The sequence below is a fragment of the Medicago sativa genome, chromosome 4 (genome assembly GCF_051527215.1).
Source record: "Medicago sativa cultivar Bolivia chromosome 4, Bolivia_mono, whole genome shotgun sequence".
Taxonomy (NCBI): domain Eukaryota; kingdom Viridiplantae; phylum Streptophyta; class Magnoliopsida; order Fabales; family Fabaceae; genus Medicago; species Medicago sativa.
In genome coordinates this window covers 90,262,648-90,366,497 of record NC_140752.1, presented here as the reverse complement: position 1 = coordinate 90,366,497, position 103,850 = coordinate 90,262,648, and the positions used below count along the sequence as shown (strand labels likewise).

General features: G+C 32.9%; 7 protein-coding genes and 3 long non-coding RNA genes across 14 annotated transcripts; 4 read left to right on the top strand and 6 right to left on the bottom strand.

Annotated features, from left to right (window-relative positions):
- Nucleotides 1–11,857: 11,857 nt before the first annotated feature.
- Nucleotides 11,858–12,520, bottom strand: LOC146933593 (uncharacterized). Its single transcript, XR_015008429.1, has 2 exons — nucleotides 12,440–12,520; nucleotides 11,858–12,118 (listed from the first exon to the last, which is right to left on the bottom strand). It is a non-coding gene; the product is annotated as an uncharacterized LOC146933593 (long non-coding RNA).
- A 3,957-nt stretch (nucleotides 12,521–16,477) lies between these two features.
- On the bottom strand, nucleotides 16,478–17,807 carry LOC146933592 (uncharacterized). Of its 2 annotated transcripts, XR_015008428.1 has the most exons (4): nucleotides 17,767–17,807; nucleotides 16,940–17,070; nucleotides 16,699–16,847; nucleotides 16,478–16,626 (listed from the first exon to the last, which is right to left on the bottom strand). It is a non-coding gene; the product is annotated as an uncharacterized LOC146933592 (long non-coding RNA). The 2 variants fall into 2 exon arrangements; XR_015008427.1 differs by lacking the exon at nucleotides 17,767–17,807 and having other exon boundaries at nucleotides 16,940–17,303.
- A 6,313-nt stretch (nucleotides 17,808–24,120) lies between these two features.
- Nucleotides 24,121–29,028, top strand: LOC146933591 (alpha-galactosidase-like). 3 transcript variants are annotated; one of them, XR_015007507.1, is made up of 13 exons: nucleotides 24,121–24,249; nucleotides 24,573–24,735; nucleotides 24,854–25,013; nucleotides 25,124–25,381; nucleotides 25,572–25,746; nucleotides 25,946–26,007; nucleotides 26,124–26,287; nucleotides 26,450–26,547; nucleotides 26,635–26,693; nucleotides 26,807–26,941; nucleotides 27,035–27,200; nucleotides 28,341–28,449; nucleotides 28,800–28,923. XR_015007507.1 is itself a non-coding variant. In XM_085705395.1 (12 exons), the coding sequence occupies exons 1-12, from the start codon at nucleotides 24,165–24,167 to the stop codon at nucleotides 28,826–28,828; spliced, it is 1,554 nt and encodes a 517-aa protein (XP_085561521.1). In that variant the 5' UTR covers nucleotides 24,121–24,164; the 3' UTR covers nucleotides 28,829–29,028. The 3 variants fall into 3 exon arrangements, 2 of the variants coding, with proteins under 2 accessions (XP_085561521.1, XP_085561520.1); XM_085705395.1 differs by lacking the exon at nucleotides 28,341–28,449 and having other exon boundaries at nucleotides 28,800–29,028; XM_085705394.1 differs by lacking the exons at nucleotides 28,341–28,449; nucleotides 28,800–28,923 and having other exon boundaries at nucleotides 27,035–27,561.
- Nucleotides 29,029–29,744: 716 nt separating this feature from the next.
- LOC146933590 (uncharacterized) lies at nucleotides 29,745–30,488 on the top strand. The gene has a single exon (XM_085707844.1). The coding sequence runs from the start codon at nucleotides 29,745–29,747 to the stop codon at nucleotides 30,486–30,488; it is 744 nt and encodes a 247-aa protein (XP_085563970.1).
- Nucleotides 30,489–38,832: 8,344 nt separating this feature from the next.
- Nucleotides 38,833–39,480, top strand: LOC146933589 (uncharacterized). Its single transcript, XR_015008426.1, has 2 exons — nucleotides 38,833–38,908; nucleotides 39,225–39,480. It is a non-coding gene; the product is annotated as an uncharacterized LOC146933589 (long non-coding RNA).
- Nucleotides 39,481–43,220: 3,740 nt separating this feature from the next.
- LOC146933588 (alpha-galactosidase-like) lies at nucleotides 43,221–46,495 on the top strand. Its single transcript, XM_085705393.1, has 10 exons — nucleotides 43,221–43,364; nucleotides 43,863–44,022; nucleotides 44,130–44,387; nucleotides 44,579–44,753; nucleotides 44,953–45,014; nucleotides 45,131–45,294; nucleotides 45,457–45,554; nucleotides 45,644–45,702; nucleotides 45,816–45,950; nucleotides 46,044–46,495. The coding sequence occupies exons 1-10, from the start codon at nucleotides 43,303–43,305 to the stop codon at nucleotides 46,302–46,304; spliced, it is 1,434 nt and encodes a 477-aa protein (XP_085561519.1). The 5' UTR covers nucleotides 43,221–43,302; the 3' UTR covers nucleotides 46,305–46,495.
- Nucleotides 46,496–47,118: 623 nt separating this feature from the next.
- Nucleotides 47,119–54,966, bottom strand: LOC146933587 (eukaryotic translation initiation factor 4B2-like). Its single transcript, XM_085705392.1, has 3 exons — nucleotides 53,663–54,966; nucleotides 47,685–48,116; nucleotides 47,119–47,458 (listed from the first exon to the last, which is right to left on the bottom strand). Exons 1-3 carry the CDS (start codon nucleotides 54,793–54,795, stop codon nucleotides 47,434–47,436), a joined length of 1,590 nt encoding a protein of 529 aa, XP_085561518.1. The 5' UTR covers nucleotides 54,796–54,966; the 3' UTR covers nucleotides 47,119–47,433.
- A 9,923-nt stretch (nucleotides 54,967–64,889) lies between these two features.
- LOC146933586 (large ribosomal subunit protein P3-like) lies at nucleotides 64,890–66,145 on the bottom strand. Its single transcript, XM_085705385.1, has 2 exons — nucleotides 65,883–66,145; nucleotides 64,890–65,304 (listed from the first exon to the last, which is right to left on the bottom strand). The coding sequence occupies exons 1-2, from the start codon at nucleotides 66,078–66,080 to the stop codon at nucleotides 65,143–65,145; spliced, it is 360 nt and encodes a 119-aa protein (XP_085561511.1). The 5' UTR covers nucleotides 66,081–66,145; the 3' UTR covers nucleotides 64,890–65,142.
- A 12,792-nt stretch (nucleotides 66,146–78,937) lies between these two features.
- Nucleotides 78,938–83,443, bottom strand: LOC146933585 (uncharacterized). Of its 2 annotated transcripts, none has more exons than XM_085705389.1 (13): nucleotides 83,363–83,443; nucleotides 82,689–82,848; nucleotides 82,317–82,574; nucleotides 81,972–82,146; nucleotides 81,713–81,774; nucleotides 81,428–81,591; nucleotides 81,164–81,261; nucleotides 81,010–81,068; nucleotides 80,763–80,897; nucleotides 80,418–80,668; nucleotides 80,178–80,337; nucleotides 79,629–79,704; nucleotides 78,938–79,520 (listed from the first exon to the last, which is right to left on the bottom strand). In XM_085705389.1, exons 1-13 carry the CDS (start codon nucleotides 83,422–83,424, stop codon nucleotides 79,255–79,257), a joined length of 1,926 nt encoding a protein of 641 aa, XP_085561515.1. In that variant the 5' UTR covers nucleotides 83,425–83,443; the 3' UTR covers nucleotides 78,938–79,254. The 2 variants fall into 2 exon arrangements, with proteins under 2 accessions (XP_085561515.1, XP_085561516.1); XM_085705390.1 differs by having other exon boundaries at nucleotides 81,972–82,147; nucleotides 82,321–82,574.
- Nucleotides 83,444–97,829: 14,386 nt separating this feature from the next.
- On the bottom strand, nucleotides 97,830–102,657 carry LOC146933584 (uncharacterized). The gene is made up of 14 exons (XM_085705388.1): nucleotides 102,538–102,657; nucleotides 102,180–102,258; nucleotides 101,527–101,686; nucleotides 101,161–101,418; nucleotides 100,820–100,994; nucleotides 100,589–100,650; nucleotides 100,306–100,469; nucleotides 100,052–100,149; nucleotides 99,897–99,955; nucleotides 99,648–99,782; nucleotides 99,301–99,554; nucleotides 99,046–99,205; nucleotides 98,520–98,595; nucleotides 97,830–98,412 (listed from the first exon to the last, which is right to left on the bottom strand). Exons 2-14 carry the CDS (start codon nucleotides 102,239–102,241, stop codon nucleotides 98,147–98,149), a joined length of 1,929 nt encoding a protein of 642 aa, XP_085561514.1. The 5' UTR covers nucleotides 102,242–102,258; nucleotides 102,538–102,657; the 3' UTR covers nucleotides 97,830–98,146.
- Nucleotides 102,658–103,850: the final 1,193 nt, after the last annotated feature.

The window sequence follows — 103,850 nt, the reverse complement described above, 5'->3', positions numbered from 1 at the left end:
CAAATTTGCAGTACATACCTTTGCAATATCATTTTTGAAAAAAGGAATTGGTGTAAAATATGATGAAATATTTAATCTGATTATTCTTAGAAAAGTAATAATGCACGTTTAGTGGAAATCATATTGTTTGATTATTTATAGGAAAAAGGATAATGAGTATTTATTCCCTATAAAAAAAATTGGAATTTATGTGTCTTGATATTTTTATTGTGTGTGTTAATCCTACAGTTCCTAGGAGAAATGAACTTTACTAATTCAAATTTCAACCGCGAAGTAACTAAAATTCAGATTCTCTCAAAAAATTATTTATTTGATGGAGTTAATAAACGACTTGAGCCAAAATACCTGATTTTCACTTTATTAAATTATAGTAATTACAATTTCAAAATAAATCAATTTAATTTTTCAAGTTTGTAGAAGTGTTGTGAAAGAATTGTTTTTTTGTAGAAATGATGGATGAAGCGAAAATTATGGAAAGAGTTAAATATGGAGTCGGTTTTAAAGCATTTGTGATTATTAGTTTTAATAATAGAATGAATGCATTGAATACAAAAATATGGATTTGAATAAAACAATTAATATTTTTCTCTAAAAAAACATAATAATTTAATAATATTTAATTAGGATATTAATTTTAATACTTGTATGAATTCATTTATATATTTAATTTGGATAAAGAAATAAAACATAAATGATTACTGGGTTTATTATTTTTTAAAATGCACTTAAAATTTTAGGATAGCACCTTGCTCCCTTTTAGTTAAAGAAAAATGAACTTTTTACCCAAAAAATAAATTAAAGATGCCATAAAAACGATTTTCTTTTTTGACATATACAGAAAAGTATCATTTTCCTCTCAAAAAAAGATCATTTGAAAGATGTCACTCCAAAGTTATCAATTCAACCTGTTTTGTGAAAATGAGATACATTTCTTCTTGTCTATTTGGTCTCCATCTCAAGTATAAAGTAGGAAAAATTGAGAAAAATCAAATATAATCACCAAAGTAAAATATAAAAGAGCAAATTATCAAAAGTAAAATAAAAACATAAGAAATATAAGAAAAGTTAAACCAAGAAAAATAAATATATAGAAAAGGTTGTGAGTATCGAGAGATTAAAATAAAACAAAATGGTTATAAAAATCCTCGATAAATTTTTTGATTGATATGTGATGCATTTCTTCTTTTCTCTTGATTGACTTCCATGTCCAAACTAAAGATCTGGTCAAAAACAAAAAACTTATAAACAAAAATAAAAATTGAAAAGAGAGAATATGAATAAGAAAACAACAACATAAGAAATCACAATATAATGTAACATAAGAATAAGAAATGTTAAATAAATAAAACAATAAAAAATAAGAAATAAATAAATAAATAAAATAAAAGAGAATGAGGTTGAAAGAAATGATTTTTTTTATGGAAGAAAGAGGTAGATGAAAATAATGAAAATCAAATTGTCTATATATAGGAAAGAATATGTCATAATCAACTTTGATTGGTTGATGAAAAATAAATGAGTCATATGTTTCATTTTGATTGGCTAATAGAAAATGAATGAGTAAAGATCCATTTTGATTGGTTGATGAAAAAACATTAAATGAGATGGAGAATATGAAGACGCCACGTGTACTATTGCTCATAGATGTATGCTTTTGTATTATATAAAGATTTATAGAGATTAGTACGGATTACCATAATAAATGAAAAAAAAAATCAACGGGAATAAAACCTCTTATTAGTTAGTTTCCTTTTTTTAAACATAAAAAAGATATATTTAACCAATCAAAAATGTTGACCACAATAAATGTGGAAAATGTTTTTTTTATTGATTCCTTTTTTAAAATGTTGACTATAATACATCGAACCACTTTCAAAAAAAAAAAAAAATACATTGAACCAGTATTTTTTTTGAACTAGCACATAATAAATTAATATACAGGGATATTGCATATTATATGTATGGACTGGTGTTCAAACCCCAAACACCTCACTTCTCCACATTTAAAATGTGTGAGTTATAATCATTAGACTATTTGATAGAAAAATATATTAATATACATCATTATTTTATATTAGGAATTCTCTTTTAGGGAATATTTTAAATTTAGAATATCTTATCTTGCATGGATATTAATGTTAAGTCTAGTATATAAGAGAATAATTTAAAAAATAAATTGTTCAGGATGGACTTCGGCCTAATTTATTGTGGTCAAATAGCCCATAATCTACACCAAGTCAGAGGAAACAGAGAACTTTCTATATCTTGTAACACCCTTATATAACAATTTTTGGGTGCCATTTTATAGACATATTCATTCACCACTTACTCTACTAAAGAGTTATCACTAGACTATATCTTGTAACATCATTGTACTCTCAGCGGTGCATTACCTCCGTCGTGAGCTAGCGTAGCACCGCTATACTAATGAATTTCGTGTACGGTTATCTATCATTAACGCTAGAAGGAGGGGAATCACTTTATCGGTTCCGTCGAATCTCCATAAATTCGCCATCTAAGAGAAATATTTGACAATTAAACCCTAAAAAATTGGATAATTTAATTTGACATTTGTTTTAACAAAAGGATGATTTAATCTGGTAATTGAAAAGTCAAAATAAGTTGAGGTGTAGTTGGAATGCAATCGAAACTTTACAAATCCTCTCTATATGTTTGATGTAAAAAAACATGAAGAATCTCAAATTAACTGTTAACCTCTCACATGGATTGCCAAGTCAGACGCCACACAAGCAGGGACTAATATGGCCGATTGTAACCGACATTTTCAAGGACTAATTTGGCTGATTTGCAGAAAATGTAAGAATGTCATCTTCCCCAACGTCTCTCTTCCCCAATGGCTATTTCTTCCCCAAATGTATAAAATTGGAACCCTAATTTTACAATCTTTAATCCACACTCCAAAATTCCCAAAAACTCTTCCAATAATTAGTGGTAACGTTCTTCCCCAATTGAAATAACCTCAAACCCTAATTTTTTGATTGAATCCGAAATCAAAAAATCCTCAAAATTCCTTCAAACAAAATTGTTGTAATTGAATCCGAAATGATTGGGTGGGTGTATGGGCAAAAAATATTTAGAAAATCGATCTTCATGTTCAAGTCAAAGGAAAATGAGAATGAAGTTGTTTGGAGGGTGAGGTTGATGGACAAAGTTGATACTTTAGGAATTGAGCTTAGGTTGATTAAGTTTTTGATAGTCATGGTTTGCTTGTTTGAGTTTGTGAACATGCTTCTGAATTGTACTAGACGTGTGTAATGTTGTAATGAAAAGAGGTTGAAATGAATCTTCATGTAACCTTTCTGTCAAAATATTTACATCAGATTAGTCCTTAAATTTTATGGCTATCCATCAAATCGATCCCTAGATTATGTTAAAAAACATCAAATCAGTCCTTGAATTATAAAACTAACTATCAGTCTGGTTCTTGAAAGGCAAGCTATGCAGAACAAAATACAAAACGCAGAAAACACAACTTGATCTTTGCAGCATTTACAACATTTGCAGCATCAACATTTCCACCATTTGCAGCATCAACATTTTATGCATTTCCACAATTATTTACATCAACATTTTCTGCATTTCCACCATTACAAGCATCAACATTTTCTACATTTCCACCATTACCAAATATAGTAACCAACCAGAACAAAAATCATCTTTCTATTTTTTAAACCAAAAATCCTAATAAGACTAATCTAAACAACAACAAAAAAAAATTGAAAACTTGAAAACAAAATCATTAAAAATGAAAACGAAATCATTAAAACTAAAAACGAAATCATCAAAACTAAAAACGAAAATAAAAAAAAGGGGTCAAAAAAATGGTGAAAACGAACAGGAGAAGGTGAGATGGATGTGAGACTTACCTTAACTAAAGACCGTTTCGTTCTTCAAAAACCCACCGTTGATCGCCGGCGATGATGATGATTTTGGAGAGGAGAAGGTGATGAAGGTTTTAGCGGGAAGGAGAAAGGTCGGGGACTATTTTGATGGGTATGACTGAAATCTGAGGGTGGAAGGTACGGATAAAACAGGGGTAAAAATGGAAAAGCAGAAAAAATTGCATTTGAAAAGTGAAAACTGAATTTTTTGCGTTTCCATCAATTTAGTCCTTGTACATGTGGCTTCCTTTTTGACACGTGTACATGACAACACAACATGCAGGGAGCCAGCTCAGCATCACTAACGGACCTTTTGGACGGAGGGACCATTTTGATGGACGTGAGAGAAATTCAGGGACGAAATTGATATTTCGCAAAATTTGGGGATGATTTTGGCTGATGCTTGCAAATTCAGGGACCAAGTTGAATGTTAACTCACCCAATTTACAGGAAGTAGCTCGAGACTACAAATGTTCAAGGCCAATTAGAGCATATGCAAAACAGGGGGAGAATATTTATAATATTAAAATCAAACAATATAACATTAATTACCAAGTTCCATAATCTTCAACAATGTTTTGTCCTAATAAAATTACAGGCTTTCTGCCTTCATCCAGACATCCAAAGAATTACCAGAAGGGGAAAATCAAAGTAAGGCGCATCGACATATCACATGTGCCACGGGATCGAGGTCGTCGGTAAAATCCACACTTCTTGAATCCTCAAATGAGCCAGACCGAGATGGTGGCCTATCAGAAAAACCAGCAGTCTTTCCTGCTGACGAACCAGGCCTTTCAACAGCTTTCTGCCCAAAACGAACTTTATCATCCAAATTATGCTACTATGCCGTGCACAACCTAGTAAAATGAACACCAAACAAGAACCACATTTCTATAGCAAAAGTTGATCAAAACCAAACTATTGGGAGTAAATGATATATTATAGAATCTTGAATGAAACTAATTTTAAAACACTTGAATAAAACTATTAGCAATCAACCTGTTGGGCTAATAGGTCTTAAATAACGAAAAATTAAAAGAAAGACTGATCACTGGCGATATACAAAATTTGAATGAGAGCAGAATAGTACCATATAGCACTCCTATTTGTTATACTAGAAATTAGGTTAAAAGAAGCACTACTACAAAAAACCCAAATCAACTAACACTAAAACCTGAATAATGTAGCGTTTCCCTTCAAAATTAAGGTAGTTCCACGGTGGTAATACCTTGAAACGTGGTTTTGGCTGCCCCACCGCCAAACCAAACAAAGTTGTGATCAATAGATAGCAGAGCATAGCTTACCCCACATAACGCTATAACAGGCGGCCTTATGGGAATTACATTGACGGTAAGGGAAACAATACTAGAAATGTATGCCATGCTATCATACACATAAAAGCTCAAAACTACAATAATACACAAAACTAAAGCTATTCATAACTAATAGTCACAGTTCATTGTTACCAATATTCAATCCCAATATGAAGCAAATTAGTTTAATAGTGATATGACAAAAAAAAAAAAAAAACAGAGGGAGTGACACTAAGTTGAGGGCATATCGGGTTCTTTTTACTTGATCTTCACTTTAGTGTCTGCCACAACAGCTATTCGACGGGTACTCAAATATTTTCTTAATCTATCTGTAAAAACCTTAAACTACTAAAGTTTGGAAATAGAGGGAATACTTAACTTCATTTGCAAGTTAAAGCATAAGCACTTATCGTGATAAACGCTTATGTAAAGCTATTACTATAACAAAAGATAAAGTAAAGTTAAATTGTTTTCGTATAAGCTTTGTCATAAACACTTTTCTTGGAGAGTTTATGAAAAAAAAAACTGAAAACAACTTATAAACATGTTATAAGTTGTTTTCATGCGTTCTTTCAAGCAGTGTCACGACTCACGAGTGCTTATGCTAGTATAAAAGCTCAAATAAATCAATCGAAACATAACTTTATACATACTCTATTCATTATTTTCATATATTTTAAGGACTGATACTTGAGGGACTAAATTGACAGTTTATTCAGAGAGACACCATAACATAACAAAATTAGAATGAGCAACACACTTGCAATTCGGAAAGCACGGTCTCGGCGGATCGCAAATAAGTTTGATCAAATATATTTTTAAATAACGATCAAACTCGATTACTTTGGATTAATTTAACTAAAATTCATACCACATGATAATAGTAGAAATGCATATAATTGCTTATAAATGCAATTCAATTTTTTTTTTGTTGATAAAATTCAATATTTTTTTACTAATGATTAAAATGTTTATTTTTGTCTTGCATAGTCATATTCACGATAGGATCAGACACTTAATGCGAACATCTATCTCAAACATAATTCAAACTTTGATTTGCAATGATGTGCAGTTATTCAATAAACTCAATTAAAAAAATAACCCCTACAATTTTTGAAATTGGGAAATTTAGTGTACATTTTATAATATCATTCTAAAAGAAACAGATATTTGTAATAATGAATAACATTCTAAAAAGATGACTGAACTTGATAGAAAGCTTGTGTAAATGCATTGCGTCCGCGAGTGATGCTTGTTATTAATTTCAATTTCAACAATGTAAAGCTTGAGTTTCTTCTGTATTCTAGTGCTGCTTGTGTTAGAGGTTTGGTGTTAGTTGGGTAAGAGAGATTCTCTCTTGGATTTGGATCTTTGGAGGAGTAATTCTTAGTTGGTCACATGACCAAACCATTTCCCTTGGTCACAACCAACCAATAACTGACACTTCAACACATTTAAAGAGAGGAGAGAGAGGAAATGGAAAATGTGAAAGAAGAGGAAAAACATAAGAGAGAGTGATCAAATGTCATTTCTTGGTCCTGTGACCATCCAAGACTTTCTCTCTTTGGAGTTCCTCTTTAATTGGGAAGTCACTGTCCATAATATTTGATGTGTTTTTGTGTTCCCTTGTAATGCTATCAAGAAGGCATCTTATTGGTGATACTTTTGTCTCCTTTTGCTTTGTTTGTCCTCTGGGTTTCGTGACTTTTTAAGGACTAGTGGAAATCACCTATGCCTTGGCCACCATCATGTAATTTTATGTTTTGGCACTAGTTTGGTTTGGTTGTTTTCAATGTGCTATAGGATTTGTAATATAGCAGGTAATATATTATTTAAAATATGCATATTATCAAATAATGACACTTACCATTTTCTAAATCATCTCTAGGTTGATATATATATATATATATATATATATATATATATAGTAATGCTAATACACACTACTTCTCCACATTTAAAATGTGTGAGAAATGAAGAAGATACATAACACATTTAAACAACAACAAAAAATTCATTTAAAAAAAAAAGAACGTTCAAAAGATAGAGAGACATGAAAGTTAGATTATCATCATCATCATATAAAAACGACAATAACGTCACTAGCGGCGGTGAGGTTACTATAACTAAGTGTTAATTTTATGTTGAGCAGTGTTAGGGATAAATATGTCATGAAAACAATGGGAAAATATATGTCGTTTGAATAGAAAACAAGGTGAAAGTAACAAATAATGATTAGTGTTGTTAGTATTTGAAGAGGAAAAATAACACAAAGTTATGATGATGATGAAGAAAACAAGTGAATAGGGAGGAGAATTGAGAGAGGTCAAGGAAGCTTGTAATTCAAGACTTGAAGCGAGGCAGTAGTTAGTAGTAGATAGAGAGGTGTTCATTAATTTGGGCAAAACCGAATCAAACTACAATAATCAATCTAAAGATTGAGTTGGACAACTTTCTTGGTTCAGTACAAAGGAAATCGATCCGTTTAAACCCTGATTCACAACACATGCCCTTCCAATATGTTATCTACCAATAGTCGGGGAAAAAATTCCAATGGAAAATGAGATGATTCCAGAAAAATGGAAAATTAATCTAAAAAATTTGTCATAAAAAATTAGGGTGGTGGTGCCGTTCCGTTTAAGAAAAGTGGAGAGAGAGATGATCGAAACTAATGAGAAAATATTCGATTTTAAGTTTTTATTTTAATGATGAGGGGTTATGTTTTAATTGGATGAGTGTAAGAATGAACTATTGGGTTAGAGTTCGCCTAAGATTTTTTTTTAAGCAAAGTGTTCTGAGTATTTATAATTTATTGTCTTTTATGATGCAATCAAATGATATAATTGAAAAATTATGAAAAATTGCAAGTATCATTTCTTCATTGTTGATTGAAGAGTCTAAAACATGTGGGTCCTACATATTAATATCTCTCCCCTATTTCACACCACAACCAAACAAGAGAAATACTCATCTCTCTCTACCAAACACAGTCTAAATATGTGGCAACACATGCGTGAAATAACAATAAGTGCATGTAATTTAATTTAAATCCATATAACATTATTATTTAAAAAATTGATATTTTTTTGAAGGAATAATGATATTTATTTTTTAACTTATTTTTGGGTCGGTCATTAAGACACTTTTTACAAATACTCCTTTGAGAAGTTGGTGCAATCATATTACAGGTCTACAACAACATTGATTTACAAAACACTTGCCACCGTTAGAGTAATGACTAGTTTTACAATCATCGTCACACTTGTCATTATCTGGACATGAACTTTCGCCAATGCAATGAGGAAAAAGATTGTTGTCAAATGCTGAATCAATTGCTCCTCCTACAATTGATAGAATATTGTTAGCAAATGTGTGCACATTGAAGTTTTGAGTTCATAAGGTCATTTAAAATCCGACGAGTTTAACAAATATATGTGATTATATTATGTCCAAAATTCTCTTTAAGATAAGAAATTTGAAAAGATTGTCTAATGTTCGTATTTTACATATTTTAAGAAACCGTAATGTCAAGAACTCAGAATAGAGTTTTCATTTCAAACTCCTCTTCAGAAATGCGATTACATTATAAATTTTCAATGTTATTATGACAAAAAATATCAATAATGAAAGAAAAATATTGAGTTATGTAACTAGTAATTGTACCTGGAGTCAAAACATATGCAACGCATAACAACACAACGAATAAAAACACTCGGTTAATGCTTGTAGTCATCTCCTCTTCTCTATTCAATGTGGAAAATCAACACCTATTGGAATTAATTTATAGAGATTACTACGGATTACTACAATAAATGAAAAAAAAGAATGAAACGGTAATAAAAGCTCTTATTAGTTAATTTCCTTTTTTAAACATATTTTTTTTAAAGAAGATATATTTAACCAGTCAAAAATGTTGACCACAATAAATGTGGAGAATGATTTTTTTATTGATTCTTTTTTTAAATGTCGACTATACATCAAACCAGTATTTTAAATTGCATTTTTGGTTCCATAACTATTTAGATAGTATCGCTTTGATCTTTTAATTAAAATTCGATTTATTTTGGTCCCTTAACTTCTCTTTGTTACACATTTTGGTCCGTTCCGTTAGTTTTAATTCAAAAATATTAGGTTTTCTTCATCTTCTTCTCCTCTTTTTCATCTTCATATCATCTCCATCAACAACAAGAATCCCAGAAAAATTCTAGGAGAAAATGAAGAAAATCTAACGTTTTTGAATTAAAACTAACGGAAATGACCAAAATGTGTAACAAAGAGAAGTTAAAGGACCAAAATAAATCGAATTTTAATTAAGGGACCAAAGCGATACTACCTAAATAGTTAAGGGACCAAAAATGCAATTTAGCCATTTTTTTGAACTAGCACATAGTATATTAATATAAATCATTATTTTATATCAGGAATTCTCTTTTAGGGAATGTTTTAAATTTAGAATATCTTATCCTACACGTATATTAATATTAAGTCTAGTATATAAAAGAATAATTTAAAAAATAAATTGTCCAGGATGGATTTCCGCCTAATTAATTGTGGTCAAATAGCCCATAATCCACGTCAAGTTTGAGGAAAAACAGAGAACTTTCTATGTTTTGTAACACCCTTATATAAGGGCACTCAATAATCCTTATATAGTACTAGCGGAAAGACGGACACGATATTTCTACTGCGCTAACGCATGTGATTATTTTATTATGTTTGTTTGTATAATTTTGATTAAAAATTTTAAATATTAATGAAAATTATTGATATATTGATTTATAAACAAAATATTGTCGAGGCTTATAACAAAATTATTTTTGAACTCAACATATTTTAGTTTGCTTGCATATAAAATTAAGATAAAATGATGATCATTTATTGTTTATACTAATAGTAATTAATAACATCATAACATAAATGTATAAACGACATGTTATGTAAAAAAAACATTGATATGATTGCGATAAAAGAATATCTTTAGAAACTACATTTTTTTGTAAAGTCTCCATCTTCTCTTTCTTTTCCCTTCTTTAATGAGAACTTTTGTTGAATTTTGAGAAACTCCTCTTGATAAAGCTACATATAATGGCTGAAAACATATCGTGGAAGATAGATTCTGACATTGGGAATAGTCTGCCCATGTGACTTATTTATGGTAACAACAAAACTTATTCTAACAGAAAACTATTTTCTACTAAGCACAAAGGGAAGTCCTGAACTCGCATTTGTTTTTAATTTAATTCTAGGCAAACTATTTAAGTTCTGAACACGCTATCATATTTTGTATAAGCAATTATAAACCAGCAAAGTCAAATAATCCTTAAAATTAATCGTAAATAATTTGAATCACAATCACTTATAAACCAGCAAAGTCAAATATAATCCATAAAATTAATCGACTTTGATTAGTTGTAACATGAAAGAAAAAGAAAAAGACTTACATGTTAATTCTGAATTCTAATGCAGAGGGCTGAGAGAGGTTGAGAAAAACTAAACAATGCGGAAACGAACTATTAACTGTGAGAACCCTACTTATTAATATTTAATATAATGCTAACAAATCTTTTTATAAAATATTTTTAGTCCTAATCTTTTTGTAGAGGATTTAAAGTCCAATCTTTAACATTATTTTTTGCTCACGTTTGTTACTAATATTTTTTTAGATGATTTAAAGTCTAATCTTTAACATATTTTGCTCACGTTTGTTACTAATTTTTTTTTCTAGAAGATTTAAAGTCCAATATTTAACATTATTTTTTGCTATGTTTGTCCAATCTTTAACATTATTATTTTTTGCTTATGTTTGTTACAAATCTTTTTTTAGAGGATTTAAAGTCCAATCTTTAACAATTTTTTTTGATCACGTTTGTTACTAATATTTTTTTTAGCGGATTTAAAGTCCAATCTTTAACATTATTTTTTGGTCACGTTTGTTACTAATTTTTTTTAGAGGATTTAAAGTCCAATATTTACCATTATTTTTTGCTCACGTTTGTTACAATTGATCAAAGGCTAAGGAAGAATAACTTAATAAAATAATAAAATAATATGGAAATACTGTTTTTTTGGAAGAGATATGAAAATACTTGGCATTCTTTGTCGGTTGTATTGAGGGGAACAACACAGATGTACAACATAAAATCGGCTAATAAAAAAGTAACATGAGTTTTTATTTTGTGCTAGTTTTTTGTGAGTTTGATCTATGGTTAACGGAGGTAAAAGAGGGTTAATGGGGACGATTAGTTACATGGATTAGTAATCCACGTGTTATTTTATAATTGGCTAACAGTAAGAACAGTTCATATGGAATTGTGTGTAAGTTTTCTTCTTAAATTAAAATTTATTCTTATCTATTTGTTATATGTGTTATTTGTATTTAAATTTAAAATTTAAATTAAGAGTATTTTTGGAAAGAAAAGTTCAATTCAAAAGTGTGCTGAAAGGGGTAGTTTTCTTTATATATAGTATAGATATAGATTTCCGGCTGAAGGTGGATGACATTGACAGCTCTAACTAGATATTGGAATCATAGGATAAGGGAATTCTCTCCCTCCCTCCCCCCACCAAACACAATGTAAATATGTGGCAACATATATGTGAAATAACAATAAGTGCATACAAATAAAATCCAAATGACATTGCTATTTAACATTGAAATAACTGTATTTATTTTTTAACTTATTTTTTAGTCGGACATAAAGATTGTGTTTACAAATACTCCTTTGAGAAGCAGGTGCAATTATAATGCAGGCCTACAACAACATTGATTTGCAACACATTTGCCACCGAAAGAATAATGACTTTCTTTACAATCTTCAGCACACTTGTCGTTATCTGGACATGGACTTTGGCCAATGCAATAAGGAAAAGGATTTTTGTCAAATGCCAAATCAATTGCTCCTCCTACAATTGATAGTATATTGTCAGCAAATGTGTGAGCATTGAAGTTTTGAATTCATAAGATCATTTAAAATCCGACAAGCTTAACAAATAAATATGATTATATTATGTCCAAAATTCTCTTTAAGATAGGAAATTTTAAAAGTTTGTCTAATGTTCGTATTTTACGTATTTTAAAAAATCGTAATCTCGAACTCAAGATAGAGTTTTCATTTCAAAATCCTCTTTAGAAATACGATTACATTATAAACTTTCAATGTTATTATAACAAAAAAATACAAAAATGAAAGAAAAAATATTGAGTTATGTAACTGGTAAATCTACCTGGTGTCAAAACATATGCAACACATAGCAATGCAATGAAGAAAAACACTCGGTTAATGCCAGTAGCCATCTCCTTTTCTCTATTCAATATGGAAAATCAACACTCATTAGAATTAATTTATAGAGATTACTACGGATTACTACAATAAATAAATAATAAAAATATTAAACCGGAATAAAACCTCTTATTAGTTAGATTCCTTTTTTAAAAATATTTTTTTAAAAAAGATATATTTAACCAATCAAAAATGTTGACTACAATAAATGTGGAAAATGTTTTTTTTTAAATGTTTTTTAATTGAATCCTTTTATCTAAAATGTTGACTATAATGCATTGAACCAGTCAAAAAATTTATTGAACCAGCACATAATATGTTAATATATGTTGATGACAGTCAGTCATATACTATTTTTTAGAGTCATTTTTAACTAAGTTTTTAATCTATTTTTATTAGTTTAATATTTAATAGAGTCATTTTAAATAAATTGTTAATTTTGATTTATTGAATCAAATAGTAAAAGATTGAGATTACTGGTTCATTATTGCTAAAGTTAGTAACCACATGACCAAACAAAAGAATAAAATATGTGTGTCACACATGAATAGTGTGGTGAGCCAATAAGAAGGTGTAAGGAATAGCATTTGAAGGAAACAATAGAAGTGGATATTTACATCCTCCGGTCACATTTATAAGAAAAAAAACACTTTTTAAATTTATTTAATATTTAATGTATTTGATCAATATATAGACCAAATATATTATGTATTCGATGAACCTAAAAATTACATTTTTGCTTATAAACATGACAGGAAGGAGTATTGGGAGGCGTTGATTGCAGAAGACGGCGCCGTCTCCAGTACATGACCACCATGGGTCATGTACCATTAATGGCACCCAAGTATTGTCCGTACCATACATTAGGCACTTTTTTGTTTTGCTGCAAAATCAATTGTAGCCATTGGATTGGGTTGGAAGGTAATGAATGGTTGAGATTTAAAGGTCTCCTCACCTACTAAAATGTATTTATCTTAATTTTAATACTAATTTTTCAAAATGCAATTGAACTTGGAATTAAAGGTAGTAAAGAGTGTTTTGGGAATTCTCTTGAAAATCTAAAAATGTTTTTCAGAACCAATTTTTTGTCTAGTTTAATTTTTGGAATTTTTATTTTGTTCGTTTATTTTAGTTTTAATACAAATTTTTTAAAATGCAATTGAATTTGGAATTAAATGTCTTAAATGGTGTTTTCGGAACTCTCCTGAAAATTTAGAAATGTTTTTCAGGACCGTTATTTTTTGCCTAGTTTAATTTTTTGAATTTTTTTTGTTCTTTACAATATTTAAAACATTAAACTGCCGTCAAATTAAATTTTCTTTTTCCTTCAAAAAAAATTAAATTTTCTTTTTATTATAGTCATTTGAACTTCATTTTGACTCTTATTAACTCATATAATACGTTAATATATTTTTTAAAAAATGTTATATAATGTTTTTTTTAATATATATAATGTTAAGTTATAAGATGTGAAATTAACATGAATAAAAATTTGTAATATACTAACTTATGAAATTGATAGTAATAGATTTATTGTGATTGACTACAAAACTAGTAAAAGACCGGTGCTTTAGCACAGGTCACCTAACATTGTGTTAATTATATAAAAAATAATTATATTTTTAATATTGTAGAATGTTTATAGATATTAAATGAAAATTATAGGTATTAATGTAATATTTCTATTAATCGGTTGGGCCTGATTGATCGTCGGAGTAATGTCTTCCCATGTTGACTAGCTTTTTCTAATGGGATATAGTTTGTCAGCTTGACTCATAGTTTTAAAAACCGGACCGGACCGGTCGGTCGAACCGGTCGGACCGGTCGGACCGTGAACCGGTGGTATGGCCGAGTCGATCTGCAAGTTGGATCGGACATGCAATTGAACCGGAGAAAACCGGTATGACTCGGTCAAAACCGGAAAAAAACCGGTGACTCGGCCGGTTTTGTGAACCGCTCCGGTTCAATCTCATACTGGTATTTTTTCAGAGAAATAAAAATAAAAATAACAGAAAGAAAGAAACGTGCTGCTTCGTATTCATTTTCCATCCTCAAAATTTATGCAGATGTAGTCTCTCAATCCGAAAACCATGAACATAGTGGATGGGATTTTCTACCTAGTATTACAAAGTTTACGGAAAGGAAGGTGCTCCAAAATATTATTGAAAACTTGAATCGAAGAAATTAAAAAGAAGATGTAGATCTAGTTATTAATTAGGGAGAAGAAAGTGTTAATGATATTAGGGAAAGGAGGCGCAGCATAACACAACATGTTAAGAAAGTAGGGTTTGAGTTTTTACCTTTTTATTTCTTCTTTTTAATTTCACTAGACCATCGACCCGTGCTAACGCACGGGTCATACAAAAGAACAAATATAGCACAAATATGAAAGTAAATACTTGAATCAGAAAAATAGTATAATTCAATTCATAAAATAAATTGCCACAAACGTTTTTAATGTACTATATTAAACAATTTCCATGACATCGACCCTGTTAAAGTAACATAACATATAAATTTAATGGCTTAGTCTTTTGAAGAAAAGAAAATTCAACGTATGTCGACATAAAAATAGCACTGATATGCAATAACAACAATGCTATAAAACAAAGTGCTACACATTACGGAAAACTTCTCTATAGACCACCACATTTGATGTCACATCAATATCTTGGCCGTCCTCATCACATGATCGAAAGTACCAATCAACACCAGTTTCGACATCAAATAGAGTGGCAAGTACCGAACCTTGACACACCTGTAAAAAAAAATCATCGCCTTTGGCATAAAAATCTTGAACATGTATATTGACTTGAATCCAAAACGATATTTAAAAATTTCAAAAATAGACAGCTACCTGAGTTGACTCAATCATACTTTCGATTGTCATTCTCTTGGTGTTGAGCAACTCATCTGATAGAGATGCAGAGCTATTTGTTGAAATTTGGCGAACACTTTGGGTCAACTGGAGTGATGCATTTTTCATTCTGATAAAAGTATATCATATCATTAAAAGCGCAGTGAAACTCAAGTAGCTAAGTTGTAGAAAAAATTCATAAGTCACTAAGTTGTAGAAAAAAAAAGTACTAACACATAAGTTTCAAGAGAAAAGATGTATGGTTTATTATAATGAGCGAATTGGTCATGAAAACTATACAGGCGTAGAGTATATGTCCAACGATGGATTGATAATATTATAAAGATTTTTTTTTGACAGATAATATTATAAAGATTTTTTCCTTAAAAGCATGTCAATATGTAACTAAATCTTTATATCATATCAAAGAGAATATTCAAATAAAATGTTAACGTCTTTATTTAAAAAATTTACAAAAACGTGAAGTATTAAAAGTATACTATTTGATCCATTGACTACAGTTTTATACCACAACTAAATTAAACCAAACATATTACTATTAGATTATATATTTTTTTCTCTTAGTTGAATGGAAGTTGACTATAAGCAGGCATTGTTTATACAAACAACGAACTATAAGCAGGCATTGACTATAAGCAGGCATTGACTATTACACATATCTCTTTCTATCTGTATTCACTATTATAAGCCTTTATTCCAAAGCATACAAAAATGGAAATGCTTACCCTATCATGCAAGCAGCAACATCAGGTAAATCGCCATTAAGTATCAGCTTAGTCCCAAAAAACGCATTAGCAATTCCCATTACACCCAGTTTTAACAAAGTGAACATCAAGTGAAAAATATTTTTCTAGTTAATGGGTGGATATTAGGAGAAAGTAGAAACTAAAAACAATGAGTGGTGAATTACAAAGGCTAAAGTATGAGCTATTAAACATCAGTATTTTAACAGCAGTATTTTAAGAGATTCATAATACACGTAATATCTTTAACAACGCAATATAAACTAAATATTGCTAAAAGTACAATAAATGAACCTCATAGTGACAAATAATGCATACAAAGTTAACACTAAAGCCCACCAAAATACATCCTCAACACAATAAAATAGAAAGTTGGTTCATATGCTATGTAGATCTTGTCATGTAACAACAAATGCCTCCAAATGATTCTTAGACCAGTGGGTTTGAAATACGCCTAACAGGTAACAACTTCTGGGTCAAATTCAAAACGCTTGGACATACAACTGCCAACTAAATTAACCAATTATAGTTAGATAGACATGGATAAAATGATATCATAGAACGTATTAGTTTAACATTTACCTGTCTTCATGAAAAATAGTGTATAAGCCTAACAGGAGAAATGACTTCACATCAAGGATATTAAAATAGGGTAGCTAGCATGATTTGTACATCAGTGGTTCAAAAAGACGCATGAACGGCCAAAAGCTTATGGTACAAATTGGATTCGCCTGAACACACAATTGCTAACTAAATTAACCATTCACAGTTAAATACAAACAAAGTAAAGCAACACATATAACGTATGAGTTGAGCTGATTACATGTCTTGATGAAAATTGCGTAGGCGTTCTTGTTTTCACATTGTTCCTTGAGATTCCTCTCCAATCACCTTTTCCAACTTTCTGCAATCCAACCAAAAACATCTTGTGCTCTTCCTCCGTCCACATAATCCCTGATCCATTCAAAGAAAATCAATAACAATAATTACTTTTCAATTTCAATCAATTCAAACAAAGGAAGAAACACAAAAATTATCAAGTTAATTTCAAGTCTTAGCCTGAAAAAATTAAAACAGTTGCATATGCAAAAATTAAAACAGTACCAGCTGCGTAAAATTAAAACCTGCAAGAATTTCTAAACTTAATCAATGTGGAGCAAGTTTAATCCCACTCAATGTGGAGCAAGTTTAATCCCACAACAGCTGCAGGATTTCTAAAACTAAAACCTGAATAATTTCTACTTTAGTAACATAGTACAGTGTCAAGATTGATGCCAAAAGCTGTAAATTACATAGCAGAAATATCATAAGCATCCATCTGTTACAATATGAGTCATTCCAGAATAGGCTTCTCAAAGTTTTGACTGCAAATAACCTGATGAATTTCCTACTTTACTATGAATAAGAGTTCCTCAAAGTTTCAAGCATTTGGGCTTTTCTGATTTTTTTTTACTAACCATTAATTGTCTAGAGAAAAGGGACATTATAATTGAAATTCGACCAAAAGGTTGTAAAATTTGTTTAAAAATTGTTAAGAGTTATAAATGAGTGTTTTGTTCCCTGATTTGTAAAACATGAACATAATTAAGTAAAGAATATGTTATGCAAAGGGAAACAAACTTGATGCCTAGTTTATGAGTCTGTCCCTACCGGCAGTTGTAGAATGCCAATTCCATGGTAAGCAAAATCACAATTCCTGAATGTATTTTTTTTTCTTATATTAGTATTATGAATGCAAATAAGATACCAAATTAAAACTAATAACATTTGGGAACTAAATTAAAAGCTGACACAATATATGTGATTTACAATTTACAAAAGAATAATAAAAGGCATTTAGTTTAATAAAAAAAACGGCATTTAGTGTACGTAAACAGAAAAGTTGCATAAAAATCTCACAAATTCGATGCCATGAAAATGTGAAGAGAGGGAAAGCTCTCGGTTACTGTGGCATGAAAGCAGAACATGACTTAAAGAATATCCAAAACAAATCATGAGTGAAAGAATATCCAAAGCAGAACATGACTTAAAGAATGTACCTAATATTGTGAGAAATTTTACAAAGAAATCAGCAACAGTGCATTTACAAAATATTGATTCATCGTATAAATACTACTGAAATTCAATAACCAGATAAGATGAAGAATTTTACTTGAAAAAACATTAGGTTAAACCTAAGCAATAATTTGATTGGAAAAACAAACGACAATGAAGATGAGAGATGGAGAGAGAGAGGAACAAACTTTGAGTTGGAATATAAATAATTGATTGTCGGTGGCAGTGGATTCATCGGTAGTGAAGGGAGAGGATCGGTTGCATCGACGATGAATATGGTGTCGGAGCAGTCGAGTGAGTGCGAGAGAGATGCCTTCTAAACTGGATCAAAAAAGTGGAGAGGGATGTGAAACTCTGAGAAGAGTGTGAATCGCAGAATGAGAGAGAGGAGGAGGGGAAGGGTTTGAGTTATGATACGTTTGTTTGTATTCTGGCTAAAATTGTGGATCAGGTAGCATCTTTCATTTTTTTATTGGAATTAGTTATGTAAACAATTTTTTTAAGTAATAAAAAATAGGAATATTAAGCAGAAAAAATAGTGGATAGTGGTTTGTTTTACGTATAGTTGTTAAGGAAAATAGGGCTATAGTTGTTTCGTAATTAAGCTTTAGGTCAGGGTTAAAACAGGAATTTTATTTGCTAGGGTTTAGGTAAAATTAGGGCGAAATTGTTTGCTTGGGACAACTTTTATATATAGATTGATTTTATTTTAGATATAATAGGAACCTCCGTACCTTTTTTTCCTAGTTGCTTTTTTGTCGTTGGCTTTTAGTAAGAGTTTTTTTTTTTTAAGACATAGTTTTATTAAAAATTATTTTTGACACAAACTTTTATTTTTTTAATTCAAAATTTTGAATATGAAAAATATGTTAAAAGAATTTGGTATAAATAATATTTAAGTATTTATTTATTTTATACTAAATGAATCATAATGTTTAACATGAATACGATCGAGTCTCTCGGTTCAATCTAATTTAATACAAAGACAAACTTTTTATAGACCGAGTCATATGACTGAGCTGTCCGGTTCAATCCGATTTTGTCATGCGATTCAACCAATGACTCAATGGTTCGACCAATGAACCAGTGACCCAGTACCATGCCCGAGTCGATGACCGGTCCGGTTTTTAAAACTATGGCTTGACTTATACCGAAGATTTCGATTTTCGAAATTCCAATTCCTACTTCGTTCATATTCCAATAAGCAACTTACTTTTATATCTACATAAAAACTTGTTTACACATATATAAGAAAATCAAATCCATAACTGGTGTAACTCAACTATTTAAGAAATTTTTGTATATATAAAAGAAAACGATTTAATAGAAACATTACATTAATACTTGTAATTTTCATTTAATATCTATAAACATTCTACAATATTAACAATCTAATTATTATTTTTATATAATTATCGCAATGTTAGGTGACCTATGTTAAAGAACCGGTCTTTTACTAGTTTTAACATAATATTAAATTTAAAAAATGACTTTTAAATTCTGAAAATTGTTTTTAAAATAAAAAAATATGGAAATAAATTTTAAAAATATAAAAAACATTTTAAAAATTGTGAAAGTAAATTTAAAAATATAAAAAACATTTTAAAAATTCTGAAAATAAATTTAATAAATTTTCTGAAATTATTTTTAGTATATCATTTTTTAAAAAAATAATTTTTTTGAAAATTATAAAATCTGAAAATAACTTTTCGCAAAAAAATGAAATAATTTTTTTAAAGTTAAAATTTTCGTAAAAATTATATAATTTTCCATTTTTTTTCATATTTCTAAAAATTATATAATCGGAATTTTTTTTATTTTTTAAAATTATTTTCAGATTTTTTAATTTTGAAAAACAATTTTCAAAATTTTAAAAATGTTTTTTAAAATTTAATATTATGTGGTCGGCCACGTCAGCGCCACATGGCAAAACTTGCACAAGCAACAACAGCCACGTGTGTATATCCATGGCATTTCAACGTTTTGGCCGGGCCAGAGACCTTTTTAAAACAAAAAATATTTTCTAGGGACGTTTTTCAATTTTTTTTTTGCAGGGACGAAAACCAAAACTGGTCCAAATTAGAGGGACGAAAAGCATATTTAAGCCTTTAAAAAATTAGTATTAAAACTAAAATAAACGAACAAAATAAAAATTCCAAAAATTAAACTGGACAAAAATCGCTCCTGCAAAACATTACTAGATTGTCAAGAGAATTCTCAAAACACCCTTTACTGCATTTAATTCCAAGTTCAATTGCATTTTTAAAAATTAGTATTAAAATTAAAATAAATATATTTTAGTAGGTAAGGAAGTGCTTTTAAAATCTCTTCACGTGCAGGTGAGGAAGTGCTTTTAAAATCTATTGCCCAATATATTCCTACTTACTGCATGAGCGTTTTTCTGCTCCCTACCTCTTTTGGGGAAGAAATAGAGTGTATGATGAATTCTTTTTATTGGGGTTCGAAGAAAAATGGTGGTCGTAGCATTAATTGGCTAAATTGGGATATGATGATTGCTTGCAAAGACAATAGTGGTCTCAATTTTCGAGACCTTGAAAGTTTTAACCTTGCCATGTTGGGTAAGCAAGGATGGAAGCTACTCAGAAATTCTTCCTCTTTCCTCACTTGAGTCCTCAAAGCAAGATATTTCCCTAGAAGCGGTTTTTTGGGCATCTCTTGGCTAGCAATGGAAAATCGGTGAAGGTAATAGCATCAATGTTTGGAATGAACCTTGAATTCGCAGTCGTCAGAATATGCAACCTTCATCAATTCCATCTAGCCACCTTATCAACATGACAGTCTCCCAGCTCTTCAATCCAACAACCAACACTTGGAACCTTGAGCTGATTACTTCCATCATGAACACACAAGATACAACCGACATATGTAAGTTACCTCTTCATTCTCGAGCTACTTCTGATACAGTCATTTGGAATGCATCTCTAAATGGCGCATATACAGTCAAATTAGCCTATAAGATGTGTTAGAGCATTTCCGACCATAGGTCACACTATCATGTTACTAGTGACTGGAAGTTGATATGGTCGTTGTGTTTACCACATAAAATCAAGCACTTTTGTTTGAGGAAGTTGTGCTACTGTCTAGCTACACTGTTCAACTTGCAAAGTTATGGAGTTCAATGCCCATCAACTTGTGTTGCCTGTAGTAATGATCTAGAAGATGAGATGCACATTTTATGCACTACAAGTTTGCTACTGATTGTTGGAGAGAGGTAAATCTTTGGGGAAAGCTAGAGTCACACATGACATCAAGTGGTAGTTTTGCATTTATTATGTTTACCATTATTGCAACTCTTGATGTGGAAGATCGTTCATGATATGTGGCTATTCTGTGGCGTGTTTGGCGTGCTCATAATGCATGCTTATGGGAACAAATATATGTTAATGCTAAAGCATCTTGTGTTTTAGCTTTAGATACAGTTCGAGACTATATGTAGTGCAACAATCTCAATGCTGATGCACAAACTATTGATCAAACTTGGGCTAAACCGACAACGGAATGGATCAAATGCAACCTGGATTGTGCTCTTTTTGAAGTTGAAGGTCAATTTGGCGTCTGTATTTGTTCATGCGATAGCCTTGTACGCCTTCTCCAAGGTCACTCCATGACTTTTCCATATGTTGCAACAACAGCCGAATGTGAAGCTACCGCTCTACAACAAGCCATTCAAGTTGCTCTTGACAAAGGCCTTAATCGAGTTGCTTTCGAAACCGACTGTCAGGTAGTTGTGAATGTTGTCCTCAACAACAATTTATATGTGAATGAACTTGGAAGTTTACTGTCTAATTGTAGGACTCTACTCTCATCTAATGCTAGTTATACTCTAGCTTTTATTAGGAGACAAGCTAATAAAGTTGCTCATAGTCTTGATAGAGCATCTATATTACATTCTAGTCCCAGTATTTTCTATCATCCACCTTATTGTATTCACTCTCTTATGGTGGATGAAATGAAATGAGCTATCCTTTCTTAAAAAAAAAAAATCAATGTTAAGTTTAGTATAAAAAAAAATTAAAAATTTTTTGTTCGGGATGAACTTTGGCTCAATTTATTACGGCCAAATATCCCGTAATCCACACAAGTCCAAGAAAACAGAGAATTTTCTATGCACATCATCACATACAAACGCAACTCCGATGAACACCCTTGTATATGGATTATTAATTAAGTACCATTTTAAGGACTTATTTTCCTTCGCACAAAATCTCTCACTTAACACACTTCATACACACTATCTAAGATGTTCACAATAAAATAGAAATATAATATCAACCCTTTATTCTTTCCTACATATTTTTTTCCCACATTATCTTCAAGACTTCAACCACGTAATACCAGAAATGTGCAATTCACCTACCACCACCTATTACTTTAACCTCACTGTCTTCAACTTACTACTATCTCCTTATTTTGATTTCTAGTGTGAACCTAAGGTATGGAGTGTATGACACATAGTATTGAATTGGCATTTTTCAGAAAATATGTCGCCAAAGTTTGCGTAATATCATTTATCCACCACACGTTTAAGTTAAGGAACCTATGGTTTGATGTTTGGAAGTAATTGATTCAAAATTGATTTCTAATATCAAGTTGATTCCAATAATTTTATTTATTTCTTAAAACTTCAAATACAAAATAAAGTCACGATGAAAGAGAGAATCAATTATAAATTACTGGGGTACAAAGGACTAATAGAAGAAAAACACCAAAAATGTGCACAAATTGTAGTAGAAGCAATAGCCAAAAAAAATGCATGAAGTGTTTATTCATATTTATTATAACTTGAAACTGCAAAATTGGATGGGGTCACGATACGTTTCTATAGTTTACAACATTTCCAGATATGATATATGATGATGCGACAGTATTACATGTATAGGTGGTCTCTCGAATTCTCTATCAATTTAGCTTAGCCAACAATTTTACTTCAATCGGAAAACATTATTATAGACTGCCCTGGTGTTACAAAGTACATGTAAAATAAAATGCAATTGTGGGTAGAATGAATGTTACTAGTGAAGGTCGTGTTACATTAAATAATGTGTTACAAAGTTGGAAGAGTCCCAACCACCTTAGTCTCTCTCTTGTTCCAAACAGGTATAGTAAGTTGGTTAAATGTAGAAGAGAAAAGGACACAGTATAACTAAGTTGCTTTCTTATTAAATCAAAAAGTAGAAGAAACTAGAGAAAGACTTGTGTGGACCAGGACCACACAATTGGGTTTGATCACACACATAGTTTTTTCTTTCTTTCTTTACTTTTTCCATTTTCTCTCTCTTTTCTCTTCTCTCTCATTTCTTTGGTTGTGACCACACAATGGGGTTTGGTCCCTGGTCCACACAAGTATTTTCCAAGAAACTAAAAGAAAGACACAGTTAAAGTAGGCGAGTGTTTTGGAATTGGTGACATCAAGCAATTTCCAAGACAAAAGATAGGTTGACATAAAATAATTTGAGGTCAAATATGGTTTGATATTTAATTTTTGTGTATTTGTTGAAACGGGTGAGTTGTTAAAAAAAATAAAAAATTAAGAGACAAAAATAAGAGAAATGATTTTTTGACACCCTTTTTTTTTTTTAGGGATTTTTGACACAAGTTGATTATTTTTAATATAAATAAGAAATAGATATTTGATCATGATTTGAATCAAACACATGCATTTTCAAAGTAAGTATGTGTATCCAAATGACATTGCACTAAAGATAAATGCATACCATAGCACATACGATAGTGTTTGTATTATGATGTTCAAATAATAAAACTTAATTCCAATTAAGAAGTTATAATTTTGTGTTTTCAATATAAGAATTGAAAAAGAAAAAAGAGAATAAACATTAGTTGACATCGTTAGCAAAAAAATGGAAAATAGAAAAGGACAGATAACAAGAGAGGACATACATACATACATACATACATACAAGTATACAACACAAAGGAAGAAGTGAGGCAGAAAAGAGGAAAAGATTTTGTGGATGGTAAGTATCTCTAGCCACATTCTCAATTCCACAATTCTTTTCTCTTTCTTGGCCTTCACTTTTTCATCATCACATCTATTTGGTAAGTGTTCACTCTTTTTCTTTGCCTTCCATAATGCATTTTTCTTTGAAAATTTAGTTTCAATTTGATGGTTTTCTTTGTATTTTAGAAAACTTATGTATAATTTGTGAAATCCCAATGATTTGAAGTTTGGACTGTCATTGTTTGATTTGTCTTGTTAATTCATGTTTTCTACTATATGATAAGGTGGCTATTTTCTAGTGTAATGAATTTATTTTCATATGGTGAGATTACATTTTATAGTTTGCTGTATTTTTCTTGCTATTGAAGTATATAGACTATAGTGATGTTGATAGTGTTGAGAATGATTTTTTGAATACAAGAGAGAAACATGCTTAGTCCTAATGAGATCACAAACGACTACAAAACCCTTCCTGAAGTTACTCAAAGAAGCTCAATGAGGAGTGTCTCACACATGCAAATGCAAAAGCCACGACCGATGCTTCTGCTCTTGGTCTCACTCTGCCTTCTTTCCTACTTTCAGAGGTATGCAAAACCTATGTTTGATCATATCCAAAGGGAAACCCTGTTATCCTTGATTTTTGGGACCCTATTTTTGTCATTATTAATAATTTAGCCTTAATTTTTGAGTGTGTCATTTCAGTGTATCATCAAAAAATTTATCCGAGAGTGACCTCAAGCAAGCTGGCTTGCCACCAAGAGGGTGGAATTCATATGATGCGTTTTCTTGGATAATATCTGAAGAAGAATTCTTACAGAGTGCTGAAATTGTTTCTCAGCGTCTCCGTCCACATGGATATGAGGTATAAATACCGAAACGAACTATAGCTTATGGATAGTTTTACTTTACTGCATTAGTAGTCCTTTTGGTTATATATAGAAAGATTGATTTCTTTTTTTTCTACCCATGTAGTTTGTTGTAGTGGATTTCCTCTGGTATAGGAAGAAAGTCGCAGGTGTTAATGTTAGTTCTCGTGGATTTGACGTGATTGATGAATGGGGAAGGATGGTCCCTGATCCAGTAAGGTGGCCTTCTTCCAAAAGTGGGAATGGATTCACTGAAGTAGCTAAGAAAGTACATAGCTTAGGTTTGAAGTTTGGAATTCATGTTATGAGAGGGATAAGCACACAAGCTGTGGATGCAAATACCCCTATCCTAGATACAACAACGGTATTGGATTGCATTTTTGCTTTAACTTGATCTTCTATTTATTGCTTTATTATGAACTTACCAGTGCTTATGCTTATGTTAGTAGATAAGCTCAAATGAGCAAATTCAAAATAACCCAATTCAAACTTGCGCTTAATCCAAAACAAAATTTCTTATTGACCTTTGATGTCCTCTTCTTGTGACTTACTAGGGCGGTGCTTATCAAGAATCTGGTCGATTGTGGCATGCAAAAGACATAGCAATCCCAGAAAGGGCGTGTGGATGGATGCTGAATGGTTTCATGAGTGTAGATACAACATTAGGAGCAGGGAGAGCTTTTCTGAGATCCCTATATGAGCAGTATGCTGCTTGGGGCGTTGATCTTGGTACACGCATTACTAACTCACTGTCACAACATTTTTATCATATCATTGACAACAATCGTGATGATTTTGAATTTACAAACTATCGATTGATTATACAATCATGTATTGATCTGGAATTGCATTATCATGTACAAGAATATATAGACAGTTCTGCCTATGCTTTGCAGTAATTTTGAAAGATTTTATGACTTTCTTACAGTGAAACACGATTGTGTGTTTGGCGACAACTTGGATTTAAATGAAATTACCTATGTATCTGAGGTATTCAGTTTCAACTTTCTTACTTTCATCACTACTACTTGTTCTTGTAAAAACACTCAATCTCAATGTTTTCGCTATGATTATTTACAAACTTATCATACGACATGTCATGCCAGGTTCTCAGCCAACTTAAACGTCCCATTGTGTATTCTCTGTCTCCCGGAACCAATGTGACACCATCCATGGCCAAGGATGTCAGTGGACTAGTCAACATGTATCGCATAACAAAAGATGACTGGGATAAATGGGGTGATGTCAAGTCTCATTTTGATATATCAAGGTTATTAAATTTTTTATACTTAATATCACTGTTTAAGATACTTTTATCAGTTTTGGATTCGGAATATGTTGCAATCATGATGCTGCTTCATTATTTATGTTCTGTTATTTTACCACCAATTCACCATATTACATAACTTTAGCTCATTAAATTCTGAATCAGGGACTTAGCTACTGCTAATATGATAGGAGCAGAAGGTTTAAAGGGGAGTTCATGGCCTGATTTGGACATGCTACCATTTGGATGGCTAACCGATGCAGGTGATTTGGCTCGGCTACAGCATTCTCTCTTGATTAAGAAACTTGCTGAAGTATGGATTTTGATTTATATTTTTTTTTAATTTATAGATGCAAATGAAGGTCCACACAGGTATAGTAAGTTGAATCTTGAAGAGAAAAGGACACAGGTATATTGATAAGTAGCATAACTGAGTTACCCTCTTATATCTTTTCATGCAATGATGTGTTTGCAATGCCATGCATTATGATAGACTCGAGTGAATTCATTATTATATCACAGATGACTCTGTGGGCTTTGGCAAAGTCTCCCCTTATGTATGGAGGCGATGTGCGGAAGATTGACCCAGCCACATACAAAATTATCACGAATCCTACTGTGCTAGAGATTAATTATTTCAGCTCAAATAATATGGAGGTATGTGAGCCATCTAACTTTTTTTTGGTTGTAATAGTTTGATTGTGAGTGATAAACTTATCACGGATCATATCGTTATTGTTGCGATGATAGTTTCCTTATGTTGATTCGGGTGGCATTCGCTCATGGATTGCAACGGGAAGAAAAGGAGAAGTGTATTTGGCTTTCTTCAATTTAAATGAACAGAAGACACTAATATATGCAAAGACATCAGATTTGGCTAAGGTTTTCCCTGGCAGACGCATCGATTCTTGTCAAGGTAAAGAAGTGTGGAGTGGAAAGAATGTTGCAACAACGCAAGGGACGATATTCATGGATTTGGAAGTTCATGGATGTTCGCTTTTAATTCTATATTGCGACTAGTTTTCCAATTAAATAAATAATACTTTTCCGTTTCAAAAAAAAAAATTTGGTAACATGTTTTCTTTTTACAATAAGAAACTTATTTCATTTCATGTAAGTAATACATATTGGACTCAAACGAGAGACTTGGATGGAAATTAGCATAAAACTGCGACACCCTAGCTAAAGTATGGGCAACAAGATTTGCTCGTCTCACTAATCTCATAGTTATGATTAAAATTCAATAAGGTTTTAGAATGTGATTAAATTGAGTCAAATTCAATTGCGTCTTGTTGTCTTCCATTGATTTCATCGACATCACAATGGCAACACGATGAGTTCCTACCAGCAACCAATAATAGCCTCTACTAAACCAAAAACGTCAGCCTGTTTATGAGATAAAATTGCGGAGTCGAACACTGTTTTGGCTTGATCAAATTCTCCTTTATTATTTTGTAAGCACATCCTAATACCATATACACGACAGCATCAATGTTGAGTTTAGCATCAATGTGTTTTGTTTTTTAATTAATATATTTGCACAGGAAATACTAATAAGTTTCCTAATTATTTGGTAGGAATATATGTCTTAGGTTAGTTACTGTACCAAATTATCTATGATTCCAACATCGAGTTAGAGCTGTCATCCACCTTCAGCAGGATCTATTGTTTCTGCTGTACCAAAACTCAGGGCAGCATCTCCCTTTGGCTGGTGTACTGCTGTTGGTGACCCTGGGATTGTTCTTGAAGATTGCAATCTAGTTTTGGCCAGGAAGTATGAGAAACTGGAAGATGTATAGGGGAAATACTAGTAGCCTTAAATACTTTGATATTTGTGTGTGCTCTCTTAATTATATGCTTTTTTATTTGATATATAGGGGAAATACTAGTAGCCTTAAATACTTTGGTTGAGTTGGGTTATTTGTAATCCCTAGAGGGTGTAACAGCAAAATAGAGGCCAATTACTCTGTACGCCATAGCCGCTGTTATAGTTGCGTAGTTTAAGGTCCTGTAGGTGCTTCATGAAACCCCATTGTGTTCCATTTTTTATTACCAGGCGAGTAGCGGCTGTTGCAGACGCTGAAGTGAAGATCAAGTAAAAAGAACCTGATATGCCCTCAACTTAGTGTCACTCCCTCTAGTATAACAAATAGGAGTGCTAGACGGTACTATTCAGCTCTTATTGAAATTTTGTATATCGCCAATTATCAGTCTTCCTTTTAATTTTTCGTTATTTAAGACCTATAAGCCCAACAGGTAGATTGCTAATAGTTTTATTCAAAGTGTTTTAAAAAAAGTTTCATTCTAGATTCTGTATCATTTTCTCACAATAGTTTGGCTTTGATCAACCTCTTGCTATATAAATGTGATCTGGTTCTTGTTTATGTTCATTTTACTTGGCTGTGCACAGCATTGCAGCATAATTTGGTTTAATCAATTAGGTTTTTCATAATTTGTAAGTTATTGATCTTTCAAATATATGTGTTACCTTGTTGACTTTGAAGTTACATTTCAGGCCTGAGACCATGGAGGAAATATTATTAAAAGAAGAAATTGCTAATTTGAAGAAGCAGCTTGAAAAGGAGTCTACAATAAATTCAAACTAAACTTTTGACACCCTAAAAAAAATTGATGTCAAATATATTATAGGATAAAAATGTATTAACATTAATCACATCATGATAACATTTTTAAGTGCGAGTTAGAAGTTTTATATCGTTCAAAAAATTGGAAGTTGAACACTATAAGTGAGCGAACTCATTAACTCTACCTTAAGATTTTGGATTAAAGTTTGGTCTCTCTATCTCTCTCTGACACACACACTTGTGGTGGTTACTCGAAACAAATGTGGGTGATCTATCGGACTCTCATCGTGACCCAACACAATGATATTTTTGGACAATCGTAAAGACATCATTAGTTATCATAAATTATGATACACTATTCTATATAGCACATTTGACGTTACATTACTATATTCACAATCTTCGTCAGTTATTTGCATCCTCAACCCTTCACATGAAGTAACTCTAGAATTTGCAACGTATAATTTACAATGTGAAAACACAGACATTTACAAATATATCCCAACATGTTTAAGCGATTAACATCGACTCTTATTAATAGTCATTGTAAATTAAATAGATAAGAGAAATTGTCTCCATTAAAACTTGAAAGGAATTCTTACGTTAAAATGTGTCAAATATAACTAAGTATGAAAACTTTATCGCAGTTATTGAATCACAAAAGAACTTGATGAAAATAAAATACTGAAATTAAAATATCTCTAATATTCTAAATAGATATATTAATATCTAATACTTTTTGAGGTAAAATATTGATTTAAAATTTAAAATTATTAAGGGAGTATCTAGGGGGGAAAAATAGACAATTTAACCTAATAACTTGGAATCATAAAAGCAAGATTTGTTGGCAGCGGAGTGGATTATGGAGTCTTTTGATGACTGTTTTTGATATTGATGCAAGCTTTCCAATCAATGTGTTTGCTATCTTACAACACCTAGACCAGCAACAAAAACAAGTTTTCAATGTGACCCTCTGGAGTATATGGAAGCATCGAAACAATAAAGTATGGAACAATGTTACTGAAACAGCTCAAGCTATTTGTGCTCGTGCAGGATCTCTTCTTACTAGTTGGAGGAATGCTCAGTCTATTCGTCACCCTATCCCTCAGCATCCTGCTACCCCGAACGACCTGAAGTGGATTAAACCAAGTCCCGGCAGATTTAAATGTAATGTTGATGCACCCTTTTCTCAAGCTCGGAATCGGGTTGGCATTGGTGTGTGCATTCGAGATGTTGAAGGTCGTTATGTTTTGGCCAAGACTGAATGGATGTCTCCACTCCTTGATGCGGATTTGGGTGAGGCTTTAGGTTTATTATCAGCCATGTACTGGGTCCGCGATCTGCAGCTAGGTATTGTGGACTTTGAGCTTGATTCCAAAATTGTGGTAGATAGTCTTTATGGCAGTAAAAGTGGCGTCTCTAATTTTAGCGCAGTAATCAATGACTGTAGACGCCTGTTAGCTTCTGATTTAGTAACCTCTGATGTTAGGTTTATTCGGAGACAAGCCAACGAAGTCGCTCATAGCTTTGCTAGAGTGGCTTTGCGTCATGCTAGTTTCCACATTCATATTAGGATTCCATCTTGTATCTCTAGTATTATTATGAATGAAATGCAATAAGTTTCTTCTTGTCAAAAAAAAACTTGGAATCATAACATTCTTTTTAACGGAAACTTATAATTAGGAGCATTGGAGTATATTACATCAATTTAACATGATTTTTTTAGGGGCCTATTTAACATGTTATTTTTCCTAGAAAAGGGAACCAATATAAAAAGACAATAAACTTATACTATAGGAAAATAAATGAACTAAAAGTTACTCCAACACATAATATATACATCAATAGCAAAGACCTCCAAATAAGTCAACTTGATAGGAAGTACTACATTTTTTAGGTTACATTGGCAACAAAACTAAAAATCATTCAACTCAATTGAAGAAAAACAATAGTTAAAAACAAATGGATAAGACGAATAAACAATCCAAGAAATTGAAAAAATGAGGTACCCTTTGTCTTATTCCTCAATCAACATTGCCAATTTTTGTACATTTGAACAATTTTCTCAATAAAATTGAAAGTTACATGAAATAGGAAGAATTATATATAATATTTTGGAGCAACATAAATTTCATGTTTGCATGTAGTCCATAGATGCGAAGTATTCCTCTGCATAAACCTTCTGCAAGTACATCCGACAAAATAGTGGCCCAAAAGTTATACAAAAGCACACACGTATGTATACAGATCTATGAAGCACGAATACGGACACGGACACCGGACACGACACGGACACCGACACGCCGACACAGCTAATAATTTTAAAAAATCACATAATTCAGTGTAATTAGAAGTGTCGGTGTCGGACACGACACGTGTCCGACACCGGGACACGCCTAATCCAAGGAGTGTCCGTGCTTCATAGATACAGATTATTGACAGTTTTTTTATCAATCAAAATCAAGTCTCGTTTCAAAAATCTCTGATGCTTTAAATTTCCTCTCTTTTTCTGCCTCTTAAGCCTGTGTTTGGGAACACGTTTGCAATTGGAAAAAACGTGGTTTCACGCTTCCCAATGTAAAAAAACGTGAAAAAGCAGAAGCTTGCTTTCCTAGCTTTTGCGGTACCGTGATTTTCCACCGGCGTTTTGGAAAAATAAAGCCATACCAAACACACACTAAGTCCATGTCTTCTAAGAGTTTTGGAAAGAAAGGAATAGTGGAAAATTCAAAGACCTTGCAAGAAATACAATTCATAAACATATTTCACAAAAAGGAATTTACAGATAAACACCTATTTGGTTTAAAAGCATGGAAATTTTCTTGAAAAATAACCTTCATATACTACTCACAAATAATTGATGCTTAATTTAGATGTTTGTGTCACAAATAATTTATTCATAAACCTAAAGTTACAGAGGATAACCTGATAAGCTCCAAACCATTGTCTGTTTTATTCATAAACCTAAAGTTTCCAATTCATTGTCTGTTTTATTTTAATTCTGCAAGGACAAAGAAAAATTCATTAGAATTAGAGATTACAGATGAAAAAAATCAACATCGACAATATATATATATATGGGAAATGTTATCTTGTGCCCTCAAGGCACAAGTTAAGAAGCCAAAGATAAAAATATTTTGTTGGAAATTGTGCATTCAATATTCTTGAAATTTGAAATCTTATCTTTTCAAGACAAAATTTATTATTTAATTCCATTTTTAGATTCTTAACATGTGCCCTGAGGGCACAAGTTAACACTACCCTATATATATATATATATATATATATATATATATATATATATATATATATATATATGGGTTTGCTATAATAGACCCACTCATTTTCATGAAGGTCTATTTTAGCAAGGTGCACCTTTTACTTTAGACAAAAAAACCTGTGTTATTTTTTTGGAAAAGAAAAAACTAAAGGATATAATTGTAATTGATGTTTAAACATTTATTTTTATTTATGAATTAATGCTTTTTGGGTCCCACTTATTCTCTTGCTTAGTTATTTTTAGCAACTTTCCCCATTTATCACCGTGAACAGATCCAGCCATCCCAAGCGCCGCCGTGCTCATCATCATCATGGACGACTCTCCTCCATTTCTTTTCCCTCTCGCGTTAACTTCTCTCTACTCAGTCCTGCACATATATGTCCGGCCAGCAATCTTTCTCCTGTTTTTCACTTGTAGTAGATTTTCTCTGATTTTTCTCTCTTAGAACCCTATTCTTTCTCTCTGTACGAGATATGCATTCTACCATTTTCTCTTTTCTTATTTCAGTTCAGCATGAAGCTTGGAGTCACAATTTAGATCTCCTTCATTTCTTTTTTGTTGGAGGAAAAACATTGTTACAGGATGAATTGAGAAGAAACGTGATAGACATATCACATGAGCTAAGAAATAGAATAAGTGGGAACCAAAAATAAAAATAAATGTTTAAACATCAATTACAATTATATCCTTTAGTTTGTTCTTTTCCAAAAAAATAACACAAGGGTTTTTTTTGGCTAAAGTAAAAGGTGCACCTTGCTAAAATAGACCTTCATGTGGGTCTATTGTAGCAAACCCCATATATATATATATATATATATATATATATATATATATATATATATATATATATATATATATATATATATATATATATAGCAACAAAAGAAACTCTTAAACTAAACAACAAAATCATATATTGCAAACATAGATAAATAATAATAGGAATGAGATCACATCAATCTATTAATCACTACATATTTTCCTAATTAAACTGGATAATATATCTCTTCCTAATTAAACTATAAAGGCATTACAATGAGAAACATCAATCTCTTAATTACTACATATTTTCGTCCAAACAGCCTTCACAATTTATCTTTTTCTTTCGGAAACCTTCATAGGTTGTGTTAACTATCATTCCAAAGGTTATGTCCAATGCTTCCATAACAAACCGACATAAGATAAAAACAAATCTCAGACAACAAAGTTGAGGAATACATAAACCAAAAACACACCTCTAACAACTTTCACTATTATTAGGAACTAATCGTTTATTTTTTGTTTCTGTTTTATACAAATTGTTTACCACATATCTCTTATATATGTGATTATGCATTTGGTGCCGGCACTTTATCTATTTTTGAGACTTTCAGCCAAATTTTGGCGGCAAAACTCTATCCTTTGACTCTTCTTTCTTTGACCACTAATTTTTCATCCAAGTTAGAACCAATGAGAAAAAAAAGAAACAGAAAATCAAACCACTAAATGACATAAATTGGCTTAAAACTATATTATTACAATCAGAAGGAACTTGATCACGTAAACTCCAAACTTCATCAAAATAGATATTCTTATGCTTCAATTGAAAGAAACTTGATCACATAAACTCAACAAACAAAATCATCAGAGGTAACTGGTGCTACAAAGAAGTTGGAGTTGCTCAGGTACCGTTTGACCCGGCTTTTTTCAATTTGCTTTTTTTTTCCATTTTATTTTATTTTATTGAACCGATCCATTTAATTTTTTTAAATAGGGTCCATTTAATTTTATTATCTTTTTTTAAGGAATTTTATTATCTTTTTATCACTTATATATATATATATATATATATATATATATATATTTAATTTCAATATTGTTTAATCATCACAACCTCACAAATATTTTTATTTCCTTTCTTCAACCTCGCAAACACACACACACACACACACACACACACACACACACACACACACACACACGTTAGCGTTTGGAGTAATATTTTATGTTTGTTTGTCAGTTTTTTTGTTACGCTAATGCGTATAATTTATTTTTAGTGTTGTAAAATGCATATAATTATTTTTATAAAATTTTGATTTCAATTAAAGTACAAGTATAGATGCCTAAAAAAATTATACTTATATATATTTAGCACCTTTATATTGTAACAAACTATGCATATCTTTTTCTTATTCAAAAAATTTAAACATATCTTTTTCAATGACACCAACAATGTAAAAAATATTCCTTAAAAAAAAACAATGTAAATATAATAATATAATATAAATTCTTATCTTTTTGAATGACACAAAAAATATGGTATTCTTATAAAGAAAAAACCAACTATTTGGATATTATTTATGTTATTATTTGAGCCTCCTTAAATTATTTCTCCTATTCAAATATTTAGCAAGTCTTTTATATGATGATACGAATTTGTATTCATGTTAAACAAAATATATGTCATTGAGTAAATATAGTATTTGTAAAAAAAATATCTTTTATATTTTCAACATTTTTTCCCTTCAAAAAATATTTTAAACATTTTTTATTTATTATGTTAATTCATAATAAAGTCAATGTTTTGTCCGCGTGAGCTTAACTCAGTTGATAAGGACAATGCATAAATATATGCAATGTCCGGGGTTCGAACCCTGGACAGCACCAAAAAAATAATATATTCAAGGTTTTATACAATATTTTTCCTAACAACTTTTAACATAAAAATAGCTTTAAAACTGGAGGAGAATCGGATATTTATCAATATTGAGAGAGGGAGTTAAGGCTATCATAAGTAGGGGTGTGGGGGGGGGGGGGGGGGGGGGGGGGGGGGGGGGGTGTGTGTGTGTGTGTGTGTGTGTGATGAGAAGTGTAAAATAGAAACAACAAATCAATTAAACCTGTTGAGATAGGTATGCAACTCCATTCATATCCCATACGCACGTGTTTTGGAAACATGAAGCATTAAACCTGATCATTAATATTTACTATGCAAATGAGGCAGACTTTGATTTTGACGTGGAAATAATTTGGGATGTTGATTGGTTAGTTTCAAAATCATATTTAGTTCAAAGAGGTATATGGAAGGTCAAGTTAAATGTTTCAGAGTTTAGTGAGTATTTAGGAGTTGAGGGTGCATTTAATGCTGGCTAAGGAGGGAAATTCTGAAGTGATTAGGGCTAGCTTCCAGCATGGCAAGTTTAGCTTTTATAATAAGGGATTAGGAATGCAGATGATACTAGAGAAAGAAAGGGAGTTGGAACTACTTATTTGTGATTTGGTTGATAAAGTTCGTTTTGGGTAGAAAGCTATTGAAAGGCTTGGTTTGTCGGCAGGAAAGACAACTGGTTTTTCTGATAGGCCACCATCTCGGTATGGCTCATTTGAGGATTCAAGAAGTGTGGATTGACCTCGATTACGTGGCACAGGTGATATGTCGATGTGCCCTACTTTGATTTCCCCTTCTGGTAATTCTTTGGGTGTCTGGATGAAGGCAGAAAGCCTGTAATTTTATTAGAGTGAATCATCAACTTCGTCCTTGAATTTGCAAGGATCAATCAAATATGTCCTCCAATTTATCAAAATATCCAATTAGTCCTTGAATTTGTCAACTGTCAATCAATTTAGTTCCTCCGTCAAGTTGGGGTGTTAACGGTGCTGACGTGGACCATTAACCTCTCACATGGCTTGCCATGTCAGATGCCACACATGCAAAAAATCCTTGGTATGTTCATGGTCGTTATAAAAAAGGCTCTTTCTTCCCCAAATCTATAAAATCGGAACCCTAATTTTACAATCTGTAATCTACAATCCAAAATCCCCAAAATTTCTTCCATTCATTAATGACATCATTCTTCCCCAATTCTAAAAACTTCAAACCCTAATTTTTTTTTTATTGAATCTGAAATCCAAAATCCCCAAAATTTCAAGCAAAATTGTTCAGATTGAATCTGAAATGATGGGTGGTGGGCATATGGGTAAATCAGTTATCAAGGTTGAGATTCATCTTCAAGCTCTATGTTTAATAGTGATGTGAGAGTGTTTGAATGCCGGTGTCCCATAATTTGTGGTGTAAGAAAAGTCAATATTGTCAAAAACCCAGGAAGGCCTTTCTATGTTTGCCCTCTGCCAAAGATTTATTTAACAATGGTTATGTGATGTCAGAATGGTTTGTTTAATGGTGATTGATTTTGAATTTTCTTTGTATAAGATGATGATGATAATTGTGAATTTTTTGTCTGGATTGATGAAGCTGGAGAACTAGGATCTTTAAAAACAATGGAAGTGGTGCTGGTCATGGAAAAAAGGCAAGATTGATGGAGAAGAAGGTTCAGTCCATGGTTAAGGCTAAGGAAAGTGGTAATGAAGAGGTTTGGAGGGCAAGGTTGATGGACAAAGTTGATTGTGTAGGAAGTGAGCTTAGGTTAGGTTGATTACGTATTTGATAGTCATAATTTACTTGTTTGAGTTTTTTAACATGTTATTGTATTGTACTAGGAGTGTGTAATGTTATAATGAAAAGAGGTTGAAGATAAATGAATGTAATCTTTCAGTCATAATATTATCATCAAATTAGTTCCTAAATTATCTGACTAACTATCAAATCGTTCCCTACATTGTATGAAAATACAAAGAAAGTTGTCCAACTCAATCTTTAGATTGATTATTGTAGTTTGATTCGGTTTTGCTCAAATTAATGAACACCTCTATCTATTCGCTTCAAGTCTTAAATTGCAAGCTTCCTTGACCTATCTCAATTCTCTTCCCTATTCACTTGTTTTCTTCATCACTAGAACTTTGTTTGTGTTATTTTTCCTCTTCAATTACTAACAACACTAATCATTATTTGTTCCTTTCACCATGTTTTCTATTCCAACGACATATATTTTCAACCTGTTTTTATAACATATTTATCACTAACACTGTTCAACATAAAATTAACACTTATAGTGACCTCACCGCCGCTAGTGAGGTCATTGTCGTTTTTCTGTGATTAGTGAGTGATGATTTACTCTAATAATCTAACTTTCTTGTCTCTCTATCTTTTGAACGTTATTTTTTTTTAGATGAATTTTTTGTTGTTGTTTAAATGTGTTTTGTATCTTCGTCATTTCTCACTTTTATTGATTTCTCTTCTTCTTGGGTGAAGATCCTCTCCATTTTAAGTTCTCTCCATTTGTTCCATTACCAAAAATGGAGAGGATCTTCACCCTTCTTGTTGATACAATTATTGAATTTCTTCTTGGCATGGACAATGGTATCTGACAATTTCTTTTTTCTTTTAATATATATATATATATATATCAACGTATATTACATATCTAATTGTACTTTATGTATCTAGGTATTAGTATTTACGATTAAGATTGTTTAGGTTTCAATTGTCAAATTAAATCATCCTTTGGTAAAGACAAATGTCAAATAAAATTTTCCAATTTTTTACGTTTTAATTGTCAAATATATCTTTTAGATGACGAATTCATGGAGATTCGACATAATCGATAGAGTGGTTCTCCTCCTTCTAGCATTAATGATATGGTGTAAATCAGTTCATTTGTATTCGATCAATCGGTAACCGTACACAAAACTTGATCTGTCCAATAAGAGACTGATGTAGGCAACGGTGACGGAAAGTACTCCAGTATGGTGGCGATGAGTCTTCGCGGTGAATGAAGGGTGCATACAGGCACGTTAGCACTCCAACGCTAAAGTCAGTATTGGAGGAGTGTGTAAAAAGTGTGGAAAGGGTGAATCATACCTTGGGGTGAAGCTAAGCCACCCTTAAATAGACGTGTGTGAGAATAATTGCTTCTGTGATATGTGGCGCATGATTACAAGGCGGTTAAAGGACACATTTGGTGTCTGATGCACGGAGGTGTGTGCTTTAGTGAGGTGATGTGCACTGATGTTGGTGTGTTCCTTATGTTGACGCTCCTTAGTCTGGTGGGCATTTAGTCCAATTTTCATAATTGGATTGGCCTTTTGGCCAACATGATTCATTAGTACAGTGGTGCTATGCTAGATCACAGCGGAGGTAATGCACCAGTGAGAGTGCAATGATGTTACAAGATATAGTCTCGAGATAACTCTCTAGTAGAGTTTGATAAAGTCTTGAATGAATATGTCTTTAAAATGATAAGGGTGTTCGCCAGTGCTATGTTTGTATGTGATAACGTGCATATAAAGTTCTTTGTTTCCTCAGATTTGGTGTGGATTATGGGTCATTTGACCACAATATATCGGGCCGAAGTCCATCCTGAACAATTTATTTTTTAAAACATTTTTTTATATGCTAAACTTATCATTAATATACTTTTTTTAAAAATAATATCATTAATATACATTCCTTCAAAAAAAAAAATCATTAATATACATGCAGGATAGGATAGTCCTCGAAAAATAAAATGTAGGATAGAATATTTTAAATTTGATATATTCCCTCAAAAGAGAATTCCTAATATAAAATTATGATGTGTATATATACTATGTGTTAGTTCGATTCTTTTTTTTTTTTGACTGGTTTAATGCATTATAGTCAACATTTTAAAAAAAGGAAAATCTTGTCAAAAGGATCATTTTAAAAAAAGGAAACTAACTAATTAGAGATTTTATTCCCATTCAATATTTTTATTTTCATTTATTGTAGTAATCCGTTCTAATCACTATAAATTGACTGTATTAGGTGTTGGTTTTCCACAATGAATAGAGAAGAAAAGATGGCTACTAACCGAGTGCTTTTCTTCATTGCATTGCTCTGTGTTGCATATGTTTTGACTCCAGGTAGATTTACTAGTTACATAACTCAATATTTTTTTATTTCATTTTTGTATTTTTTGTTATAATAACATTGAAAATTTATAATGTAATCGCATTTCAAAAGAGGAGTTTGAAATGAAAACCCTATTTTTAGTTCAAGATTACGGTTTCTTAAAATATGTAGAATACGAACATAATCTATTCACATTTCCTATCTTAAAGAGAATTTTGGAAATAATATAATCATGTTTATTTGTTAACCTTGTCAGATTGTAAATGATCATATGAATTCAAAACTTCAATGTGCACACATTTGCTCACAATATTCTATCAATTGTAGGAGGAGCAATTGATTCAGCAATTGATGAAAATCCTTTTACTGATTGCATTGGCCAAGATCAATGTCCAGATAATGACCAGTGTAACGATGATTGTAAAGATAGTCATTATTTTAGAGGTGGCAAGTGTATTGCAAATCAATGTTGTTGTATACCTGGATAATTGCACTAGCTTCTCAAATGGGTATTTGTAAACACAGTCTTTATGACTGACACAAAAATAAGTTAAAAAATAAATACAATTATTTCAATTTTAAATAGCAATGTTATAAGGATTTAATTTATATGCATTTATCGTTATTTCACACATATATTGATAGGGCTGAGCATTGGGCGGTTTCGGGCCCAACTTAGCCCAGTCAAATGAAACCAAGCAGCCCAATTCCGCCCAAAGAATTAAGAATTCTGCTCTCCCCCAACACAAAACGCTCGCGCCTAGCTGAAATTACCAATTTACTTAACTCACGCAAGTGTTAATTTCCAGCGTGAGTTAACTCACGCAAGTGTTAATTCCTGCGTGAGTTAAGTTGCGCAGCGCATGTTAAGATGCGCAGATTTTAAACTTAACTAACGCAGGGGTATTTTCGGCATTTCATCTGGGCGCGAGCGTTTTGTGCTAGGGGAGAGCAGAATTCAAGAATTAATCGGTTTTCACGGGTCTCGGTTTGTATGGGTCTCGGGTCCACCAGGTGGGTTCATTCGGTTATTAGTGGATTGTTGGATTTTGGTTGCCAAGCAACAAAGAAAAGAAGAACCTGTCATCAACACATAGCTTGTAACAGGATCTATATAGAGATTGAGATCGATCTGAAATCCATCAACATATCAAGCCAGATCGGTAACAACTTCAACAAATTCAAGAAGAAGAAGAGAGTGATGAGAAGAGTGTGAGGTTTGTAGTTCTTTCATAATAGAGAACAGTGAAGATAGAAGAAAACAATTTTGATATATGGTTTGGAATAATTTTGGAGTTCTCGTAACAATAATGAAGTGGAGTAGCGGCGGCTATGAAGGGAGATCTAGGGTTTGGAATAATTTTGAGAGAAGAGATGGGCTACAGGATTGGGCTTTGTCACTTTGTGTGCACTATGGAGTGAGAGAGTAAAAGAATAGCATTCTAAAGTTGATGTATCATTTACACACGGTCGGATTCGGATAGACCGAGTGAGTTTTTTCTAAAACCGACCCCAACCGTTGTAACCCATACGAACCTGTTTTGTGTTGGCCAGTGACCCGCATAAACCATTTGAACCCGCCCGAAGCACAAAATGTAGATTCGGTTTTTTCGGGCCGGTCCATATAGAGCTGTCAAAACGGGCTGGTCCATATAGGACTTGAGATTTTGAAAATTTTACCATAAACCCCTACACTTATACCTTCACCACTACAAATTATAAAATATTCAGATATTACCCTTTTTTTCATTTAACTTTTTATACAATTATGTTTCACCTCCACTTCCAATATTTCCGAATGCAGATGAGTTCACCCTACACGAAGAGTACATGTATATATTTCCAGAGACCTTTCTTGAACATTTCCGGAATTTATTTAAGTTTTTTTTTTTGGTGGCCGGGATTCGAACCCCGGACCTTGCATATTTTTATGCATTGTCCATACCAACTGAGTTAAGGACTTTTTTAAGTTTTCTGAACGCATTGAAAACGATACGATTTTAGAAATTTGTTCTATTATCGTTTAAATCCTTCATGGTATCGAAACCATTATTAAATCCTTAACACTACACCTATAACCAACACAAATGATATTTGCAGCATCGTACGAGATTTACCAAGGAAACAACAAATAAAATTCAATCCAAAAGGCCACATAAATTACCATATATGATAATAACATCCATGTCAGGGAAATCATTTTGAAGGAAATCTAGAACGTTCGGCAAAGGAAATCTAGGAAATCTTCGTAGGCCATGTTCATCCCCAACCCCATGGCATCACCGGTGAGGGAGAATGTTGTAAACCGGAAAGCTTGAGAAGTCTCTTCCGAAAACCATATCTCAACCCAGCAAAACACAAATCGAATATATCCATAAAATTTATGTTGATGCAACCCAGAAAACAATCGATATCCGCAACCCAAAAAACCAGATCTCAACCCAGCAATCGATGATGATGATGATGATGTTGATGCAACCCAGAAAACGGTCGGTATACGCAAACAGAAAACCATAACCGCAAACAGCAATTCTGTAACGGGAGAGGAACTTGATGAAAACCCAGGCAAACAGTTAAGTGACAAATGAAAGAAAAAAAAATCTAAATTGTTTTAATATAAAGGGTAAAATAGGAAGTTTATACAAAATGTAAGGGTGAGAGTATAGATGTAGGGGTATAGAGTAAAATTTCCATAGATTTAAATATTGAGCCCGAATTTTTATAGGACTTTTTACCCCGGCCCTAAAAAACTTGATACCCGTTAGGGCTAGCCCCAACGGGCCGCGGGTAACCCTAAAAAAAATCCTATAAATTATATATATTCTTTAAATAGTTTTTTGCTTAGTTGATTATCAAAGTGAAAATTCAATAAATTAACACACAAATATAAAAAGTAATATAAAATTTTATTTACTCGTTTCGTTGTTTATAATTTTAAAGATCGAATACATAAATATTTATAATCATAACGTATGTTATTTATTTAAAATTGCTTTCCTCGTCGTTTTCGTTTACGATGTTTGTACAAAAAATGTTTACAATTTTTTTTTCTGTGCTAGACATTATTTAAACATATTAAAAATATTATTTGTAAGAAATTTTATAGGAGTATTTTAGTCTTTTTTAAAAAAAAAATGTAATTTCTACAGGCTGGCCCGTTTAGCCCGCGGCCTGTGTAGGGCCGGACTCGGGTAGTATATTTCAAGCTTGTTTTTCAAACGAACTTTTTAATCCGGCCCGATAAATCCTGATGCCTGTTAGAACCAACCCTAACGGACAGGTAGCCCGTTTTGACAACTCTTCTTCTTCCACACCAACCTTTCGCATTCCTCCATTATTGATTTTATTCTATTCTTTCCTATATTTTTTCCCCACATTATCTTCAGGACTTCAACCGCGTAATACCGTAAATGTGCAATTCACCTACCACCACCTATTAGGCTATTACTTTAACCTCATTGTCTTCAATTTACTACTATCTCATTATTTTGATTTCAAGTGTGAACCTATGGTATGGAGTGTATGACACATAGTATTGAATTGGCATTTTTCAGAAAATATGTCGCCAAAGTTTGCGTAATATCATTTATCCACCACACGTTTAAGTTAAGGAACCTATGGTTTGATGTTTGGAAGTAATTGATTCAAAATTGATTTCTAATATCAAGTTGATTCCAATAATTTTATTTATTTCTTAAAACTTCAAATACAAAATAAAGTCACGATGAAAGAGAGAATCAATTATAAATTACTGGGGTACAAAGGACTAATAGAAGAAAAACACCAAAAATGTGCACAAATTGTAGTAGAAGCAATAGCCAAAAAAAATGCATGAAGTGTTTATTCATATTTATTATAACTTGAAACTGCAAAATTGGATGGGGTCACGATACGTTTCTATAGTTTACAACATTTCCAGATATGATATATGATGATGCGACAGTATTACATGTATAGGTGGTCTCTCGAATTCTCTATCAATTTAGCTTAGCCAACAATTTTACTTCAATCGGAAAACATTATTATAGACTGCCCTGGTGTAATTTACAAGTAATTATTTCTGTTTTAATTATGGAACTGTATTAATCTAACATAAGAGAATTATTCTAGACTGGTGTAATTTACTAGTAATTATTCTTCTTCGCTGTCTCATTCTACTTTAAATGAAGGACCAATTCTGTCAACAAAAATTCAAAAAATGTCAAACTATGCAAACATAATTTGGTAAAAAAAATTCCATCAAAAGAACATTCTGGGAAAAAATATTAGTTGAACTCTACCCATATTTGTAAAACAAAACAATTTTATATTATTTAATGCTTATCTAAAAAGTTATTTTTTTTTTTTTTTGAGTATTTAAGGAAGAGGTGTGTTGTATGGTGGAACAGTCGTACCAGCAGCAATTATGAAGTGCTTCACAATGTGCTTAGTCTCTTTCTTGGTTCTATTTGGCTTCTGGTTTCAGAGGTATGTCAATAACCATAGAATCTTCTTTTAAGTTACTGGATTTTGAGCTTTACTTGCTTGTTCTTTTAAGCTGCATTTTTGGGACACTGTCAAAATAAGCTTGAATGGTAATTCCATAGTATACTATAACGGTTAATTGAAGACTTGGATCCAAAACCTAATATGTTCTTCTCTTTTTGTTTTTGTATTCACATTGTCATTGTTTGCCACTGAATGTTGTTAAATGAGACTTATTAACATGATCTGGTTCATTATTCTGATGGATTTGTGCACATAAAATTCATTTTGGACCAAGGTCCTTGGAGTCAAATCCAGGAATTATCTCAAAATAAATTTCAACATTATGTTTACTGCTACAAATTTATGTTATTTTGACTTACTATTAAAGAAGCTTCAGTTTAGAACTATGTGTGGATTGATTTTTATACATCATAAGCATTAAGCAAGTTTTGTCATTATTATATTAGCCATAATTTATATTTGAATGTGTGATTTCAGTGTGTCATCAAGAAATTTATCTGAGAGTAACATACAGCAAGTAGGCTTGCCACCAAGAGGTTGGAATTCCTATGATGCCTTTTCCTGGATAATTTCTGAACAAGAGTTCTTACAGAGTGCTGAAATTGTTTCTCAGCGTCTCCGTCCACATGGATATGAGGTATAAATACTGAAAGGAAATATAGTTTATAGATGTTTTTACTTTACTGCATTATAGTACATTGGTTATAGATATAAAGATTGATTTATTTTTTTCTACCCATGTAGTTTGTTGTAGTGGATTTCCTCTGGTATAGGAAGAAAGTCGCAGGTGTTAATGTTAGTTCTCGTGGATTTGACGTGATTGATGAATGGGGAAGGATGGTCCCTGATCCAGTAAGGTGGCCTTCTTCCAAAAGTGGGAATGGATTCACTGAAATAGCTAAGAAAGTACACAGCTTAGGTTTGAAGTTTGGAATTCATGTTATGAGAGGGATAAGCACACAAGCTGTGGATGCAAATACCCCTATCCTAGATACAACAACGGTATTGGTTTGCATTTTTGCTTTAACTTGATCTTCTATTTATTGCTTTATTATGAACTTACCAGTGCTTATGCTTATGTTAGTAGATAAGCTCAAATGAGCAAATTCAAAATAACCCAATTCAAACATGCACTTTAATCTAAAACAAAATTTCTTATTGACCTTTGATGTCCTCTTCTTGTGACTTACTAGGGCGGTGCTTATCAAGAATCTGGTCGATTGTGGCATGCAAAAGACATAGCAATCCCAGAAAGGGCGTGTGGATGGATGCTGAATGGTTTCATGAGTGTAGATACAACATTAGGAGCAGGGAGAGCTTTTTTGAGATCCCTATATGAGCAGTATGCTGCTTGGGGCGTTGATCTTGGTACACGCATTACTAACTTACTGTCACAACATTTTTATCATATCATTGACAACAATCATGATGATTTTGAATTTACAAACTATCGCTTTATTATACATTCATGTATTGATTTGGAATTGCATTATCATGTACAAGAATATATAGACAGTTCTGCCTATGCTTTGCAGTAATTTTGAAAGATTTTATGACTTTCTTACAGTGAAACACGATTGTGTGTTTGGCGACAACTTGGATTTAAATGAAATAACCTATGTATCTGAGGTATTCAGTTTCAACTTTCTTACTTTCATCACTACTACTTGTTCTTGTAAAAACACTCAATCTCAATGTTTTCGCTATGATTATTTACAAACTTATCATACGACATGTCATGCCAGGTTCTCAGCCAACTTAATCGTCCCATTGTGTATTCTCTGTCTCCCGGAACCAATGTGACACCATCCATGGCCAAGGATGTCAGTGGACTAGTCAACATGTATCGCATAACAAAAGATGACTGGGATAAATGGGGTGATGTCAAGTCTCATTTTGATATATCAAGGTTATTAAGTTTTTTATACTTAATATCACTGTTTAAGATACTTTTATCAGTTTTGGATTCGGAATATGTTGCAATCATGATGCTGCTTCATTATTTATGTTCTGTTATTTTACCACCAATTCACCATATTACATAAATTTAGCTCATTAAATTCTGAATCAGGGACTTAGCTACTGCTAATATGATAGGAGCAGAAGGTTTAAAGGGGAGTTCATGGCCTGATTTGGACATGCTACCATTTGGATGGCTAACCGATGCAGGTGATTTGGCTCGGCTACAGCACTCTCTCTTGATTAAGAAACTTGCTGAAGTATGGATTTTTTTTTTTTTTTTTTTTTTTAATTTATAGATGCAAATGAAGGTCCACACAGGTATAGTAAGTTGAATCTTGAAGAGAAAAGGACACAGGTATATTGATAAGTAGCATAACTGAGTTACCCTCTTATATCTTTTCATGCAATGATGTGTTTGCAATGCCATGCATTATGATAGACTCGAGTGAATTCATTATTATATCACAGATGACTCTGTGGGCTTTGGCAAAGTCTCCCCTTATGTATGGAGGCGATGTGCGGAAGATTGACCCAGCCACATACAAAATTATCACGAATCCTACTGTGCTAGAGATTAATTATTTCAGCTCAAATAATATGGAGGTATGTGAGCCATCTAACTTTTTTTTGGTTGTAATAGTTTGATTGTGAGTGATAAACTTATCACGGATCATATCGTTTTTGTTGCAATGATAGCTTCCTTATGTTGATTCGGGTGGCATTCGCTCTTGGATTGCAACGGGAAGAAAAGGAGAAGTGTATTTGGCTTTCTTCAATCTAAATGAACAGAAGACACTAATATATGCAAAGACATCAGATTTGGCTAAGGTTTTCCCTGGCAGACGCATCGATTCCTGTCAAGGTAAAGAAGTGTGGAGTGGAAAGAATGTTGCAACAACGCAAGGGACGATAGTGGAAGTTCATGGATGTGCTCTGTTTGTTCTACATTGCACCTAAAAATGCGATTACATTATAAATTTTCAATGTTATTATAACAAAAAAAAAATCAAAAATAAAAGAAAAAATATTGAGTTATATAACTAGTAAATGTACCTGGAGTCGAAACATATGCAACACATGGCAATGCAAAGAAGAAAAGCACTCGGTTAATGCCAGTAGCCATATCCTCTTCTCTATTCAATGTGAAACTAGAGTCCATTTGTAGAGATTACTACAATAAATGAAAAAAAATTAAACGGGAATAAATCCTCTAATTAGTTAGTTTCCTTTTATAAAAATATTTTTTTTAAAAAAAGATATATTTAACCAGCCAAAAATGTTGACCACAATAAATGTGAAAAATGTTTTTTTTTATTGATTCCTTTTTTAAAAAATGTTAACTATAATACATTGAACCTGTAACGGCCATAATAAGATTGTCTAGAATTTTATTTTTTTTATGAGAGAATTAAGATTGTCTAGAATTATTACCCAGCACTAAAATTTCGTATCTGGATACATAAAATCTGTAACATCCCTCAGGATTAATTCTTTCTAATGTAGGATTAATTCTTTATGAGTCTTATTATTAATTCTTTCTAATGTAGCATTAACGACTGTATAGTTTCCTTTTTCATATCCTTAACCAGTGCCCCGGACGCACCAGTTAGCATTTCCCTTATTGATTTTGCCCTCTAATAACTATTGGTACACTACATCAAAAACATTATACTCGCTCAATTTACCTTATTATAGAGAGTAAAAGGAAGAGAAAAGTAGCTCGAGCCTACAAACGTGTCGGTCTGAGCAGATGCAGAACAGGGGGAGAATATTTATAATATTAAAACAATATAACATTAACTACCAAGTTCCATAATCTTCAATTAAGTTTTGTCCTAATAAAATTACAGGCTTTCTGCCTTCATCCAGACACCCAAAGAATTACCAGAAGGGGAAAATCAAATTTACAATGTTTTGAGACGCAATAACAGATTAGGCAAAAGTTTTAGTGCCAGTACTCAATGATTGTTGCTCCAATTCCTGGAGTAAATTGAACAAAACGATTAGAAAATACGAGTAATAAAATATTATTAGGCTCTGGTCATCAAAAGTTGAAGATAACTCTTAATCCACAAAAAACTGGTGTTCACCATCTCTCTTTGGAACTTGACCTGCAAAACAGCAAATATCAGCATTAACAAACAATTATCGGGCCAAAATTAAAAGGGGGTGAGGTGTGTTTGTGTGTGTGTGTTTGAACTTTGAACCCATTTCCAAACCAGTTGCCACAGCTACAGTTTGAGCAACAGATCAAAGCCAAAATAGGCAGAGCTTATCATAAGTGGCAAGTCAAGAATACACAGAAAAAGAGACAACAATGTAACAGTGAATTCTCACCTATTCAAGTCTCTGCTGTTCGAAAACCACCCCCTATCCTTGCTACCTTGAAATTGTCTTCTGTCATCAGTAGGGCGCATCGACATATCACCTGTGCCACGGGATCGTGGTCGGTCCGTAAAATCCACACTTCTTGAATCCTCAAATGAGCCAGAACGAGATGGTGGCCTATCAGAAAAACCAGCAGTCTTTCCTGCTGACGAACCAGGCCTTTCAACAGCTTTCTGCCCAAAACGAACTTTATCATCCAGATCACGAATAAGTAGTTCCAGCTCCCTTTCTTTCTCTAGTAGTATTGCACGTGTACCAGTTTCGTCTCCACCAACATCATCTGCAGATTCCTTATTTGAATTTATTGTAGACTCCTTTTCAAGTTGCTTCTTCAAATTATCAATTTCTTCTTTTAATAATTTTTCCTCCATGGTCTCAGGCCTGAAATGTAACTTCAAAGTCAACAAGGTAACACATATATTTGATAGATCAATAACTTGCAAATTAAGTAAAACCTTATTGATTAAACCAAATTATGCTGCAATGCTATGCACAGCCAAGTAAATAACCAGATCACATTTATATAGCAAGAGGTTGATCAAAGCCAAACTATTGGGAGTAAATGATATAGAATCTTGAATGAAACTATTTTTAAAACACTTGAATAAAACTTTTAGCAATCTACCTGTTGGGCTTATAGGTCTTAAATAACGAAAAATTAAAAGGAAGACTGATAATTGGCGATATACAAAATTTCAATGAGAGCTGAATAGTACCATCTAGCACTCCTATTATACTAGAAATTAGGTTAAAAGAAGTACTACTACAAAAAGCTCAAATCAACTAACACTAAAACCCTAATAATGTAGCATTTCCCTTTCAAAATTAAGCTAGTTACAAATAGCAAACCCCACAAACATCATACCAATCTGTGTAGTAAATAGTGGATAGGAGAGCATAGCCTACCCCACACAACGCTATAACAGGTGACAGTATGGGCATTACATTGACGGTAAGCGAAACAATACTAGAAATGTATGCCATGCTATCATACACATAAAAGCTCAAAACTACAATAATACACAAAACTAAAGCTATTCAACTAATAATCACAGTTCATTGTTACCAATATTCAATCCCAATATGACGCAAGTTAGATTAATAGTGAAATGACCACAAAAAAAAGAGGGAGTGACACTAAGTTATGGACATATCAGGTTCTTTTTACTTGATCTTCACTTTAGCGTCTGCCACAGCCGCTATTCGCCTGGTAATAAAAAATGGAACACAATGGGGTTTCATGAAGCACCAACAGGACCTTAAACTACGCAACTATAACAGCGGCTATGGAGTACAAAGTAATTGGCCTCTATTTGGTTGTTACACCCTCTAGGATTACAAATAACCCAACTCAACCAAAGTATTTAAGGCTACTAGTATTTCCCCTAAATATCAAAACATACACCCTGTTCTGTTCGGATAATTGCTAGAAACCTTTGAATTTTCTCCTTTGGAGAGTCCCCTTGACCTCCAAACTTATTTCTAAGCTTTGAATCAGTCTCTTAACGCACAGTAATCCCAAATAGGCCCTCTGTACCAAAATCATCAATCTAAAATCCTTTGGCGCAGCTAAAATAGCAAATTCTAATCTCTGGAAAATCCCCCACAAACTACTGCAAAGCATCAAATAGCATCTCAGGACAGAGCCAAACAAGTCGAGCAAAAGCTTAACAAACACAGAACCAAAACAAAGTCAAAACTGAATAGAGAAGGTGAAAGGAACTGAATCATAAGCAAATTTAAAAAGTAGGAAAAAACTAGTTAGATCTGTGTCCACCTGCTGCCTTTCTTTGTCAACTCCCAACACAGACTCCACTCCACTTCCAAATACAGCCTAACATATTGAACCTCAGGCCACTTGAAACCTTAAGGCTGAAACAGAATTCCTAAAATATGGTGCATGATAATTAAGAGAGCATACACATACAAAAAGGCCAGTGAGCCACCTACTGGATGTCTTCCAGTTTCCCATACTTCCTGACAAAACTAGATTGCAATCTTCAAGAACAATCCCATGGTCACCAACAGAAGTACACCAGCCAAAGGGAGATGCTGCCCTGAGTTTTGAACGTGACCCCAGGTCACAACAAACAATATTACAGACTTCTAAAAAGGAAAGGACAGGGCAATAAGCATAAATCTATTGAGTCTGGTACAGCAAAAACAGTAGATCCTGCTGAAGGTGGATGATAGCTCTAACTCGATGTTGGATAGGATAAGGGTTACAGAAGAAAAAGAGAGGAAGAACGTAATACAAGTAATCTGAAAAAATGGTTGATAGATAATAAGGTACAATAACTAACCTAAGACATATATTCCTACCAAATAATTAGGACAAGTACTGGTACTGCTAGTATACACCAAAGTCTAAAATATTAAGACTTAACAAAACCAAATATTTTTGCTCATGTCAACTCTTCCAGAAAATGAAAATCAACATAAGATAAAAATGCATAGACAAGGAGTATCATTGTAGATGATGATCAAGGATTTTGATAGATACTTGTCCGGAAATTATCCTTCGCACCGGACCAAAGATAAATCCAGGTCAACCAAGGATAAATCCAAAGATAAATCCAGGTCATGAAGAATGAATAGAAGTTTTACTGAGAACACTCCAAAATCAATCGTCAACCAAGCAGAATACCATAAGTCTCCTCTCCCAACCTTCTTATAGCCTATGTCTACCGAATTCAGTTAGAATTGGAATTCTAACTAATCACTAAGCACTTAACTAACAGAACCCATTCCATTTGGCTTACCTAACATATTCTCTAGGAGGAAATCCTTGAATTTAGCAGAAACAGAGCAAATAAAAGGTGAGAGATAAACTGCACGAAAATATTGGAACTTTATTGTGTTGACCCGACAATAACACGAGTATGTGTTGCACTTGCACACATGGTTGTTGAAGTATATCCCCCTCAGGCATCATACGAATACAAAATATTTCAACAACTGAAAATATAAGCTGAATTTTTTTAAAACATCAATCCTTTTATGGGCATGATAACACTTAACTAGTACACGAGCAATCTTCTAGGAGATTCATAATCCATCTACAATCCTACTATAAGACTTTATTTCTATCATAAAATATAACCACAATAACAATAAATAGTTTCATAAATCACCATAATATAATTATTATTGGTCCCCTTTTTATCACCCCTGCTGAACTTGAAATGAAAATTGTCCTCATATTTCCATGCTCTAAAAATAATACACTACATACAAAAAGTAGGTATATTCTACCTTAATAAGTTGTTCTGCTAGTTCCTTCAAAAAAAAAAAAAGTTGTTCTGCTAGTTTAGAGCAAAAAGGAGCCATTTCGCATGCTTCTTTGACTAACTAACTTAACCATCCAGTTGATGAAAGAAATCAAAATTGATCGGATATATTTGTTTCAATGAAAATTTTATATCAAATATCACTTCATTTATAGAAACCCCTTTGAAGTTACAATAAAATTTGGTTGGGAGGAGAGAACCCACTTTGTGTGCCCTAAGGTTTGTAGACGGAGATTAGTCACCGCTAAAGGGCGGTGGAAACTTCGCACCCATGACATGTTACTCCCCACAAAAAAAAAAAAAAAATGCCTGCAAAGTAAGTAAATCTAGGACTCTCCCACGAAACCCCTAGTTGTATAACATACTTATACTTATAGGACTTCAATTCCACCATGAATGCCATGAAATTACCTTCAAACAAATCAATAATATATTTTAAAATACTTCATATAAAAATTGTTCTATTACCAGATTTCTAAATTGCAATGATTAGTCTTCTCCCTAGTCATGCCTCGCTACCCCTTGCTTTCATTCCCTTGCTTCTTCAACCCAAAGATATCTGTGTGTTTGATTATTTTCCCTATCTATGACTAATAACTAAATTATCTAAATATGACAAATTTCGTTCATAATGAACCACAACTTGCATCCACCTCTCTTTTATCTTCACATTTGATTTCAATAGGTACTCCATGGTTTACTTCTTTTTAGCCTTCTTGGAGTGTGATCTGATTTAAATGCTATAAGATGTTTATATTATTAACACTTGGTTGTAAAAAAGAATCAATTTAATACCTTTCAACAGTGTGAACTGTATATACCCTTTCACTGTAACCATCCTACAATAGGGAGCTATTGCCAAGTAGGTTATGCCGATTAATTTTGCACAAAATGAAACTGTGTGTATTCTCTCAAATCTCAATATTTGAAATCTTTATGCTCAATTGAATTCATCCAAGTTTTGATTAAAAAAACATTGATGCATATCATGTATATCAACATAGTATTGATAATTAGCAATTGAATTCAGCATTTTCCACTCTGAAAAAAGGTTTTGAATCTAGAATTATCAACCTTGTGTACAACCCTTGAAATTTTCAAATGGCGCCGCCAAAAATCCACTGATATCGATGACGGACCATGGCACAGAGCCAAAATCCAATATACCGGCCGCCATATCCGAGAACGGCGCCATGGCAGCGTCATCCTTCACAAATTGGGCATACCGGTTTTCCAAAAATCCGACACCTGTATCTCCGCCATGGCGGATACTTAACAACACTGAACCCACCTATATGCACAGGATATTGAGCTAAGATTTTTTATTTTAGAATTTTAACCTTAATATATAACCTACTAGCAAACTAAGACAGTACTGAGCATTGAAGCTTTTTAATGTAGCCAGTTCACATAGTAAAACCATAAAGAGTTAAAAAACAAACTAGGTCGCAAGTACTATGAAATAAAAATCTCAGCCCCTCTTAAAGTATTATGTATGTACTTGAAACATATGAAATGCTTAGCTTGTACTTCAGTGCCACATCTATCCTATATTCCTATGACAAATTACAACCTCGGCTTTGTAAAATTTAGGGTGACAAGAAAGAATCATCGACACAAAAATTCCATCCAGTAACACTTAATGAGCATTGCAATAAGACGAAACACTTAATGAGCATTGCAATAAGACGAAGCACCTGACTTCCATATCCAACTAGTGTTTAATAGCTCAATAACTGGAAACCTCTTAATTATCGCAATTAATTACACTAAAATCTTCCTTATGTTTTCCTAACCACTATGTCACATCCCCTGTTAGCTCTTGGATACACACAAGAATCATTTACTTAGCTAATAACAAAAACACGTCAAAGAGCTTAATCTTTCAATACACATGTCCCTGATAGGAATCATTCCTATGACAAATTACAACCTCGGCTTTGTAAAATTTAGGGTGACAAGAAAGAATCATCAACACAAAAATTCCATCCAGTAACCAACCTATCTAGCAAGCATTACACAGAAAACCATATGAAGAAGTGAAAATGACTGCAAAATAATTGGCTAAACTAACCAACCTATCTCCAAAATAACTGAAAAAAACACCTGACTTCTATATCCAACATACATAACACTTGATGAGCATTGCAATAAGACGAAACACTTAATGAGCATTGCAAAAAGACGAAGCACCTGACTTCCATATCCAACTAGTGTTTAATAGCTCAATAACTGGATACCTCTTAATTATCGCAATTAATTACGCTAAAATCTTCCTTATGTTTTCCTAACCACTATGTCACATCCCCTATTAGCTCTTGGATACACACAGGAATCATTTACTTAGCTAATAACAAAAACACGTCAAAGAGCTTAATCTTTCAATACAACTGTCCCTGATAGAATACGAAATCATCACCGATAACGATACTCAAACTCATCTATTACTCCTGCTATAAACTTACGACGTTAACAAAATGTATACAATGTGATAAGTTTCGCCCATCTGATTCACCTATACTATTAATGCTCCCATGACTCTAATCAATTGAACACAAAATAAAAGGAACGTAAATAGTTCTGATTTAAATGACTGAGCAAATAAGAAAAAAAGAAAAGCATAAGATCAGAATTAACCTATCAACGGCGCGATGCTCCAATTCAAGATCCATCTTCCGCCAATCCTGACCACGCTCGCTAAGCAAAACCTCCCTGGGTTTGGCATCTCCAAAAGGATTCACCTTTGGCCTCGGTTTCAGTGCACCATCTTGACCTTCAGAGCGATTGGACTGAGCACTTGAAGGCCTGCTGGAATGTGAACTTGTAGGCCTACTCGTCTTTTTTGCCTCAATCTCAGAATCCAGCTTCTTCCAATCATATCCTTTCTCTGCCAACACTTCCTCCCTAGGCCTCGCCGCACCAAATGGATTTGGCTTATTCGTCTTCACCACCGGAGATTCATTGACAGAACCATCACCTTTCCTTGGATCCAAAACCAACCTCGGACGCTGCTGTTGCTGCTCCGTGTCACGAGGCGCTCCTCTAGCCCACCGATCTGGTTCCACAGCAGAACCTCTGGCCCACCGATCTGGTTCCACTCCAGAATCACGAGAACCGCCACAAGATCTAACAGGAACAGGTTTCTTACCAACCGCCCAATTATCCACTCCATCTGCCTTAGATTCACCACCACCAAAACCACCACCACCACTGCCACCGTATCGATTCTGATTCTGATTCTGACGCCCGGAATCAAACGATGGAAGCGACTTCTTTACCGACGCCCAATTATCCACCTCATCAGCCCTCGACGGTTCAAATTCCGAAACCCTAGAACTCGGCGCTCTACGTTCATCATCAAATCCACCATAAGATCTTCTTCCAGCGCCCCAAGAACCATCACCAGAGGCTCCCTCACGATCCCTACCACGACCACCACCACCGCCATAGGAAGAGAAACCACCGCCAAGACGGTTAAACTGCATTTCCTCAGCAGAACGTTCCTTAGGACCGGTAGGAAGACGAAGCATCTCCTCCGGTGTCAAACGAGGGATATCAGCGGCGCCACCACCGGAGGAGTAACCTCCACGTGTGAATTCAGAAAGGGACATCTTCTTATTCTTCTTCGGTTTGGTAGTCACGGCTTCCTTGAGACTAGGGAAGTTGTCTGACGGAGCGGCCGCTGACTTAGCTGCCGCTTCACGTTCCTCGGCTTCGGCGGCCTCCGAATCGGCCGCCCAAGCTCCGATATTGCCCCAGGGTTTCGACATTTTCGAGATCTCAAAAAAATTGAAGAGAATGAGATTGGTTTTTTTTTTGTGTTGTTGTGTTGAAAATGTGGTTGTTGAGCCGGGGCTCCGTTAATGGAGCCGGAGCTCCGAGAACATGCAAAAGATAAAGAAGGGAATGGGAGAGGTTAGAATGCGAATGGGAATGCGAATGCGAATGGAGAGGAAATGAAGAAGAATGAGATTAAAGAGAGGATCGATTGGTCACGCGCGGCACGGTTTCTTTCCCTGCATGTGGGAAAGAAAAGAAACTACCCAAATTAAAGGCTTATTTTAAACCCTTAATTAACTAATCAATGCTTTCATCTAGTTACACACCTTTTGTTTTCATTCTTGTTTCCATTTAGTAATTTTGCTAAAAATATGTAAGCTTTAGCCAATTACAGGGTCTATTTTTTAAATGAAATTTAGAATCTATTATGTATAATTGGGGCAAAGATATATTACAGGGTTTGTTAACAAATGCTAAGTGTTGTAACTTGTAAGCATACTTGTTAAGGATTTAAAATTGGAAAAAATTTATAACTTTCATGTAAAAATGTTGTTTTCAGGCGCTTGTTAGAAGAAAAAAAAATTGCTTAAGAAAAATTTTATATTTTAAACATCTTATTAAATGTCCTTAGAACACTTGTTAGTATTTTTTTTCGATTAATCATAGTTTTTGGATTATTAAAAAAGATTTAACTTGTTTTTGAGAGGTATAAAAGTTTAACCTTACACCCTCCTTTACCGATTATAAGCAAATTTGATTTTTTAGATTCATTTAATTAATGATGTTTGTGGTTCATATTATGTAGTTCATTCAATTAATTAAATGAACCTCAAAAATTATTAATATTTTTAAAGTTATACATTTTTATAGAAATAAAGTTATACATATAATTGATTATTGTGATTTTCAATGAATAAAAATAAAATAAATTCTTCAATTTTTTTATAGATGAGTGTAAATTTTCATTTTAAACTGATCTCATACTTAAAAGAGGAATGATATTCTAACAACCAAAAATCAACAACTTTTGTGACAACCACCGATTTTCAAAGGAAAAATAGATAGTGAAACGGAAACCAAAGCAATAGAGAGAGAAAGTAAAAAGATAATGTGAGTATGAGAGATAAAGTTGTCACATAGGTTGTCACAAAATGGTTGTTAGAATATCATTTCTCTAATAAAATTTTGTTATATGTGAATGCGAGTCAGATAATTATGGGGGAGATTGAGTGTGTGTTTATCAGATTGTCGGATAGTCTAGAGCTAGGCTGGTTGGTAGGTTATTTTCATGCAACCCATGTTGCAGAGACTTTTTTGAAACTTGTTGTTCCCATTCGAGCCTTTGTTACGAAATATTAGAAAATTACACATTTACTTTTAGGGTAATGTTAATTTGTGCCTAGGGCACATGTTAAAGAATTCAAAAAAAGCAATTTTGTATTGGAAAACATAACATTTTAATTTTTAAGAAATTGATTGCACGACTTTTAATAGGTATATTTCTATATTGAGTTCCTTAACATGTGCCCTTGAGGGCACAAGTTAACATTTGCCTTACTTTTATTGGCAGTTGTCGGAGCTACATTTAAAAAAATGTCACTTCAGCAGTTAACTACCGTGAACACAAGGAATGTCAGCAATTAATCGTTATCGGCTAAGTTTTTTAACAATCTCAAAAGTCGGAACATCAATTATCAACTTTTTTTAATTTCTTTTTGTCTTGTTTACGATGGGGTTTAGTACGAAGAAAAATGCTAACAACACACATTTTAATACACTATTTTCAATAGATTCTCTTTGATCGGTTAAAATTGATATGATCCCACATAATGTATTGAAAATGGTGTGTTAGTAACGATCTTTGAATTTTGTGAACCATACTAATGTTTTATCTTAGTTTTTTTTTTTTCTTTTTGTTGCCTCTTTTTGTATTTTGGCAAAGTATTACTCCATCCGTTTCAAAATGAGTGTCGTTTTAGGCTTTGACACACAGATTAAGAAATGGAATGAAATAATCATTGGATATAACATTTTTACTAAACTGCCCTTACTTTATACGAAAAAGACAAAATTAAAGTTTGCATTGAAAATTGTGTGAGAGAAAAGTTGAAGAGGGTAAAGTTGGAAGAAAAAAATTAAAGTTGTATTGGAAATGTAAAGTGACATTCATTTTGAAACAAATTTTTTTGGCTAAAGTGACACTCATTTTGAAACGGAGGGAGTACTTTGTTTCTCTCTTTACCTCTTAAATAGAATTGCCATATTTTATCCTAACTCGTACTCCCTCCATTTCAAAATGAGTGTCGTTTTAGGTGTTTACACACATATTAAGAAATGCAATGATTAAAAGAAAGTGAATGATTATTTTACCAAATTATCCTTATTAACTATTGGTTAGTTTTAAAAGTAATACTTTGGAAGTAGTGTGCAGAGTATTAATTGGAGGGTACAATTGAAAAGAAAAAGTTATTATTGCATTGGAAACTGAAAGTGACATTCATTTTGAAACAAATTTTTTTGGCTAAAGCGACACTCATTTTAAAACGGATGGACTATTTATCAAGACGTTTTTTTTTTAGGGAATTTATCAAGCCAACATGATATTTTAATTTAATCACCTTATCTAATTATATCTCACTCTCGTAAACGTTATCTTGTTACAAGACATAAGAGAAATGATAAATAGACACACTTTTTTTGACACAATATAGACACCATGGGCAATTTAGACTTTTTAACCTTAAAATATGGGCATTGTTGTAAATACTTCTCACCCCTCTTCTTCCTCTCTTCTCTCTGCGTGTGCAGAATTCCCAATCCTCCTCTCTTCCTCTCTTCTTCTTCCTCGACACTTACCACCATCAACTTTCTTCTTTCCTTGTACCTTCTCTCTTGTCTTCCTCCACCATCCTTCTCACCTCCGTCCAACACCAACCACCATCTCTCTCTTCTCTCTCAGATCTAGATATCACGCCACCGACACCATCCTCTTCTCCCTCCGTCGCCGGATATTCGTTCAGCCGCCGTCCAAGACCCATCATCGTCCGTTCTGGATCTCTACCACCGGTGACATTCACACCACAACCTTCTGCTGTCTATCTTTCATTCATTCTAGATCTCCTATTCATCTGTATTTCTTTGATTCCATTTGTGTTGCAGATCTGAGTTGAATGAGTGGTCGGCCACCGAGTTGCAGAGCCGGTGGTGGTGGTGGTGGTGGTACGAAAGAGAAAAGAGATAAGGGTTGCAGGGAAATGAAAAATAAAAAATAATTAAAAAAACAGCAAGAAAAATGGAGTATAAAGTAACAGTGTTAAAAGAAGGAAAATACAATATAAATATACCATGGTGTCTGTATTGTGTCTCAAAAAATGTGTTCAGTTATCATCTCTCAGACATAATTATTTGGAGCAAGTGCTGTATATTTACGCCCTCGTAAAAATGACATGTTTATGTCTTTATAAAAATATACATCATGAAGTTTTAATCTTTGATAAATTTAAATTTGTTTGATTATCATTAAACTTTTAAATTTTTCAATGACTCAAACATGTCAGTTTTTTATTAAGACTAAAAATGGATCAAAGAGAACTTTTTACAATGTTCCTAATATGTCTGAAAAATATTATTAAAAGATTAAAAAAACTAAGGATAGTTAAATAGATTTGAATATATCTCTAAAAAACATATTTAAATATAGCAGAGGCTAAAACTCTATAAAAAAATTCATAGGAACTCAAAACATGCCCGTTTTTCTTATGAGGACTAAAAACTTATTTAATCCTTATCTATTTTATTAATGGAGGATTGAAGTGGAAATTTTACCATTCCAAATATATTATTCCTTCAAACTAAACGAACCACCAAATCCATTATGACTCTGGAGCATATGGTAGTGCACATTCAACATCGTCATTCTTTGCTATCTAAAATGTTTTATTAGATATGGTACACTGATTAGCAAATGATTTTTAACGTAAAAAAAAAAAAAAAATTAGCAAATGATTTTAAACTATGATTTCAAACTTCATTTCCTATATATTATCAAACTAACTTTATTTTGTACAAAATTATCAAACTAACTTATTACGTGAATGTGACTCTTTCTAGTGATTGCGATGTAGTACTTCTCGTGCAAGAAGATCGTGCCATCCACCAAGAAAATACAATTATTACAAAAAAAATAATACTATAAATAGATAAATAATGACATCAATAACATCGAGTGGGATTTTTTCCCCTAAAAAAAAAAAAAACTAGAGTGGAATTTTATGCTACCAACGTATCCGACGTCTGTTTGGGAGAGAATTCATTTTGACTAAATCAATTTTAATAAAAAAAGAGTTGAATGTGAGTTTATGTTTGAATAGTTTAGATTAATTTTTTTTAAGAAGCAAAAATGGTATATATTAACAAAACCACATGTGTCTTCTCACCATAACGTGTACTAAGAAGACCCGTCAAACGTTACAATTTATCAGATAAAATAAGGCTTAATAGCAGTTTTAGCCCTCTAACTTTCCCAAAGTTGCGATTTTGACCCCTTAAAAAAACTACAAAACCGCCCCCTAAGTTTTGCACTTGTGGCAGTTTTGGCCCCCAAGACCAATTTTGACTTGGTATACGCTGAAGTGGCACCCTAAGTGAGGTGCCACGTGTTATTTTTTTATTTATTTTATTTAAAATTGGTCTTGGGGGGCCAAAACTGCTACAGTTGAAAAACTTAGGGGGCGATTTTGTAGTTTTTTTTCTTAAGGGGTCAAAATCGCAACTTCGTGAAAGTTAGGGGGCGAAAACTGCTATTAAGCCATAAAATAATATTAAAATATAGGTCAGCCGTTACCCAAGCAATACAACGGGTCCGACCACCATCTCTGACAACCAAACAAAGAAGCTGGAGGAATGATCGCCGAGCCTTTATCTTAGAAATTGTGGTTGGGCCGAACACAACCCCACAAAATCGACTTGTGAGGTGAGGATTGCACCTACTTATAAACCATGTTCTATCCGATGTGGGACTCTTAACACTTTAAACCACCTAAACGATAAGTAAACTGAATGAAAGTTTAGATTAATTTTTAAATGTGTAACCACCAAAGTTGATTATATATATATATATATATGTGTGTGTGTGTGTGTGTGTGTGTGAGAGGCATAGGATGTATTTGAAAAATTGTGGACAATAATAAAAAGTCGTGTGTTCTCCACTATATTGTATCGTTGAGGGACATGCACTTGGCAAAAGCAATTCATATAAGTGCAGAAGCGATTTATTAATTTCAATTTCATTTCAAACTCAATTCTAAATAGTAGAATTGATTTCACATGAAGAAAAAAACCCAGACAGTAGGATTCACTATGTTAGCAACTACTCAAAAACAACTTTTTCGCTTGAAGCATTTTTTTTATTCTAATTTTTATTTAATAATAATATGTAAACAACCGATGGAAATTTTTAAAAGAATTTAATTTGTTTTAAAAAATATTTTTTCACAAAAGAACTGGAACATACGAGTTAAGTGGTGGGTTGGATGAATTTAGTCTTAAATTATTATCTTCAAAGAATTTGAACTAAGATCTGCTGAAAACAAATATTTGATGCTTCAGCCGCACATTCAACCTTGATAAGTCCAGTGGCGAATCTTGAATTTTTTTTTCGGGGGTGCCAAATATTTGAAGAATATATATTAAATAGTTTCAGAAATTTTACATGATTGTAAACTGGTGTGGTGGTAATGTTGCCATGATTCATACGAGGGGTTGTTGGTTCGAATCCCACATTTTACATTACATGATTGTAAACTGGTGTGGTGGTAATGTTGCCATGATTCAGTTGGGTTGTTGGTTCGAATCCCACTAGGGCAGTTTTTTTTTGAATAAAATAAGAAAAATTCGCTTAGAAAGTATAAAAAGCAGTGTGCCAGGGATCGAACGCGCGACCTTTAACAGAGTGGGGGGACCGCTTAACCACTGCAACAACATTGAATTAATGAAATATTGCCATGATTCATACGAGGGGTTGTTGGTTCGAATCCCACTAGGGCAGTTTTTTTTTGAATAAAATAAGAAAAATTCGCTTAGAAAGTATAAAAAGCAGTGTGCCAGGGATCGAACGCGCGACCTTTAACAGAGTGGGGGGACCGCTTAACCACTGCAACAACATTGAATTAATGAAATACCATGCATAATATCAAATTTATATAACAACTGGGGGGTGCAGTGGCACCTGGGGGTCTCTAAAGAGATCCGCCCCTGGATTAGTCCCTTATTTTAAACAAGGTATTGATGAGGTTCTTTTTTTTGAACAAAGTATTGTTGAGGTTCTTAAATACAGTAACAAACAGAAAGAAAAAAAAAAACTACATTCAATAGATAAAATATAGGGCTAATTATGTTTTTGGTCCCTACAAAATTGCGACCTTGTAAGTTTAATCCTTACTTAATTTTAATAGCATTTTTAATCCCTACAAAAAAAAATTACTTATAATTTTAGTCCCTGCTAAAATAAATTTTGTTTAATTATCCTTAAACTCTTAAATTTTTTAACGATTCTTTTTATACAAGTTTAGAACACTATGAAAGGTTCATTTACTAAAATCTATAATTTTTTAACATGAAATAAATTAAATATGAATTTTTTAAAACGACAAAAGTTTAAGATATAAGTAACAAAAATATGGACGTAGAAATCAAATTTTTGCGATATTTTTTTCGGAGGACCTTTTAATAACGTTCTTAACACGCCTGTAAAAAATTGTTGAAAAACTTAAGAGTTTAAGCATAAATTAAACAAATTTGGATTGAGTAAGGACTAATATTGAGTGCAGAAATTTTTTGTAGGGATTAAAAATGCTATTAAAATTAAGTAAGGACTAAACTTACAAGGTCGCAATTTTGTAGGGACCAAAAACATAATTAACCCTAAAATATATATTAATACACTTAGATTGAATAAATTATGTTGGGCATTTCCGTTCCACATGTTTAAGTTAACCAGTAATATAAGACACTCAAGTCTTGGACAAAATTCCACATGTAGAGTTTAGAAATTAAAACACAAAGGGCCGATCAAAATTGCTTGGGTTAAGTGGTTGAAGGTCTTCAATGCAAAGAGTACAGGTGGTTTGGGGGATGAGGAATTTGCGCTTGGTGAACCTTGCCCTACAAGGTAAGTGGTGTGGAAGGATTATTTCTAGAAGCTCGGGTCTATGAAGGGATATTCTTAATGCTTGGTATGAGAACCATATGTTGTTATCTTACCTAAGGGGTCGTTTGTGTGTCTCGTGGTGGGGGTTATGGTCAGTTTGTTCTTGGTGGAAATGGATCTTGCTGTTTTGGTTTCGTCCAAATCTTGTTGGCGGCTGGCTCTCAAAGGGAGTGACTCGGGTGATATGTAATGGGTTTTCTATATTCCTCTAGAGTGTTTCGTGGATGGGTGAGGTTCCCTTGAGAGTCTGTTTTTCGCGCCTTTTTCCAGTTTTGGGTCAACAAGGTTCTTTGGTTAGGAATATGGGAAATTGGGCAGAGGATGAGCAGGAGTAGAACTTAAGTTGGATTTTTGTTTGGGAGTAGGAGTTGGATGACAACTTGGTCTCAGTTTTGGTGGTCATTACGCTTTTGCAACATGAGTATTTTTTTTATCGTGGAAGCATGACTCGAGTGAGGTTTAAGCAATTTATTCAGCCTACTCAACTCTTTATGTAGAGGGAACTTGTCCATAAGAGGAGGTCCAACTTTTAGCGAAGGTTTGGAAAAGTTAGGCACCCTCAAAGGTTTTCACCTGGAGTTGCTTCACGATACGGTTCTACCCATCAAAATATTTGCAGGCATTGAGTTATTGTTGATCCTAGTGATGCGTCGTGTATGTTTTGCAAGGTGACGATGGAGTTCTAACCATATGTTTGTCACTTGTGATTTCTCTTCGAGGGTGTAGTATAAGTTTTAGGTGGTTAGGGTGAGTGTTGGTGTTGCCTTAAGATTTATTCACACTTTTTGCCATTTTTTTATCTCTAGGAGTTGGGTCTAAAATCAGACTAGGTTTAACTTGATTTGGCATTTGGTTTTGTGGTATGTCCGAAAAACCCAAAATGATTTCATATTTTCTAGATTATCACTTGATGTGGTGCAACTAGTTGACACAATTATTCTTTCATTCTAGAACTGGTTTTTCAGTAAGAAATTTTGGTTATCCCTATACACACTATGAGTGTTGGCGCTGATAAAGTTATGTGGGGTCGGCTTGGGTTGGTTTCTGTTAGCTCTCTCATCAGAGTGTAGCTTTTGGACTATTTGCCCTTTGGTTTGTTTTCGTTTTTGCTCGTTTGGTGTTGATTCCTTGGTGTTGTTTTATCGCTTGGTTCTTTCTAGTTTTGGTTTATGGCTTTATTTTTGTAGGCTTAATACATTATTTGGTCCTTTAACTTATTTTTGGTTTTCAATTTGGTCCTCTTTCAATTTGGTCTCATAAATCTTCGTCGTTTACTATTGTGGTCCTCTCCGTTAGTATTTTTCAAAATCTGTTAACTCCGTCCCACGTGTCATTTAAGATTGGTGATCAACGGTTGGATTTAAAAAGCACACATGGCATATTGTGGACTCACAACATACGATAATTCTTATTATGAATATTATTTCACTACAAAAAAAAAAACACAACTATTTCCACTTTCTTTCTTCTCTGACAGGCGCTTCCTCTTGAACCACCATCAAAATACTTCTGACACCATTACTCCACCGTCCGACGTCGTTTTACCACAACACTACCACCATTGAACTACTCTCATCTTCCTCTTCAAAAAGCCACCGAGTTATTATCAGATTGGTAACATTTTAAAAACCCTAACCACCACCTTCTCTTACTTTCCGGCCACCATAAATCTCCATTTGAAAAACTAATATGATTTTCTTCTTCCCCATGATGTCTGCAACAAAACCCCTATATTTATTTTGGGATCAGAGAACTTTCACCGGCGACCACCGTGCCGGAAAGTGCTGCAACCGCGCCGGAGACCACCGTGTTGAAGAACTTTCACAGATAAACACATGAACTCGTCGTTGGATATGCTTGCTACAAATATGGATTGTTTCCCTTCTTCCAGTACTGTTACTTACGAGCCCTATAATAATTCTTCTAAATGGCAAAACGTTTCTCTTTCAGATTCAAATTTTATTGCTGGTAATGAATCTGATAGTTCCTATTTGAGCTACTCAAAATTGGCTAATCATGAGAGAAAAGTTCAAGTTGGAATGGAAAGAAATAACAAAGACGTGAGCCCAAAATCGGTACTAAGAAACTTAGCAATGACCTATGAGAACATTCCTTCTATTATAAGGAAAAGATATGCTTCTGGGAAGGGTTCAATGAAGAAGAAGGAAAAGGTTTCTAGAGATTTTCATGAATTTGATAAATGGATTTGATTGTGAGTTAGATGATGGTGGTGGTGTTTATTCCAGATTTAAGCATTTGATTATATGATTTTTGATGAAGTTGAAAGATAAATTTTTGAAAGAAAAAAATTGGATTTAAAAAAAAAAATTGGATTTTTTTTTATGAAGGTTGATGAAAGTTATAGGAAGATGTAGAGGGAAGAAGATGACAATAGAAGTTATCATATGTTGTGAGTCCATTGTATCTTAGGTGTGTTTTTCAAAATCCAACCCTTATCACGAATTCTAAATGACATGTGGAAATGAGTAAACGGATTTTGCAAAAAACTAACGGAGAGGACTAAAATAGTAAACGGCAGAAAATTTATGGGACCAAATTGAGACATTTTATAGTTAGGGGACCAAATTGAAAACTAAAAATAAGTTAAGGGACCAAACGATGTATTAAGCCTAGTTTTTATCTTTGGTTCTATCAAGTTGCTGGTAGTATCTTTGATTTATGCAACCGCCTCTTTTATCGGGTACATTTCACTCTTGGTACATTTCATCATATAAACTAACAATCACTCTTTTTTTTTTTTTTTTTTGACGAACTAACAATCACTCTTGCTACGTTACATCATATAAACAACTCACATAAGACACAACAAACAATTAAGAAAAACTTAAAAAATCAGGCAATAGAAAGGCCAAGCCATGAGAAAATTTGTAGAAGCTGGTGCTTCTGTTTAAGCATTGACGACATCAACACAAGATTTCATTGTGAAACTTAATACAAAGCAAGAAGTTCTTTAAAAAGTTGAATTAGTAAAAACGGAATACAGAATTGCAGCACAAAACTATATCTGAGGAATTATATGAATAACAAGGCAAACCAACACACAAATACAATTCATAGGTCTGAAGACTAAATCCCTTTTCCATCAAAACTGAAGAAAAACTAGAAAACTCTAATCAAAGAGTGAGAATCCCATATCATCATCTTCCTCCTCTTCCTCGACCTTTTCTTCTTTCTTTGCGGCAGCAGGGGTATCATCAGCTGGTGCAGCACCTTCTGCAGGTGCAGCAGCAGCACCACCCCCTCCAACAAAAACTGCACCACCCACGACCACCTAAACAAAATAACCAACAAAGGCAATGAGTAACTTGATCAATGATCCACCTAGGTTAAACCCAAGAACTATCACATGACCAAAAAAAGCCATTCATCACCAATAACACCAGAACACAGGCTAATTCAACAAACATATGCGCAAAATTATACACTATCAGAGCAAATGAATCGCCAGACAAATTAAATGGAATTATAATTATAGTTTTTAGATATTAATTTCAGTGCACAGAATGTGTAAAACTTTTTTACACATGCACATCCGCTCAAATCACACTACATCTGGGATGATGTTGATTAGATTGGAATTGGATTAACGTGTTAAAAACCATATTCCATTCACTAGTCTGGAAAAAAAATCTCACAAATGACAACAACACAAACTAGCAAATATCTAAGATCCAGCAGAAATTTTTAACAAAAAAATTACATAACAAAAACCAAATCAACAACCTCAAATTTCATACAAATTTTAATATTACATATAATCTGTTTAACATAATAGAATAAGATAATTAACTGAAATCTCATGCAAAAACAAAGCCCTGGATTGTAATCGAGCGAAGATCGGCGGGGTACCTGGAAGACAGCAGAGGAAGGAGAGATGGGAGAGTAAGAGGACTGAACACCACCGGTGGAATCAACAGCGAGAGCAGCTTGAACAAGTTTCCGTTGGATCTCGAAGGTAGATTCAGCGGAGGCTTCGATGTCGCCGGAGTGTTGCTTTGCGGTCCATTCGGCGCCGGTTTTGTTGAGGACGAATGTGAAGACACCCATGGCTGATGCTCTCTGTGGTGAAAGTGAAAACCCTGGTTGGATGTTGAAGTTGCGCAGAGAGGAGTGACGGCAATTTGGTTGAACGAGTGGTTTATGTATGGGTTTGTGGAACCCTAATTCTGTGTTGACGCGAAAAGTCCATTTTGTCCATTACGGTGGTGTAAAGCGTAAACATTATTTTTGTTTTTGTTTTTGTTTTTGTTTTAAATGCAATTTTGATCCTCCTATTTTTAATTTTGATATTTTTTTCTAGGACTGGTATTTCAGTCACCCTATCCTAAAAGTTAACAAAAAAATTTAGTCCCCCATTCTATTTGGATTATGTGGCGCGATAATTAATGATGTAGATCCTACATGGCATTGATGATATGGTATCATCATCATACTTTCATTTCCATGTCAATAATATTAAAATTACATTGAAAATTTTAATAATTAATTTACAAAAAATCTGAAAATCAAATGTCTAAATTCAAAAACCCTAATATTACAAAATCCCCAAATTGAATTTCCTTCCTAAATTAAATCAGGCATCCATTGTTCCGAGGAATAAATATCCCACCAAAATAAATATCTCATTAAGACCCGTGTTTGGGGGACTGTGGACTATCGACTTCGTAATTAATGGCTTCGTCTTGTCCCACGACTTGTGTTTGGGGGGTTGTGGATCGTCAATATATAATTAAAGGCACAACACCCTCCAGAAAGGCCAAAATGGCCTTAGGTGCGTCCTCTTAAGGACGTCGTCTCAAAAGGCTTCTAGAAACATCTAGAACGGTCTAAACTTGACTTAGGGCTCAAGTTGATTGGGGCCTGAGTCACAGAAATATAGGCCAATAAAGGCTATAAATACCCCTCTTAAGATCATTCTCGGGAGATGACCAAAAACTGACTAAACCTTAGTTTCAGATATTTACCCACTGCATGTACATAAAGTATAATAAATGATACCCCTAGTCAATTTAGGGGGGGAAAAATAAATAAAAAAAGTTTAATCTCATTATGAAGAGCAACTCTAAATTTGGTCAACCAGTCGGCACAAAAGTTTCTTTCATGCAAGATGTGAACAAGAACAATGTTTCAGTTTCTAGTCAGGAGGGATCTAATGTCATCAACAATCACAACATGAAGATGAGTATACATAACTCCCTTTTTGAGTAAACCTTTTGGAATCAACAATCGCAACATATGTAATAAAAAAAAAGGAGAGAGAGTTGCCATATTAATAACTCTTACACATTGGTATTAGCAACATACGTGTGTAGAGGAAAGAAGAAACGGAATGAGAGAAAATGTAAATGGCGAGGTCTATTCGAGTTTTTAAAGTGGTTTGTCATTGGTGTAAAAATTTGGGACAATTTTTAGTAGTAATGTGGGTAGATACAATCTCTACTAAAAATAAGATAAGTACTCAATTTAAGTTTTAACGGTGGAGATCCTCTTGCAACATGATTTTTATCAAGAACGGTTTTTATATGGTCACAAGACTAAATGTTTAATGCTTAGTGTTTAGATATACACAAAAGATACATTTTTCTAATAATAATAAGAAAAATTGATCTTATAATTGGAGATATGTGTCTCTTTGTGTGTATGTGCCTAAACTCTAAACACTATATATATTTAATTTTGTCATCATTAAAGACCTGTTCTTCCATCAAACATAGAAGATAATACTTTTTTGGTTATTTTTTTACAAAAATCGTTCATACTTTAAATTTGTTGATTATTTTGCTCACATTAGAATGTTTCACGAAAATATCGAACATAACTTTTTGGTGTTGTTGTTGATATTTTTAGAATTTTTCAATAATTAGATGTGTTTCAACGATGTATTTTTAATCATTAGATGTGTTTCAACAATGTATTTTCAATCAAATTTATAATGCACTGAGTAACGTTTATTATTTTTACGGTCAATTCTATGATGCACTTTTGAGATAAGTCTTGCATACAAATTAAATTTACATCATTAAATTAATAATTTCATCATTAAATCAAATAAAATATGATGTGACTTATTGATGCAATAGTGAAAAATCATTTGTGCATGGTGCAAAACCAATGTACTTGTTCATGTTAAGACGAAACATATTTTTAGCTAGTAAAAATGAAATAGTGTACCCAATAAGTATGAAAATATAAAATAAGAAAGCAAGCATATTTCATTATGAAACTTATTTGTATTTCATGTGCAAATATTTAATTAAAACACATTGATGGTAAATTCAACATTTCTCCACTTTAACTCTAAATTAGTGATGATGTCAATTTAACCATCGATCACCGTACTTTTTTTCCCCTGCATCTAACTACACCACATAGCTTTACAAGCTTCCACCCTTATCTCTTCAACCATCAGAATGCCTTTTGCCCTCTTGAAAATCCTTGCATCCAACAAAACTAGGACTTTTAGGTAGTTCCACAAGATTCACCATAACCTCTTCAATCACGGAACGTCTTTCATCTTCTTGAAGATTTCCTTGCATCCAAATTACCCTTGGTCATTAAGGTAATCCCACAAGTCATGTCATATATTCTTCAATCCCTAGATACCTTCCGTCCTCTTGAAGAATTCCCTTGCTCACAACTACATCATATCACCCAAGGTCTCCTTAGTCGTACCATTTCGGTGTCACTACTCCACCTCAAGCCGAGCTTTCTCTACCTCAACTTCCAAATGAGTACTTAGATTATGTCTTTCACCTTGAAACTTCGCCTTTAAGGTTGATTATAAGTATCCTTACATCCGTCTCTCCATAATGATCATGAATATTCTCACCGTCGCCTCTCCAGATTGATGTTGATTGTTTAACGTCTCTCCAAATGACCACCCCTCTACTATAAGGTCATCTTGCAAGCGTCGTCGCTTCCAAGGTGAGAAAATTCAACTTCTTCATCTCCCAACAAGACACATTGGTCCAACATGCACCACTTCAATAACAACCTTTGATTTATTATAAAAGTATTATGACGGACAAGATTCAAATTTGGATACCTTTAAACTAGGTTCCTATAAAGAGGATACAAAATGGAGAAGTTCTTGAGTCCCTATAAAGAGGCTGCCATCTGCAACTTGTTGCACTGTATTATTATTATTTTGACAGATTGGGTCTTAAACAAATTTGATATATCTCTTTAAATTGAAAACTATAACAGAAGATGATAATATATGTTTACAAAAAAATTCTCGTAATCACAACAAGAAGGCATACACACATCTTGCAAGAATTTAATATTTTCCCACAACCAATGTTATAGTCAAATCGAAAACCTTCAAGTTTGTTGATCAAAACGTCAAACAAGTTCAATCGCAGATTGAAACTTCAACCGTTAAATTTGTAGATCGAAAACCAAAATTCAGCTGCTTTTAAATCGTGAACCGTAGATTAGGAAACACATAATAAGAATCACATACAAGGAATCAATGGTTTTGGGTTTAGTTTATGTTTCAATTATGGGTTCTATGAAACTCTGCATGTTCCATCGAAGAGGAATAACTATCTTTTATTTATTGGGGGTAAAACTTCTAATGGTTATAGGTTTCATAGATCCAAAATAATGGCATTAATTAAGAAAGAACAAACCAATGCGCACAACACGTGTTGTCTGATTTAAATTTATTAAATTTAATGAATAAAAGATTTACTACTATGTTTACACCTTATAGTGGTCCTTCTACCTTTTGATCTGGAAAAAACCTGCTACAATGAGTCTTTCTGACGGTGTAAATGGGACCAATGTAATTGGTGGTGCAAACTAACTGCACCGTATAATGAAATGATACAATTGAAAAATTATTAAAAATTGAGACTCTGGTTGGCTTGTTTGTTCGTTGTTGTGCGGAGAGTCTAAAAAGCCTAACCCCATATGTTTAAACTCTCTCTATCCCCTATTTCTCATCACAACCAAACAAGAGAAATACTCATCCTCTCTCTCTCTCTCTCTCTCTCTCTCTCTCTCTCTCTCTCTCTCTCTCTCTCTCTCTCTCTCTCTCTCTCTCTCTCCCCCCCCCCCCTTTTCCTCTTATGCCAAACACAATGTTAAGGATTGAATAATTTTTTATCTTGTTTGATGCTTGGCGAGCATAAGATTATTTTGATATTTTTTTTATACAGTTTGTATTTGGGACAAAGTTGTCGTATATGGTTTATTGGGGGATAAGAATTTCAGTTTTTGTCAGGTATCTTGTCTCTTAATTTATCCAATCTCATATGCACGATGTTCAGTATTTATGATGCAGTCAAAGGATGTAACTAAAAATTATGAAAAATCGAAATTATGGTTTGTTCGTTGCTCATCAAAGAGTCTAAAACACGTGGGTCCTACATATTTTAGTATCTCACCTCTATTTATCACTACAACCAAACAACAGAAATACTCATTTCTCTCCTATCTCTCTCTCTCTCTCTCATCAAACGCAGTCTAAATATGTGGCAACATATGTGTGAAATAACAATAACTGCATGTAAATTAAATCCATATAACATTATTATTTAAAATAATGATATTTATTTTTTAACTTATTTTTGTGTCGGTCATTAAGACTGTGTTTACAAATACTCCTTTGAGAAGTTGGTGCAGTTATATTGCAGATCCACAACAACATTGATTTGCAACACACTTGCCACCTCTAAAATAATGATTATCTTTACAATAAACATCACAAAATTCATTATCTGGACATGGATGTTGGCCAAGACAATTAGGAAAAGGGATATACCGAAATCAACCGAGAGAGTAAGGCCCGTACGTAAGGATCACCATGTGATTAACATGTGCAACTTGACAACCGATTAGGTTAGAACGTCCCGACAAACTCATCACTTCGATAGTCTACTTAGAATAACTAAACACAACATGATTGTTAATTAATTCCAACAAATGAATAGGGGGAGTCGAAGAATCCTAACTGTTGCTTACATTTCTGCAACCAACATAGGTAACTTGCTCTATTGCAAACACATAAAAATAAGTAACGCGAATTGTTTAGATGAAACGACAATCCATGTGGATACGATACTCTACTTATCACTTTATTACTTGGTAAATAATTTGGTAACATAAATCCAACCATCAATAGTATTTATGTTATATACAATATACGCTTAAAAATTTGCACATCACTCATTGCAGATTTATATGCTAATATTTCAAAATCAAACTTTACATATATCATTATGAGAAAGTTGATATTTAATTTTTAATACTAATGATTATTTTAAAATTATCAAATTAATGTAGTGTTTCTATTGATTTCTTTATATGCAAACTAGCGAAAAGACGGGCATTCACGTGCCCGTCTTTCCGCTCTTTTTATTGCGCCAACATTTGAAAATTATGAACGGTGTTTTTTTTTTAAATGAAATTTTGATTTTGATTAAAACTAATAATATAAATGTTTGTTTCTTTCAAGTTATAACAAATCAAACAATGTTTCAAAAAAAAAATCAAACTAACCATGATTATCTATTTCAAAGATATCAACAATATAACAAAAAAATATAATCTAAATTCTTTTTTTAATGACACCAACAACAATCGTAAGTATAAATATATTCTTCTAGTTTGTTACACTTTTTAAATGATAAAGGAAAACAACCTGACATATATAAATCTATATCGTGTTTGTTACATTTTTTAATATTTAAATTTATTCTTATCTATTTGTTACATGTATTATTTGTATTGAAAATTGAGGGCATTTTTGGAAAGAGAAAAATTCAACCCAAGAGAGCTGAAAGAGGTTGTTTTCTTTATATCCATATATATATACTATATCTATACTATATATAAAGAAAACTACCCCTTTCACACTTTTGGATTGGATTTTTCTTTCTAAAAATACCCTCAATTTTCAATACAAATAAAACATGTAACAAATAGATAAAAATAAATTTAAATATCAAAACAAATGTAACAAACATGATATGAATATTTATATGTATGTTTTTTCCCTCATCATTGTAACAAACTAGATGAATATATTTATACTTACATTTTCATTATCCCAATTATACCCTTAAACAAATTTTTCTATAATAAAGATCGTTGTTGGTGTCATTAAAAAAAGAATTTCGATTATATTTTTTTATTATATTGTTGGTGTCATTGCAATAAATAATGTTTGGTTTCTTATAACTTTTTTTTTCGAGGGAATGGTTTCTTATAACTTGACATCAACAAACATTTATTTTTTTTTTGTTTTAATCCAAATCAAAATTTCATAAAAAAAAACACCGTTAATAATTTTCGAACGTCAGCGCAATAAAAAATAAACGGAAAGACGGGTACGTGAGTGTCCGTCTTTTCACTATTATAGTATAGTATAAATTAGTGAAATTAAGAGATTAAAAGAGATGAGAATATACTTTTTTCCTATATTTATACTAAAATACATTTTTTTTCCTATATTTAAGGAAATTGGATAACAAGGAGAAGAAAAAGGAAACAAATTAGTTTTATATTTTTAAAAATAACCATAGGCACATAAGAAGATCATGAGTTTTAAAAATGACAATTTTGATTTTTTTTGTTGCTAGAGTACGATTTTTATATGAGTTTAATGGTGGTTCTCTCAAAAAAATGAGTTTAATGGTGGTGAGTTGACGGTCCAAAATAATTTTTCACATACAACCAATCAAAACATTTAGAATTGCCACATCATTTAATGTTTTTAATTTATGTGGCAATTCAGAATATTTTGATTGGTTGTATGTGCAAAATTATTTTGAATTGTCAACCCATCACCATTAAACTCTTTTTAGATATTGTTATTATGTTAGTAGATAGAAATTGGCTACATTTTTTTTAGGGAAGAAATTGGCTACATTTGTAATGATCATTATACTCATTTAATTTTTTAAAAAACAAATAAATTAGTTCCATAGTTATCCATGCAAATTGGTTACAACCATTATTCGTAATTAATATTTTTTTTAAAAATAAATTAAATTTTGCAAATTTAACATCATACACGTAAAATTAGGGAGATCACAAGTTTTAAAAAGAACAGTTATGAAATTTTTTTGGACTTCGATTTTTATATATTGTCTGCAAAATTACCCTTATGCACATAGAATTAAAGAGATCACGAGTTTTAAAAAGAATTATTATAAAATTTCGCTGGACTTCGATTTTTATATATTGCCAGTAAATTTTTATTATTTTTAAACATATTTTTGTTTTCATATTTGATACTCTATTTAACGTTCATGTTAAAAAATCGTCAACATTCAAATATTGCACAATCAAGTTGCTACGATGACATTAACGAAGATATTTATATGTGCGCGCACTAGTTTTGGTGTATAAATATTCATTTCATTTCACATATTATAGAAATGTGTACATTTATACCATGTATTTACTACAAAACTATACTAATAGATATTTTCATTTATTTTAGGAAGTGGAGATGATCTGCACTTATTTATTAGTAGTCTCAGTACTAGGATCAACACCCCAAAGCATGCTCATAAAGGGATCTAAAAAGAGTTCTCCCTGGGATCTAAATCCAAGTCTTTAGCACCAAACACGCAGTCATGTTTCACTGCAAGAAAGGCAGAAAATCTATCCATGAACATGGTCTTTCTGGGATTGCTACGACGTCTTTGGAATGCCACACTCAACCAGACATCGTAGCAATCTTAAAAATAGCATGTTCATGGATAGATTTTCTGCCTTTCTTGCAGTGAAACATGACTGCATGTTTGGTAGTAAAGACTTGGATTTAAATGAGATAAGTATGTATATGAGGTATTTTTCTATTTCCTCTCTCCTACCCTTCTTCCAATACCACTTGTTCTTGTATCAACACCTGAGATCTTAATATTTTCACTATATGATTATTTGCAAACTTTTCATGGGCAGCAGCGAAGCTAGCACAATTTTTACGAGGGGGCCAGATATAAAGAAGAAATAAAATATATTTTAAAAAACTAATATATTAAATTTAATAAATAAGTAAGATAAATTCACAATAATTTTTACTTATATTTAATGAAACGACAACGAAGAAAATAAATCTAACAATAATTATTTATAAAAGTTGAACTCTATGAATTTTTAAGAAGTCAAATTTATCTATAATTGATACTAAACTAAATAAATTATCAATATTTATTAATATCGTTCCTCTTTAAACCAACAAAATTGTTTGGAGTAGCCAAATAGTATATTAATGGGATAGCTACATACAAAACTATATTGATTATTCTAAGATTTTTTTTCCTTTTTGGGGTAGCCAATGCTACCCCATTGATACAAAGCCAATCGCCCTGTTCATGGGACATGTCATGCCAAGTTCTCCACAAACTTAACCGTTCCATTGTGTGCGCGCGTGCGCGTGAGCGTGCGCGCACACATCACACGCACGCCCGCACCCGCACATATAAATGGTTAGGTTGTATGAAATTTAACAGTAAATTTTATAACTAGTTATTACATGCGGATTACTTGTTTTTAAAAAGACTCATATTCTTCATACTTTTACCAAAGAATATTTTACGGAAGAAAGAAAAACAATGCTTACCTAGTGGTGTGAAAATAATTAATATGAAGAAGAGTTTTTTTAACATGTGCAAATTTCACATGTTAAGAAAATTAAAAAAGTAAGATTCTATTGAAACTTGTGTATTAATTAATATTAAATATATATATATTTTTTATAAATAATTGTTGATTTATAATAAAAAGTTTATCTTTTTAGTTGTTCTAACACATGCAAATATTATACAATTTACTCATGTTAAAAAGTTAAAAAATACTCCATCCGTTTCAAAATGAGTGTCGTTTTAGGTGTTTACACACATATTAAGAAATGCAATGATTAAAAGAAAGAGAATGGTTATTTTACCAAATTATCCTTATTAACTATTGGTTAGTTTTAAAAGTAATACTTTGGAAGTAGTGTGCAGAGTATTAATTGGAGGGTATAATTGAAAAGAAAAAGTTATTATTGCAATGGAAACTGAAAGTGACATTCATTTTGAAACAATTTTTTTTGCCTAAAGCGACACTCATTTTGAAACGGAGGGAGTAAAAATTATGATTCCATTGAAACTCATAATAACAACGTTGAAGTTGAATACTTTCGTGGGCCCGTGGCCTTGTTTGTTGGAAGGGTTTGCACAATTTTTCTTTGTATCCATGCAGATCAGCTACCGTGGGTTTGTCTGATTTTTTTTCTTTAACCGTGTCTTTCTAGGATAATACTTGGGTGATATTATAGTTGGTAACATTGGTAACATTACCAACCACAATGTTACAAATGTACAAAACAACAAAAAAATCTTGTGAAAAAAAAGAAAAAGAGAAAAAAGCTAAATGTGACATCGTGGTTGATCAATATCACAAATGTCACCAACTACAATGTCACCAAAATGCTACCCGTCTTTCTCTTAGTTCTACTTTTTGATTTAAGAAATATATAAGAAAGCAACTCAGTTATACTATCTATTACTGCCTGTGTCCTTTTCTCTTATAGATTTAACTTACTATACTTGTTTGGAACAAGAGAGAGACTAAGGGTGTGTTTGGTTGGGACTCTTCCAACTTTGTAACACATTATTTAATGTAACAAGACCTTCAATAGTACTCCCTCCATCCCGCAATACTTGACCTACTTGACAATTTCTCGTTTGGTTGCGTGGTGGGGAGCCGTAAACGTGAGTTTAGACATCTTAAAAGTGAATTTGCTAAAAAATTGATGTTTGGGTAGCCATTTTTAAAATTGAGTCTGGCATCAAAAAGCAATTCCAATTGAAGCTGGTATTAGTAGCTTTTGCAAACAGCGTTGGAAATTGATTACAATTTATTTATTATGTTATGAGTGGATGCTCTCTTTTTACATATTTATCCTTTCCTTTAAACCTTTTCACACAACACATTATTTAGGAGCTGCGATAGTTTTTTTTCTTCCAGTAGATCATAAATTGCACTAAAACAATAACTTGCTAATTAGAAAAAATTGCTGATATATTTTGTACGATTAAACTCCAGTCTTATTTATTTTGACGTAGTACATGATAAAAGCCTGCCTATTTATATTATAGGTTTCTTATTCTTAATAATTTAAATTCACGTTTTTCATGGACGTTTTTATCATATCAACCCATAATATATGATTTAAATAATCTATGAATAATTTTGTAAAAACAATTTTATAAATAACTAATTTTTTTACAATTATAAATTATTAAATTTAATGATACAAATTAAACTTGAATAATTATATAAAATTGAAATGAAATATAATTATAAATACTTATAATTATAATGACGCCCATTTTGGTAATTATACATTTAAAATCAATTTTGATTCAAACTATCCAAACAACATACATTGATAAGAATCACTTTCATATTAATGTATCCAAACACAAATTAATTTCACTCAACTCACTTTTGATTAGAATCAATTCATTCAAAATCAATTCTATCAAAATCAATTTTTATCACCGCGAAACCAAACACACACTATACTTGTTTGGAACAAGAGAGAGACTAAGGGTGTGTTTGGTTGGGACTCTTCCAACTTTGTAACACATTATTTAATGTAACAAGACCTTCAATAGTACTCCCTCCATCCCGCAATACTTGACCTACTTGACAATTTCACACATATTAAGAAAAGTGTAAAGCTGAAAGAAAGAGAATGATATTTTTACTGAATTGCCCTTATAAGTAATGATTACTTTTTAAGTAATGATTACTTTCTTTGTTCTACTACCACAAAGTATTTATAAGGGGTAAACTTGTCAAATTAAGCTTAAAAATTTGAGAAGGTCAGGTATTGTGGGACAATTTTTTTTTTCCAAATAGGTCAAGTATTGCGGGACGGAGGGAGTAACATTCTACCCACAACTGCATTTTATTTTAGGGTTAATTAAGTTTTTAGTCCCTATAAATATACCGAATTTCGTTTTTAGTCCTTATAAAAAAATTTGACAGATTTTGGTCCATATAAAATTTTTCAGCACTTAGTTTTAGTCCCTATTAAATTAAAATTTGTTTAATTATGCTTAAACTTCTAAATTTTTGAAAGATTTTTTACAGTCATGTTCATAATATCGTAAGACACTCTTTTATAAAATCTTGTATTTTTTTAACATGTAATGAATTAAATATGAATTTTTCTAAAAGCCAAATTTTCAAGATTATATTAATAAAAATTTGGACCTAATAATAAAATTTTGAGCTACTTTTTTGCAGAGGAACTTTGTATAATGTTCTAAATAAGAGTATGTAAAAAATATGTTAAAATTTTTAAAGTTTAAGCACAATTAAGCAAATTTTAGTTTTACAAGAACTAAAAGTATGTGTTGGTCCTTATTAAATTAAAATTTGTTTAATTATACTTAAACTTTTATGTTTTTAAATAATTTTTAGCAGACATGTTAAGAACATTATAATAATATCTTTTATAAAAAAGTAGATTTTTTTAACATGCAATGAATTAAATATAATTTTTTTAATTGCCAAAAATTCAAGATAAAACTAACAAAAATTTAGACCTAAAAATAAAATTTTGAGCTAACTTATTGCGGAGGAACGTTTTATGATGTTATGAACATGTCCGTAAAAAATCTTTCAAAAATTTAAAATTTTAAGCATAATTAAACAAATTTTAATTTAACAGGGACTAAAACTACGTGCTGAAATTTTTTACAGGGACCAAAATCTGTCAAAAATTTTTGAGGACTAAAAACGAAATTTGGTATATTTATAGGGACTAAAAACTTAGTTAACCTTTATTTTACATGTACTATGACCATGTCACGATTTTAGTATGAAAATTTTTCTTTGGACGTGTTAGATTTCTGTTTGGGTTTTTACTATTTCTGTTTCGTCGGACAAAAATAAAGTTTAAAACGGAAGTGATTTTGAAAAAATCTATAAGTATTTGTTTGACAAAAAAATTAATATGTATTGATTTTATTGAGTAAACTATGAAATTAGTCCCTGATTTTGGTAGACACTATCAAATAAGTCATTTTTCTTATGAATATTTAAAAAAGGTTCATGAATTTATCAAATTTTATTGATATTAGTCTTTATAAAAACATGTTAGAGACTAAATTTATAGTAAATGGATAAAGATATAGACTGAATTGATTGATAATTGTTACGTAAAATATATAGGTCCGTTTGGTGCGCATGATAGAGAGACAGAATATGATATAAGTATCATATCATAAACCTATCACTAATACTATCTTATTCACCCTTTATAATTCTAATCCTTACTTTTTATTGGGTTAGAAACCTGATAGCATAGACTTATCATCAACGCGCATGCTATTTTCTTTACCCTCCTTCGATTCCCAATCCAGCCTATTCTTCCATCTCTCGTGTAACCGTCCTCTTCTATAGATATACATTTTTGAGCTTTCCTTTCTCTTTTGCTTATTCACTAGTCACTACTGTTTCGATTGATATAATCGTACAATTTTTTTCAATCGTTAATCTTTTTTAATCAACAAATCCAATTTTTTTCAATCACTTATTCACAGTTTTTGTTTGTCCTTCATTATAGCTTCAATCGATACAAATACTGTTCAGTTCCTTTGCTTTGTTGTTCTATAGAAACAATTTTGTGCTTCCTCTATTTTTGTTGCTTTCCATTTATCCTAATCCCCATATTACGATTGGAAAAAAAAAGTTCATGTTAATTGAAATACTCAAGATTATCTTGGTACTGGCACTACTAATTTCCAAGTGCACTGTAACAACATTTATCATTGACAAGAATCCTAACGACTTTAAATAATTCATTTTCCATCCTTTTCAAAACTCTATTAGTGATTAAACTTACAAAGTATTGATTGATGATACATTAATTTGGAGACCACTTATTTAGAGATCAATGTAGGTTCTTTCCAAATTTAATTTATCATTTTACAAAGGTTTTTTTCCAGTGAAAGTAGAGATCGTATCTATTAAAAGGAAAGTATTATAGTGAAACGTGCTCTTCCAATTACAAAGTTCCCATACTCTGAAAAAAACACGAGGCTATGAACACAACTAGTTACCTACGTAACTCGTTTACAGCATGGTGGGATGCAACACTTACGCACCTCACCACATCAAAAGCTCAACAATGAGGTTCAAAATTTTCCTTTTTCTTTTGCTTTCCTTTGTAATAATAATAAATGAATAATTTGAAGCCAAACTACTTGCAATGTAGAACAAATAGTGCACATCCATGAACTTCCAAATCCATGAATATCGTCCCTTGCGTTGTTGCGACGTTCTTTCCACTCCACACTTCTTTACCGTGACAGAAATTGATTCGTCTGCCAGGGAAAACCTTAGCCAAATCTGATGTCTTTGCATATACTGGTGTCTTCTGTTCATTTAGATTGAAGAAAGCCAGATACACTTCTCCTTTTCTTCCCGTTGCAATCCAAGAGCGAATCCCACCTGAAACTACATTTGCTGCACAAATGTCCAATTTCCATTATGAGTAATAAAAACGAGGAAGATTATACAGCTAAAAAAATAATTAAGTTCTAGAATGAGGAACATATATGTACTAAAATTCACCTTCTATATATTTTACTGTTGCACAGAGACCCGAGTAACTGTTTACCAGGGTCCCATTGGAGTTTAGCTCCCAAATCTGTTACAAACAGAATTGATCATCTTCCAGTTGAATCCACAAATATCAGTAATACAAATTGGCCAATGCATATTTTGTCTAGCTACTAGCTAGGGATAAACAAGCATATATCCTTTAAAAATGTGGTGCGTAATTTGAGAAAAGGACTATAATGATTGATTTTTTATTTTTTTTAATTTAAATGTCTAAATTGCAATTTTGCGAAATTGAGGGACTAAATTGACTGACCTTTACAATTTCAAGTTTAAAATGTGTATCTAATCGATATACATGTGCATAAAAGTTTCAGACTGTCTGTCCATAAAAATTAATCTAAAATCAATTACAATTTCTTCCCAGATAAGTTTGATTCTTGAGTTAATTTTTATATCTACTCTAGAGACAAACTGCAAACATGGAACATATACAGGACTCTACCTGAAGATTAAGAGTCACATGCTACACTTGTACATGAAATATGGACTATAATATACCTGATTTGTATCCAATCTGCAAGGAGAAAATGTGCCTTTGTTGAACTCTTTGGAAGTAACTTTTCGTTTTGAAGAACCATCCAAGCAAAATCTCATTTGGTTGGTTGCAACCAAATGATGTTTCCCGCGATAGTCCTCTTGATGCGTAATCTCTCCATCTCTGCAACAATATCAATAAAACAATTTATGTTACTCAACCAAATTATATAAATAGAATAGAGAAAGATAAAGCCTGATTACAATCCGAATCGAAGGTCTCTCTTGTGTACGCAGAAAGGGTTCCGATTCTTGATTTCTAAACTCCCTTTCCAACATATTCTTGCAAGGTCTTGGTTAAGGCTATCAATAGTCCAACCACTTGCTTTTGGTTCTGTGCAGCCAGTGAGGGCTAACGAATGTATATGTTTCTTTCCTTTCTTAGATCTTCTCATTTTTCCTATATGATGCTGATATTCACTCTTCAAGTTCTTCGAGCTCGTGACATAGGGAAACTGTCATTGCAGTAAAAAATGTTATGATTCGTGATAAGTTTATCCCTCACATCCAACTATTTTTCCAAAAAAAAAAGTTTGATGGCTCACATGCCTCTATATTATTGGAGCTGAAATGATTAATCTCTAGTAGGGTTGGATTCGTGATAATTTCATATGTGGCAGGATCGATTCTCCGCACATCGCCTCCATACATCAGGGGAGATTTTGCCAAAGCCCACAGAGTCATCTGTGATATAGTAATGAATTCACTCAAGAGTCCATCATAATGCATGCATTCCAAACACATCATTACAGGAAAATATACGAGAGTAACTCAGTTATGCTATTTATCAATATACCTGTGTTCTTTTCTCTTCTAGATTCAACTTACAATACCTGTGTGGACCTTCATTTGAACCTATAAATTCAAAAAAAAGTTCAAAAATCCATATTTCAGTAAGTCTTTTTAATCAAGAGAGAATGCGTTACAGTCTAGCAGCCGAGCCTCATCACCTGGATCAGTTAACCATCCAAATGGTAGCATGTCCATGTCAGGCCAGGAACTTCCTTTTAAACCTTTTGCTCCTATCATATTAGCTGTAGCTAAGTCCCTGATTCAGAATTTAATGAACTGAAGTTATGTAATATGGTGAATTGATGGTAAAATAAAAGAACATAAACAGAGAAGTAGCATGATTGCAACATATTTCGAAGACTGATAAAAATATCTTAAACAGTTACATATAGTATAAAAAAACTATAAAAAAACTTAATCACCTTGATATATCAAAATGAGCCGCTACATCCTGCCATGTATCCCAGTCATCTCCTGTTATGCGATACATGTTGACTAGTCCACTGACATCCTTGGCCATGGCTGGTGTCACGCGGGTTCCAGGAGATAAAGAATACACAAAGGGACGATTAATCTTCCTGAGAACCTGGCACGACATGTCGTATGATAAGGTTGTAAATAATCATAGTGAAAATATAGAGATCTCAAGCGTTTATACAAAAACAAGTGGTAGTGATGAAAGTAAGAAAGCGGAAACTAAAGAATACCTCAGATACATAGGTTATCTCACTTAAATCCAAGTCCTCTCCAAACACACAGTCATGTTTCACTGCAAGCAAGTCATAAAATCTTTCGATATTACCGCGAAGAATAGGCAAAACTGTGTATATTCTTGTACATGATAATGCAATTCCAAATTAATACATGAACGTATAATCAATCAATACTTTGTAAATTCAAAATCATCATGATTGTTGTCAATGATATGATAAAAATGCTGTGACAGTAATTTAGTAGTGCCAGTACCAAGATCAACACCCCAAGCAGCATACTGCGCATAAAGAGATCTCAAAAAAGCTCTTCCTGCTCCTAACTTTGTATTTACACTCATGAAACCATTAGACATCCATGCACAACGCCTTTCTTGGATTGCTATGTCTTTTGCATACCATACTCGACCAGATTCTTGATAAGCAGCACCCTAGGAAATAACGTGAAAAGGTCAATCAGAACTTTTGTTTTAGATTATGTGTCTCTTTGAATTGGCTTATTTTGAATTCGCTTATTTCAGTCTATCTACTGACATACTTGTGAATTTATAATGCATAAATATATAGAAGATAAATTTATAGCAGAAAATCAAAATAATACCGTTGTTGTATCTAGGATAGGGGTGTTTGCATTCACAGCTTGTGTGCTAATCCCTCTCATAACATGAATTCCAAACTTCAAACCTAAGCTATGTACTTTCTTAGCTACTTCACTGAATCCATTCCCACCTTTGGAAGAAGGCCACCTTCCTGGATCTGGAGCCATCCTTCCCCATTTATCAATCACGTCGAATCCAAGGGAATCACTATAAGCACCCGGGACTTTCTTCCTATACCAGAGGTAATCCACCACAACATACTACAAGGGTAGAACCGTAGCAGCAAATAAATCAATCTATATATATAACCAAAGTACTACTAATGCAGTAAAGTGAAACCATCCATAAGCTATAGTTCGTTTCGGTATTTATACCTCGTATCCATGTGGACGGAGTCGCTGAGAAATAATTTCAGCATTCTGTAAGAACTCTTGTTCAGAAATTATCCAGGAAAATGCATCATAGGAATTCCAACCTCTTGGTGGAAAGCCTACTTGCTGCATGTTACTCTCAGATAAATTTCTTGATGACACACTGAAAACAGGGTTCTAAAGATCATGAATCTCAGCAATATTTTATTTTCTGGAATTAATTCTGGCCAAATTGAAGATTGCTTAATGATTATGAGGTTTAAAAATCTATCCACGCACAGTTCTAAACTGAAGCTTCTTTAATAGTAAGTCAAAATAACATTTGTAGCAGTAAACATAACGTTGAAATCTATATTGAGATAATTCCTGGATTTGACTCCAAGGACTTTGGTCCAAAATGAATTTTATGAGTATGGATCCATCAGAATAATATGAAGCAGATGTGAATTAGTCTCATTTAACAACATTCAGTGGTAAATTATGACAATGTGAATACAAAAGCAAAAAAAAAAAAATATTTGGTTCTGGATCCAACTCTTCAATTAAACATTATAGTAACTATGGAATTACCATTCAAGCTTATTTTGACAGTGTCCCAAAAATGCAGCTTAAAAGAACAGGCAAATAAAGCTCAAAATCCAGTAACTTCAAAGAAGATTCTATGGTTATTGACATACCTCTGAAACCAGAAGCCAAGTAGAACCAAGAAAGAGACTAAGCACAGTGTGAAGCACTTCATAATTGCTGCTGGTACGACTGTTCCACCATACAACACACCTCTTACTTAAATACTCAAAAAAAAATATCCAACTTTTTAGATAAACATTAAATAAGATTTGGAAAAACAAAAACAAAGTAATAAAATAGTGATAATGCCTTGCAAAGCAAAGCTTACATGGCATTGATAGTAACATAACATCTACTTAACATTCTTTCAATTTAATAGACCTTATATCTATGAAGCACATATACTTTTTAGATTAGACGTATCCCGTTGTTGTGTGTCCGACACCAATATTATACTGTATTATGTAATTTTGTTAAATTATTAAAGATGTTGGTGTGTCAGTGTTATATCTGGTATCCGTATCCGTAATTGTGCTTCATAACCACGTATTGATACGGTGACTCAAGATAGACACAAAAGTATTAAAGTTCTAGTATCTCTTATCAAAATGAAATGTTAGGATCATAACTAATAGTGATGTTTATCGGTATTGTTATTAGTTGAATACTTGTGTGGCCTTGTTGAAAGAGTTGCACATTTTTTCTTTGTCGTGATCATTTAAGCCATGGTGGCACATGTACACGTTACATTAAGCGGTCACAATTGAAGAAGAATGCACGTATCTAGTTAAAATGGAATGCACGTATCTAGTTATTATTCCGGTACAAAGAAAAGACTGGGCGCACGAGGGAATTTTAAATAGTAAAATTTGAAGAATGTATTAGGGTTTTTTCTACATTACCCTCTCTTTTTTTTGACAAGAACATTACCCTCTTTTTTTTTTTTTTTTTTTTTTTTTTTTTTTTGAAACAACAAATTTTATTAAACAACCAAATCTCTGCTCAAGACGAACAAAGACGGTGAAAGTAGGAATACAAACAAAAGGCGCCGTATATAGGCGGAACACCCGAAAATAAACACCATAAAAAACACCCCTGAGGATAACACCCACCAAAATACACGTCACCACCTAAAACTGACTCCTATATGAGAACAACCACTGTATAAACGATATCCAACACCATCCGTCGTCACTACTCACCCCCAAAGAAAACACCCAACACCAAAGCTGAGCCACATCCGAAAAGCTCCTATCAAAAAAATCAATCAGCTTCCACCACCTCTCGACCTCCGATCCACCGAAAGAAACCATAAAAAGCCCAAAACCAAAACTGATCCAAAGAACTGACTCCCGATCTCGAATCAAAAGTGATCGGCCCACCAGACTATAGGACCAAATCAGAAGGGCACCCCTCACCCTCAGTACATTAGAGAAACACCAAATCACGCCAAACAATATTGCTGCTAGACACCGACTCCCGATCTCGAAGCAAAAGTAATCGGCCCACCGGCAACCAGCACACAAAAAGTATGACAACGACATGATATGCGGTGGTGCAAACAACAAACATATCAAAAGGAAAAAGCTCAACACAACGGGACCCGCTTCCTCCAAACACCCTAAACACCTTAACAACCCTAAAAACCACAACAAGAGATAGTGACTACGAATAAGGACCCGAGTACCAGAGGCAGCCTCAAAAGGAAATCACCCTCAATAAACACCCAGAATACATTGTCAAAGTGAAAAAAAACGAACACACAGTGATCTCGGGGGAGGCGGGGTCTGCCATCAAACAAGCAAAATCAGAAGCACCACGACCACCGGCGCGAACATCCACACCCACCACGATCCTTACGACGACAAACGATCCGGGAGTTCGTTGAAGGAGGATTAATCGTGAATGAAAGAGATGCCACCACACCTGCAGCCGCCGGAAACGGATCACACCTATCGGTACCACACATCACCCCCTCCACACCACATGTCCGTCGCCACACCGACCACCCCGTCACCACCTACACTCCCACCGAAACACCCACCAACAACCAACACACCTTCATTCGCCGGAAACGGACCACGACACCACCCATCACCACCACCACGTCACCACCCATCACCTCCACCATCACACATCACCACCGCCCCACATCTCCACCACCACAACAACCCACATCGCCGTCCCCCATCCCCACCACCACAACAGCTCACATCGCCGTCCCCCATCACCACCACCACACAACCACCGCAGCAACACCGTCGCGGCCTCACCACCACCGCAGCCTCACCACCAAAAACAGATCCGTGGCAGCTCCACCACCACACCCAAACCAAAAACAAAGAAATGATGATGGAGGAGGGAGTAGATGGGTCGCTGGAGGACCAAGGAAGAAGGAAAGAAGCAAGAAACACTGTCCAAAAAGAAAAATGCAGATCTGAAAACGTCACTGCACCACCGCTGCTTGAGCCACCGCCGGCAGATCTGGACAATATTCCGGTGGTGTGGAGAATCAATTGAAGAATCTCATCACACCACCACTCACCTAGAGCTACATGGTGAATGAAGGTTTTTGGATTTGAGGGAAAGATGGTACTGGTACGGTTGGGAGTGAAAGTAAGAGAGAAGGGAGAGAGAAGTTTTCTAGAGAGATGTTTTTTTCGTAGATATTCTAGAGAGAGGTTTGGTAGATGCTTGTTTTTTTTGCGTGTGAACATTACCCTCTCTTGTTTAGGGGGTATTTTACCCTTTCAAGATATCAAGCAATCAAAATGTAATATACAAATGTAACATTAAATGTCAAATAAATGAGTCAATTTTTTCTATAAAAAAAATGAATTTTAATAATTATTTAATTATATTTAGGTATACAATCTTAATTAATTTACACTATAGGGCTTGTAACAATTAAAATTTCACATCAAATTCAACCTATCATGGCTGTGTTTGGTAACATGAATAAGCTAGCTTATAGCTTGTTGGACTAGCTTATAAGTTCGTTTTGATATAATAAGATGTGTTGGGTAAAAAGCTTTTTCCACTAGCTTATAGCGTTTTTTGAGAAGCTATTTCAAGTAGCTTTTGAGCTTATAGCTGGTAGTTTTTTATATTTTCTTCCAATTTTAACCCTATTAATTTAATTTAATTATTTTTTAATAAAACAACGTGTTCATGGCTTAAAAATAACGGCCAAGTTCATAACTTATTTTTTAATAAAACAATTGTCACGTTTTCTCCTTTGAAAAAAAACTGTCATGCTTTATTTTATTTTTTAACTAGTAATAGACCCGTGCGGTTACGCACGGGTCACGTAACTTTGTTAGTACTATCAAATGTTTTTTTTCTTCATATATTATATATAAAAAAATGTTAAATATTTGAATCGCGTATGTTGTGGATTTTATTTTCTTATGTACACGAAAACAAATTTTTACACACATATAAGAAAGTCAATAAAATAAATTTTTTAAAACTCATGATTATTTTCAAAATATCAACATCAATGTAGTGTTTCAATTAAATAACTTTTTATTTTATATGCAAAACACCATTCAATGTTTTCACCGTACCCATTGTAGATTTTATGTGATTTATCTGCAGAAATAATTTTTTATGTTAATATATGAGAAAGTTGATATGATAAAATCGTAGAAACTCATTAATATTGTCAAAATATAAACATTAATATAGTGTTTCTATTGAATAACTTTTTATTCTATATGCAAAACACCGTTCAATATTTGCACCGCTCCCGTTGCAAATTTTATGTGTTTACTTATGCATAAATAAATTTTATGTACATATATGAGAAAATCGATATGATAAAATTTTGAAAACTCGTGACTATTTTCAAAATATCAACATCGATGTAATATTTCTATTAAATAACTTTTTATTTTATATTTAAAACACCGATAAATATTTGCACCGCACTCGTTGAAGATTTTATATAGTACTTATATACACAAAAATTTTTTTTTAACAATATGTAATAGTCAATATGATAAAATTTAGAAAACTCGTGACTATTTTTAAAATATCAACATCACTGTATTGTTTCTCCAAAATACCGTTAAATATATACACAACACACATTGTAGACTTTATGTGCTTATATCTCCAAAATCAAATTTTATGCATACTGATATGAGAAAGTTGATATGCTTAAATTTTGAAAACTAATGATTATTTTAAAAAATTTAACATTATTGTATCGTTTCTATTAATTTTTTAAATATGCAAATTATTAAGATTAAGAGATTAAAATAGATGAGAACAAAATGACGATATAGAGAATTAGTTAGGCTTGGAACTGATAAATCTGAAAAATAAAGATACAAAGAGAATTAGTTAGGCTAGAAAGATAAACAAAAATATATTTAATAATTTTTTCAAAATGAATAAATTTGTATTTTATTTTGTAAAATGACGATTAAACCCATAAAATTAAGAAGATTGTGAGGATAATTATGAAATTTTACTCGAGTAATATTTTCTAATTTTCTTATATAGTATTAGTAGTAAAAGTAGATATTTAAATTTGTTGTGTGGAATTGAAAAAATAGTTGTCCGTAATTATCATGATAATATATATATATATATATATATATATATATATATATATATATATTGTCTTTTAAGAAGGACAATTATGAAATTTTGTTGGATTTTGATTTTGATATATTTTTTTAATAAATATATTGTTTTTTAATTTTTTTTTTATATATTGTTAGTAGATTAAAAAAACGAATAATATTTAAAATTTTAAAGTATTCCAAAGATTTATTAATTTTGCAACAAAAATACAAATATTGGTGGAAATTTGTTATATCAACTTATCCGTGGAAGTACAAATTAGGAACAATTTTTTTTTTTTAGAGAAAAAATTGGCTACACCTTTTTGTTTTTAATTAAAAAACAAATAATGTTTTAAAAGTATTCCAAAAACTTATTAATTTTTCATCCTAAAAAATAAATATTTATGGGTTGAATTTGATGTGAAATTTTAATTGTTACAAGCCCTATAGTGTAAATTAATTAAGATTGTATACCTAGATATAATTAAATAAAAATTAAAAGTTACCTTATTAAAATTGATTTTTTTATTGAAAAATTGACTCATTTATTTGACATTTAATGTTACATTTGTATATTAAATTTTGATTGGTTGATATCTTGAAAGAGTAAATACTCCCTAAACAAGAGAGGGTAATCTAGCCCTCACCATGTATTAGTCATGCGTGTGTGGTGTGGGTTTGAGAGAACATGACTTACTATTACTTTTTTTTTTTACAATATTAACTTTTATTACTTTGTTATAAGAAATTACTTTTATTACTTTTTTTTGACAAGAATTACTTTTATTACTTAATAATCAAATAATTGATTTTTATTCTAATTTTCAATTTTAATTATATACTACTAATTTAAATTTTAAATCTAGGCATGTGTATAGAAACTTGCGGGAATCACTACCAAAAGAAAGAAACTTGCGAGAACATGAGCGGAGAATATATAAAATTATAATTCTCCTTTATTTATTTATTTATTTATTTATTTATTTATTTATTTATTTATTTATTTATTTATTTATTTATTTCATCTTCAATATACTTTTAATTTGTGTAAAATGATCAAATATTACGGTTATTGTTAGATTAGATAAATCTACCTACTCGTAACGATGTAAGCTGTTCAGACAAAATCGACGAAACCAAAAGTTTACACTTAACCAAACCGAAAAAGCATCAGACCATGTCTGGTTCGGTTTAAAACCGAACCAATCTAAATTGACAATGTTTGTTTCGGTTCTCGGTTTTTCATTTTGAGATCCAAGGAACGATGAGACGAACCAATGGTAACCCCACTCTCCATTTTACTAATATTATCACTCCTCACACACTTATGGTTAGACCCAAAATTAAAGCATAACATAAAATACATCTTAATCCATTCATTTTTTCCTATCATCATCTCATCTCATCACTCAGATTTGATGGTGAATTGAAATTTGGCGAATTCAAGTTGGAATTAAATTGCAATTTTAGTTTGGATTTTTTATTTGATGGCGAACATAATTTCATGATGTTTTAATTTCGGTTTGCTTGGATTTGTTATTTTGAGTATGTTTTAATTTCAGGATTTTTTTTTTTTTTTGGAATTTTGGTGTTTGATGAATGTGGATGTATGGATCATGGATGATTGAAATATTTGAGTTTGATGAAATTGTGTTTGATGAATGATGTATGAATGAATTTTGGATGTATGAAATATTGAGTAAAGTTAGTTATAAAAAGTTGTTTGAAAAATAGAGAACATGAAAATACACAATATGAAATCCAAAGTTCCATGAAATATTTTAGTATAATGTATGTTGTATGCATGAAACATAAATTTATAAGAATATGAATTTTCTTTTAATTGTATTTTCAAATAAACCGATAAACCGAACCGATCCAACCCAATTAGTTTGGTTCGGTTCATTTTTTCAAAAAGAGTGAAAACCAAATCAAACCGAACCAATGAAAATTTCATCGATTCAGACATTTTTTAACTGAAAACCGATCCAAACCGAACCGTTACACCCCAACTCATCACATGCGACAATTAATTATTAAATGTATGGTGTAAGTGGTTTGGAAAAAACCAACGAAACCGAAAGTCCAAACCGAACCAAACCGAAAATATATCCGACCTTGTTTGGTTCGGTTTGAAACCGATCCAAACCAATCGAACCGATCTAGTTTGGTTTGGTTCATGGTTTTTCATTTCGAGATCCGTGAAACCGATGACCAATCCGGTGATGACCACACTCCTTATTTTACTAATATTATCCTACCTCACACAAACTTATGGTTAGGCCCAAAATTTAAACATAAAATAATTTTTAATCCATTCACTTTCTCTCATTTTCATCTCATCTCATCATTTCTACTAAAAAAGAAACCCTGACTGCCAACCACAACAAATCCATTGTTCATCGCCACCGGTCACCGCTGAGATCGTTCATCTGGTTAGTTTTATCATGTTTATGTCATTGATTTATACTCATTATATTTCATTGTTTTCCATGTTCATTTTCTATGCCATTGATTTATACACGTGTGTTGTCACTAATGGCATTGTTTTCCATGTTCATCATTTGGATAGTGAAGATTAGAAAAAGCCATTCAAAACCAACCAATTATACAAAGTTGTATGAAATTTTTGTTGAGAATATGAATTTTTTTTAATTGTATTTTTAAATAAACCGATCAACCAAACCAATCCAAACCGAACCAAACCGATTAGTTTGGTTCGGTTTCTTTTTTGAAAAATAGAGAAAACCGAACCAATCTAAACCGATGAAGGTTTCATCGGTTCAGACATTTTTTTGACTGAAAACCAATCCAAACCGAACTGTTACATCCCTAAATGTAGCGCACATGTCACTCTCTTCTTGTTGCCATTTAAAATAAAAAATAAAATAATTTTTTACGAAAAAATAAAATACAAATATTAAATTATAATTTCAATTATAATAATCATATTACAAAAATAATAATATTTGAAAGCTCAACTACAATATGAGCTTCTGCAAATGGAAGAAAAAGAAATCACCAATGATTTCTTTGCAAGAACTAGAAAATTAGTGAATCAGATGAAAACTTTGGGAAAAACAGTGTCAGAAAAATTGTTGGTTGCAATCATTTTGAGAACCTTATCACCAAGGTTTGATACTACGGGGATTGCTATGGTGGAGTCAAAAGATCTTGCTACAATCAGAAAGGGAGAATTGCAGGGTTCTTTGAAAGTTCGACGTATGAATGAAAGAGTTCTTGAGAAATCAAAGAGTGAAGTTGCCCTGCAAGCACAATTCAGCAATAAATATAAGAAAGTAAATGGAAAGTGGGCAAGCAACAAAGAAAGAGGAAACTATCATAATTCAAATGGCAGAGATTCACAAGGTGAGGGTAGTTCTTTACTCCCTCCGTTTTAAAATGAGTGTCATTTTAGGTGGTTACGCACATATTAAGAAATGCAATGATTAAAAGAAAGAGAATGTTTATTTTACCAAATTATCCTTATTAACTATTGGTTAGTTTTAAAAGTAATACTTTGGAAGTAGTGTGCAGAGTATTAATTGGTGGGTACAATTGAAAAGAAAAAGTTATTATTGCATTGGAAACTGAAAGTGACATTCATTTTGAAACAATTTTTTTTGGCTAAAGCAACACTCATTTTGAAACGGAGGGAGTAAATCAGAAGAACAATAATAGCAATCGTGGTGGTTTCAATGGAAATTATAAGAATATAATTCCCTGATTGTATTGATATCATTTGTGAAAATATATACAAATGTTTACAAACCTATTTAGGAAATTAAAACAATTCTCATGAATTGTGATTCATGGCTAATGAATGGCTAATCAATACTAATGAAAGACTCATGAATTGTAATTCATGACTAATGAATGGCTAATCAATACTAATGAAAGACTAATCAATTTTTACAAGTGAAACAATAAATATAGACATATTCTAATACTCCCCCGCAGTTGAAGCGGGAGGTTGATGAACGTTGAGGCTGTCTCTAAAATCTTGAAAAAGAATTAAGGGAAGACCCTTGGTAAAGATATCTGCAATTTGATATCTTGAGGGAACATGAAGAACGCGAATATGACCTCGAGCTACCTTTTCACGAACAAAATGGATGTCCATCTCAATATGTTTCGTTCGTTAGTGCTGAACTGGGTTACCTGAAAGATACATTGCACTTACATTGTCACAGTAAACCATGGTGGCTTTGTGAATAAGACAATGTAACTCAAGAAGTAGATTGCGTAACCAACATGATTTAGCAACAACATTTGCAACTCCACGGTATTCGGCTTCAACACTAGAGCGAGATAATGTGGGTTGCCTCTTGGACGACCATGAGAGTAGGTTATCCCCAAGAAACACACAATAACCAGAGGTGGAACGTCTAGTGTCGGGGCACCCTCCCCAATCAGCATCTGTATAAGAAATTAAGGAGGAAGTAGATGATGGATAAAGATGTAAACCATGATGGATGGTGCCTCGAATGTAGCGTAAAATACGTCTGAGAGCGTGCATGTGAGCTTCCATGAGATTGTGCATGAAGAGACATATTTGTTGTACTGCATAAGAAATGTCTGGTCGAGTGAAAGTTAGATACTGAAGTGCACCTGCAAGGCTTCAATAGAGAGTTGGATCTTCAAATGGAGAGCTATCAGTTGCACTCAGTTTCGGTTTTGTATCAACCGGTGTGAGGCAGGGTTTGCAAGATGACATGCCAGCACGGACAAGAATTTCTTCTTCGTACTTCTTTTGTGAGAGAAATAGACCTTGGGAGTGGCGAGTGACTGCAATACCCAAGAAGAAGTGTAGGGGGTCCCAAATCTTTCATAGCAAATTCTGAACTTAGTAGTGAAATGGTAGATTTTCTCAAATTATCGGAAGAAGTAGTGAGAATAATATCATCCACATATAAGAGGAGGTAAGCTATATGAGTGCCTTTCTTGTAGATAAAGAGAGAGTGATCACAATTGCTTTGAGAGAAGCCAATTGAAGAAACATAATCTGCAAATCGTTTGTACCAAGTTCTAGGAGCCTGTTTTAGACCATATAAAGATTTACGGAGAAGGCACACATGATGTGGATTTTTCGGGTCCCTGAAGCCTAACGGTTGATGCATGTACACTGGTTCTTTTAGCTCGCCATGTAGAAAAGCATTTTTTACATCTAATTGATGAATTTGCCAAGATTTTGACATAGCAATACTAAGGGCAGTCCGAATTGTTGCTGGTTTAACAACTGGGCTAAATGTTTCTCCACAATCAATGCCAACCTGTTGACCTGCACCATCACCTACAAGTTGGGCTTTATGCCTCTCAAAAGAACCATCAGATTTCTCTTTATGTCTAAAAATCCACACAGATCTTATTACATTGACATTAGGTGGCCGTGGTACTAAGTCCCACGTCTTATTCTTAATTAGAGCATTATATTCATCATCCATGGCCATTTTTCAATTTGGGTCTTTAAGTGCAGACACTGGGTTTTTAGGTAGAGGAGATTTGGTAACATGGTTGTGTAGGCCACAATATTTTGGATTTGGCTTAAAAATTCCATGTTGACTCTTAGTTACCGGTTTGGTGTCTGTTTGTAAAACAGGTTGGAAAATAAGAGAAGGTGATGGTTGGTTTGTTATTTGAGAGTGCGATGGTGTAACTGAGGTGTGGGAAAGAGGTGTGGTATAACTTTGAGGGCTGGGCCGTGTTGTAGGAGAAGGGGAGGTGGGTGGTTGATATGAAGAATTAAGATTAGGTGGAGTGTTTTGGTGGTTTGAAGTTGGTGAGGAAGGCTGGTATATTTGATGAGCCAGTGGGCTTTGATTTGGGTCGGATTGAGTTTGAGTCAAGAGGGGGTTGATGATGTAAGGTGATAAATCATCATCTAGGAATGTGTATGTTGTGGGTTTAGGAGTGTGTATCTTTGCATAAGGAAAAGTTGTTTCGTCAAATATGACATGACGACAAATGATAATTTTGTTTGAAGATAACTCAAGACACTTATAACCTCTATGATTTGACGGGTACCCAAGAAAGACACATGGTGTAGAGCGAGGTTGAAGTTTATGTATTGTAGTGGAAGGAATGAGAGGATAACATAAACATCCAAACACACGTAAGTGAGAATAAGATGGGTCTTTTTGATATAACATTTTAAGAGGTGACTCAAAATTGATAGTTTTACCAGGTAAAATGTTCAAAAAATAGGTTGCCATTTCTAGAGCATAATGCCAAAATGATGAGGGTAACGATGCATGAAGTAACAAAGTTCGAATAATATTGTTAATGGAACGTATTTTTCGTTCAGATTTTCCATTTTGAGAAGATGTATATGGGCAAGACAAACGAAAATGAATTCCATTGGTTTCACATATTTTTCGAAAATTGTTATTTACATACTCATGACCATTGTCACACTGAATGGTTTTAATTTCCTTTTGAAATTGTGTGTTTATGTAAGCACGAAGTTTTTGAAAGCAAGAGTATACTTGAGATTTTTGTGAAATGGGAAATGTCCACAAAAAATTTGAGTAATCATCCAAAAACAGAACATAATATTTGTGACCTAACGAACTTAAGACAGGAGATGTCCATACATCGCTATGTAAAATATCAAAAGGCAACAAGCTATGATTATGGGAATTCATAAATGGCAATTTAACATGTTTGCCAAGAGGACAAGATTGACAAAAAGGAGAATGTATTTTCCTAGAATCATTACATTCAATCAATTTATTTTGTCTAAGAGAATTTAAAACTTGTTTTCCTGGATGACCTAAGTGATCATGCCAAAGAGATGACGGCAAAGCTGCAAAGGATGATGTAGGCTCGACTTTATTTGTGGAAATGGTGTTGGTGGTGATAGGGTATAGGTCGCCACGACTCTCACATCTCATTAGAGCCGTCCCCGTCTGAAAGTCCTTCACAGAAAAACCAAACGGGTCAAATTCAATTGAAACTTTATTATCTGTAGTAAATTTATGAACATATACTAAATTTTTAATCAAATTAGGGGCATGTAGTACATTTTTTAGGATAAGAGGGGGGTGGGGTGAGGGAATGTATGCACTACCTATACCATATATTGGAACTGAATGACCATTTCCTACGATGATTTTATTAGATTTGCTCAATTTAGTATAAGACGAGAGATTACATTGCGAGGATGTCATGTGAGAGGTAGCACCGGTGTCCATATACCACGACTGATCTGGCTGAGCAAGATTAAGGGTGTGGATAGCATTCTCAATATCAGTTGGAGTGGGTGCATTCACATTAAGGGCAGCTTGTGGTTTTGGCCCAAGAATTCCTCCTTGTGGGATAGTATTGTTAGACCGGTTCCAATTGTAAGTAGGGTAAGGACATGGTGGCATGTTCCATTGAGCTGCCCATTGTTGCCATGATGTCTATTGTTGCTGCCATTGTGCTCTGATACCATATAAGAATTTAATTCCCTGATTGTATTGATATCATTTGTGAGAATATATACAAATGTTTACAAACCTATTTAGGAAATTAAAACAATTCTCATGAATTGTGATTCATGGCTAATGAATGGCTAATCAATACTAATGAAAGGATCATGAATTGTAATTCATAACTAATGAATGGCTAATCAATACTAATGAAAGACTAATCAATATTTACAAGTGAAACAATGAATATAGACATATTCTAATAGAAATCATAGAGGTTGAAACATTAGTAGAGGAAGAGGTGGCAAGAAAAGATTTGATAAGAATAATGTTCAATGCTACAGTTGTCAGAAGTATGATCACATTGCTGATGAGTGCTACTTCAAGAAAGAATCAAATGAATTTAAGGAAAAAATTTCAAGACAAGAAGATGACGATGATTTTGTCATGTTGACGGTAACTACAAAAGAAGTTGTTAATTGTGGTGATAAATGGATGGTATCTCATCTCATATGACTGAAAGAATAGTCTGGTTCACAAGTATTAAGCACACCCAGAAGAACAATGTCAAATTTGCAGATGACAGTACTATAAATGCTGAAGGGATAGGTAATGTATCCATCAAAAGAAAGGACGGTGATTACTCTCTAATCTCTGATGTTCTAAACGTTTATGGTATGAAATGTAATCTTCTTAGCACAGGGAAATTGCTTGAGAAGAATTACAAAGTGAATATGGAAGATGGAATGTTAAAAGTAATAGATGCAAAAGGTAACTTGGTACTGAAGGCACCTATGTCAAAGAACAGAACAATCAAGATAGAGCTTGATGTTATGGAGAACAAGTGCTTATTGACTGCACCAAGTAGAGATGAATGGTTATTGCATTATAAGCCTGGTCATATTAATTTCAAGGACTTGAATCATATGTAGCGACAAAAGTTGGTGACTGGTATACCAAAAACTCAAATACCTGATGAGATTTGTAAAGATTGTGTGCAGTCAAAGCAGCATAGGGGCTATAAGAAAGACAAGATGCATATTATAAGTGATGTATTGTGATGTTTGTGGATGATAACCGACAAAATAGTTGGTTATCACGTTGCACTTAGCTACCATAATGGACAAAAAATTGAGTGATTGCATTGCCTAAGACATCTAATCAGTGCCCATTTAGGATTTTATAGTTTAAGTTGTTTTTAGTGTTAATTAATCATTTTGAACTAGTAATGCCTGTCATGAATGTTTGATGATGTATAAAAAGGAATGGCTATGAAGATACGAGAAGCTGCAACGTGGAGTCGTGGATGAAGATTGCTTCGCTGAAAATTTGAAAAGCTGCAACGCCCTGGATCGCCAGATGGGGTCGTACAACTAATACGGACCCAGGGGACCACGTCTGGCCATTGCTTAATGAGGAAGAATATGAGCTGGTTCCAATGATTAGAATCCTAGGAATTAAAGAGGAATATGCCAGGAGTAGTTAGGATATGATAAGGACAACTCATATGTAAAATGACCAAATGATACAACTTGTTGTGGTTGGCCTTGTACTATAAAAGGACAACCATGTGTTGGTGTCAAGGGTCCAAAAATTTGTAATAAAATTGGAGAAGTCCGGTTTCAACTAGGGTTAACAACTTTGGAGTACTCATTCCATCTTTTCTTCTCCATAGATGAGCATGGTTGCTAGATTCTAGAGGTTTAGAGTTAGATTACTTGGTGATGCTGTTAGCTCACTACTTTCCTTCAAGGATTGTAATCTTGTACTAGCTCTATTTAATCTATCAATTTAGTTTTCCATGTTTTCATTTATGTTTATTTTCATCTCCATCTCCGAGGTTCATCTCACCATGAGCTAAACTCCTTCTTGTGGTTTAGACATGGTGATGTTATGACATTCTTTACTTGAGATGTATAAAGCTATAACACTGAGCTTCTTTCTAACAAACTGATTTAACTCAAAATCTTTAGAAGTGAGAATTGATCACTTTTACTTCTAATGCTATAGATCCCTGATCCTTACCTGGTATGGGACGTGGAACAAGTTTGTTAGATATGAATTTGTCCTTAAGCATCGAAAGGTGAAAGGATCAAGAGAGACTGCTTGAACGTTAACAAGATCTTGGAGGAGCTCGTTGAACACCAAGATCTAGATAGGACTTGTCATAGGCCAAAAGGCTCAATGAGAGTACACTTCGTGTGGAAAAATTGAGCACCTAACCTAGCAATATTGTGTGTTAAGTTCTTTACAAATAACCCATTGATAGTAAACAATTCTTGTTTATTTTAAATGATTCTTTCACAAAAAATTTCTAACAGTTGGTTAAACACTCAAAGAAATATCGATCATGTGTAATACATACTTTTATATTCTTATTATTTCCCAGGAATAAAATTCAAGACATCTGTGCTTGCGCAACTCAAGAAACGACACTAGCTATAGACTATAGTGGTTGATTTCTATTATAACGTTTGGATACTTTGTTTTGTCCTACTGTAATATTAGCATCTTACCCTTTAGTTTCGGTACTATGTTCAATCTCTTGTCTATCTTGTCATTCAAAGTCATTATATGCACGTGGAGACTATGGTCAATAAGCATTAAAGATGAACCAAAGGCATATGCCAATATTACCTGCTACTTCTATCTTTTGAAAGCTACAACACTTTGAAACAAAAATGAAACGTGTTCTTCCAATTACAAAAGTTCCTACCCATCACATACGTTGGAAAAAACACGAGGCTATTAACACAACTTGTTACCTACGTAACTTGTTTACAGCATGGTGGGATGCAACACTTACGCACCTCACCACATCAAAAGCTCAACAATGAGGTTCAAAATTTTCCTTTTTCTTTTGCTTTCCTTTGTAATAATAATAAATGAATAATTTGAAGCCAAACTATTTGCAATGTAGAACAAATAGTGCACATCCATGAACTTCCAAATCCATGAATATCGTCCCTTGAGTTGTTGCAACATTCTTTCCACTCCACACTTCTTTACCTTGACAGAAATTGATTCGTCTGCCAGGTAAAACCTTAGCCAAATCTGATGTCTTAGCGTATACTGGTATCTTCTGTTCATTTAGATTGAAGAAAGCCAAATACACTTCTCCTTTTCTTCCCGTCGCAATCCAAGAGCGAATCCCACCCGAAACAACATCGGCTGCATGAGTGTCCAATTTGCATTATGAGTAATAAAAACAAGGAAGATTATACAACTCAAAAATAATTAAGTTCTAGAATGAGGGACATATATGCACTAAAATTCACCTTCTATATACTTTACTGTTGCACAAAGTCCTGAGTAACTATTTACCATGGTCCCATTGGAGTGTAGCTCCCAAATCTGTTAAAGACAAAATTGATCATCTTTCCAGTTGAACCCGCAAATCTCAATAATACAAATTGGCTAAGTTATATTTTGTCTAGCTAGGGATAAAAATAATGAATTGGCCAAGCCTATTTTGTTGCCTAGCTAGGGATAAACAAGTATATAACCTTTAAAATTGAGGCGCAAAATTTGAGAAAATGACTATACTGATAGATTTTTTTCAATATAAATATGAGTAAATTGCTATTTCACACGAGGGATTATAATTGACCTACCTTCAAAATTTCAAGAACTAAAATGCATATTTATTTACTCATATACACGTGAATGAAAGTTTGACACTGTCAGTATACGTGTAGATAAGTTTGATTATCCTGAAAATATGGATCATATATACAGGATTTTCAACCTAAAGATCAAGAGCTACATGCGACACTTGTACATGAAATATGGACTACAATATACCTGATTTGAGTCCAATCTGCAAGGAGAAAATGTGGCTCTCTTCAACTCTTTGGAAGTAACTTTTCGTTTTGTAGAACCATCTAAGCAAACTCTCATTTGGTTGGTTGCAACCAAATGATGTTTCCCGCGATAGTCCTCATGATACATAGTCTCTCCATCTCTGTAACAACATAAATTAAATAATTTCTGTTGTTAAGAACAAAAATAATCAACTAAGTCATATAAACAGAGCAGAGAAAGATAAAGCGTGATTACAATTTCAATGGAAGTTCTCTCTTGTGTACGCAGAAAGGGTTCTGATGCAAGTGTTCTGCACTCCCTTTCCAACAGATTCTTTCAAGATCTTCGTTAAGACTTTGATTTCCAGTAATCCAACCAATTGCTTTTGATTCTGTGCAGCCAGTGAGGCCTAATGAATGTATCTGTTTCTCCCCTTTCTTAGGTCTCATTTTCCCTATACGTTGCTGATATTCATTCTTCAAGTTCTTCGAGCTCGTGACATAAGGAAACTGTCATTGCAATAAAAAAATGTTATGATTTGTGACAAGTTTATCCCTCACATGCCAACTATTTATCCAAAAAAAGTTTGATGGCTCACATGCCTCTATATTATTGGAGCTGAAATGATTAATCTCTAGTAGGGTTGGATTCGTGATAATTTCATATGTGGCAGGATCGATCCTCCGCACATCGCCTCCAAACATAAGGGGAGATTTTGCCAAAGCCCACAGAGTCATCTGTGATATAATAATGAATTCACTCAAGAGTCTATCATAATGCATGCATTGCAAACACATCATTGCATGAAAAGATATAAGAGAGTAACTCAGTTATGCTACTTATCAATATACCTGTGTCCTTTTCTCTTCTAGATTCAACTTACTATACCTGTGTGGACCTTCATTCACACCTACAAATTAAAAAAAAAAAAAAAAAATCAAAAATCCATACTTCAAGTCTTATAATCAAGAGAGTGCTTCACTGTCTAGCAACCGAGCCTCATCACCTGGATCAGTTAACCATCCAAATGGTAGCATGTCCATGTCAGGCCAGGAACTTCCTTTTAAACCTTTTGCTCCTATCATATTAGCTGCAGCTAAGTCCCTGATTCAGAATTTAATGAACTGAAGTTATGTAATATGGTGAATTGAGGGTAAAATAAAAGAACATAAACAGAGAAGTAGCATGATTGCAACATATTTCGAAGACTGGTAAAATTATCTTAAAACAGTTGCATAAAGTATAAAAAAACTTAATCACCTTGATATATCAAAATGAGCCGCTACATCCTGCCATGTATCCCAGTCATCTCCTGTTATGCGATACATGTTGACTAGTCCACTGACATCCTTGGCCATGGCTGGTGTCACACTGGTTCCAGGAGATAAAGAATACACAAAGGGGCGATTAATCTTGCTGAGAACCTGGCATGACATGTCGTATGATAAGTTTGTAAATAATCATAGCGAAAGCATTGAGATCGAGTGTTTTTACAAGAACAGATAGTAGTGATGAAAGTAAGATAGTTGAAACTGAAGAATACCTCAGATACATAGCTTATCTCGTTTAAATCCAAGTTCTCGCCAAACACACAGTCATGTTTCACTGAAAGAAAGTCATAAAATCTTTCAAAATTACTGCAAAGCATAGGCAGAACTGTGTATATAACATGATAATGCAATTCCAAATAAATACTTTGTAAATTCAAAATCATCATGATTGTTGTCAATGATATGATAAAAATGCTGTGACAGTAAGTTAGTAGTGCCAGTACCAAGATCAACACCCCAAGCAGCATACTGCTCATGAAGAGATCTCAAAAAAGCTCTTCCTGCTCCTAACTTTGTATTTACACTCATGAAACCATTAGACATCCATGAACAACGCCTTTGTTGGATTGCTATGTCTTTTGCATACCATACTCGACCGAGTTCTTGATAAGCAGCACCCTAGTAAATTGCAAGAAAAGGTCAATAAGAACTTTTGTTTTAGATTGTCTATATGAATTTGCTTAATTTAAAGTCGCTTATTTGAGTTTATCTACTGACATACTTGTGAATTTATAATACATAAATAAATAGAAGATAAATTTATAGCAGAAAATAAAAAAATCACCGTTGTTGTATCTAGGATAGGGGTGTTTCCAATCACAGCTTGTGTGCTAATCCCTGCCATAATATGAATTCCAAACTTTAAACCTAAGCTATGCACTTTCTTAGCTACTTTACTGAATCCATTTCCACCTCTGGAAGAAGGCCACCTTACTGGATCAGGGACCATCCTTCCCCATTGATCAATCACGTCGAATCCAAGAGAATTCATATTAGCACCCGGGACGTTCTTCCTATACCAGAGGTAATCGACGACAACATACTACAAAGATAGAAACAAAGAATTCAATAATCTATATCTATAACCGATGTACTATAATGCAGTAAAGTAAAAACATCTATAAACTATATTTCCTTTCAGTATTTATACCTCATAACCATGCACACGGAGACGCTGAGAAACAATTTCAGCATTCTGTAAGAATTCTTGTTCAGAAATTATCCAGGAAAATGCATCATAGGAATTCCAACCTCTTGGTGGCAAGCTTACTTGCTGTATGTTACTCTCAGATAAATTTCTTGATGACACACTGAAATCACACATTCAAATATAAATTATGGCTAATATAATAATGACAAAACTTGCTTAATGCTTATGATGTATACAAATCAATCCACACATAGTTCTAAACTGAAGCTTCTTTAATAGTAAGTCAAAATAACATAAATTTGTAGCAGTAAACATAATGTTGAAATTTATTTTGAGATAATTCCTGGATTTGACTCCAAGGACCTTGGTCCAAAATGAATTTTATGTGCACAAATCCATCAGAATAATGAACCAGATCATGTTAATTAGTCTCATTTAACAACATCCAGTGGCAAACTATGACAATGTGAATACAAAAGCAAAAAAAAAAAAGAAAAACATATTAGGTTTTGGATCCAATTCTTCGATTAACTGTTATAGTATACTATGGAATTATCATTGAAGCGCATCCAAAAAATGTAGCTTAAAAGAACAAGCAAGTAAAAGCTCAAAACCCAGTAACTTAAAAGAAGAATCTATGGTTATTGACATACCTCTGAAACCAGAAGCCAAATAGAACCAAGAAAGAGACTAAGCACATTGTGAAACACTTCATAATTGTTGCTGGTACGACTGTTCCATCATACAACACACCTCTTACTTAAATACTCAAAAAAATAATCCATCTTTCAGATAAACATTAAATAATATTTGGAAAAACAAAAAACAAAGTAATAAAATAGTAAGGATGCCTTGCAAAGCAAAATTAACAAGCATTGATAGTAACATAACAACTATTTAATATTCTTTCTATTTAATGGACACAGTATATAGTTAGAATAACTCGAAATAGACACATTGATAGATATAGGTATCTCTTATCAAATTGAAATGTTCATTAAATAATATTACCTTAAAAAAATGTTCATTAAATGCAGATGATGATCATAACCTCGTAACAACGGTGATGTTTATAGGTATAGTTTGTTATTAGTTGAATACTTGTGTGACCTTGTTGAAAGAGTTTCACATATTTTTCTTTGTGGTGATAATTTATTTAAGCAATGGTGACACATGTACGTACACATAAAGTTAAGCGGTCACAATTGAAGAAGAATGCACGTACGTAACGTATCTAATGCAAATTTCATCCATTGATAGTATTCCAAAATTTAGGATTTTATGCATTCAGTAAACGGTTATGGTAGTAAAAGTTAAAAATGGAATTTCGTTTTCGTTAATTCTGGTACATAGGTAGTTATTCATTGATAGAGAAGGAACAAAGGAAAGATTGGACGCACGAGGGAATTTTGAAAAGAATGGTAAAAATTGAAGAGAGTATGAGTCATGCATGTGTGGTGTGGTTTGGTTTGAGAGAACATGACATTATGTGTTTGGTTTGGATAAGAAGGAATTGAATTAGAAACGCTAGATTTTTGGGGACACTAATGATTAGATTTTTGGATAATAGTCACTTTAGTCCCTGAATATGTAATGATTAGTCATTTTAGTCCTTCATTGTATCAAAATCTCAAAATAGTCCCTGATTGTGCATTCTGTTAATCAAAATAGTTCTTGACACTAAAATAACCTCTCATTGTTTATAGGGTTAATTATGTTTCTAGTCCCTATAAAATAGTGACCTTGTAAGTTTAGTCCTTACTTAATTTTAATAGCATTTTTAGTCCCTATAAAAAAAAATTTACTTATAATTTTAGTCCCTGCTAAAACAAAGTTTGATTAATTATCCTTAAACTCTTAAATTTTTGAACGATTTTTTTGAGACAAGATTAGAACACTATGAAAGGTTCGTTTACTAAAATTTAGAATTTTCAGACATGAAATGAATTAAATATGAATTTTTTAAAACGACAAAAGTTAAAGATAAAAAGTAATAAAATCTGGATGTAGAAATTAAATTTTGCGATAATTTTTTGCGGAGGAACTTTTAGTAATGTTCTAAACATGTCTGCAAAAAATTGTTCAAAAATTTAAGAGTTTAAACATAAATTAAACAAATTTGAATTGAGTAGGGACTAATACTCAGGGCAAAAAAACAAAATTAGGGACTAAATATGCTATTAAAATTAAGTAAGGACTAAACTTACAAGGTCGCTATTTTATAGGGACTAGAAACATAATTAACCCTTGTTTATAATACTCCCTCCGGTCCTAAATATAAGCAAATTTAACTTTTTAGATTCATTCAATTAATGATGTATGTG

Excerpts from the sequence above, each read along its gene's own strand:
- LOC146933585 (XM_085705389.1), bottom strand. The coding sequence starts at position 83,424 with ATGAAGTGCTTCACACTGTGCTTAGTCTCTTTCTTGGTTCTACTTGGC. Across the intron at positions 82,147-82,316 it reads CTATCCTAGATACAACAACG|GGTGCTGCTTATCAAGAATC; the intron begins GTATTATTTTGA and ends GTTATTTCCTAG. Across the intron at positions 80,338-80,417 it reads AGAGACCTTCGATTCGGATT|AGATGGAGAGATTACGCATC; the intron begins GTAATCAGGCTT and ends ATATTGTTGCAG.
- LOC146933588 (XM_085705393.1), top strand. The coding sequence starts at position 43,303 with ATGAAGTGCTTCACAATGTGCTTAGTCTCTTTCTTGGTTCTATTTGGC. Across the intron at positions 45,295-45,456 it reads TCTCATTTTGATATATCAAG|GGACTTAGCTACTGCTAATA; the intron begins GTTATTAAGTTT and ends ATTCTGAATCAG. Across the intron at positions 45,703-45,815 it reads TTGAAGAGAAAAGGACACAG|ATGACTCTGTGGGCTTTGGC; the intron begins GTATATTGATAA and ends ATTATATCACAG.
- LOC146933587 (XM_085705392.1), bottom strand. The coding sequence starts at position 54,795 with ATGTCGAAACCCTGGGGCAATATCGGAGCTTGGGCGGCCGATTCGGAG. Across the intron at positions 48,117-53,662 it reads GAGCATCGCGCCGTTGATAG|GCCTGAGACCATGGAGGAAA; the intron begins GTTAATTCTGAT and ends GTTACATTTCAG. Across the intron at positions 47,459-47,684 it reads AACAGCAGAGACTTGAATAG|GTCAAGTTCCAAAGAGAGAT; the intron begins GTGAGAATTCAC and ends GCTGTTTTGCAG.
- LOC146933591 (XM_085705394.1), top strand. The coding sequence starts at position 24,165 with ATGGTAAGTATCTCTAGCCACATTCTCAATTCCACAATTCTTTTCTCT. Across the intron at positions 24,736-24,853 it reads CTTCTTTCCTACTTTCAGAG|TGTATCATCAAAAAATTTAT; the intron begins GTATGCAAAACC and ends GTGTCATTTCAG. Across the intron at positions 26,288-26,449 it reads TCTCATTTTGATATATCAAG|GGACTTAGCTACTGCTAATA; the intron begins GTTATTAAATTT and ends ATTCTGAATCAG.
- LOC146933590 (XM_085707844.1), top strand. The coding sequence starts at position 29,745 with ATGACTGTTTTTGATATTGATGCAAGCTTTCCAATCAATGTGTTTGCT.
- LOC146933584 (XM_085705388.1), bottom strand. The coding sequence starts at position 102,241 with ATGAAGTGTTTCACAATGTGCTTAGTCTCTTTCTTGGTTCTATTTGGC. Across the intron at positions 101,419-101,526 it reads TCCGTGTGCATGGTTATGAG|TATGTTGTCGTCGATTACCT; the intron begins GTATAAATACTG and ends CTATCTTTGTAG. Across the intron at positions 99,783-99,896 it reads TAGAAGAGAAAAGGACACAG|ATGACTCTGTGGGCTTTGGC; the intron begins GTATATTGATAA and ends ATTATATCACAG.
- LOC146933586 (XM_085705385.1), bottom strand. The coding sequence starts at position 66,080 with ATGGGTGTCTTCACATTCGTCCTCAACAAAACCGGCGCCGAATGGACC. Across the intron at positions 65,305-65,882 it reads CTTCCTCTGCTGTCTTCCAG|GTGGTCGTGGGTGGTGCAGT; the intron begins GTACCCCGCCGA and ends TATTTTGTTTAG.